At 39.7% G+C, this 134294-nt stretch overlaps 3 protein-coding genes across 5 annotated transcripts; 1 reads left to right on the forward strand and 2 right to left on the reverse strand.

The window, feature by feature from the left end:
• Nucleotides 1-3322: 3322 nt before the first annotated feature.
• On the reverse strand, nt 3323-57707 carry spred2b (sprouty related EVH1 domain containing 2b). The gene is made up of 6 exons (XM_036573743.1): nt 57601-57707; nt 24285-24462; nt 22450-22618; nt 19940-20004; nt 6115-6270; nt 3323-5142 (listed from the first exon to the last, which is right to left on the reverse strand). Exons 1-6 carry the CDS (start codon nt 57624-57626, stop codon nt 4468-4470), a joined length of 1269 nt encoding a protein of 422 aa, XP_036429636.1. The 5' UTR covers nt 57627-57707; the 3' UTR covers nt 3323-4467.
• A 1743-nt stretch (nt 57708-59450) lies between these two features.
• On the reverse strand, nt 59451-76240 carry actr2b (actin related protein 2b). Of its 2 annotated transcripts, XM_036573744.1 has the most exons (10): nt 76087-76240; nt 73461-73571; nt 72487-72501; nt 68655-68870; nt 66026-66098; nt 65683-65819; nt 65306-65455; nt 64208-64353; nt 63213-63345; nt 59451-61043 (listed from the first exon to the last, which is right to left on the reverse strand). In XM_036573744.1, exons 1-10 carry the CDS (start codon nt 76132-76134, stop codon nt 60873-60875), a joined length of 1200 nt encoding a protein of 399 aa, XP_036429637.1. In that variant the 5' UTR covers nt 76135-76240; the 3' UTR covers nt 59451-60872. The 2 variants fall into 2 exon arrangements, with proteins under 2 accessions (XP_036429637.1, XP_036429639.1); XM_036573746.1 differs by lacking the exon at nt 72487-72501.
• Nucleotides 76241-79217: 2977 nt separating this feature from the next.
• On the forward strand, nt 79218-88950 carry phf10 (PHD finger protein 10). Of its 2 annotated transcripts, none has more exons than XM_036573747.1 (12): nt 79218-79324; nt 80409-80515; nt 80655-80785; nt 81602-81685; nt 81874-82016; nt 82336-82485; nt 82573-82682; nt 83129-83282; nt 83401-83544; nt 86362-86470; nt 87359-87547; nt 88647-88950. In XM_036573747.1, the coding sequence occupies exons 1-12, from the start codon at nt 79256-79258 to the stop codon at nt 88730-88732; spliced, it is 1476 nt and encodes a 491-aa protein (XP_036429640.1). In that variant the 5' UTR covers nt 79218-79255; the 3' UTR covers nt 88733-88950. The 2 variants fall into 2 exon arrangements, with proteins under 2 accessions (XP_036429640.1, XP_036429641.1); XM_036573748.1 differs by having other exon boundaries at nt 81874-81998.
• The last annotated feature ends 45344 nt before the right edge of the window (nt 88951-134294 follow it).

Genomic DNA, 134294 nt, shown 5'->3' on the forward strand with positions numbered 1-134294 from the left:
TATTTCCCTTGATATGTACAGCAGGTTTTGTCTAAATAAATATTTGCCGGTTATCTTTTCCAAACTATCATTAAAAGCACATATTCAAACTCTTTTGGTCATGAAGTGGTTAACAGAGCTGAAAGGTTTGAGTGCTGACATCTAGAGCTGAAAAATACATCATTCTTATACTGAAATCGCAGTTTTGAGCTGCAGTTTTTAATTTTTGCCTACATTATCAATTTGTCTTAAGTTCTAAGTGGGCAAATTTAACCTAATAACACAGAGCTGGTATCCTGCTAGTCAAGGAGGAAAAACGCAGTAGATATTCTGCTCTAATCGTTCAGCCACACTGATGTCACCCCCAAGAGGATATAATATGGCATTGTTCCACAAATACTGTCACAAAAATTGACGTTACTGTTTTCCATTAAATAAACCTGAACGATTGATGAGAAATATCTAATTGTGATTTTTCTAAACACCCTTTTGACTGTGACTGAAATTGCGATTATTTTTCTGTAAAAGACCATGAAGATCACTTTTTTCTGGCATGAACGCTGCGCTGAATGTATTATGCCAAACTGCACTGTAGTTGTGGGTGTACTGTAAAGTACACAGCAAGAGGTTGCCTGTGATTGGTCTATCTCATCTATAAGCAGTTGACAGAGCCCACCTGCAGGCCAAAAGTTTTATTATACACTTCTATAACCTAATAATACCTCCGCCAGTCTGCATTGAAGTCCCTGGAGTTACTGAATAATAAGCCTTAGTATGTAATAAGCCTTAGTATGTGATAAGCCTGGGGTGTTAAAGTTCCTCATTTAAAGGTGCAGTATGTAAGATTTAGTGGCATTTAGTGGTGAGGCTGCAGATTGCAACCAACTGAATATCCCTCCCTCACCCCTCCATTTCAAACTGTGTAGTAGAACCTACAGCGGATGTCAGGTTTTCTGCCATCGCCTGTCCCGATTTCATTTTGCTTCTTCATGTTCTCACTTCTTTGACGACGGGGATTTACCCTCTTTTGCTTTTTCTTGTGCTAAACAATAAACATGATCCTCCACTTGTCAAAATTTGGGTTCTAAAACTTCTCACAACACAAAATTGTTAGCCAGCACCGGCAGCCGCTTCAGTCTAAAAACGCAAAAAGCACTCTTTAGAGCCAGCGTTTAGTTTGTCCGTTCTGGGCTACTATAGAAACATGGTGGCGCAACATGTTGGAAGAGGACGCGCTCCTACGCAGATATGAAGGGCTCATTCTAAGCTAATAAAAACAATAATTCATAGTTACAGGTGATTATACACTAATGAAAACATGGTTTTGTATACTGTATTCCATTTCTGCTAATAGATCACCCTAAATCTTACACACTGCACCTTTAACCTAAGACAACATAGTGAATATTACAGGCTACATTACAACTGCAGCATCTGGAATTTGCACTCTTTTAACCTGTGATTCCTTTCAGCCTGACCTGGTTAGCCTTTAATATGTGAAGCTGCAAACCAACAAAGAAAACATGTTCTCACTGTCATTAAAACATTCGGAAAGGCTAGACGTCCCCAACTTCTGATGGACTGTGTTCTGATTCGTGGTCATCTCATACTGGCAGCCTGTCTGTCGGCACGTTTCTGAGGTGCTCCGATGAGCAGACTGAATGTTACATATTAAGCACAGATGTTACACCCATGTACTGTACATTCATTGACAGGGAATCGTGCACATACAACTCTACTAGCTAAACCAAGTAGTATTTTCTCACTGGGATGATTTACATAAGCTGACATAAACGAAAGCCCAGTGGCGGGGAAGCTGACCGGATGGCTGCAGTGTCTAAAGTGTGGGCAGGTGGGTCCGAGTGTCCGAGACAGACTATACACACGTACCAGAGCTGCCTCACAGATTGTACGATGCTGTATTTTTTTTTCTCCACTATCTCCTTCTACATTTGAAACACATTCTCTTGATTAAAAAAGGCTCATCTAACGGGAGTCTCCATTTTTAATAAATTAGAAAAATATTCATCACTTTCTCTTGATTATGAAAGAACGCCCAGGGACGCGTGTTTGTCTTCCGAATGCTGTACGCGTTCGCGAGACGAACCCTCAACCAGTGACGTAGCTCTCGCTTCGTTTTCACCAAAATTAAGGCTTTGAGTAATATTATAGTGATGAAGAAACTGGAGATCGGTTTTGGCAAACGGCCCTCTATTCAGCACCTATGTGCAAGCTTATTTTTTACGTTTCCAGCGTGTCCTGTTCTCTCTCTCTCTTTTTTTGGCTTCCTATGGAACAGGACCAGCTTTGGAAACGCTTCTAGGAGAAAACGTCTTGCGCTCCTTTGTGAAAGTGTTCTAAGTCACATGTTAGAGAAGGGAAAGCAGACACTAGCTTTGCGTTTTCCCTCTAAGCGTATTATGAAGGAACATACATGTTTCCAGCTGGAGATCCTCCTCCTCTCTCATATGACCACAGCAAGAGCCAAACTACGCGTCCTCGCTTCCTTTCTCCCTTTGGCTGGTGATTCGATTGACTGAGAAAATAAATATGATGAAAGGAAAATCTTTGGATATCAATCGTGGTGATTCAAAAGAGCTCCTCCTCCTTCGTTCTAATCAACAGAAAGGAAAATGTCCATTGTCTGCGGAACAAATGTGGCTGTGGATATAATAATCGATTTTAAACATATACATATGAGTATACAGTATTTACATATACTCACAATGCAGCTTATGTAAATTTGGCTTAAATACAATAACAATACTATGCTGTGATACAATGTTCTCATTCCTTTACAACGCACATGCAAGCTTCAGCTCACACACACACACACACACACACACACACACACACACTCTCTCTCACACACACACACACAAACGCGTCCCACTCAAGCGCACCGCCAACCTCACTACAGGTTTAGTGTCTCAGGCTAATCTCCATGTTATTGTTCTGTATATTTAGAGGGTTTACACTGGTTCATCTAGAGACTCCTCCCTTCGCTGGCCATGGCAAACGAACGGATTCTCGCTAATTCAAGCACGCGCGACATGAAAAAATGAACAATTCAAGTTCTCGAAACTAAAAATCAGTGTAAAAATATAAAGTACCTGCATAAGTAATGCATGACAAGTAGGCTCCAACGGGCCACCTGAAAAAAGAGCCATTTCTTTCACAAGGAACTGAAGAGAAACTTCCAGAAGAAAAGAAAAGGAACGTACACAGGAACACGCATTCACACGCTCGCACACACATATGTATGCATATATATATATATATATATATATATATATATATATATATATATATATATATAAAAAGAAAAACAAATTTCAAGCCAGTTTAATGCACCATTTTTTCTTCTTTTTGTCCATCTGGAATAGGGCTGAGATTGACAAGAAAGAAACCAAAAAAGCCCCAAGAAGCCCCCACACGAGTCCTTCCTCCTCGCTGGCGTGTATGTACTAAGGATGGGCATCATTACTTATCTTCATATATTTTTACAGAACTGAGTATTCAAACAAGGCATGTGTTGTGTGGTATAATAAACTAAATTGTTGATTTTTAAATCTGCAGTATTTTCTCATCAGTCGATTCGATTACCTTTTGCAGGAACGTGGTAGGTAAGGATGCTGAGGATGATTCAGCACCCACTGCTTTCAGTGGGATTTTGACCTAAAACGTATTTTCTTAAATCTATTAATGGCAGAGAGGTGCCTGAAAGGTGTTATAAGGCAAAACAGTCCCCAAAGAAAACTTTTTTTTCTGATTAATCTCTGTTTTACCATTCTCAGCACTACATATAAAAAGATGTGTGTAGATTCACTGGTCATTCTGGACGGTAAATAAAATGGCTTTAGACTTTACGACCCCTGGTTCTTCTGCCTACAATTGTAAAGAAGTTCTTTTACAATGAAACATTTCAGATGAAACCACTGTAAATGAGACTGTCAACATCTCATCAACAAATTATGCTTATATTTTAAAAAAATAGATCAGATCATAATCTGATAAATAATAAAATAACCTTAAAAGAAAGTATGTTGAGCAAAACATACACTTATCTGTTCTTGTTGTAGAGTGCAGTTTTTAATCATATTATATATTTTATTAACATATTTTCATTAACATATGACACCTGTCATCAGCAACTCTGTTTAAATTTCAGTTTTTTTTTTTAACTGAACTGAACAAGGACTGGGAGTGGTTTGGTTTTCCAGACAACACTGACTGGGCCATTAACTGTTCAGCTACTAAATGGAAAACAAAATATTTGGTACAGTATCTAGTGTGATGTGACCGTCACATACATGTTGCTTAAAATTTCAGCACCCTCACCTCCCACGTCTCTGACTATTCATTTAGAAAGGTGGATATCTGAATAGCAAACGTGGCTGAACTGTCCATCCATAGTACATACATTCGCCTGCATGTGTTCCGACGTAGTTTTGGGAGTTGGTGGGGTAAGGTGGGCTTCGCAAGGGGTTACCCGACGGCCTTGTGCTTTCCACCGCAGCAGCCGCAGGCCACCCCGCAGCGGTGGCAGGCGTGCAGCGGTGGGTAGCAGCAGAGGCACGGCGCCAGCAGAGAAAGGCCCAGCAGAGCCAGCCAGCGCAGGCAAAAGCGCTCATCGCCCGTGTCGCACGAGCATGGGTCCGAGTAGTCGCCCTCGGGGTCTGACATGCAGTGGTAGAGCAGGCTGTCGGCGCACCACATGAAACTGACGCGGTGCACGCAGGTCCGGATGGGATCGGGCGCATCATGGCACTGGCCGCGCCGATTCTCCTCATGGTTGAACATGTCCCGGCAGTAGACGCAGCGCGAGCGCTCACCGTCCTCTTTCCGCCGCTTGCCCTTAGGTTTGAAGGCCGCCGGCTGCGTGGCCACCACCACGCCCTCCGAGCCCCCCCGCGGGCTCTTGTGGCCCAGGTCTGAGTGGCTGGGGGCGTACGGGTAGTTGTAGTCGTGTTTGGACGGTGGCTCGCTCTTGGCGAAGTGCACGTATGAGTCCATATCCTCGGCCTGAATGAAGCGGTCGCGAGCCGCCGCGTGTCGGTAGTCCTCGTAGCCCGTCAGCCAGGTGCGCTCACGCGGGTTGATGCGCACAATCTCCTCCTCCTCGTCCAGGAAGCTGACATGGCGTGGGAACTTGGGAACAGCCTAAAAATAAATGACAACATAGAACAAGGTTAAGAGCTTGAGAGCTGTTCAAATTATAAAAGCATGTAGCTTATCCCAATTTCAGAAGTAGAACTTTTTCCTAAATTCCCTCAAAGCAGTTACTGAATTATTCATAGAAGCTACTTTAAAATTAAGAACTGAACACTAAGCCTGTAGGGCTTTAATAGCTTCTAATTTTCTGATTTTGTATGAGGGTTTTTTGATTTGCAATAAATATTTAGCCACAACCCAACAGAAGTAATTTTTTACAGAAATAAACCGGATTGTCATTAAGTAGGTTGTCTATTGTTCTGTCATGCATATTCTGTGTTACAGAAAGGGAGGGAATTAAAACTAGAGTTGTGTTTCGATATCAGTTCTGGGGCTAAATTGATCTGATGTTGAGGTGCTAAAAGTTATCACTACTGATAATATTAGTCAATATAAATTATTGACCAAAACAGACAGTAGTTTTAGTTAAGCAATGCTTTACTGATTGACATTTTGAGTTGTAAACTGTGAATTGTTCGGTAAAAATGTCAGTAAACAAGTGTCAGATTTTGTAAATTCTTAAACTACGTCAAGATGTTAAAATGAAAAGAAGTATCGTTACTTAGTCAGGAGACAAAAAACATGATAAAATATGGTGTGTGTGCACTGCAACAAAGCCTTAAATAATAATTTAGAAGGTAGAGGGGTGTTTTTCTAACCATGTCATACATCTTTACATATTGATGCCACAGACAGGCTCAAAAAGAAGGTCCAGCTCGATGTTTAGGTCTCAAATGCAAAATCTACATCATACTGATGAACATTATACATTATACACACACATAATACACTAAATATATATATACTAATACTGGTGATATAACTATAGTTGTGTTCAGGGTGGAGTTGAGATGTTTTACTGGTTAGTTCTTATTTTTCAACACATAAAGGTCATTGTGCTCCCAGCCATGTGTCACCCACCTGGTCCAGGAAGTAGCGGTCTGAGGTCCTGTACTGCTCATGAAAGTGCCCCAGTATGCAGTGATGGCGGTGCGGCTCATAGAAGGTGGTGGTGGCCAAAGGCTGTATGGCCTGCTCCTTCTTCTGGGAGGAGTTGGAGGAGCTGTCGGTGGCGGTCTGTGGCAAAAAGACAAAGAGACCCAATCAAATCCATAACCCTATAATATAAGCACACACAAATAAAGGCAAAAGGTCTGCTGTGGTTACAGCATAGATTTCCTCCAACTCAGGCCTGATGTGTAGGAGACGGAAAGGAAGGTGAAGGCGGATGTGTCCGGTGCTCAAGACAAGATAAAGACACCCAGCAGCCAGGTGCTGTGTTGAGTGAGTGCAGTTTTCCATGATCTCATGGGCTGTTGGCACTGCTCAACAGCTACACACGTTACACACACACACACCAGAGTAGTCAATCTGACATGACGTGGCTCAACTTCAGTATGAAATTAAGCCCCCAGGCCGCAGGATTTGTAAAAACCCCTCTGAAGTCTCCCTGTTATTAGAGAGGCTCTAAATGAATCCAGCCTGCTGGATTTTTGGCCATCGCACACAAAACCCAAAGCGCTGGTCCATGACATCATCATTAGGCAGAGAGCTATGGAGAACCTCTCGGGTTGAAGGCATGCGCTCGCTATAGGCCAATCGCTTTCATAAAAAAACAAAACAAAACTCAAGGGCCTCTGAAATGAATTAGCGTTCAAACACTCCATTAATGGGACCACAAAAAAGTGGTTACAGTAAATCACAAGCTAGGAAAATGTTACTAATTATGCACACGCTGGCCTGTATTAGTTCATCAAGTTCATGCAAAATTGAAGAGCTTGCTATGACATGACACATGCACCAATCCGGTATATGTTTGATCAGTAATGACACTGATACTAATGCTCTTAATCCTATCTCAACGGTGTTTTTGGCTTTGTCCCCGTCAGTCAGCATGTGGATCTTCCAGTGTGCTACCATATTTTCTATCACTAGACAAAGGAAGCTCCACACTGCCTTTGCTGCTGGATGCACTGGGATGGTTTCTGAGCACATATTCAGAAAGGAGATCCGATCAGTAAGAGCTTATTACTGGATTCTTTCATCGCTGTAACAACAGAGATAGAGACAATAGAGAATAGAGAGAAGTGTGACATATAATTCTGTTCGAATGTTTTACTAACAAAGTAAAAATGTACTCTGTAAACTGGCTTTATTAGATCATGTATGCATCAAAATAAACAGAACTCTAGCTGAGGCCTCGCTGTATTTAAGTTGAGGCGCAGATTAAAAAGGAGAAGAGTAGACTGCTTATTGTAAAGGGATTAAAGGGTTAGATGGACTGGATATTGGTCAGATGTCAGCAATCCACATTCGAATGGTCGGTGTTCAGGCCTAACTGGCTCTGTGTGAAAAAGTAATGGCCCCCATAGCTACTAAATCAACCAGTTAACCAAATTGACCAATTGACTACTGGGTTCAGTTTCACTGGCCAAACCCAGGCATGGTTACTACCAGACCACTACTTGAATGTAAACACCACTTAAATAGAACCTGTCTGGCAGTGTGAAGCAGGCTAGAAAGTCTCAAAAAGCGGCACATGATGCCATGTTCTAAAGATATTCACACACAGACGGGAAACAAAATCAGTAAAAGTCTAACAGTCTGGAAAGGGTTACAAAGCCAGTGCTAAGGCTCTGGGACTCCAGTGAACCAGAGTGAGAGCCATTATACACAAACGCAGAAAACTTGGAACAGTGGTGAATCTTCCCAGGAGTGGGAGGTTTCATCAAAGCGCATCTGCGGCTCATCCAGGAGGTCACAAAAGACTCCAGAAGAACATCCAAATGCAGGCCTCACTTGCCTCAGTCAATGTACATGATTCCACAATAAGAAAGATACAGGGTGAAAATGGCATCCATGGGAGAGTTGCAATGCATTTTGTGTTTACTTGTCTTTATCTTATATTAAAATTAGTTGGATGATCGGAAACATTTACATGTGTCAAATTAGCAAAAACAGAAGAAATCGGGTGGGGGCAAACACTTTTTCACAGCACTGTAAGTGAATGTAGTGTGCCTTCCCGTTAAAAAGCTGTGTTATTAGGTTAAATTTCCTCACTGAAAACTTGTTAAGACAGCGATGAATAAGATACAATCAAAACTGCAGCTTTTTGAAAATTGAACAAACTCAATACAATTAAATAAACTTTAAAATAAATACATTCAAATAAACTGTTAATCATCGGCAGAATCGGCATCGAGAGAGATAAAGTTGGACTCGCGCATGCCTTCCACCATGTATGTGTCACCACGAGCGCTAAAGAGAGAAAGTGTGTGAGTATGTAGTCAGGCAGAAGGGAAATGAGGGCGGCTTTCGCACAGCGCCGTGCCAGTCGCTCTCCCTGCCAGGTAGGAGTGAAGCGGAGGCCCTGAAACACTGCCCTGTTTCAGCCTGTCTGAGAGTCAATGGAGACGAGCCGTGCCCTCCGGCACTTTCATTCTCTCTTCTTTCTCTCTCCCTCTCTCCCTCGCTCCTTCCCTCTCCAGCCTGGCCACAGGTCCGCATCCAGCATGTGAACAGAAAACGTAGCCTTTCTCTCCCAGGCTGCACTCCAACGAAAACTTTGGCGCGCTCGCGAGACACAAAACATAAGAGCGGCGCAGACAGCCAGCTCCCTGTGGAGGTGGGCTGAGTGGACAGACAGACACGCAGACAGGCAGACAGACAGAAAGGCAGACAGACAGCCTGGCCGGATGGGACATGGTCTTCAGTGATTAGCGGCTGAAAGTCTGCGGGTGCTGCTTCCTTTTGGCTGCACTGCTTCCCTCAACCACCACCGGCTCTCAAACAACCACCTGGCAGGTGGAGCGCTCGCGCAGACACAACACATAAGCGTGCTTACAAAAATGCACAATAAGGTGCACGCTTACAATTACCACATTGCATGCGCTGAAAGACACATGTTTCAGTGTTTTGTCCATATATGGGCTAAACTTAGACACCCCAAAGCATACTAACAGCCACCCAAGTACATTTTGTCCCCTTTTCAATAATATCCAATATCCATTTCATACTATTTACACAAATTCCAAAGAGAAAACATCTTATATTGTTATGAATAAACAATAGCACACTGTGTCATTTATGCGAAGCACTACTCTTGATTTCTAGAACCTTTAGCCAGGTCCCTGAAGTGATCCAGCATGGAAGGGTAACTTTTTTGGTGCTTTTACGTAAACAAATACTATGATCGGTTTGAAAATACCTACATTAAAAGGACCTCAGCACACAGCGCCCCTACCAGCTTTCCTTCAGACTCGTGAGAAACACTGTATTACATGTAAGTATCTGCTCACCAGCTTTTTTCAACATGAATGCTAGTCTCATGGGGGCTGATACAATCTCGAGACGAGAATACTTGTCTGGGGACAACTTGCTAAACTTTTGGTCCTGGATTGCGGTTAAATCTGCCAAGAACAAAGATACGCCCCACCAAAAATCCACCTCAAATTTCTCTGGTCCGTGCTCTTTTAATGTCCAGAGTAACACAAGCAAAACGCTATCGGCAGCTACCAAAACTGTCTTTCCCCTCACAAAAGGTCATGTTCATTTTAGTGCACATGTGAAACACATCTATAATGGCTAGGGCCCACTTGAGGTCCCAAAGTTTTATTACACACTTCTATAACCTAAAAATAGCTCAACCAGTCTGCATTGAAGTCCCTGTAGCTACTGAATAATAAGCCTTAGTATGTAATAAGCCAAGATTTTAAGGGGTTAATTGGAGTTTTGGGGGGAAACTTTCAGCCACTCTAGCATACATAACATCCATGGGCTACTGACAGGCTTGTTGTCCATTGGACAATGTTGATGAGCACACCATCGCCCCCTACTTTGAACTCCGGCTTCACAAAGTGTTGGATTACTATAAGAATTCCGGTTTGTTCCCACCACCCCTTAAAATTTCTCATAGCTGTTTCCAGACTTTTGTGTTACAAGATCAGGTCCAGCCTCACGAGACTACATGAACCTATGAATTGTTTTTGAAAGGTTTGAAAGCTAAGATAAGATAATCCCTTATTAGTCCCACAACAGGGAATTTCTCAAAAACACCTATAAGCTCTGAAAACACCTATAAGCCTCCTTTCCTTGAAGTGCAGACACAAGTGTTGGCAAGGTACACTTTGATGTACATCTGTCCCCAGTGTAAAGCTGCAAATACTAACTATCAACCTATCGACTATTATTTAATGAATCAACTGATCTATATTGATCAACCAATCTATACCTCAAAGTTGTCTGTGCAGCAAGTGATTTCTTCTTTTGTAGTGTGATGAAACAACAGAAGCCAAGAGAAGCTTCCTGTAACCTGCTGCAACCTATCAGAATGACCGTGTGAATCGTATGACCACCAGAGATTTTCTTAAGGAAATGACACATCAACAGTAAAAATCCATGTCGAGGTTTTTTTCAAATGACGATGTCATCAACCTTGTCGACTATTCACTGTAGCTCTCCCCCATTGAGGGAGCAAGTGCCAGTCAAACTGAGCCTTTCCATTTTTCCATGTGTGAGCTGAAGCTGAGCTGCAGCAAGACAGACTGAACAGGAGTCCCGGGACAGTGGCCCGAGCTGGGCTCTCTCTCCCTCCGCAGGCTCCAACCCCGGCCTGGACCGACCCGGCCTGGTCGGGCGCTTCTCCTCCGTGTTCGTACAAAGTCCTCAGAACTGTCAGCCAAAAATAATACAGGCGTCCCTCGCAGTGCTGCCAAGAGCCCGAGCCAACATGATTTAAAAATATGTTTAGGAGGATAGCTGGACCAGGCCTGCTGGAGATAATTAAAAACACAGACCCTTTTCGAATGTTTACACGGCAGGCCCGAGCGCACCGGCCCGAGAGGGAGAGGGAAGAGGAGGGAGAACTGAGTGGGAATGAAAAGAAGGGAGAGAGAGAGAGAGTGAGAGAGGACAGAGGGAGAAAAGGAGAGAGCGAGGGAAAGAAAGCAGACGCAGCAAATTTAAGTAAAAACGCTAACCCTCTTAAAAATCAGTCATCTTATCAAAGGGCTCTAAAGTTAGTGGCGTGGCGGAGATAAAGAGAGACTTCAAAGGCACATGTGGCCTGACTCTGATTCAAAGGCATACCTTCATAGCAAGCCCAGCGAATACAGCCTGCTTAATGACTCGCAATCAGTGGCTCAGTGGGGGAGGGCAGGGAGATAATGAGTGGGGAGAGAGAGCTGGGGGCAATGACGTTTTGGGGGGGACTGGAGTCTTTTGGGTAATTTCACAAATGGGCCTCCTTCATTAAATTAGAACAGCCAAACACCGCCCCCCCCCCTCCCCCTCAGCACCAAATCATACCAGACCAATCCAAATCAGACTAGCCTGAACAGCAACACATCAAACTGGAGACAAAACTTCACAGGACGTTGACCCTAACAAGACATGGCGGGGGGGTAATGAAGACAAAAACTGACAGTTTTAGTAGCAGATCATACACAGAGCGCTAACCTAACAGTATAGAAGAACAGGAGTAAAGTTAACACCTCAAAGAAGAGCCGCTTGGGGGCACCTTGCCATCCTTACGGATGTTCCACTTTGATTTTCACTGTTACTTTTCAATTTAGTAAGAAAAACTACCTGCAGACATAAAGCAGATATTTACTATTGTACACACTCATTTGCAAGCCTCAGAACCATTACAACAGGGGTCATCAATTCTGACCCTGGAGGGCTGGAGTTCAGCACGGTTTGATAATTTCCAGCTCAAACACATCAAATTTAACTCATTAGTTAATTACCAGGTTTAGAAATTGTACTGAGGAGGGAAACCAAACTAGACACTGGCCCTCCAGTACTGAAATCGATGACCCCTGCACTACAAACTCAAACACAGGTATCAGCAGCTACTACAGGGGGGGTATCATGTAGAGCTTTGTGGTTCCTCACTGCATCAGGGGAAGCAAACATCAAGAGTATGGGTGGTCCTGATGTGATGTTGTTTCTAGGGAACGTATAGTATAGTTGGTGAACAGTTGATGGTAGCTAGTTAACTATTTTTAGTGTGAGTGACAAGCAGCGTTATATTTATGGAGAAGCAGTTCAGCAGTTTTTTCAGAAATATGAAACCACAGCTCACTTCTTTTTTCTATTGGCACACATGTCCAAAGTTTGCAAGATGAACCCTTTTGCATTCGGCGCAACTCTCAAAAAAGACAAATGAACCGCTACTGAAGGGCATTCCTGCATCCTCTCCCATTCAGGTGAATCCACTGACCTTTTTACTGGACAAATTTTACTCATGTTCGATCTTCGCTTTAGGCTGCAAGAATGAAAGCAACAGAGGGCTTATATATGACTCGTAGACTTGTCACAGTAACGAAATTTGTTGTGTAAGTAATTGAGAAACAATTGATTTTGTCTTTATTAATAAAATTACATTTAGTTCTTGTTCATTTTATGCAACTATTAAAGTTCCCAAGCAGCTAAAGCAGCTGATTAGCTATCTCACATCCAAGCCTTTTCTTTGTAGCGAACACTAAAATGCTAAAAAGAAGTGATGTATTGAACGGTAGGCACACAATCACAAAAAGTGTCTGCATGTGTCGCAGAAAATTAGCGTTACTTTCTACCGAACAAACAAACCTTCCCTTCATCATCCAACAGCAGGCAGTTAAAAGTTTAACTTCTGTTGTTTTACTTGTTGAATGTGTTTTTGCTCAGGTTTTTTTTAAATGTATCTTCATCATGAAACGATGAAGATGCATCCATTTCACATTTTACTTGTTGGAATTGTTGCAATTATCTTAAATAACTGTGATCAGGCAGTTATAATAACTGGGACAGGCCTAACTGTACAATCAGGCATAACATTATGACCACCTCCTTGTTTCTACGCTCATTGTCCATTTTATCAGCTCCACTTACTATATAGGTGCACTTTGTAGTTCTACAGTTACAGACTGTAGTCCATCTGTTTCTCTGCATACTTTGTTTGCCCCCTTTTACCCTGTTCTTCAATGGTCAGGACCCCCATGGACCCTCACAGAGCAGGTACTATTTGGGTGGTGGATCATTCTCAGCACTGCAGTAACACTGACGTGGTGGTGGTGTGTTAGTGTGTGTTGTGCTGGTCTGAGTGGATCAGACACAGCAGTGCCTCTGGAGTATTTAAACACCTCAGGTGTCACTGCTGGACTGAGAATGTCCACCAAGCAAAAATATCCAGTCAACAGCGTCCTGTGACCACTGATGAAGGACTAGAGGATGACCAACACATATACTGTACAGCAAGAGATAAGCTCTCGTCTCTGACTTTACATGTACAGGGTGGACCAACAACGCAGATGTGTCTAATAGAGTGGACAGTGAGTGGACACAGTGTTTAAAATCTCCAGAAGCACTGGAGAAGCAGTGCTGAGAATGATCCACCACCCAAATAGTTCCTGCTCTGTGAGGGTCCATGGGGGTCCTGAGCACTGAAGAACAGGGTAAAAGGGGGCAAACAAAGTATGCAGAGAAACAGATGGACTACAGTCTGTAACTGTAGAACTACAAAGTGCACCTATATAGTAAGTGGAGCTGATAAAATGGATAATGAGCGTAGAAACAAGGAGGTGGTCATGATGTTATGCCTGATCAGTGTAAACTACTACACATATATACTAAAGTACCCTGGAGCCGTGCATTTTAGTGATTTTTACAAAGACTGTTCAAGTGCAGAGAGTCCAGGTTATAAGAATTTTTCCAACAAGGAATATAGTTGGTTAACAGTACAGTATGGTTGCCAAACAACGTAATGATCAAGGACTGTTTCATATATATTTCCGCATTAATAAAGAATTCAGTCAATGTGTGTCCATATACAGGTGTATGCAAAATGTGGACACCTTTGGTCAAATGACATTTTGTTGATTTTCTAAGTGAAATTAAGTGAACGCATCCTCCACAAAGAACACACTTCTGCACATTTAACACACAGTTACTGTTTATTTGCTGAACTTAACATATTGGAAAGAAAAGAAAATGTGAAAAGGTTATGGCACATTTTCGATTTCATGTGTTTCCAATATGTTAAACTCTGAAAATAGACTGTGCAATAAAATCTGCAGAAAAAATGCCAGTTTGCAAGTTTGTTCCCTGTAGAGGATCTTATCTTATTTTCTCTACTTCAACGAAACTTGCCATGTGACTGGAGGTGTTTAAACTTTTGCATTCGACCGTATATACCTGTTCCTCCACTATGATCTGTCCTGATAGCTGGCACTCAAAATACAGATGACCAGTTTGAGGAAGCCAGGCAGGAGAGGGTGGAAACGAAGGATCTCCTCACATAAAGCAGCACTGATTCCTTCTACCTTTCCCCCCCTCCTACTCTTCTTTCTCTCCCTCTCCTCAGGACTGTTAGTCCTTCCTATCCCACTTCCTCTGCGTGTCCTCCAGGGCCCTGGCCGTCAGCTCCGTATACAGTGAGGCCCTTCCCTCGCTTGGGCTCTGCTGCAGCACAGGAAGTTGTCAATCACACCCTCCCCCCCCCTTTCCCCCAGTCGACAGGCAGCCGGAGTCAGAGGCACAGCCTTTTTCTCAAACAGTCAAGTGTGTTTACCGGCTCAACCTGAATCGCTCTGTGTGTGCAGCCGTGGAACTCAAACATATAGCCCACACACAACTCCGTCCAACATTTGCAGGTTCTTATGCAACAACAGGCGCACACTTGAAGCTGCGAAAGGGTGTGCTCGATTCCCTATCATCGATACTTATCTGCATTTTCATTTTCTCCACTGTCTGTCATCATCCCACAGCAGTTCACTGATTTTTAGTATGGCCCTACTTCAGCGTCTCAACTCCATGCAAAGTTAGCAAAGAGCTTTGATTCAGTCCTTCTTCATCACTGTCCTTCTCATATTTAGTCCAGTGAAAAAAACTAATTCACACAATTTTCTATCCATCCATATTAATCCATATCTTGTATAATCTGGAATATATATAAATAGTCTACACCGTGTACCCTGCATCTCATTTATCGACCTGTGCACAACTGTACGTATGTATATATATATGTACACACACACACACACACACACACACACACACACACACACATATATATATATATATATATACCTAACATTTTCACCCCCCCCCTTTTAGGACTAGATCTATTACAATTTTTCTGACTGACATTACGATTGCAATTTAAATGTGTTTATTGTCTATAAATTTAACTTCAGGCCTTTATTTTTGCCATGAAGACAAATGTACATCCACTTATTTAGACTTGAGGCTCGAACACTGAATGTAGTGTAACAGATAACGCTAAATAATGTAATATAATTAAAACTGCAGCTCTTTTGATTTGAAAATTGCATGCGTTCAAAATGCGATTTCAACATACAAACTGTTGATTGTTTAGCCTTAATTCTGATATTATATGACATGCTGTTATCTAACCTATCTTAAAAAAGGTTCTGCTCATTTTACACATAATGATATGTAATACAGTGTCAGAAATAAGGATGAACAATTAATACTTAATTAACAAATAGTGAGACTGCATTTTAAACAAGTGCAATTTTCTAGTACCACATAAACACTTTATACAGTGACACTTTCATGCAACTTTAGTTGCTTGAAACCTACGTGAAACTAAATTGCACTTCAGTTGCATGATGTAAAACATCCTGCAACTCATTTGATTGTTTTTGAACTGCTTCGTGTAATAGTTAAGTACGGATATTATGTTGCAGGCAACATGCAACTAGATGCAAAGCCAGCCTACCAAGTCGTTGCCATCAGAGGCAAGTTTGTGATGACTTTAGGCACACAGTTTTCATGTAGTTGCACACAAGCTTTCATTATTTGTTAGATCCACTATCGTCGTAGATCCAGGGCAAAAATAAAGACATGCCTTAGCTGATCGACTACATTTAGAGGAAAGAGAGAACTGTCCTTTTTTTTCAACGTCTCTCCAGATCAAAACACACTTCGAGCCAACATCTCATGACTCACGACAAGATCATCCAAAACAACGTCCGATCCACCAAGCTAAACCATCTACGAGCTCCAACTGGAAGTGTCACAATATCAAGTCTACAGGGCTGAACCGTCACAAATTTTTGAAGGGGGGCGGGGATGGGGGTGGGGGTGGGGGTGAGGCGCAGGGTTGTAAACAGTATGTAGGTGGACTGGCCTGCTCTACCGCCGAGTGCACCGTCGGTGACTCATACAGAGCCGGGCTTTTCTTTCCCATTGTCTCATCTGCATGGCGGCTCAACGTTATGGCTGATGCAACAGCGCCTTGAGATGCATGTGTACACAGCCCTGCCCTCGCTAAGCCTAGGACAGGTAACAGGGGCTTTTTTGAGAACAAGGAAAGAGAAGAAAAACTGAGACAGGTATTCATTAAAAAGAAAAAAAGCTGTATTTAATAGTGCAATGGATCACTGCTTCACTGCTTAACTGGAAAATAAATATCCTCACCCGCTTCTTTTTCCAGGAACTACAGTACATAATCTGTTCTTGAGGCCATTCTTGTTCTAGCGTGAGGCCTGGCCTCTCACACAGTGTGTGTATTTAAGTGACACACCCTGTTAAATGGACGTGGTTCAGCAGCAGTCTCTGAATGACTCCTCTGCCCTGTTCTGAATGGACTAAAATAGTCTGGGGTTAAGTATAGGTTAGTTCAGGAGGAATAATCTGGGAGGAATGTACACCCAGCCTGCATAAGCAGCAGCAGCAGCAGCAGCAGCAACAGTTCGCCCCCCTCCCGCAGAATCTCTTGGAGCTGTAAATCCGGAACAGCATTTCTGCTGTCTGCGGCCACTTGCCTCCCACCAGCAATATTTGGAAAGGTCACGAGTGGAAACCCCGGGCCGCCGTCAACTGCACCGGTTGCAGTTCGACACAGAGGTGCCGCATGACTCGTTGTGTGCTGCAAAAGCATGTGCTTTGCTGATTCACGCAAACAGTGGCTTGATAGAAGTGATACAAAATTGCAAGCCACTGGAACACACTGAAATAACTGCCCCCTCCAAAAATCCGAATCAAGACCGCCCGGAGAGCGTAAACTCTGCGACGGAAAGAACCCGTGGCTCGAGTTCCCTTTGGAGCTCGGCATGCCTGGCTTAGCCGTCGGCTCTTCTTGGCCTGAAAGTGAGACAGACAGCGAGGGGAAGAGGAGCCATGAGGTTTCCCCTGCACTCACCCCCCGCCCCTCCACACACGCGGCCCCTCCCCCCTGCCCTGGGCGCCAGTAAATCAGGATGGCAGTTAGCTAGGAAGCAGCTGCTAATGATAGTTTTACTGAGGGGAGCAGGAAGTCACCTCCTGACCCCGCCTGCTGCTCCTCGTCTCCCGTGACTGGGACCGAAAAAAGGGGACGGAAAAGAGAGAGAGAGAGAGAGAGAGAGAGAGAGAGAGAGAGAGAGAAAGAGAGAGAGAGAGAGAGACGGACGTCAGAGGAGTCGCAAAAAAAAGCTACAGGAAAACTGTCCTGTGTCCCGTTATCGCTCCCACCATCTCTGCCGAAACAAAGGGCCATCTCTCCAACTGCAGCCTCTGCGGGGTAAAAATATCACAAGGACCCGGCCTTTTCTGGGACGCTTCACACACACACGCATACACACACACAGACACACACAGACACACGCATGCACACACACACACACACACCCAGACAGTGAAAAAAAAGCATAGGAAAAACAGCTGGAGGGAAGAGGACTTGTGTGAACTATGTGGGTGAGAATGATAAAGTTTAGGCATTCAATCTCTGCTTCACTTAAAGGGGAATTCCACCAATTTCTCAAAATTTCAGCATTATTAAATAGTTAAGATGTAAACAAAGACATTCAGACTTTGGTTTGATGTGAAATACTCTGTTCTACAGAAACTTACAAAACGGTTCACCTCTAAAAGCTCTGTTGCATGAAATGGTTACGAACATGAGACACTGTTTTCCTATAGTTTTGAGACACAGTCTTGGTCTAAAACATATTATTAAACTTCATTCATGGCAGAGGTGTACATGCAGAGTGTTGTAATGCACAATAGTGCCCAAAAAACGTATTATTTACTTTTACCACAATTTGCTGTTATTAACATTACACATAAAAACTCAGAAGACACATGCAGGTTCGCTGGTGGTTTTGGATATTAAACATAATGACTATATTTGCACTGTAGTTATTGCGACCTGTGGTTCCTATCACCACCACTGTAAAGTATTTCAAACCAAACCACACTGAATTATGCAGAAATCTTAAAAAAAAATGGTAGAATTCCCTTTTAAGTAGATATATACACAATATAATATCAAGGGGATAGTCAAAGAGATCCAAAAAATCCAAAAAAACCCATTCAAAGGAAATGAGAGCAGTGGGCTGGATACACTTCTGAATATACTACAACATATATCATATACTAAAGCCCTAAGCCACTGGAGGCCAAGTATCAAGCAGCCGTGTCATTATAGCAATTTTTCCACTGAGCAATGTAGTTCGTTGACAGTAGGGTATGGTTGCCAAGCAACATGATGATCGAAGGCTATTCTACAAGTGCTTTCTGCATTCATACAGAATTCAATTAATGTGTGCATACAATATATGTGTGTATTTTACAACAACTCAGGTTTTACAACAGGAAGCGTGGGCGACTGCAAAAACATATCACAATAATTCTTGACATTTTGATGATACACAGTAAGTATTATGACACTTCTGTGGCACAATTAGGAAAGACTATCAAAATCTAATTAAACAGGACTAATTATGTTCTCTGTGTAATGAAAGAGCAGTTGGGCAGTGTCCTTTAAAGGGGAAATTCACCGATTTTTTTTTTATTTTTTTAAATGTAACCTTTGAGATGTAAACAGTCATTCAGAGTGGTTTGATGTGAAAAGTTCTAGAGAAACTCGCCGACTTCTTTATAGTGGTGGTGATAGGAACCAGGGCTCACAACGTCTTCAACACAAATATAGCCATTTTATTTACCCTGCAAAACAATCGGTGAACCTACATGTGTCTTCTGAATTTCTAAATGTAATACTGATAATGGAAATACAGTGGTAAATCTGAAAAAAATACAATTTGAATGAATCGCTTTGAAACATTACATTTTAGACCAAAATCTTCTTGGAAAATGAACATAAAACAATATCTCAGACATCAGGCAAAGTATTCGTAATGATTTCATGTAATCATTTTCAAGGGAACCTTTAGATCAGGGGTGTCCAATCTTATCTGTAGGTCACCTGATGAAATGTTTGAAGACTAAGACCAACTAATCAAAACAGGTAGAATCAGGTGTGCTCCAGCTTTTTTGGAGTGAAAACCTGCAGCCACACCGGCCCTTGGCGGATAAGTTTGGACACCTCTGCTTTAGAGGCATTAAACTCTGCAGATGACCGTTTCCTATCACCTCCACTGTGAATAATTCTGTCTCTGTAAGTTTCTCTAGAACAGAGCATTTCACATCAAACCACTCTGAATGACTTTGTTTACATCTTAACGATTAAATTATACAGAAATTTGGAAAAATTGGTGGCATTCCCCTTTAAGAACTGACAATATCCACAAAATGCTAAGAAAAGTGTGTTGTGTAGTGTGTGTATTCTTCACTACAACAATAAATATCTTCATACTGTCCACTCCTAACTGGAACTGCACTTTGTAATAATAATAAATCAGAATGCTATCCGTGGTGTTGTGCTGAAGTCTTTTCAATATGTGAAGGACAAACAATGTCCTCACCAACTGGAACTGGGAAACTGGCAAGCGCTTCCTCTGAGAGATAAAAAGGAGCTTACTGTGAATACATCATCGTCGCCCAGCTCTGCCTCGTTCTGGAGTGTTGAAGAGGAAGTTGTGGAACCTAAAATAAAACACACACAAAGGAGACATGAGCGGACAGAACTCACATATCCTGTCTATTATGGTCAGCGGGGTGGGGGGTGGAAAGACAGAGGAAAGAGAGCTAGCGTTCACCAAGAGACAGACGGAGAGAGGGGAGAGACAGAAACAGAGTGAAACAAACACAACCGGTCACATGTGACTGCTGACTGGAGGACGAAACCCAACTCCAAGCAGCCATTCCAGAGCCCATCGCCAAGGCCTGTATCACATTCACATTGTCAACATGCGGCTTGTGTATTCTCTCTGCAGCTGGTTACACAGCTAGCCGCATTTAGATCCCCCACAGGCCTGTAAGTATTCTTCAGATAAGACTGCGGCATGCCTCAGCACCGTGCTTGCGGAATGGAACATGTACTTTTCACAATGAAAGCAAAACAGTACCGAGTGCGTAAATCGCTGTGTTAGAATCTGCTGTGGAGTCTCCAGGCTTCTACATGACGACTCGGCGCTGAAGCTTTTCTTTCAATCTTCAACAGACTCAAGATGGCTAATTCACAGTCAGTTCGATGATGTCTGAGCAGTTCATTTAGTTGGTAAACTCTGCAGTAGTGAAAAAAGCTTAGGCTCACACCTCCTTAGTGGATTAGGATGCGGCCCTCTGCCCCATTAACCCCTGTTTACAGTATGCTATATCCACCTGTTTTGAAGGAGGTCCCTGAGTTGGTCAATATGGAGGTCACTGTTTTTTTAACAATTTATGTAAAAACACCAGATGTTTAAAATAAATGTCCAGTGTAGGGTTCTCCTTTAGCAGCTGTAGCCAGTCAGCAGCCTGTGCATGTTGTCCACCCTCACACACACAAACACACACACACAGACACACACACTAACAGCAGGCCATGTTGGAGGAGAACAGAGTAAAGGGACACAGCACCTCCACACTTTTATTCCCTGCTGGTTCACCCAACACCACATGTGTAATATAAATGTGTGGGGGGTGAACAGAGTGAAGACACTGAAAATGGGATATTTTATTTCACAGAAAATGAGTAAAGCCCAAGGAATCTGAGGTTGAAATAATAATAATAATACATTGCATGTTTTTTCTTTTGGTAAACACTGAAAATGGGTCCCACAGACCTGAACACCACACAAGGGTTAAACACTTTTTTTCTTTGATAATGTTGATGAAATACATTTTGATGGTAATATGTATGACCAACCAAACTAAATATGAACTGTTTTTGTCTTCACAGTTCAACATTTATAAGTGTTTTTGTTGATTTTTTTCTCAGTTGTACACATTTTTTAATGTAAAGAAAGCTGTAGTTGTGCTTTCTGTTGTATCTCAGCACAGCCGTCTTTGTGGAGTGGTGTGTATTGTTTTCACCACCCCCACCCGCTTCATCCATCATTGCTCACTAGCAGCTCAACACAGAGCCACAGTATCCTAGTTGACATCCTATCAGATAACAGTGTTATGGGGGGAAAATATATTTTGTTTGATTATATTAAAAACTATCCATGTTAACTGTCCCACAGGGGCCTACGAAAGAGGCTAAGAAGGTAAGAATGAGTCAGGCTGTTTCCTGATTGGTGTATTTACATTCTGTATACTGGTATTTTGGCCAGTACATTCCAATAACTTCAGTTATGTGGAGAAGATCTAGACTAAATATGTGTCTGTGTATAAGGCTGCATGGGCTCAAATGGAAAGAACTGGGACACGTTATATGACATCATCCGTCACTAAAATTTATAATGTAGCAGGTTTAGCCATGCTCCCAGGGAATTTATTTGCTTGATGAAAATGCAACTCCACCCATCCCTACACAGAAGTACTGATCATGGGTTGTTCCCAATGGAGCTGACTGCATACAAAATAGCCCAATGTGAGCCTGACGCCTCTGCTTTCTGCTTAAAGGTAGCTATAGCTATGCTCCATGACGATGGGCAAAACTAGCCAATGCTGTCTAACTAAATAGGTACGGCAGTTTTAGTACAAAACAATATTAAAATATATATACAATATGAAGAAATGGAAAAGTGTTGGTGCATTTTTCTAATGACGAATGATAAAACTGAACACTCATATAAGCTCATATAAACAGGTAAACATAACTGTAACTTCCAACTCAACATTAACTTGCACTGAGAAAAATTTCTTCCATGGAGGGCTGAGTAACAGTGAAGTCCCGCAAGGGAAGCTGTGAGCCTTTCTAAGTTTGTAAATATGAATCATGAATTATGACATACTCTCTGCTACTACTATGTTTTCTATGCATACTATGTTTTGGAATGTGCTACCAACGGCAGATGGGAGTCAACACACCAGCGCTCCCATTAGCACACACCAGTGCTCCCATTAGCACACACAAGTGTTCCTATTAGCATGCGTACGCATTTTGGACCGTAACCTCAGTCACATTCTGGTCTCAATGCTTTCAGCTGCAGCTGCACTGACCTTCGGTAATGTCCTCCAAGGCTTTTCGCACCCCTCGGTCGAAGGCACGGGCGTCGGCGGGACTCTGGAACGTGAGGCCGCATTTTTTGTTGTCGACCTTCCAGTGGTGAAACGTGGGCGTGGCCTTGGTGTAGATCAAATCTTTCCGAATGAAACATTTCAGAATCACCTGCCAGTCAAAACAACACAGCCTGTCAGAAAAGACCACCAGAGGCTTTAGAGCTATCTAAGGCAGTAGTTCCCAATCCTGGCCCTGGAGAACTGCTATATGATAATTAGCCAATCAGTTTGATTGAATGTGTAAGTGCAGAATATGCAATACAGGGTACTCCAGGACTAGAGTCTACAGAGTAGAGTCTACTAGAGAACGGTACAGCAAAATAAACACAGAACAATTATACGACAGCAAACTAAGACTGTAGCTAACAATTATTTCTATTATTGTCTGAACTACTTTATCTGTCAAATCAACTAATCTAACAATTACGCTTGTGTTTCAGTGAAAAATAAATAAATGTAATGGCTCAAGAAGCCAGATATGTAAAAATCATCATCAAAATATAAAAAAATATCTATCTATCTATCTATCTATCTATCTCTCTCTGTATATATAAATATATGTAAATATATATAACCTGCTTTTGTTCACATTTTTTGTTTTGGTTTCTGCATTACTCCTGCGTTTACACCATTACTATATTTATGGCTTATTTATTTTAAGTGTTAATGCATGGAACGTGGCATGATCTAGCATTGACTGGTGCACTATGTCTGTCCTGGACAGTGTTAGTCTGGAGCCTTACCATTTCATTATTGAACAACTAACTCAGTATGGCATTCATTTTACTAACTGTAGTTAATTTCACTGAAATGTTTGGGCTTCCAAGAGACGTTCTGTTTTAGGAATTAGGGGTTGCCATGTCTCCAACACAAATAGTCATTTTATTTACTATCCAAAATGAGCAGTGGACCTACATGTGTTTTATGTGAGTTTTATATGTCATGCTGATTACGGTAAAATAGTGATACATTTGAAAAATTAAGCAATTAAGTCCATTTTGCCTTGGACTTAATTGGATTTAATAAAAAGTTGTAGGCCAACTTTATCGAAACTGTCATAAAATGATGTACAGTAGAATAATTATTATTCATGTACTAATTATTTCATGTATTAATTTTCTGTGAGATAGCTTTTAGAGGCATGAAACTTAGACGTCTGGTTCCCATCACTTCCACTGTGGTGAACAATTTTGACTCAGTGACTCCAGAGCATTGAATTCCCCTTCAAGGTGCATATTAGAATTACACAGCAGCTTTTTGTAAAAGTAACAGTAATACATGATCAACATTGACTTATTTTATTATCAAAGTTGGTGATTTTGTCAACTAATTGTTGCAGACCTACAATGGATGATGGAGACGGGCGAATGGCAGTTGCAGGTATATATTATATATCATATTCATAGATATATTTGTAATTGTGTATTTATTGTTCTTATAGTTATATGTTTCATAGATGTGTTATATTTATGCCTATTATTGCAGATTTGCATGGCCTGTTTTTGCACTATTGCTAGTATGTGCACTTCTGGTAGATGCTAACTACATTTCATTGCCCTGTACTTGTACTGAGCAATGACAATAAAGTTGAATCCATCCATCCATCCATCCATCCATCCATCCATCCATCCATCCATCCATCCATCCATCCATCCATCCATCCATCCATCCATCCATCCATCCATGGAGAGTCATGTTTCTGCAGTGAACCAGGTGGAAGTTTGGGCCAGTTCCTGAGGTGCCCAGGATATGGACTGTATGATGAGCCGTGTTACCTGCTTGTCTTTGAGGCGCTCTCCATGGATGAGGAAGTCACTGTGGCCACTCAGCTCAGCGGGCATCACCTTGCATACGCCCACTCTGCTGAGACCCCCTCCCTCCTGTGCTAGCCAACCCCCACTCGAGTCATCCCGGGTCATGACCACCGCTTTGACGCGCACAATGTAACTGTCACTGTGAAAGAGAGAGAGAGAGAGAGAGAGAGAGAGAGAGAGAGAGATGGGTTAGGACTTTAATCTTCTCAGGCATGTGATCAGGGCAAACTCCACACCCACTTTTACATTTTTCATTCATCCAGCACTGCACAAAACAAAACAGAGTATTCTGCATTACGTCACGCATACCAATGAGACAATCATGCATCAACAACTCAAGCATAACACAGACAATGTCAACGCGAGACTCCTGCAGCACATTCCTCGAGTGTGTATGTTACTTATGGCCAGGAGACTAAAACATGGAAGGAGGAATCAATGCAAAAAAATGCTCCACTTAAAGTATTTGCACAGGAACGAGTCAAAAGCTTGGGCACAGTTTACTTTCACATTCACTCAACTTGGCAATGCAAACAGCTCAGCGAGTCTTCTCTCCCATTCTTCCTCTGTAACGCTTAGCAAGCCAGGAGTCAGCCTTATATGGTAACCTGAGTCAGTGTGTTCAATAATTAACTAGGGAGGGAGAGAATGAGAGAGCGAGGGGGAGAGAGAGAGAGAGAGAGAGAGAGAGAGAGAGAGAGAGAGAGAGACACGATGTTGACGAGTATGGAGGTGAAGCCATGTCTCAGGAGCAAGGAGCCACTGAATCAATACGCTCAAAGCACAATAGTGAGGCATAAACAGCCCCTTTCTCTCACACATGCACATTAGCCCTGGGCCCATAACTGATATTACTGAATATTGCCACAATTAAAAAAACGGAAATCCACAGATTTTTCAAAAATTCTGCATAATCCAATAACTGTACATGTGAACAAAGTCATTCAGGAGTGGTTTGATATGAAATGGTTCATTATAGAGAAACTTAGCAACTCAGATTTCTTTACAGTGGTGGTGATAGGAACCAGGGGTCGCCATGTCTACAACACAAATATAGCCACTTCATTTACTAGCCAAAACCACCAGTGAACCTACACCTGCCTTCTGAGTTCTTATTTTTCATGGTGATAATGGCTAAGGTGTGGCATTTTGCCTCGCCCTGCACATACCTATCCACCAAGAACGGATGAAAAAAAATATCTTAACTTACAACTACTGTAAGACAAAGTCTCAGACATCAAGCAGTGTTTTCTTAACCATTTCAGAGGCATTAAATGGTTCAGACGTCTGGTTCCCATCACCACTACTGAGAACAATTCTGTAAGTCTGTCTAGAGAATTTCTCTGGACTCTGAATAACTTTGTTTACATCTCAGTGATTTAATTACTTTCTAATTTAAATTTTTTGATTACTTAATTTTGAAAAATCAGTGGAATTCCCTGCCGATATAAAGCATTATATGTAATCATTCTTTTGCACACTTTCACTGCCACATCACTCTCATCTGTGGTAAAAATGTACTCACACTTATGATCACACACATCAACTGAATTCTGCATTAATGCACTGAGATGCACCCTGACAGCTGAGGCCAGGCATCTTTGCATATGAAGAACACAAACTGATACCGTATTAAATATACAGCATGTAAGAACCCAGTTTTTGTGGCTCGAAACTATGACTGTGATGATTATATGACGAAGTGACTGGAAGACATCATGATGAGGAACTGAGAGTGAAAGTATCTAAATTAGTATCTAAAGTTTTATTTACCTCTCGTTACTAGCTCAGACATAAAAGCCATGACCAGGGCAAGTTTGGCTCAGTGAGCTCTCAGATAACATCGCCATCCACCTCGTTCTTCTCCATAATTTTGCACAACGATGTGTGATTTCCTCACACTGATGTGGATCTCACTCTCAGAAAACACTCTTCTCTCAGAAAACATGGATGACGCAGTTGTCTGTGTTATTGATTGCAGATGTTGCTACAAATAGGAAATTAAATAAAATTCAATGAACTGAAAGCAATGCTTGAACAACCAGTTTATTTCCTGGTTAATGGTTAATCGGTTAATTACTTACATCCATATTTTAAAGTAGAAAAGAAAGAGTTTAATTATATAATGCAAAAACCAGACTTGCAGTTATGCTATAACTGGAGTTTGCCTGAAATCCCTCCTTCTTCCATTCAAAAGCCCTATAAATTCTGTTTCCGAGACGAAGGGTTTGCAAACCCCACCGCCACCCCATCTCCTCCCTGTTCCTCAGTCCTACATTGGTACTACTACAGCTATGAGGGGGGTCTGGCCTTCCAGCTACAGGCAGGAGCTGCCCAGAACTCCAGCCCAAGATCTCAGAGTTCTCCCCCCTCCCTCAATCAGTCTTCCCTCATACTACCACCACCATGTTCTGAACTCACAAACTACACACACACTTCCTCTGAATGACACTTGGAAAGATTATAACATAGATTTTCAGACAAAGAATGCTTGGGAATATACTATAATATGTGAGATCTACTTACGAGTAAAGTCTAAAATAACAAGGCTGTCTTGAAGACGGGTGCAGCAGTTTGGCAATATTTTGGTTTAAAACCCAACAAATGCAGAAAACCACTGTATGTTAACATGCAGCAGAAAACAGTTATCATTATAAATTAAGTAATAATAAATTAGAAGCTAGCCCAGACAGTAATTATATGAGAATGATAATACTATCAGAGAAAATGTGAGCTATAGGGAAAAGCTCTGTAGCATTCACATGTGGCACTTTGTAATCACAAACCACATGAAAGGATCATGATATATAGTTTATTGCGATAATTCCGCAGATGGGAATTGTTTCCAGCATAATGCACACAGAAAGTGTCAGTTCATCAATCTTTTGGTTCACAGAAGCCATAATAAGGGATGGCACAATGAAGGGGTCCAATGAGAGAAGAACTTGAAGAAAGAGGTCTCTGAAATAGAGGAGAAGAAGCATAGAAAAAGGCAAGACCCCAGCTTCACACACTTGGTGTTTCATACTCCTTCAGCATGTTTTAAATTATTCAGCCATTTCATGATATTTGTAATTAATATGTACAAAAAAGTCTATGCTGCACTGCATACTGTGGCTTCACTTGTGGATAGAGAGAGAGTGTGTGTGTGTGTGTGTGCGCGCGCGCGCGCGTGTGTGTGTGTGTGTGTGTGTATAATAAGGGCTGTGGGATTCGAATTAATGACTGGGGAAGTCCAGAGGGAGAAGGCCAGTCCAATGCACTGGTGCTGAGAGGGAGTGAAACCAGGGAGCCTCCACATGCCAAAGTCATCGGATATCAATCTGTAATTAAAATCAAATCAAACGCAAAGCCCAATAAAACGAGGTGTTCCTCATAATCGGCTGACGTTTGCAGTCTAATCTGCAGCTGGTGGTGTGATTCACGGTCCCGCCGGTATGTGTGCAGCAGAATTTTGGGGTTTGGAGTGGAGACCACTCGGCTCACCTCATCACAGCTGAATTTTACAGGGACAAAGCCATAGTCTTAGCCAAGCTAGGCCGTCACAATTATTACATCATTGCCTGACTGCTGTTATTTAAGCTGATCACAATTATTTTCCAGTTTTTAGCTTTTACAAGCATATGCATGTGTCGCAACAAACAATTTAAATCAGATGCATCAAAAATGATGCATTTTCATCTGTCATTTTGAGGCAAACATAGAAAATAAAAGAAAGCAAGATTTGTTTTGCTGGATTCTATGAAGACAGCAAAAATTCTAACTTCTGACTGAGGCTATAACACCTTTAGAGGACAACGCTGAGTAATGTTTGTTTATTTGAGTTTCGTCAGCTACTGAGTAATAACAGCAAAGAAGCAAGACCGCCGAAAAAAATGTACAAAACTGTCACTGGGGCAGTACCCTTCCTGTCACTGGGGTGGTTCCCTCAAGGGTACATCTCAGTACCTTTAGTCAGGGAACATAACTGAACCATAATCCACTGAAATGATATGTTCTAAGCTGTACTGACTCCACACACCCCGTCTCGTCTCCAGGCTTTTATTTTATTGTTCTGTTTTGAAACATTTGTTTATGAAAAGGTACAAATACGAACTTTTCACCTGGAAAAACTTAAAACCACTGTCGTACTTTTGAGGGAACGTTTACATTATTTGTACCTTGATAAACAAATAATGTACCTGCACAGAACCTTTATTCCTAATAGTGAATGCCTGCTTGCAACATTCCTTCTCAGTAACAACAGATACAGTCGTACACAAACGTTTAGACGCACCGGTCAAATTGGCACATTTAAATTTTTATACTATATTTTTTACAATATGTTAAACTCAGCAAACAAATAGAATTTGTGCACTAAACTTTGCTAAAAACTCTCTGTAGACAATGTGTTCACTTATTTTCACTTTGAAAACCAACAAAACATGTAATATGACCGTGTGTGTTCAAACTTTTCCACACAACTGTAGATATTTATGATGCTGCTGTTTACAAGGTGGAATCTCTGTTCACTTAGCTAATCGGTTAATTACTTACATCCTTATTTTAAAGTAAAAAAGAAAGAATTTAACTATATAATGCAAAAACCAGACTTGCAGTTATGCTGTAACTGGAGTTTGCCAGTTCATCATCATAGACCTCCTCAAACCAGGTCCATACTGTTATTATAACATACTATTACCTATAGAAGTGGACAAAAGTAACCCACAGCTAAAACAGTAGTAGCAGCCCCCCTTCTTAAAACCTGAATTTTGTCTGTACGAGGGAAACAAGGGTGTACCTTTCATTTTTCACCAAACTTTCCCTTTAAACTGGGGGAGGGGAGGTTGGGGGGTGTTGATGTTACTCATTGTTTGACAGCCGTACTTAAATATGACATTCAAAATGCCGTTTTCGGGGTAAGTAGGTGGGCAGCCGTGCAGCAGCTCCTCTGGCCTAAGTGCTATGGGTACCTTGCTGATTGGCGCAGAGGCAGTGGTCAGCAGAAGACTGCAAGTCCCTGCAGGCCTCCAGCGCTGGGTCAATATCCCTGGTGCCCACCTTGAGTCCAAGCCAGGAAAACCAGACACATTTCCTTATTAATGAGAGCCGCAGTTTTGGATGAACGCTGAATGGCAATCCGACAAAATTAAACCTCACTAAAATAGACGGAGGATAGAACTTGGAGCACTTGTCACAAACGCAGGCAGGAGAGAGAAAATGTCAGTGATATATGTGTGTGTATGTGTGTGCAAGGGTCTGTGAGTGAGTCATTCTATCCATCTGTGATGTGGAAATTCACAAAAACATCTCTCTCTCTCTCTCTCTCTCTCTCTCTCTCCCCCTCTCTCCTCTCTCTTTCTTTCTCTCTCGTTCTCTTCTTCAACAATGCTGAAGTCATCACCTCCTCACTCACTACTTAGTGTACACTGGCATGGTCTGGGAGTGCTGGACAGTACCAGTAAGTAGGGATGTAATGAGGACAGATAAACCGGTTGGCCAATAATATAGGCCAATATTAACTAGGGGTGCACAAATATAGGAATGGAGGGTCAATGCCAATGTCTAGTATTTAGTCATGCACATACCTGCAGACAATGATATGTTAACATTCACAAAATGTAGAAATCTGGACTCCATTCATCAGTATTATACTACAGGGACTGGTAACACATTTCTATGAGGTTCTGAAGACAGTAAAGTGAATGAAATGCAGACGTTTTAACAGAGTAATCGATTGTCGCCTTAACACTCTGATATTTTATACATCATCCAATTGTGCTTTGAAATATGGTCAAATCTAAACATCTGTCCAGTGCAGATATTCTTTTTAAAGCCAGTATCTGCCAATACCGGTATGATTCAGACATGACTGTGCACCCTTAATATTAAGAACCTGAAGTTTTATCAGTGTCCCGGCACTGATAATTAGCCAGTTTTTGTTGTTGTGGCATTGCATCCCCCCCTCAAAGTTACCCCAGCCCCACCTCTCACTGTTCTCATGAGACAACAAACATATTTTTATACAATATGACCGATTAACTGATAAATGTCTGAATAAATAAACTAATCGTCATTTTAAAAATGACAAAATATAAGTAGTCGTGTAACAGTAACAAAATATAAGATTATAAAATATTTTAAAAATGCATTAAAAAAAATCAGGCAGGTAAATAAGCTTATCATGTAGTTATTTTACTCCAATAGACAGACTCGAACTGTGGCTTGGACCAAACTCACAATATAAAAGAGCAGCAGAAATAAATAGTAAAGCATTTATTCTTGTTTCTTGTCTGTATGTAAACTGCTCAGGACTAACCCCATCTCAAACCTATGTCATGTATGCGAAGAGACCAGCATCGCTGGAGCTCACTCTGATAGCTGTATGATTCACATAATGGTAGTTTTCTAGACTCCAGATCTCCACTTTGCTCTCTTTGAAGGAAGTCTATGCACCTGGCTCTTCACAAGCCCTTAACAGAGGTCTAGCACCTGGAATCCTGCTTTGGGTGAAGTATTAATTTAATCACAATTACTAAATCTAAAAGCTGCATGCAAGATGGAAAATCGACGTCCACCCCTAGGAGCAATCATTTTTATAATATGCTACTACATTTTGTTAATAAATGTCCATCATATCAGGACAGCCCAAGCATTGCTTTCTACCCAGTAAGTCACACTGTGAATCAGAAACCTCCCACAAATATCCGACTGGCTACACTTTTATCTCATTGTGGAAAATGTGTGGTCAAGACCAAAACACACTGCAGTCAAAGGATACTGGACCATATTTCACTTACCTAAAGCTACATTTTATATTAAAAACACTGCTGCTTTTATCATCTCACTGTTTTTTCCTTCTCCACCCACATTAGTTGATTTTGGAAGAGGCTTAACCCCTTGAACCCTGCATGTGGGCCCAAACTTCAATTTCTCACTTTCATAGCTACAGAACCTACACATAATATTCATGGTAGTTACAAAATAAATAAATAGTAACTGCTGAAAAATAAGTCTTAACATTTATAAATGAACAATAAGCCTAGGCTTCAAGGGGTATAAACTGTTCATGTCAAGGTTACGTCAAAGGCAGGCAACGTAAATCGCCCATATTGTGGAAAAATAATTTTTCTAATTTTCCTGGTTTTATGTAGCACAAATCAAAGTTTCAGCCTGTTCTGAATTCATTGTTTCTGTGATGTCACAAAAACCAGGACGTTTACATATATTGACCTATTCAGTCTACCACAGTTAAGCTCCACCCATTCACATTAAATGGGATGTGATATAGAGCTGCCAATCAGAACAGAGATAATTTGCACATATCATTCCTAAAGGCACAATAACAAAAACAGCCTGTGTCATTTCTAAGGGATAAAGAGAGGATGGAAAAAGTTGATGTAAAAATAAGTTATTTAAAATAACTATTTTTGGCCCTTAAAACCACAAAAATGTTATTAAATTTAAAGAAACTAAAAGAATCTACAGCACGAACAAACAGCTATATATAAACATCTCAACTGCTATAAACAGGACTTTCACACACGAGGCCAAATCTGAGCACTGTTCCGGTCACTGAACAGTCTTATTACTTTGAGCATCTCCTTACAGTGATGCTAATCTTTCCTGTATCTGATTATGTTTTGCACGTCCCATTTAGCATTACGGGACACCCACCATCTGGCATGTGGGGCGAAAAATAAGGGTTATAGTATTACATGCCTTCAACGGACGCAAAGTAGCACACATGCACGCATGAGCGCAAACATATACACACGCAGGAGTAACAGAATGTTCGAAGGCGTCTGAAGCCGTGACTCCCTCTGCTCGTCGCTATCCCAGGCTGGAAGGTGTCTCACTGCGTCCTCTCTCCCATCTGTGCACGGGGCCGTGTGCACAGGAGCAGGCCCAGGGCCAGCGTCACACCCCAGCCGTATCGAAGCCAAGCAACAGCTCAAACACACTCACAACAACTCGCTAAACGCCGTGTGCTGGAGGCTCCGCTTCACAGCATGCACATTCAGAACGCTGTGCACTAGCAGTGCATCCAGTCTTCATTCACCTGCCTCCCCCACAGCCAGGCTGAAAAAGCAGAACGCTGTTCTCCCCGAGACGGACATGAACACTGCGCTGACATGGACAACATATCATATAGCAACGGGATTACATTCATACACCAATGCAATTTCCGCTTCAATAACAGCAACCATTTTCAGTTGAATCCAGATATGAAGCAGAGTGGGCATCTCTTTTAGGACGGATTGCTGATTCATTTTACATGGTCATGACAGACGTAGCATTTTTTTACCACATCTTTTTTTAGCACTTCACAACGGTGGATGAATGTAATGTTAGGAGTCTTGCCCAAGGACTCTTACTGGTGCAGCAGTGACATTCCCGCCCGGATGGGAATCGAACCTCTGGTCTTTCATATGTGGAGAGTTATCTATGCTACAAACTAGGCACTGTAACAAACATTATTCATCCTCTATTTATAACTATCGCTGATGAGAGGTTGTGAAAGAAGATGTCTACCAGATTGAGCTTTGACTTTGGCTTAAACACAGACAATTAAGTCATCCATAGTCTATCATTTTACTGCATAAAACAGTGTTCCTTTCTGTCTTGTGTTGAGTTAAAGTCATCTGGTTGATGTTATTGTTCCCCTGTCTTTATTTCATCATATGACTTTAAAAAGGCAAGTAATCTGCAAGTAACGGAATGCAATCAGATTACATTCACTGTTGAATGTGGTTCTTTGAGGGTTCTTGGTGAAGAAGTGGTTCTATGGAGAGCAATGAACACTCCAAGAACACTTTGCACGATTAATGGGTTCTTCGCATCGTTAAAGCGTTCTTCAGACTGATGGAGAGTGTGTTTTATATGGTGCTATATCGAACCTTATTGAAAAGGGTTCTATATCGCACCAATAAAGGGTCCTTCTATTGTTATAGCCATGACATTGTAACAACAGAAGAACCCTTTTTGGTGCTGTAGAACCATCTATACCACATTCTCCATCAATCTGAAGAACCATTGAATGATTCAAAGATTCAAAGAGTTCTTTGACTGTTCACGGTTCTATATACAACTATTTTCTTTACTAAAGAACCTTTGAAGAACCAACCCTTTTTAAGAGTCTACTTTAACCCCTTGCGTGGTTTTAGTACACACTTCTATAACCTAAAAATAACTCAGTTAGTTTGCATTGATGTCCCTGTAGTTACTGAATAATAAGCCTTAGTGTGTAACAAGCCTTTAAGGCGTTAAGATAATAATCCTTTGGATTTGGTTACAGATTACATACATTTTTAAAGTAACCCTCCCAACGACTTTTACTGGTATAGCAGTGGAATTCTTGCCCTGTTGGGGAATCGAACCTCTGGTCTGGTAGGAAGGCAGGTGTATCCACCACACCAGCACAAATTAGACACCAAGCTATATTATTCTAATATAAGAAAGATAAAAGTTTGCATTTATCTGGGATTAATGTATAGAGTTCTGATATATTATGAAGGCCTGCTTATATTGCTGCATGTTGAACACTGGCACAGGTATTCTGTATGTTTCCTTGCAGGAAGACACAGAAAATATACAAGCTGACAATTCAGTGAAATGAAATGGTTCTGCTCATATTTGCGAGTATGTTATGTTATAGTTTGCTACTCCGAAACACTAAAGGCCAGCATGTTGACGAGGACACGCTGGTAAGAACGTGACTGAGAAGGCAGATGTATTGAAGCTTTATTAATAACTAGGCTAGGTACTCCAGCTGATGTTAGCTAGGCCCAGAAACAAAACAACATGTCCACTGAGGAGAAAATACTTTGTGTAGAAGATACTTTGTGCTGCTACATTTTAGTGCCACACCCGTGCTGTCACCTAAAAATGTAAGCCATCAGACGAAGTCGCTAAAAGTCGTTTTCCGCCGTCGTTTTAACCTTCTTTCCTTTAACCGGATTTCCGTTCGTGAACTCTTATGGATACTCGAATATCAAAATTTGCCCTGTGAGCCATATAAGTGAGTGTCATGAATGAGAGAGTGTCATACTGGTGTTCTAGCTGCCACACATGGAGAACCATTTTAGTTGAATGTTTAGTCACTGTGAGGTCTTTTCATGATGGTCAGTCAGTGTGAGCTGAAAAAGAACAGAGCCAACTTTTAACACACTAAACCTCGGCATTAAGTCAGATACGTTTCTGTATTAAACACTCTGAGAATGCAAAGACAGAAAGGAAATGGATTCACCAAGTTGTAGCGATGACTAATCATTTTGACCCATTCTGCAAAAAATGCCAACAACAAGGGGATTTTCAGCAAATTTTTAGGGGATTTATCTGTAGAATTCCGATTGTTGTGAAAAGGCTTTGTGGTGCCCTCTGGTGCAAGTGGAAAATGTCCTAGGTTTAAACACATGCTGATATTTACCAACACTTTTTTTGCCTCGATGTATTACTTTCTCAAAGTTGCCTAAAGTCTCATCCCTCTACGACAGCACCAAAAATGCAATGACATGCACTGAATTTCAAATGTGTACATAATAAATGTATAAATAAATAAAATGTATTATGTCAACACAAATATCGACAAAAGTAAACTAAAAGACAAAATTGTCTCGATGTAATATATTGTATGTATGTGAAAATGTACATAGTTGAGCCAAACAACTTCCAAGCATCACTTTTTCTTTGTGTGCGACTCAAAGTTGCACAGAGATGAGAATGTGGCACTTCCTTCACAATGACAAACCAGGCTCAGCACCCTGACTGCTCGTCAGTCTGCTGCGTCATTTAAAACCAATCTTACTTTGTTAGAACGCGTGAACGTCTCTGATACTTCATAAGACTTATTGTGAAAGTCTCAAACTGGTCACTGTTCTCACAGATCATCATGAGAAATGTCTATAATTTGCTAAAGCTTCATTTGCTGAGTCGTGTTGTTAAAAGGCATATTCTCATGCTCACTACCACTAACGCCACTACAGCCTACAGAAACCCCAATATGATCAGCAGGACATTACAAATGGACTTACTGGAAAACTTTGATAAGTCATATGACCTTCTGACTGACACGCTAAAGGTCAATGACCAAAATGTATCCAGTTGCCTGGTATACCTTTAAAGGGAAATCACCAAGGCCAGCTGTTCGCATCATTTTAAAGGTTACTGTTAACCACTAATCTACAGTAAGTAGAGAGATTTTCCAGACTATTCACAGGAACAGGCCACCAGGACAACACAGTGGTCCCTACCGATTGCCCATATGACACAGATATGGTATGCTTGCTCTTTGGCTGGGTTTGTCCCCATTGACCAGGTTGCAAGTACAATGGCCATTTAGCTGAAGTGAGAAATGACAGGGAGTACTGCAGGATCTGGGTATTTCTGGTGTACGTGCAAGCCAGCAGAATGCTGGAGAAGAGAGAAGTGGAGTGAAGTCAGCAGATCACAGGGTGGAAACGGTCAGATTTTTCTCTCCATAGTTTAGTCTATTTGATTATGATCAGGGGACACCCCGGTTACAATAGTGGACAATAGCGGCCATACAATGCACAATTGTGCCCATTCTCATAGTCCTAAATAATAAGTCACCACCTCTTTCCCAAGTCTTGGTGATCCCAACAATGAAGAACATCATGATGGCACGGCCAGAGGCCAATCCAGTCATCTGTCGTCAATAATCATGAAGCTGAATCAGAGACGCAAACTTCTGCAGCTTCTCAGACCTTTTTTATTTTGGCCTAGAAGAGATCATGAATGAAGAGCGAAGAGCTTCAGGAATGCTTAGCAAATCTTTGTCTACAGTTACTGTTTACAAATCCCAAAAAGTAAATAGTTTTCTGTATCCATCCAATGTCAGATAAACAATGTGGCCGAGTGACCAAAGAAAACTCAGTGATGACGTCATACACATGTATGTCATTCCTCAAGCCAGAGCCTTGTTTGCAAGACACTTTAATTAGGACTATCAATCTCTTGAGCTCTATAATAGAGGTCAGTTATGATCCTTGTGAAGGCAACCATTTGGAAACACTTGAGTAAAGGCAATATGGGCAATATGACGATATTTTATCACTATTGTGATACATTTTATTATCGTGATACACAATATACTTTGCTTAGCATGCCATGGATATCATCAGTACTTAAAGAGCACTGAATAGCTGCATGTTTCACTTAAAGAACAACAAAATTAGTCCTGTTTAATTGGTTTTACTGCAGTACAGTATGTGAAATGTTGAATAAAGATTAGTTTTTGGTGGCAATTTTTACACGTGCCACCACTACTGCACTGCGTCTGTGTGTCAGAACACTGTTATATGCACTGTGTACCGTGAATACGTCTTCAAGCACTGTGATATGTTTTTGCCATACTGCCCACCTCTACACTGGAGCTGTGCACAAGACAAAGACAGATTGGAACATGCTCTCTAATATGCTGGATCTGGAATCAGCAGTAATACTGAACTGATATCAGCCAGATGTGACGGATACACAATTAAAACTGTTCTTTAGTCATGGCTACTATAAAACTGAACTAGAACAAAATTCTAAAAAAAAAAATACACAATCCTAAAAAAAGTGTTGCTGTACAACAGTTAAAAAAATATGTGAAGTGAATGTGTGAAGATAAACAAACGTCACCTGCCCACTATTCAGAATGTTGCTACAAGAGACAGTACAGTGTTTAACTTACAGTATACTAACAAAATGAATCGCATGCCTAAAGCCCCAGGGAAACTAATCCATGTTTTCATAAGTAAGTTAAAGTACACTTCCCAGTGTCCACTCCCCTTTCCATGTTAGCTGAGCAGGCCTATTCTTGGGTAGTGTGTATGTAAGCAGTGACCTCACCTCTCACAAGGCTGATGTGGTTTTCCCTACAGTGAGCATCAAAATATTAGGTTTGATCAGTGTTTTTAAGCCATTTTTTCATATAAACTTTGCTGGGTGTTTAAGATTTTAGTATCATACAAACATTTAGAATACTTTACACTGTGTTCCCTGGGACTTTAACAGAGCACTCGTAACAAATAGATCGGCCGATACCGTTTCAAACATGAAAACTGGTACTGGCAGGGAAAAAGCTGGTCAGTGCAACTCTAAATCACCACAAAGTAAGAATGCACCCATAAAAGAATTCTGGGTTGAAGGTGTTTTCTGCCAATACCGATGTCAATGCCACTGCATAAACACTTAAAAAAAAAAGCAGAAATACATCTACATCTACCTGGATTATTATTACAGAGGAATATAACATTTATGTCTGTAGGGTCACAAATGCAGTAAAATGGATAAAACACAGACATTTAAGCTTGTTGAGCAGCTCAGTGATACCCAAATGTCCTACTTTCTCAGAGGAAAATAAATATGGCATCAAATATTGGTTTGAAATTATAAGTCAAATATTAATGATTTTTTAAGCAATTATCTGCCGATATCGATATGATTCCAATATTGTGCATCCCTATCAAAAAGCACACAGAATCTCTTGTTCAATGCACCTCAAGCTCCTTAGCCCAGTGACTCCTTCCTGTCCTGCTGGGCTGAGGGTGAGTAGGAGTGCGCTGAGTTTGAGGATTAGGCTGAAGGTGGTAGATGGTTACACAGGAATGCAGCAGGCTTTTTCCTTTTTCCTGCCCTGACCACCTCTGCACTTGACTGAGGGTGGTCAGTCCTTTGTGGGGAGGCTGTGAAAGCATGGGGTTGACGGTAAGGTTGGTGATGAGGTGCTGGTCAGACTGACCCAGTGTTTCTAATTTCTCTCTCTAAAATTAGGGAGATTAGACAGCAGTGTGCAAAAGTCAGAGACCACCTTTCATTTATTTTCCAGTCAAAATAGCCATCGGGTACACTTTATTCATTTTCCAGCGACAGAAAAAAGCAAACAAACATGTATTTACATTACACAGAAGCCTCAACAACTAAATATAACTATTTTCTTCAGTATTTAGTGCGTCTAACCTTTGCCTTTATTACAGCTGCCATTCTTTTCAGCAGACTTGCTCTCAGTTTTTCAAAGAAGTCTGCAGGGATATTTTCCCACATCTAAAATGTTCAGGCTTAGAAGTTGGTTGCATTTTCTGTTTTTTAAGATTCACATAATCCCAAACACTTTCAGTGATGCTGAGGTCTGGACTCTGGGCTGGTCAGTCCATTGTTGTAAGAAGACCAGCAGCTTCTTTGTTTGATTTACAAATGATTTCCTTTTCTCAGTGAGGCTTCTTGACAACCACACATCCTCATTCAGACCCATAGTGCTGAGTCGTCTTCTCACAGTGGAAGGATGGACAGAAACACCGGTGGATGTTTTCAGATCTGAAGCAGCTTGATTTCCTCCTCTCTCTCAAAGATGAAAGCTTTAAGTGCTGTTTATCTGATGGGGAGAGTTTTGGTGTCTACCAGTTATTGCATGGTTGAAGCGTGCAAGACTCCTGTTTTTGTCTACTAAAAAACGAGCAATGGCACTTAATAGCAATTTCAACTGAAAATGAAATATAGAAGGGTCTCTGACTTTTGCACAGTACTATAAATCAATATGAAATGCATGAAAAGACTTGACCTTTTAGTGGTTAGACTCCTTTGTGACAGGGCTGGCCAGCACTGCTCCAGGAAGGCCTTAGTCTAGCAATAGAACATCACCAAACTCTGCTCCAGGACCAGAGCTGGACACCCCAAAGGTTAGGGATCATGCCCACCCTGTTAGCTCTATGAGGCAGTCTGCATGTTCCAATATGCAAATACACAGACAGCGATCAATGCAGAAGCCTAAAATGCTTCAGCTAATCATGGTGCCCTACGTCCTTGTTGGTAGCAGGCTCCCTGCGCAGCTCACAGCGCTGCCTTCCTCAGCCTGTCACAAACCATGGCACAATCCTCCATCACCCACACGTGCACACGCCCTCGCACACCCACACACTGGAGCCTTGCGATTTGAAACAGCATCCACTCAGAACGTCTTCCCTGTCCTCCAAAACCACAACAGGCAGCCGCGCATGCTGCAGCGCAGGGAGGAGACGGAGAACAGAGACAGAGGCAGCGAGGAGGAGGAGGAGGAGGATGAAACGGAACGCCACTCGATCACAGAACAATCTGGAAAAAAAAAACAGCCGCAACCAGGCTTACCGGCTACTCTCACTCATCTCTGCGCGTCCAGCGGCGTCGCTCAGGGCATCAGAGGTGTGGGTTGGTCCTGGGTGCGCAAAGGACGGAGACTGGGCTCAGCCATGGGCACTGGCTCTGCACGGAGCGCACAGCAAAGCTTCAGCTATCCCCACAAACGACGGATGATTCAGTCTCCTTGACAAACACATGGAGCGGTGGAGGATGAGTCATCGGCAGGCAGCCATTCTGCCTTCAGCCGCCGGCCTACAGCCCAATCCACTCTCACTCTCTATCCCTCTATTCCTCTCTCTCTCTCTCTCTCTCTCTCTCTCTCTCTTGCTTGCTTGCTTTCTTCCTTTCCTGCAGTCTCCAGTGCAAAAAAAAGAGACAGAGAATGTGATCTCCACACAGTGTGGCTCCAACACACCTACACCTTGAGCTAAGGCTATAGCCAACGACACCCACACATGCTGTGGGAGGGTGCATGTGTATGTGTATGTGTGAGAGAAGCGAGGGAGATCAACCTAGCATGAAACAGTGTAGTTACTGTGCACCTCTACATCAAACAGTCCACCTACACACTCTATATGCACACCAAAAGGTTTCTGGAGCCTATACAGCACACAAACACCTACACCTTTACCATTCCTTACATCCGCTCAGAAAGCCAGCGCGCTTCAGACGCGCCTATAGAAAAGCACTGCCACACAAAACGAGGAGCCATGTGTAGTATTCCAAACCAGCACAGCCATGCTTACTGTGCCTCCACACAAAGTGCCACAGTCACAACAAGGCTTGTGCCGGAAACAGGGATGTGCACAGGAACTCAAGGACTGGAGATGTCAGTATTCGAACACTGAAATCACCATTCAGGTATTTGTTACGGTTCATCATAGAAAGATGGGGAAAATATACGTGCTAATAATTCAGTTAAACACTCATTTTATGTTTTAACAGGACACCAAAATGCAGAGGTTGTGCTTGTAATTTGTGAATAAGTATGCATGTTATATTATACTTGGCCGTGCACTTACTTTTTTAGGTGACAGCACTGGTGTTGCACAAAAATGTAACACGCAGAGGAATGCAAACCTGTTATAATATTCAGAAACAGCTGAGGGAAAAAACCTCCTTCTATAGGACAGTGTGTGGAAATTGTAGGAAAATGTATATACTAGAAAACACGACTTACCAGCTTCGAATGAGAGAAAAAGAATTTGTTAATAGGTGCCAAAAACTGATGATATGAGACACCACAGAAATGTAGAAACACGTGGATAAAGTGACATGAAGGCAAGGACACTACATCTTTAAATATACTCATTTGATAAGACATTTTGCAGCCACAGAAGACCTCCTATTTTGGACTTTGTACATTACAAAAAACTTCAAAAATGGCCAAAAAGGGCCCAGGGAAGTCGGTAGGTTTTAGTGTTGGGTGAGTAACATAACGGAGGCTGCCTCAGATGATTTAATGGGCTAAAACTACAGCCAACCGGTATCACTGGATGCAGATGGAGACTTGTCTTCTTCAACAGGTGTTTTTTCCTCCTTGTGTCAGCGTTAGTCTGTCAGAAAGACATATTTTAACTGTCTCTGTATCTCACAGAAGCCTATTCTACTTTGTCATAAAAGCTGTACTATCTCAGCTTTCTTACATCACCTAGATCCAGAACAGTGAAAGCATATTTTTTCTGACCAACTAATATGTTGGTACATCGTCCACTGAGCACAAAAGACCACAGACGATGAGTCTCCATTAGCGTCTAGCTACGTTTCTACTGTTGCTGTGTTTGCTCATTAGCTCATCTGAGGCAGTCTCCTCTGCATTAATCACCCAACACGAAAACCTACCGATTTCCGTCGGCTGTTTTTCAGTAATGAAACGCTTTCTAATGAATTCCTCTGCATGCTGCAATTTTTGTGCAACACCAGTGCTTTTACCTAAAAAGCTAAGCCTCCAGTTCTACAACAATTTCAGCTCATTTTCAGCTTTTTATTCCTTCCCTGTGGATAACCCACTGTCCATTCATCAACTCTTATGGGTGCTCCAATATCAAACTTAGTCTAAATGCACATTCATAGCCGGTACCAGAATCCTCTTATTAATTGTGCGGTAAACAGTTGAACTGTGCTGGGGGCAGGGCTTTACATTTTCATCTGGCAATTTTGCGGACACAAACGTAAACAAAGTGACAGCATGGAAGTTGAGGAATGTCACACAAACTTTAATCTTTGTTAAATAAAAGAACATAATAAAAGCACAGTTCAGTAAAAGTTGTGGTTGTAGTATAACGTTGTTAGAAATGCACTGATACGGTAATTATGGGCCAAAGTCGATATCCTATATTTTTCATGTACATATCTGCCAATGGCAATATGTTAACATTCATAAAAAGCAGAAATTGGGACTGGTTCACCTGCATTAGCATTTTAGAAATGTAACATTTATTTCTATAAGATTACAAACAATGAAATGAATGAAATGCAGATATTTTAGCTCAGTAACCCAGCACCACCTAAAAATGTGCTCAAGAGTGCAACGAATACACCATCAAATATAGTTTAAAATATTGGTCCAATCTATACGGTGACATCCCACAGAAACAAAAAGAGATAAAATTAATGCGCTGAACTAACGTGCAGGAACAAGAACGACTTAGTAAGGCATGGGAACAGTTCATGTGTTATTAAGCTGGGGTCAAGGCTTAATTAACTCATTGCCACGCCTTACTAAATCATGGCCACGCATTAGGATCCCGTTCCCACGCCTTACCAAGTCATGACCATGAGATGTCACCGGCAGGGCTCTGTAAATCTAAACTGTCCTATGCTGATTTAGAATTTAAGCAATTATCTGTCGATACTAACATTGTTCCGAAATCATCATCCATCACTAGATGTCATATTTAATCAGGCCACAAATCTGTAATTAGTCTTGTAACAAAGAATGAAATTGCGAATGTCACACAAACGTTACCGTCTGTGCTCTTATAGCCACTTCTTCTTTTTTGAAGCCATTTCACCTGAATGGCCTACTTTGCCTGTTGATGCTTTTACTCATGTGTTTCCCGATATCTGAAATCGCTTTGATGTCTGACACCTGACGCTGTTGTCTGAGGATGACCAAAAAACACAGTAACATGGGTGGCTTTTATTACAGGCATAATCTCTGGCTGCAGCAGCCAGCATGTTTAACCAGCACAGCTGCATTTCTAGAACATTTTAGGTCCAATAAATGTGGGATTAATGTAGGACACCAATTCACACAAAAGGTTTAAGTTCAGTGATGCTCATGCGTGCCAGTGCTAGTGTCTTGCTACGGTTTGCGTTTAATAAATGAGCGCCCTCTTTCTTAACCAGTCGTATCAAAGAAGGTGGGGTTGAGACCGTCTGGATGGAAGAGATTGTCTTGCGAACGGAGGTCATGACAACCTAAAGGAAGTGCAAATATAGTGCCGTCTCCCCCGCACTGCTATCTGATGTTTTCGTGCCATTAAGACTGAACGGTTTACCACATGTTTATGTGTAACATATGAAAAACTGTATGGTATTAGTTTACATAATCTGATAACGGTTTACAGTACAGCAGTGACACAGCAGAGTAGATAAGTGCTGAGAAAAATGTGGCAAAAAAGCACCTCTACAGCAGATTTTAAAGAGCATATATTCTACATTTTTTGTATATTGAGATCCAATTATAACATCTGCCTGGGTTGAGGTACCAAAAACAGCCATACTTAACTTTTACATGGCCATTTTTATTTTCCAGCCTCTCTTTGTCTCTTATAATTAAACAGGCTGTTTCTTGCTGCTGTGCCTTCAAGACTAGTATATGTAAATGAGCTCTGTTCTGACTGGCTGCCCTGTATTGTGTCTCAAAAAGACAGGAGATACAGCAGACAGACATAAGAACACATGACAGTTATCACATGAGTGAAGCCAATAGAGACCTTGCTCTCTCTCTCCTGCTCTCTGTCTTTGTCTCCCTCTCTCTCACTTAAGGGCAAACACGTGCAGTTTGAGGATTGGGACGCGACCTCGCCGGCGCTGCTTCTGCTGCGGCCCTCTTCTGCTCCTGCGAGTGCTGATGATGATCTTAGCGAAGATCATGTTTCTCAGACGAATAATGATTTAGCCAGTGAGTCATGAGAAGTCTGCTGGCGCTATCGTGCTGCAGCGTTTCCTGTATGCCAGTTAGCAGCTCCTCAGCACATGACCGTGGTTTCTCTTCTATGTTACACAACCATAAAAATGGTCATAATATCAGTAGATATGTACACAGGATGACGTAAACGAAATCTGTGACCAAAACGGAAGCTACACCTAGACAGTTAAAGCCCAGCAACATTTACACTCCACTCACTGTCCAGGAAATAAAGAGTGCCTGGTCAGTGATGTGTTATATTATGTCTCATCAGTTTGTAAGAGGGGCAGCAACATTTCAGTGTGTAACTTAAAAAGGATTTCTTAACTTAAGACCATTTCTGAAGATTTTCTTAGTGTAACTCTTGCTAAACAATACACAGTTTACTAGTGATTAAAGATCAAGGTAGTTAAAATTCAATGATTTTTAAAGTTTGAATGGTTTTTAATATCTTTTTATAGTTTAACACATTTCTACCACACAACAGGGCACACAAACTCAAATAGGCCATGTATAAATCAAACAGATTGATTAAAATAAAAAATAATAATATAAAATATGGATGTACAATACTATTGGAACCATTTGAGCATCAACAGGTAATTGCTATAAAAAATGATCGGCATCAGACAGATGTTCAGACATGGCTAACTGATATTTGGGGATGCGTTTATTGTGCATTGGAAGAGCAGAACGCTTATGTTGGTGATAAAATATCTGCATTTTATTCAGTTTACTGCATTAGTTAGCCTACGGCCTGCTTTCAGTTTTTCTAAGAAATCTGCAGGGAAATTTTCCCACATCTCCAAAGTTCAGCCTTAGAAGTTGGTTGCACTTTCCGCTCCTCATGATCAAAGTAATCCCAAACTTCAAATTTAGATTTGTAAGTCCAGCAAAACTTACATCTACATCTCAGATGTCCAGTTTCGGTGTTCTAGTGTTGTCAGTACAGGCTTCTAGCTACACATCCTCTCCGATCCACAGCTTTGTGCTGTCTTCTCACAGTAGAAAGCTGGACGGAAACACCTGATGGAGGGAGTTCAGATGGTCTACCAGGTCTTGCAGGCTTGTAAAGAGCCCCATTTTCTCTGTGGCTTTTAAATATTTTTTAAACGCCAGTTTTGGAAACTTCTGTTATTTCTCTTCTTTTTCAGATCATCGTTAGCTGGAAATTTGTAGAGGACTGTTCTGCATTCATTTAATATACACAATAACTCTTTTCAAGTCTTTAGACATCATGTTTGATTTTGATACCTTTAATAGTAACAAATAAACAGTAAAAAAATGCATTTCGTCAAGTGAAACGATCTTAAATCTAGTTGATATTTCTAATATTTCCCATTTTGAAATGGTTGTGCACTTATTTTAAGATTATCTTTCTTATTTCTAGTCACTTTCCACTTGTTTTAAGTAATTTTATTAAGTAAAATTATCTCACTATACTGGCAGATAATTTTGCTGGTTTTAAGCCCATTTCTTAAAACAAGCAAAATTATTTGCCAATATAGTGAGACATTTTACTTAATAAAATTACTTAATACAAGTTAAAAATTTCTAGAAATAAGATGAATAATCTTAAATTAAGCTTACATCAATCTCAACAGGAGAAATATTTGATTTATTGACTTTACACCATTTTTGCAGTGTAAGATATTTTCAGACATTTTATGTTATTTTAAGACTTTCATAAGACTTTTAAGGATCCACAGAAACCCTGAATTTCGACTATCAGACACATCTGAGTGCAGGAGTTAACCTCATTTAAAGAGTGCAGCACTAAATTAGGCTACATGAGGTCTTAACGGGCAACTTAACACTCCCCAGAAAGTTGTCACAATTTGACTAGCAAACAGTAGAGAGCGAGGAAACAGCTTTTAGAGTCTGTCATATAATTTGTGGCCACAAAATACAGGCCTGGTGCTTGCACAGAACGGCTGGTGCAGTCTTGCATTTTATTCAGACACTGCAAACACCGGCTGCTGCAATCAATGCAGGCCACAGTGGACTGCAAAAATACAACACAGGAGCCCTGTCCACATACACGGTCCTGTTCAACAGCCGTTTTCAGAATGGTTTCAGAATGCTTGACGTCACTGTGTTTCAGGCATTCAAAACTAGAGGGCTCAAGTAGGTCACAGAGCCGTTTGAGTCGTGACTGCAGTCTAGTTACTGAAATGAGGAAATAGCCGTTTGTCAATAACTCACATGCAGCATTCAGGTCACAAACAAGGGACGCGCTCTTAGCATTTTTTTCGCAGCAGATACCGCAAGTGTAAAAACCTCAAGTAGCTGCCAATTTCATGTACTGCTGACCTTAAGAAGGGCACACATATTTCAGACTAGTTGTTCTGTAGCTGTATTGCTCAGTTTAATCTCCATTAAGGATGAAACCATTTTAATACAGCGTCAAAAAAAGAAACTGAATTCCAATATAAAACGTCTTTTCAGAGGGGCTCCCATCCGCCGCCTTTCATGGAAGCAAAACAAAAGAAAAAATTGAAACAGCAACTTTTAGTTAAGCTTAGATCAGTACTTCAGTAACGATTAGTGTCAGTGTAAATTTTGTAAATATTCTGATTAAGCTTTGATGAGTTCAGGTTTTCTGTATTGTTTCTCCCTCAGTTACATTAGTGTATAATTAGAGCTTTGTAGAATGGTCAACACATAAAAAACATGAATCTAATTAATCCAATTCATGAATCGAATTCATATTGAACCATAAATATGTGCATTATTGTCCGGGCTAACTGAATAGTTAATCCCACTCTTTATGACCTACTAATAAAACAAAAGAGCATATACAGCATGCATGTGAATATGTCTTCTAAACATAGGCCATTTGGCCAAAACATGACATCTTGACACCTGAAGGCATTTTTACAATACACAACATCATGATATCAGTTTTTGTGAAGTTAGAACTGAGCTGTAAAGGGCAATCCCACCAATTTTTCAAAATTTCTGCATAATTCAGTGGATAAGATATAAAGTCATTCAGAGTGGTTTGATGTAAAATGGTTCTTTGCAGAAAAACTACGAGAAAACAACATCTCAGACATCAGGCTGTGTATTCATAACCATTTCATGTAATAACTTACTGTCTGTGAGGGAGCTTTTAGCATCCCTAGATATTCCTATCACCCCCACTGTGAACAATTCGGATTTTACACCAAACCACTCTGAATTACTTTGTTTACATCTTTACTATTTAATTATACACCAGTGAGATTAACAAGACCATCGTGTGAACAGTGTATTACATAGCCTAAAGTGTTTCCACACTAAAAACTATTATTATTAGCATTAAAAAGTGCTTAAAGTGGAATTTAACCATGTTTTTAAACGTTTTGTTGATATTCTAAGTGAGAATAAATTAACACATCCTCTATAGAGAACAAACACCTGCACATTTAAATACATAATTGCTGTATATTTGCTGAATTTAACGTATAGAGAACAAAAGTTATGAAACAGAAATAGTTGTAAATAGAAATAATGCGCTAAAATTCACAGAAAAATGCCATATTTAAGTTTGTTCTGTGTAGAAGATTTGTTAACTTATTTTTCTTTAAAAAAATCAATAAAACATTTCATTTGTTTTGAAGCAGGTTTTCAGACTTTTGCATATGACTGTAAATTAGTAAAACAAGACAACGGACTGACACATATCCCTTACAGTTTATGCCGCACTGGTTATTGTTGGTCACAGGATCTCCATAATTTTTTTTTCATTTCCTCAGAACAGCGTCACATGATGTGATTTAACGTCATTCATCAATAACAATAACATATCATGACATTTCCCACCGCTAACGACTTCTACTCCATCTATTTGCTGCGATAGTGCAAAGGCGTTAATAACTAAGAATAAATGCTGGTAAACTGTAGTAACGCGGCTGTGGGCTTAAACATCATCTGAACCCACTTCCACAGCAGCGTTTCACGACTCTTTACTGAACACAGTTCACAGCTCTGCTGGGTGTGGAGACTCGAGCTGGAATAAAACCCTTTACACAGCTGTAAAACCGTACTGCGGACAAGCCTTCTGATACAGTGACCTTAATAAACCAAGATACAGGCTGTTCAAAGTCTAGAATGAAAAAGTGAAAAAAAATACTTTGACTATTAGCTGGAGATGAAAGATTCAGTGTTTTTATACTGAATTAGCAAATTAAAAGTGTGCAATTTTCAAATTGTCAGTGCTGCCATTTTTACTATTATATTATTTTAATAAGGGAACTTTTATAACTAATTACATGGAGCATGTGAACTTCCTGCAGATGAGTTGGACCAATCAGAAGCAACTGAACACCCACATGATGTGTACAACAAAACCACGGTTAACTGTCTGTCTGGGGCTTTAGTGCTCAGAGGATGTGCTGGCGTTCTTGGCCAAATACGAAAAACATCCAAAGGGCCCAGATATTACATTTTTCTTGGACTTTTTTTCTCCCTGAGGTCCGCTTTTGACATTTGTGTGTGTTTACGCACCAAAAATATTGTTAGATGACCATTTTCCAACCTCTCTTTATCCCTTTTTAAGTAAACAGGCTGTTTTTGTTACTGGGCCTTTAAGACTGGTGTGTGTAAATGATTTCAGATCTGATTGGCCTCATTCAAAAAGCAGTCCAGGCAGAAACGCGACCTATAACTTCAGCGTGAACAGTCGTCCCTAAACTGCTGTAGGCTGAGTAAGCGGATATATGCACATGTTGGTTTTCGTGACATCACAGAAAAAATTCAGAACAGGCTGCTTATGCATATATGAATCACACGGACTATGGCATGTTTTGAAACTTTAGCAGTGTTTACCTATTACATCTAAGTCTTTTATTGAAAAAAGAAGTGGACCTTTTTGTTTCGGAAATAAAATAATCCCAGTTTAAATCAGACTCACAATCCAGGTCTGAAAAAACGCATTCCGATATTTTCCCCAAATCGTTCAGCCCTGCTTTTAGCTGAAGCTCATAAACAACAAGACTCCTCTTAGTGGTCTGAACCAAAAACCGTGCTCCATTCTAATACAGTGCGATGTCAAATTAGGCTCATGAACTTTTCTCCTCTAGACACAGGCAGCTGCTGATTTGACTCAACGCTCTCCGTCATCACCACACTGTACACACACATGAAAAGAAGCACTAAAACCACAGCCAAAGGGGGGAAAAAAAAGTCTCGGGCATAGTGGCTTCCGCCCTTCTTGGCAGGTGGGTTGAACAGTTGTACCAAACCTGATAAGGGCAGACTGTTACTTCCTTAGATAAGGCTTCGCTAACCCCGCCTGGCCCACTCACAATGCCAATCCAGCAGCAGGAGAGAAGAAAACATGCACACACACATGCACAGAAGAATTCACAGTATTTCTTTAAAGGTCTGTCTATCTGCCATTATTTCCTGTGTAATGTTGCACCAGCTACACCCTCTTCCACACCAGAGACTCAGAGTATGTTCCATTCACAGAGGCGGATATTAGCTTTTACAAATGTATTCCAATTTCCAAAATAACTATGTGGGTGCAGAATAGTTTCTGTCAGAGCAGGGTTGGCTACACTGCAGCTCAGGGACCAAATCTGGCTCTGAAATGCTTTAACCCAGTAGAACCCATCTATTATGCCTTTTATAGACAAATTTATGTGGGTTTTCTTATAATTTGGGCCTCAGCTCAACACTCGGATTACGTTTCAGTTAACCACACGAGTGTGTTTTGGAACTTTGTATTCCAGTTTCACAAAAATTATAGATCATTGAAGAGCATGTGAGCACTAACTGGAGCCATTTAGCTCAAATGGGCTGTACAGAGAGGGGTTCACTGATACAACCGCTCCAGACCTAACAACAGGGTGGTTTAAATCACAAAACGTGTGAAGCAAAGACTTTCAATCTAATGTTCTTACTCATGATAACTTGCAATAAACGTAATCTTAAAATGCCAACAAGAAAATTATGTTTAAAAACAGATTTTTTTAAGAGTGTGAGAGTATATAAAACCTTCTAAAGTTTCCGCATATCATTGCGATCCAAAGAAAACGTGTATCTTTTTTTAAATTTTTACTTTTCTATAGCATTTGAACATGGCATCTGCCCTTTACACTGTGTGACAATTTCATGAGGATTGGACCAGTAGAAATGCTCCAAAACTGCTTGGGATTAAATCTCTTTACATTAACTTACATTGAAAGTAAAGAATGTTTTTGCCCTCTCCTGTAAAGGCACTACTTTGGAGATACTTATTTTTCATTAGACAGCGACGATATACAACACATACAGTCCACACAGTTCATATATGGAAACTAAGCTGCAAAAATAGCTTGTTCTGAATTCACTGTTCCTGTGATGTCACAAATATCCACCTATTCATTCTGAAGCAGCTCTGTCTACTCACACTGACTGCTGGACTGCTTTCTGAATGAGATACAATACAGGGCAGTCACTGAGAACAGAGGTCATTTACATATAACAGTCTTAAAGGCACAATAACAAAGACAACCTGCCTAATTCCAGGGGATAAACAGAGGTTGGATAATAGCCTAAAAACGAATAATTGCTGTTTTTGGTGCCTAAAACCTCATACTTATTATCAGTGGACCCAAGAAAAAAGCAGAATATGGGCGCTTTAAACACATATCGATATAAATGTTGTTATATTGCCGTGTGTAACGCTGGGATGAATTTCCGTGTTGATTTTTAGAGCACCAACAATGCCATGGGCAGGATGTCGACACACCGAAACATGCAACGCTCTCGGCACACGGACTGACATCGCAGTAGTTCTCCTTTCCACGCAGCAATCACATTTCCTCACTCCACAAAAACAACTGATTGTGTTTTTCTATTTAATTCTCGGGGATCTCTGAAAACACAGAAGACATAATGTATCAGAGTCGCTATTGTAAATCGCTCACTCTTCTAGAGCATTTGATATTCAAACTTAGAATCCTGATTTAGAGATTACAGAATTAGGGCAGCCGCTGTTAGCCGGCCAACACAAACTATGGCATTTCTAACAGCTTAAATTCTATCCCCATCCATTGTCTTGGGAAGGTGTTAACAAAACTGCCCTTGCTGCCCCTCAGCTTATTTTTGAATGGCCAGTTATAGAAGTGGACGGAGCAAGAGGCTCTGCGCAGCTGACTCGGCGTCCAGAGGCCACATACACATTACCATATGAGAGCGTCGAAATTAAAAGGGCCTCGTTTGCTTCGGCAATGCTTTAAAAGAGGCGCGTTTGTGAATGAAAAAGGAACAACAGGTTCAATAAAGCGCAGATAATGGTTTCCTGTCTGGGACGTGACTGAAGAACTATCAGTGCTCCCTCCCAGCAGGGACTGTGGCAAAGAGGGGGGTGGAGGGGAAATGACAAGGCAGTCATTCTCCACAAGACTGAGGGCCCTGTTTGGACAGGCTGGTTTTACAGCGGGAGAATGGCCTACACAAATAAACCATCCCATTTTACTACTTGGCTTGACCAATAAAGTTCTAGGAAACAATCAAATTAAAAATTAACAGTCTGGCCGGTTGGGCAAAAAGCATTCTGTCGTTTTCACTGGGTTCCAGTGAATGTGGATGACATGTACACCTATAAAGAGAGCGAGATCATGACGATCCACTAATGAGGTAGAGTGGCCATTAAGCTCAGAGACGGACATCTGTCAGGTCAAAAAATGCCCTAACACCTTTTTTCTCTGTGACTCACTCCCTGAGTTTCCACGTGGGTGGAGGAATCGTTCTACTCACTGTAGGTACAACACACTGTGCACTGCCTGCAGAGGTCAAGATCCACAGCACATACTCTTGCACACATGGGCAATTAGGAGGAATCAAGCATTCAGCAGTCTTATTATACTACAGAGCACATTTGTAAAGCAATGTCAAGCAAAAGTTGTGGGTCAATTATGTATATGTGCATATATATAGTGCTGCAGCTGGAACAAACCTTGTATCTCCATTTTTGTCATTTTTCAGTTTTTGACATAATTTGAAAATGCCTGTTGTCCCTTACACTGTGTGTAAATTTCACAATGAATGCACCAAAAGAAACGGCCCAAAATGATTAGGAAAAAAGTCTGGTTCCATTGACTTACATTAAAAGTAAAGTAGGTTTTTTCCTTCTCCTGTAAAGTTATCAGAGATATGAGTTTTAATAGAAATAAAATGCTGTTTACCTGGGCAGTAATTGTTCATCTGCTCAGAAAAGCACTAGAATTACAACAAATACATGAATACATTAATACAGTAAGCAGAGATTTTGCATATGTAAATGTGTTCATTTAAACATTTCCAAACCACTAAACTACTCCTCATGGCAGCTCAGTAACAAGTTATCATATCTATAACACAAATATAGCTATTTTATTCAAAGCCACCAGTGTCTACATGTGTCTCCTGAGTTTTTATATGTAATGTTGATGATGGAAAAATAGTTTTAAATGTGAAAAAATAATCCCCCTTTTGGGGACAAGAGAGTGTGGATGATACAGCATGAAACTAAACATGTTATTTATTCATATATTCAGCACTTAATTTTGCAGACCAAAAGGGGTGGGATCTGAAATAACTAGAAATCGGGGGTGCAGGAGCTGAATGATGCTGTATGTATAAAACTGAGTGCAACTTCATGAAATAACTTGTTCATCCGAGTCTGAATCACCCAAAAAGGCCTGTATGTTTTGGCTTCAGCCAATTCCGTGTAATGTTTACATGATGCTGTGAATCACTTTAGATCATTTTGTATCATCTTTATCATAACAATAACAGCAGTTCCATTGAAAAGTACTTCCAAAAAGAACAGGGATTATAAAATTCCCCTGAGGCCACCTACAGTGACTCTGCTTCCTCTGCATTAGGTCATCACTTTCAACAGAAAGCTGAAATGTAAAGAGGGTGGCAATACACTCAACACAAGATCAGAGGCACAAGCCAATGTCTATATTGAACCAACGCACAGAAAATCTATTTGCTCTCAGATCTCTGTCATGTGCAGCTGCTTGACAAGTTTTCATCATGCAATGGGGAACACAGCAAAATGGCGTTTTGTAGGCGATGTCGTTTTTCGTAGTTCACAAAAAGCACATTATGCCCTCTTTTAGCACTTAAGCTGATTTGAGTAAAGCTATTATTGCTAAACTGGAAGCAGACAAAAGCTACAGGCCAACATAAAGCTGTATATCCTCTTACAGACAATTAAATGCTCACTTTTACTGATCTTAGATCTTGAGGCGTAATGCTCTAAAATGCGAAGGGCTTGTCGTTTCATGGCTTACTTTCCAATTTTACTGTTAGACAATATGTGACTGTATTCTTTATATGGCATGTCAGAAACATCCATCACTCACATGCTTATAAACTAACCTGCAAGGAAGTAATGAGCCGAACACAGTGACAATGTAGAAGATGCGCTTTTCACTAAAGTCCAACAAAGATATTCTAGATGCCCAACTACTATTAGGCCTATATAGACAGTTATTGCACCTGTAAGCTCAAAAACACTGTTTTGGCCCATATAGACTGTATTAAAGATGTACCACTACTGCTGAGTTTGTATAGCAGCAAATTCCATAACAATTCTTCCAGGTAGAAGTGCAAATGACATGTATGAACATTGGAACAACACAAAACTGCAGTCAGATGGAAAATGTTAACTGAAAAAGCCCCTGAAGTAAGACTATGTGTGATAATTAGGGCTGAAAGATTACACATGAAAATCACAATTTTAGTCACTTCCCATCTTCCCCCCAAGATCCTTTCATGACGCTTGTATAGGTTTATGCACCAAAACAGTCATAATTAATTTTTACATGATCATATTCCAGCCTCTCTTTATCCCTTAGAATTAAACAGGCTGTTTTTGTTGCTGTGTCTTTAAGATCTTTTAGACATATATATGTAAATGACCTCAGTTCTGACTGACTGTCCCGTACTGCGCCTCATTCAGAAATCAGTCCAGGCTGAAATACTCATTATAACTTCAGCGTGAATGGGTGCTGTAGGCTGAATAGGCGACTGTATGTAAATGTGTCGGTTTTCATGACATCACAAAACAGTGAATACAAAACGGGCTGTTTGTCCATAGTTTCCAGCTATGGACTGTATGGACTGGGGAGAGAACGGTACACTTTGAAACTTTAACAGTGTTTACATGCTACATCTTTTATTTAAAAAAAGAATGTGAGGAAAATTCAGTTTTCCATGATATGGGCCCTTTAATAACAGAGCTTGTGAACTGTAGATGAAGCACACCAATCAAAAGCAACCAAACACACATGAGTGTGCTTTGTACACGACAACACAACCACAACTAACCAGCAGTAAATCGCAGCATTTAAGCCTCAAGCCAGAAAAAAAATATTCTGGCTTTTTGGCCAAAATAACAGGCCTAATTTATATTTAAAAACAAAATCAGTTTAAATTACAGTCACATTACTGAGTACATTACTGAGTACAATACTTGATTACCAAGTATTTTAGTACCAACAATCAAATCATGATCACACACCAATCTGCTTGTTTACAAAATCACACACCACACATGTAACATAAGCATAATTTTCCCATTTCAATAATATCACAGCCTCATTAAAGGGGAACTCCACCGATTTTTAAAAAACTCCATGAGACATAAACAAAGTCATTCAGAGTGGTTTGGTGTGAAACGCTCCGTTCCACAGAAACTTGCTGAGCCTGAATTGTTCACAAAGGCGGTGATAGGAACCGGACGTCCCCCCTCTAAAATCTCCCTCAGAGACAGTTATAATATGAAATGGTTATTAATACGCTGCCTCGTGTCTGACACACTGTTTAATGATAGTTTTGTGCTTAAAATTTATTTGAATTAATTTATTTTAATCCTGTCATGGCGCAGGGGAACATGCAAGCCACTGAAAGGCAAAACAGTCCCCAAAGAAAACTTTGCTGCTGTTGGAACAAAACCTTGTATCTCCAAAATGGCAACTTTACAGGAGAAGGAAAAAACATACTTTACTTTTAATGTGAGTCAATGGAACCTGACTTTTTTTTCCCCAAACAATTTTGGGCTCATTCTTTCGGTCCTTTCTTTATGAAATTACACACAACATAAAAGACAACAGGCAATTTCACATTGACATAAACTGAAAAATGACACAAATGGAGACACGATTGTTCTGACAGCAGCGATTATTTTCAGATTTATGACTATTTTACCATCATCAACATCACATATAAGAACTTAAAGGCACATGTAGGTTCACTGGTGGTTCTGGATAGTAAATAAAATGGCTATACTTTTGTTGTAGACATTGTAACCCCTGGTTTCTATCCCCACCACTGTAAAGAGACAGAGTCTGTAAGTTCCTCTACAGTAAAGCATTTCACATCAAACCACTCTGAATGACTTACAGCTCAAGGACTGAATATTCAGAATTTCTGAAAAACTGGTAGAATTCCCTTTTAATAAGGCAGACAGTAAAAGACGGCTGACACTGAGATACTGACTGTTTTCATACAGTCAAAGCAGAGACTGCCCCTCTTGAGTCAGAGTGAAAATGAGGATCTGAAATCGATTCTTCCGGAGCCGGATTGGGAATGGCTGCAGTGACCTTTTCTGAATGTCATTTTTCATTGTTGTCTTCTGTGCCATCACAGGCTCACTCACATATGTGAGTCGGGAAGCGCTGCTGTGATCAATACGACTGACACGGCTGCCCTCAGTGTGTGGATTCGTCCACGCAGGCCTGCCTGGACAGCTTTATCAGATAACTGAAACTGTGCTGGGGGGACACTCACATGTTTTTATACGGTTTCGAGAGTCTAAAACACAACTGCCTGCCTACGACTGAGCAACCGATATGGCAGACGTGCAATTCCCAAACATCTGAAGCATACACACTTAAAAAGATGGTTCTTCAAGGGTTCCTTAGAGAAGGTAGTGGTTTATTTAGAACCATGAGTTCCGTGTAGAACCATTTCATGCTTAAATGGCTTACTGCATGTTGAGATTGATGGAGAATGTGTTGTATACTGTTCAATATGGAACCGTTTTGAAAGTGGTTCTACATAGCACCGAAAAGGGTACTGCTGTTGTTATGAAGTCAAGCTTGTAAAAAGAGAAGAACCATTTTTGGTGCTATACTCTAAAAAAAAGATGGTTCTTCAGTCAAGGCAATGGTTCTGTTCAGTACCATGAGTTGCATATAGAACCATTTCATGCTTAAATGGTTCTTAAGATTGATGGAGACTGTGTTGTATATGGTTCTATACAGATCAATTTTGAAAGTGGTTCTATATAACACCAAAAAGGGTTCTGCTGTTGTTATGAAGTCAAGCTTGTAATAAGAGAAGAACTATTTTTGGTGCTACACTCCTAAAAAAGATGGTTCTTTAGTAAAAGCAACGGTTCTGTTCAGAGAACCACAAGTTTTATACAGAACCATTTCATGCTTAAAAAAGGGTTCCTCTGTTGTTACAAGCGTGACATCGTAATATAGAACCATTTTAGGTGCTATACAGAACCACTTTTAAAAAGGTTCTATACGAAACCATACACAACATGTTCTCCATCAATCTAAAGAATCATTTTATGATCCAAAGAGACATTCAAGCACGAAATGGTTCTATGCAGAACTCATGGTTCTAAAAAGAACCACTGCTTTTACTTAAGAACCCTTGAAGAACCATCGTTTTTTAAAGTGTGTATCTTTCTACAGCAAATATGGACGAAATTTAACACAAAAAAATAGAAGTAATAAAAATAAAATGAAGAATTGGGGGAGGAACGGTCGACATTCCTGTCGCCATGGTTTCAGTGGAGCGCGAGCGAGCGCCGTGCTGAATGGAGCGGCCCGCGCGTTCCCTCCCGCTTTTATGAATGGAACGGCAGCGTCACGCGACCCTGTGTTGCGCGCGCGAGCCCCACAGGTTCACGAGCTCTGGGCAGACAGGCTCCACTCGGCGCCCTGACCGCTTTCAGTGAGCATTTACGGTCCTAAAACATGAACAATGAATAAAGCAACAAAGCTGGAGTCGGATTCCTATTCGCTATAGCTTCTTGTTCGAATTTCCCCGTTCCACCTTAAATGGCCCGAATCGCCAGAATGTAACTGGTACACCACTTAAGGTGGAACGGGGAAATTCGAACAAGAACCTGGCGAACAGGCAGCCGACTCCAGCTCCGTCCGAGGCCTGCTGTTCGCCTTATAAGTACACAAAGCCAAATATATACGTGCGATTTTCGAGACATAATATTAGCCTCGGCTGCTCTGGGCTTCTAAAACGGATGGGCTCTTCAAAAGCTCATCATATCCTGTGACAGAATAACGTTAGTGAAGTGGATTAAAGCAAATCCAGCCTGCATTCCGGCTCATCCGTGCCTCCTCCAACAGGCCCCAGTTAAATGCATGCATAGCCCACTCTGTAAGCCCCCCTCCCGCACCCCCAGAAAAGGGTAATGGCTCAGTCTCGCGTGCATTCTCACACACAACACACATTCTGCAGCACCGAGGCCAACTGCGTGTTTTTCTTTTCTTTTTTATGAATGAAGCTCTGTATGCAAATGAGTGCGATTCAAAGAAAGGAGGACAAATGGCGGATAGGCAAACATCAATGAGCTCCAGCGCATGTAGCTTACATACACATAAATCAGGCCTGGAAACTGAGGTCGCAGCGTTTTTTTTAAAAGGGAGATTCTTCAACAGTAAATCCCTTTTCGCTGAGAGCCCCCCTTCCCACCCCAATCCTCCTCCCTCCCCTCTGAAGGAAGCCAGAATATGAAGGAGAGGGCCTGATCCCCCCAACCCCCTTTCTTTTTCTTTTTCATCGCCCACTGTCAACACTTAACAGCCAACACGACCCCCAAAAACACTATTTTCAACCTCAAAATAGCCCCCAAACGCACCCCCCCCCTTCCCACAAACACACACACACTCCTGCTTGTCCTAATGCCCTGAACGCTATAGCTACAGGAGACAGTAGGAAGGCTGCAGCCAAATCCGCGACACGAAACTCGCACAAGAAGGGAGAGGGAGATAGAGAGAAAGAGGGAGAGAGAGAAGAGAAGAGCTTGTCCCGGGTACTCACTCGTTCGGGCGTGTTTCTTCAATCATTTTCTCGTTTCACCTAGAAAAGAATCCCACCGCGGGTGCGCTCTTTTCGCTCGTCATTTTTTTTCTCGCTCCGTCTTCCAAAATAATCCCTTCACGCAGCTACCGTCTCAGCCAGAGCCAAAGCCGCCGTCCTCCTTTTCGCCTTAGTTTCTTCGTCGGTTTGTTTTGCTCTCCTCTTCGTCCCCCGTCTTGACGGTCTTTCGTTTCTCTCTCTCTCTCTCTCTCTTTTTTTCCTCCTTTCCTCTGGAGCTCTGAAGCAGTTGCTGGTGAAAAAACGAACCAGAGCCTCGTGCGCGCGCTCGGCAGCCCCGCTGTAGAGCTGAAACGAACCGTTTTTCGTTTCCTTTAGTCCAGATTTGCTCTCGTGTCTGAGCCGAGTTTCCCCGCGGTGCTGCTGCTGCTGCTGCTGCTGCTCGCTAAGCGCTGATGTTGCTGAGGGTGGCCCCGTACGAGCCCCATCTCTCATTACTCCATGTTGGATTCTGCAGCAGGCAGCAGCAGCCCGAGAAAGGGGGGTGGGGGGTGAGAGGGGGGCAGGGCGGAAACGATGACGTCAGCTTCGTAGCACTTCTGACAGCAGGCTGACTTTTAATCCGAGAAGTGGCCTCCACCATTAACTACTGATTATATTTCCATTCAGAAGCTCTATTACCCTATTATAACCGCTCTGTAATGCCTGCCAATAAAACAAGCCTCGCACAGTTGCTGCATGTGGCAGTGTGACGGCAATGGGAAGCAGGTTTGCAGAGAAAATGACTGCAGTTTGGACAATCCAAGTTTATATTCATATCCACACCGTGAGCTTGTGGATATGAGCTTTATGAGAGTGTGTGTGCTGGTAACCCCACTGTAGTAATCTCATCTATTACACAACAGCAAAATGGTTTTTGAAGTGGTACTTTAGTGGGCCATTTCCTGCAAGACGTGTAATCAGGAGCAAAGGTGGACAAGCACAGGCTCTTTATCTGTCTCTCTCCTGACAGTGGGAGAAAGCTGAGGATAAGGGTGGCTTTGATCAGGCCAGAGCAGGCATTTTCACATCTGACAGGTAGGTTAAACAGGGACCGTCCAAATTCCTCACTGATCACTTTAAATCAGGGATTTCTCCACAAGATTAATCACTGGATGGGTTCTACGTTCAGAGGCGTAACGAACGACTGTCTTGTAATATCAACCAACAAACACAAGCACTCAGTGACAATTATATATCACCACTGTCGGAACAAAACCTCATATCTCCAAAATGGTAACTTTACAGGAGAAGAAAAAAATCTACTTTTATTGTAAGTCAATGGAACCAGACTTTTTTTCCAAGCCATTTTGGGCTGCATTTTTGGCCCATTCATCATGACATTTACACACAATGTAAAGGGCAACAGGCATTTTCAAATTATGTGAAAAACTGAACATTTTTTGACAAACAAAAATGGAGATACAAGGTTTTGTTCCGACAGCAGTGAAATGTTGTAAATGTAACTGAGATGGTTTTGGTTTAGTACACAGGATTGGTCAACCATTGTTAACTTTGTTGGAAAACCACCATGAACGGACCTCAGCAATTGTATTTGGATGCCACCAACTGGTCAAAAATCTGACTTTTTTTTTCTCCAAATAAATTCCACCCCTGAAAACATTTCATCATGTAAAATCTAAGGAAGCATTAACATTTCAGTGAATCTCTGCAAACATCAACAGAAATCATAAAATGGTCTCAGAGTTTAAAAAGTTACCAACAGGGTCACATTCAGGCTGTTATTCTTATTTCATTCAAGCATGATTCTGTAACACCAATGGACCATTATTAGTAGAAAAGAAACAGCCAGATTATTTATAAATCATGTTCTTTATTTAAATCAGCGTTAGGCAGTTATGCTATAACAATAATAATAATAATAAAAAAAGAACATAAGATCCAGTCAGATCAACTGCCCTTGGCACTGTATGAGCATTTATGGAAACGTACAAAGAGTATGAGGTGCCTCTAATATACACGAGGCCCCAAGACTCAAAAAAGAAAAAAAAAAAAAAAAACAATACCAACCTCTTCATGATATTACATGTCACTCATCTATTGGGTTCTTAGTAATAATCATCATCAGACATACTGGATTGACACCCTTAACCTCAGTTACAAACTGAGTCCCTTATAATTATCATTGTTGTGTCTGAATAAAAAGGGGAGTCATTTGATTTAACTTTACATACCTACACATTTGTGTATTCTATACCAGACACAATTTCAATAAGGTCAAAAATGCACTGCAAATTGGGAAAAAAAAAAGGAAAAAAGTGAACATTCAAAAGAAGAAAAGCAAAACAAATCTCCCCTCACTCTCATATAACAACGTTTGACCACCTTCTGGAATAGCTGGGAGCTGGAAGGAACTGGCCAATTCCCATTTTAAAGGGACTGTTGAGTCAATGCTAAAGTACAGAAAAATAAGCAACCGGAATACAACGTTAAGCTGAAAGCTAGAAAAAGACAAAACCAACTTTTTTAGCCCAACAAACCAAAACCCTGAGCACAAGAACTCATTAAGGACAAGCACTTGACACATGGATAAGGAGAGTGGATAGAGAGTGTGAGAGAAATGGAGGACTGGAGCTGCATCCCCTCATCCAGAGACGAATGCACAGTAGAGAAAACCAATAACCGTCATCAATAGTTTTGTTTCGGTTCGAATTTGTCTCTTCTTTAACACAAATCAGCAAATGAATCAACGTTCATTAGGCTGACAGTATAACATAGGCTATAAGAGATGTCACCAGAATCCTTTACAACTGGCATCAGTTTCAGTCATAATGCACACAACGGGTGGTCCTAAGTAAGCTATGGTGAGACAGTATTAGCTTTGGTGTTGCAATTTACCTACAGTCTCGATAGCCATACCGCAGAGGACCTGTTATTAAGTGCAGTGCAAATGAGACTGACTGACGTAAGCTGAAATGACTGCTGGTGACATCTCTCGTGATGGCTTTCTGCTACTGGGGCATCAGGATAAATGACAGAGGGCCCAAGAAACTGGATGGCAAACTCACAAACTTCCCTCCCCAGTATCCCTCATACAATACACCCCCTCCTCCCTTCATCTCCTTCCTAAGAGTGATCACATGATTCAGTGGCACGAGAAGCAGAACACAGGAGGTGGGAGGTAGAACAACGCACACATGGACAGATGCTGTGGATATCCTGTATATGGGATAGTGGAGAGGACACGGAGGGTTTATATGAAACTGTAACGGAGTTTATCTGACTGTGACGCCAAGCTTCTCGAGCACGCGCATGCCCTTCTCCTGATACTCCTCCCGGGTCAGCCAGAAGTTGTCCTTGTCTTTCATGATGTCGGCCAGCACAGCCCCACCCAGGAACACCATGTGCTTGCGCCGCGGAGGGTCCTCAATCCGGATCTTAAATTTCTGCAGGGTGTTAAATAGACAGGGCGTGAGTAAAATGCAGCGAGAAAATAAGTGGAAAATGCAGTGGAAAAAATAGAAAAAAAAATAATACAAAAGATATGAAGAAATAAAACAAATATTTTAAAGTTTTGAATTATTGTAAAATTAACTGGAAAACTAAATGTAAATTGTAGGTTGGAAAAAAAAAACAAAATCCGATTTAAATATTTAAATACATACATATTATATATACACAAAAATATATAAAAATGCAACACACACATACACAAATGCATATAATATAAATAGTGTACAATGCGTATATAAGTATTTATAGATAAATAAATATCAGGATAAATAACCATTCAAACAAATATTTAACACAGCAAATATTTAACCATGTAAAAGAAAAAAAGAAAAATATATTCTTATATTTTTGTTTTTATATTACATAAAAAATACATAATGATGTATAGTATAAATAAAAAATGAAAAAAGTGTAAAGAATAAAAAATTCTCAAAATAGGGTAAAAGCCAAAAGCAAACTAGAAGCAGCTAGAAGGAAAAAAAACTCTAATAATTAATTTGTGTATAATTTGTGTAGTAAGTAAAAAAGTGATAGTCATAAACTGTGGTGCTTTCTCACATAGGAGAGTCTGTAAACACACAGCCACGCGAACTATGAACAGTTTGAAAACAGGTGGCTCAAAGAGAACTCGAAGTTACACAAGCGCTCGCTAAGTTTTTAAATTTGCCTTGAGCACAGCCTTGAGACAGACCAACACATGCTGCTCCACTGTATCGGGCGACCCATCTGTACTTGATCATCCAAAAATAGAGTTCTGACAAGCGGGCAGTTCAAACCACCCCAAAATGCTGTTACAGGCCATGGCCAGATTCTACACGAGAGCACGGCCAGGCAGCACATATGTAACCTGGGCCTGTGCTGTAAGACAGTCGGCCGTGGTCCGGCTCAAAGAGGTCACTCAGTTCCACCTGCTGGTCAACGTGAGTACTTCATGCGAGTGGGACAAAAGACAACTGGACAAAAGCTAAGGCCATCTGAGAGACTCAGAATGTCTTGCTTTCCATTTTTCATGTTTGTTCATGTTAAGAAGTTAAAGCGTTCACAGAACTTGCACGAGCAGCGCAGCATCTACAGAACAGCCACTGAGCCATTTTTTCCTTGTGCCGCACACAGCAAAAAACAGAAAAAAAGATCAAAACAAAAACAAATAAAACATCAAAATGGGAGTTTTATCACTCATGGTACTAATTAAATCTTTGGTGGTATATACTTATCCGGTATGTCTACTGCTAGATATGAACATCCATTCACAATTTTAAAAAGTGCAGAGAATAAACAAATGCAAATTATCTTTTTATTAAGCAAAACTGATAAACAGTATGTCTGTGAAACTTTGTTAAAAGCGGGTATATGTGCTCTGTACCATTCCAAACGCTGTACACATGAATGGCAAACGTGTGTTAGTTATAGAGGTCACGCTGCACCAATTGGTCAGACTGCATGTCTTTGGACTGAAGGAGGAAACCCACACACACAAGGGGAGAACACGCAAACCTCATACAGAAAGGACCCTGGTCTCCCAGCCGGGGATCGAACCCAAGCCTTTCTTGCTGTGAAGTGACAGCACTACTGCGCCACCGTGCCGCCCTAGAGCTGTTTCAGTACTTTCTACATAGAAAGGCTGTAGCCTTCTCTAAACATCTCTCTTTAGGAGCTGAAAAGTGGCAGCATTCCTTTCAAAAATACTCGTCTCCCCCTCAGTCCAGCTCCATCTCTCCACTGTGCTGTCTGTGATTATTGTAAAGAGGTACTTCAACAGTACTAAACATCTGATGAAAAGTAAACACTATAGGTTACATTACATACAGCGTGGCATAAAAAAAATAGTAAAATGAACAAATAAAATGACTGTTGGTTTAGGATAATATTAATCACTCCTATAACTTAAGAATAACCATTTTGCTCTGTTTTCCATGTAATATTCGAATAATATGCTTTAGGACATAAGCCTGAAATGAAGATGTAGGCCTATAGCTGTAACGAGCACAATGGGTAGGTTAAACTCAAATTCAATCAAGCTAAATCTACTTTTGAAAACTGAGAGGTGTCTAGAATGCTTCCACCCTACCGCTCACACGTGTTTATGAATTGAGCATACTCACTGAGAGCTTGTCAACATCGCCTTTAAGCACACGCTCTAGATAGAGCTGCTTGAGTTCTCTCTCCAGCCGAGAGGGCAGGCCAGGGTACATGGTGGAACCTCCCGAGAGAACAATGTGTTTATAAAACTCAGCCCTGAGGGAGAGAAACAGAGAGAAAGAGAGAGATGAAAAAAAGATTAATATCACAAGAGTGAAGTTCTCTATATAGTGAAAGGAAAAAGCCTAGTGTTCTTGTTACATGATAAAAACAAGTATTAAACAACAGACCTGCATTAACACCTTAAACTCTAAGGGTCTGTTTGTAGGCCCACACTTTAACCTTGTACTCTCATTACTACCTAATCACTATGAAACTAACATGTATGTTAACAAAATAAATTACGGTACTTACTAACTAATAAGTCTTAAGGTACATGCAGCTGCAGTTTAAAGGGCAAGGTCAGACATTAACTGATGAGAACCAACAGAAATTTTGGGCTAAATTTGGGTGGACATAGACTTATTAGGAGGGAAGAAACAGAGTGAAATTTTTTAAATCAATCTAATGCTTCATGAAGGCAGAGCTCAGTAGGGGGCAATGATGCACTTGTCCACATTTTCCGACAGACAACAAGCATCTCGTTAGCCCATGTTTGACCCTATGGGACTGTTTAAGGGGCTAAATAAAATGGGATAAAAAGGAGTTAAATAAAGCGTATTAAAATATAAATAAGAACCAGTAGAGCAACCTTTAAAAATGCCATCAAAAACTATGAATAATACTATTTTTACTCAATATTTTACATCCTGCACTGCACTAAATCTAATTAAAAACAGACTAGTTTTGCTCTCTTTCTAATGAAAAATGCAGTTAGTCAGTGTTCTAGAAGTACAGCCAGTATATAAAAACATACATCCACAGAATATTCAGAAAAGCATATTGACATAAGTTATCAGGATAACGATAAATATACTCAGACAGCACAGCCCTGGTCAAGTTTGTGGTTTGTGGTCACCTGGTGTCGATATCTGCTGCCTGAATAGTGTTGAAGAGCAGCTCGGCCACTCCTACTCCTTCCACGTTAATCAGGTGGGGCTGGAACAGAGCCTCTGGTGCCTCAAACCTCTCCCCTCCGACCTTTATCACTCTGCCATCAGGAAGCTACAGAGAAAGATGAAAAGGGCTGCATCAGAGTTTGATTTCTATTGCTGACCAAACACAGCAAGCCTCTGTTGGACTATGTTTGGAGTAACAGGAAAATTCTGTACATTTTTCACCAAACTATCAGTGGAACAAAACATCTTCTGCTCATTTCTTTCTCATGTAGAAAGTGCACATGCTATTTGGCTCTGCCCTGTCCTGAGACCTGCCGCAGTAATCAAATTCTCTTTCATGACTGATCAGTTGCTGAGTGGTGGGTCTGAATGGTATCCCAGAGTCTAACTGTGATGAGTAATGAGAAGATGGCGTAGAGGTGCGTGGGTACATAAAGAGCCCATTGAGGGTATCTAGAAGCGGAAACACCCAGCGGCCCAGCTGGGGAAGGACTGTGGCCACGCAGGAAATGATGTTACATGCTAGTTAGGTACCTCCAACACCACACTGCCTCCTTGTTTCAACGCTTGATGTTTTTTTCACCGTTTTACTTTTTTCGCCCCCTCATTCCCTCGTATGGAAAACATGCTGGAAAGAAAAGCAGGACCTCCAGTGGAAAGTTTTACCCCTACACTTCACATGGTCATAGGAAAAGAAGCCATGGTTGGTCAGCAACCTTCTTCCTTCATAGTAGCCCACCCTATACCCCACCTTTCACCACTGAGCATGTGCCGCTGGCCCTCACAGATCAATCGGAGAGCAGCAGTGAAAACAGTGCAGAGGACACAAGCCTGCAAATTGAAGAACTGCCCTGCTGAGAGTTTTCGTCCAATGTTTCTCAGGTAACAGAGTAGGTTATTTCCACTGGGCAAACTGGTAAACCACTCCACAACTTTCATTTGCAATATCCCACATGAGCTTTCTGACATAGAAAGTAACCATATTCATTCTTGCCTTTGGTTTATGATGTGGCCCCTTAACCCTAAATCAATCCGTTACGAAGGTTATAGGAACTGACCGTGTAGGACTCCACCAATACAGTGGTCTCCAGAGCAAGCTTCTGCTCCTGCTCAATGTTGTAGCCCACGTAGCACAGCTTCTCCTTCATCATACGTACAGTCTCAAAATCTGCTGAGTGGTTGAAGGCGTAGCCTCGCAGAAGTAGCAGCTAGGGAAGAGCAAGAAAAGGAGAGAACTTCACTAACTGCCAAATTTCACTCGACTAACAAGTGGATTGCCTAAAACTTCTGACATGCGGAACATACTAACAAAACTACTGCATGGCTCATATATACTATTAATATAGCAACTAGAGCTGCTGGCAGTTCTATATCATAATATGAAGCACAACACAATCAGACAAACAACTGCAAGAAGCAGGTCAGAGGGGAGCACCTTTATAAGATATCGAGTGATGTCTCTGCCGGCGATGTCCAACCTGCGTGTGAGATGAGGAAGAGAGAAGCCCTCGTAAACAGGACAAATATGGGTGACACCATCACCTGAATCCACCACCACTCCCGTCAGGAGACCTGAGTATAAAAACAAACAACGTCAATAAAGAGCAAAGCAATAATTACATTGGAAACTACATAGGAGTGTATGTTTACATATGTTTGCATTTATGTGTTTATTTGTTTATGACTGTGTTGAACAGTGAGGTGGAACAGAATGCTTCATCAAGTATATCTATATACAGCATAAAAGAAATAAGAAGTGGCAGGTTCCAGTAAAATACCTTGGGCATACAATGTGAGCACAGCCTGAATGGCGATGTAAACTCCTGAGAACTGGTATGTCTCAAACATAACCTAGCAGAAAACACAAAATAATATAAACAAATCACATACGTATATAAGAAAATAATAATGTGAGAAGTACCAAACTGTTATATGCTTCAGAAGATAAAAAATAGCATACTTTGGGACATATGGACATCTTCCAGTGAAGAGTACACAGATAATATGTTAAATGCTAAGGACATCCTAATATGACAGAAATAAAAATGCAAATACTCTTTATTGTTGGGATGTTTGAATGCTTGTGTGTGCAAATGTTTGTAATTGATCTGTCAACAGAAACCTAAATCTGCGAGAGAGAAACGCTTTAGTCAGAGGATTCTATGTATAGTTTAGACCAATTATTCACGCTAATAAAGTCATTTTATTTAATTTATTTTTTTATTTTGTTTGTATCGTCAGGTACAGGCATAAAACCATAAAGCGTTGCATAGCAATGGTTAACGGGTGCAGATTTCAATAACTAGGCTCGTCATGAAGCCACATTCATGTCGTTTGAAGCACTGCTCTTTCTGAGGAGGTTTATGCTCGTAACTGCTGTTCGTGCCATACTTTCAGTCTCACTCAGTTGTAGTGACAGCTACAAATGGCACGTTCTGAAATTTACAAAAGTACTGAACTACTTAAACCGTACTAACCACATTAACAAATCTGCTCTTCCAATTACATCAGAACAACAGCTCAGCAGTATACCGTGAACTGTAATGTTAAATAAGGAGAAAACATTTCTCCAGCATTTGTTCACAGACATTTCCCAGTGCTGTTCATGTAGAGACCTGAAATAAATAAATACTTATTTGAGATCTCTATTACATGTGTGTGGATGTAAATAAGTAAATAAGTAAAAATATGTTAATACATTTTTCTTATATAAAACAAACTTATATGTGGCAATTTTCTGCACATTTTAGTGCACAATTTCTGTTTATTTGCCGAATATAACATACTGGTCAAAAAACAAATTACAAAATATGCTGTAACTTTTGCACAGGCAACAAATCAACAATGTCAAACAGTCTTTAGCACAAGACTGTAATGCATACATAATTAATCTTTTACAGTAATAATTTGAAGTTTCTCAACAGGTCTTGGTTTATTTTTGGTGATCACTTAAAGGTATTAGTTTCTGATGTTTTTCATAGACATGATGTTTGTGACACTTCGTGAACAGCGGAATTAGCAAAATATGTTTGACAGAGTGGATGTGATATGGAAGGAGAGAGTATTATTAACAATGCTCAAATATTTTTTATAGGACTGAAAGACGTTTGTCAGTGTTCACACCTATCCACACCTAAGCAAGGATCAACGGTTAAAGAGGAACTCTTAACCAATTTTTGCAACATCCAATACTGACACATAACTTCCTCTGTGATCTGTAAGGAATTTGTTTCAGATCTCGTCTGCAGCATGATGTTTGTAGTCTTACACAAATTTTACATCCAACATGATTACAATTTTCGACCCCTTGTTGGTGAATTGTATTCTTTTTGATGACAACCCTTCTTAAGCAGTTGTAAAAACAAACACTAAGGAATTAATGAGCTAAAATAAAATGTTTCATGAATGTTTGACAACTGAGATCTCACCAGAAAACCGGCATCTTTTGGCCTGAAGGTTTCACCAACACTTCCACACAACTGGCAATTAATGAGGACTATGACATTTGACCAAGTTGGAAGTGCTATTACTGGGGAATTTCAAAATTTCTGCATGACTAAATGGTTAAAATGTACACAAAGTCATTCAGAGTGGCTGGTGGTGATAGGAACCAGGACGATAAAGTGTTTAATGCCTCTAAAAGGTCCCTCACAGAAAGTTTTTTGCCAGAAATGGCAATGAATGGAATTATTAGTCTCACCCTAATGCTGATTTTTTTCCTCAGGCCCACAGTATTCACGCATTCCCTGATTTTCTTCCAATTTCAGCAACAGACTGGAGCACTGAGAAGCCCAAAGCATCTGTACCCCCCTACCGTAAAGATGAACACTGGTGCAGGCAGTAATGCACTGTCCAGCACACAGCAGTGGCTCATTATGAGCGCTGATGAACTGACAGCTCTGGCTGCTTTGTAAAGAGAATTAACTGTTCACTGTTACACTTATTTTTCTATATTCTGCCAATATTGAACAAAATATGGTATCTGGGAGTGAGCAATATGGTAATATTATATCACTGCGTTGTCTGTGAAGATATTTTCATAAATACAGTAAATGACAGAACATTAGTAGTGCATATTATCTCTCTCTCTCTCTCTCTCCCTATCTATCTATCTATACACACACACACATATATATACTATGAGTACATTGATTCAATGTTTCAATGTACACTTAACCAGGACCAATTATACTCATGTGGACCACACAGTTATGCTACTTGAGCACCTCTTCTTAACCTCTTTTTAAACATGCAGTTAATCAGTGCTCTGTAAGCACCAAAGCAGAAACTCTATGGCTCAAACAGCTTAAAGCAAAGTGCCACCTTTAATAAAAATCATTACAAATGTGTCACATGCGCTTTATAAAAGTGGAGCGCAACTTGAGTCTAAAAAACTGAATTACACACCTCTATGATCTTCTCACGATTCTTAGTGGGGTTCATTGGGGGCTCTGTGAGGAGAATCTTGCAGTTGCGCGAGTCGATGTTGAGTTTTTCCGGACCAAAGGTATAATCCCACAGGTGCTTCATGTCATCCCAGTTCCGGACGATGCCGTTTTCCATAGGGTAATTCACCTCCAGCATTGAGCGCAGTTCACTGGCCTCGTCCCCTACCATCAGGTCCTAAAAGGTCACATATCGGAGGTTCTGTTAGGAAACACTAATAGAAAATGCTTACAGAGGTTACTAAAATAATACCAGAGTTCATTCTGCATCCTGTACAGGATGTCCAAGTGACAGCGCAGCTGCCACTCTGGATAGCATATGCAGCATGTCCAAAAAGATGCACACAGCACTGGGGATTCTGCATCACAAACCTGCCAGTATCTTCCACCATCCGCATTCTTGGTGACTTATGAACAGACAGATGCTCCACAGTGGCTCAGAGTGAGCACAAGCATGGTGCACGCAGCCACTGAGATGAGATGGACGGACAGATGGACCCCCCCTCAAAGTCATTTATCATCGGTAGCAAATACAGCATGCATAGAACACAAACTCTTCATGCATTGAACTCATTTGTTAGTCATTTTCACACACAACCACATACAAACCCTCTTAAGCATTCTCTTCTCTTACCTCATGAGGTTCTACTGATTTCTTTTTATACTTCACCAAGTGACAATTGAAACCATGATCTAATGGCTGATATCGAGCTTAGCAACACCCTCTAATTCTCTTGAGAACGCTAATAGTGCTAATCGGTGTATACTCTCATGCCCAGGCCTGAAATGAATGCTGCCAGGCTCTGCATCTGTTAGCATTTCTAAACCCTTCCTGTGCATTTCCACACTTGAAAATTAATCCAAAATGACCTACAAACATGTCCTTGTCCCACCAACTGAAAGGTAAACCACAGAAACTTGAGTCAAGAAGTCCATGAAAACTTAACACTTCATTGCGACAGTCATGCTTCCACTTTGAGTCAACCAATGTCTTGCAATCCCCTTCCATCCACTTAACATCCGTATATTATACTAGATATTAGTCATATCACCTACATGGCACCACATGCTGTAAAGTGAATATAAACAAAACTCTCATTCTCAAAACCATGCCTGTAGCACAGTTTAGCTCTATAAAGACCATGGATTAAAAAGGTACCACAAACGTCAGAATAAGCCTTACCTAGTCTTGGTACCAGACGCCCTGGGTTCCAGATGGCTGTCTGGTGACAGGACATTTTAACTTTGGACTGATTGTTAGAATGCCTCCCACACCCTCCCCATCACTTCCAATCAGATTCCACTTTGAAGAATGTCTCACCCTATACAATCACCAAGAGAATGTGTGCCTCAAACATGTCCCCATTGTGAAGTTAGCTGTAGATAAGACATATATTGCCTGCTTTAAATCGGGGTTGTGAACTGAGGGTTGCGGTCCAGCACAGTTTGCTGATTTCTCAGCTATGAAATAACAGCTAAACCTGTCAAGTAACTGCTGAGTTGAATCAGGTGTGTTTGAGCAGGAAAACCACCATACTGTGCGGGAATCCAGCCCTCCAGAACCTTTCCAGTAGAGTTCTTCACCTCCTCCTACTTTACATGGATATTTAAGGGAATGAATTTGACATTATCCTTTAGTAAGCATCCCAGATTCATTCGCCTGACTCAGTGAACGGGACTTGTTTTTACATTTGAATTCCCACCTTGTTTTGAACACGCCCTTCAGACATCCCTCAATGAAGAGCGCAGATTACACAGCAGTAGCTACAGTGCCCCCAACCCCTAGTCAAATTACATATTTTGTTGATTTTTTAAGTGAAAATAAGTTAATACATCCTCTACACAGAACACATTTAAATATATCTCTACAAATTTTAGTGCACTGTTTTATTTGCTAATTTTAACATATTGGAAATAAATAAAACACAATGTGCCATCATGTTTGCGCAAACCACCTTCATGTTTGACTGCTTCCTCCAATATGTTAAATTTAGCAAATAACCAGTAATTGTGTATTAAAGTGTGCATAAGTGTGTTCTCTGTAGATGATGTGTTAACTTATTTTCTCTCTGAAAACCAACAATGCATGTCATTGACCAGGGGGACACAAACTTTTGCATACGGCATATGAATCCAGGCAATATTATTTTACCTAGAATTGAAGGCTAAGCTTCACCAAGCCTGTACATGGCTGTGGAAACTGTACAATGGCATGCACTGGCTCTCCTTATGTTCCTCCAAGAGTGGATGTCTATTAATTCCATTTGGCTGATGTGCTGGACTACACTTGACAAACTATCTATTCCATGCACTATATACAGACGTATTCATCCTAAAAAGCCAGCGAGCATGAGCACTGTGTGTGCTTTGGCACTGAAGGAGCACTAGTCGGGCAGCACCATGTGTTTTCAATAACACCCTGCTTAAAATTCATTTGTCTGACTTGCTTCCTGGGTACGGCACAGTCAGATCTGAACTACAGCAACTTCATACACACTGGAAAAATGCCCTATATAAAAGTGATTTGAATCCTAACCCTACGTTATAGCACACTGAGACTAATACTTGGCTAGTTAACATATGCACATGGTTACTGCATTATATGGGAATATACTGCTTTTTCAAAATGTCTGCATATATATACGTTGTGTATGCATCAATGCAATGAAAGTCATTCAGAACGGTCTGATATGAAATGATCCCTTCTATGGAAACTTAATGAGTCAGAATTGTTCACAGTGGTGGTGATATTAGGAACCAGACATCCAAAAAGTTCAATGTCTCTAAAAGCTCCCTCACAGACAGTATGTTATTACACAAAATGGTTCTGAATATACTGCCTGATGCCTGAGACATGCCAGTTTTGAGGAGGTTTTGGCTTAAAATGCATTTTTAAATCCATTCACGGTGGAGTGGTACATGCAGGTTGTTGCACACAAAATAGTCCATAGAGAAAACTTACTTTTTCAGACTTAACACTATTTTATCATCAACACTACAAATAAAACTCATGTGTTTACACATGTAAAATCACTGGTCATTTTGAATAGCAAATAACATGGGTAAGCATTTAAGCTTTTGACCTCTGGTTCCTATAGCCACTACTGTAATCAATTTCATGTCAAACTGCTCTGAATGACTTTGTTTCTCTTAACCATTCAATTATGCAGAAATACAACAATATACTGGCCAAGCCTTCAACGATTACCCACCCAACCTCACAGATAAGACAACAAAAAAAAACAGACATGAGTTGGGCAAAATGCAGACATTTAAATAGCTCCTTCCATCTTGAGGCCAACTTCTGCTAAACCTATTTCAGAGAAGAGGAACTTGGGCTATGGGGTTTGGTGAGACTTTGAAGCTCAGCCATGTTCTGTGAAAGACATTTGCAACTTTAAAACTGCAGCCACAGTTTTACAGATGATTTCCCTTTGTTAATAAGCAGACCAAAAAACTGTTGCAAGAAGGCGTCAATTTTTGGATAATAAAGATCGAGAGAATCCCAAGAAAACCAGAAAATGTTAGAAACACTCACTCACTGCAAACCAGCAAAACAAAAAACAAACCAAATTAAAAAAAATAAAAAATCAATGACTAGAGAAGCAAAGCAAACATGACACGGGTGAGATGATTTATAAGGCGAGACGAACCATAAAAAAAAAGACAAACAGCAAAAGAATTAGCAGAAAACTCAGTTCCTTAGTGGTTTTCTTGTTTGGGTAGAGTGCATGGTGCATCACACTTTCCTTGACAGGCGATTGGTGCAAACGCACACATCGGTCTGCACTTACCATCTTTTTGCTATTCTACCTCAACATGCGAAGAACACAGGAGAGAGAGTATAAAGAGGAAGAGTCAGGAGGAAGGTCAAAGGCTGGGACAGAGAAAGGACTGACTGTAGAAGAGATAATCTGATCCTGAAACATTAACCAACATTTGCACAAAGCTGCTGGCTGAAGGCCAAACTGAACCACCCAAATACAGTCTCTGGATTGATCACATATTCATATACAGCTTCAAAGAAAAGAGAAAAATAAAAAAATAGTAGGGACAAATAACCAATTGGTAACATTTGTTGTGCTGAAAATAAAGGCCTATTCACACCGAGTCTGATTTTTACAGACAAAAAAAAAAGTTTTGAAAATTACCACACTGATATTAATGCTGTCTTCCACACTGACGCTGCATAAAATTTTAATCGGAGCAAGCTCAATTTGCTAAGCTGCATCTAAAAAAAAATAATAATAATAATATCAGGCTGATCTTTCAGTTATGGCTGCAATCCAAACAAATAGGCATCATGATGGTGGCAGAACAGCTTGTCTTTCTTGTGGCAGAGCACAAAAGGTAAAGCTATGTAACATAACGTCCTCTTCCCACATTCTCATGGGGTTTAAAAAAACCCATCAGATTTGGTGTGGAGGTTCCACTATGTGTTTTTTTGTCCAAAAAAATTGTAGTTGGTGTGAACAGACCTTAATGCTCACTGCACATCAAATGACATTCTGCTCTCATGACTTAAGTTGGCTGGGCTTCCCGAAAGAATCTGAGCACAAAGATGATTCTTAAGTGGTAGAGCGAGCATCACACTGAACACTCTCTCTTCCAATTAGGATGATCTTAACGCTAAATTGCTTTTGGGGAACCGAGCCCATGATGCTTCTTGCATCATTTCTCAGGCGTCAAAATACCCATGATGACTGGAAAAAACTCAATACATTAGCAGAGTGGGGTGAGGAATGGATGTGGAACATCTATAACTCACCTTAATCTCGATGTTGCCAACTTTAGCTGTGGAGCGAATGATGGGCCTGCCCACCAGGGCAGGGAAGATGTGCTCTGGAAAGTTGGAACCTGCATAACCACACTTCACAAACTACACCAAAGAGAAAGAGTGGGAGAGAAAAGGAAACATCATCATGCACATCTTTAGATAAGCAAACTGTGTGGGAGGAAAATTATGTATATACATATCATGTATATGAACTGACAAAGGTGACTGGCTTTTACAAAAGTATTCTAACCTTTTGCAGATCATTAGATAAAAATGCTGGAGAATTTTAATTGTGCTCAACACAGAGGGAGGAGATCACTTTGTGAAACATGATCTTAATAATGATCATGGATTGTTTTTAAAACTGCCAGGGCTAATATTTCAGATCTATTTAAGCATATTATTGCTGTCGGGACAAAACCTTGTATGTCTTTTTTTTCTTTCTTTTTACATAATTTGTAAAGCAACTGGTGCCCTTTACATCATGAAAAAAAATCATGCTGAATAAATCAATACAAACGGTCCAAGATTACTTGGAAAAAAATATTTTTAAACTTATTTCCAAGCTTCTATTTTGGAGATACAAGGTTTAGTTCTGACAACGATTAAAACACAACAACAATCAATTGGAGTTACATTAGGCACAAAAATTATATATCCTGTACAATGACATACATTATGTATCTTCATCCTGAAACTAATCAATCTCTATCAAGTACCTTTGCATTTATTTCCACAAAACACTTCCACAGGAAGCAATAAAATCAATAAATTATTGACCATCAAAAAAGGGATCTATATAATATGAAAAAGGTTCAGTGACTTGTAACAATAGTAGAATCCATTTTGGTGCAATATAGTACCATATACCATCACATTTTCCAATATAGCGAACAATAATTTAACAATTCAAAGAACCATTTATGCACTGAAATGGTACAAAGGTCAAGGTCAAGAGGCTTTTATTGTCATTCCGTCTATGCAAAAGTACACAGTGGAGCTAAATTACGTTCCTCCAGGACCAACATGGTGCAACATGGAACAAAATAATACAGGACTGACGTAAGTAAAACAGACATTAGACACAGTAAACAGACAGGACAGTGCAGCACCGACACAGCACTTATTTCTGAACATGAGGCAGTGAGGATAAGGTGCAGAGATATTTCACATGTTTCTCTATGTTGGAAACTTGATGGTATATGGTTCTTTAAACTGCTAATATATGTCATATATTTGAAACCCACATACTGCCATACACTAAATTTCCGTATGGGGTGACAAAGCGGGCTACCTTACATGGTCATTTGAGTTGGGTCACACGCATCTAGTCTAAGGCTCTGTGGCTTTTAAGGCCGATCTCACTTCCTCCTGATTCACCGGCTGATAACTGCCTCCGCTCCACCACTGCACTTCCTCTCCCGGGCAGGAAAGTGTGCTTTAACAAGGAGCCCAGATTATAGAGAAGAAATTCAAACTGTAATGAATCTGCTGCTGCTTTCATCCTATTCCAAGATTCGTGGCAAATGGTCGCAGCAAATGGGCAGCTGAAAATAAAACGCTTGTGTCCATCAGTATAACACGATCGAAGAGCATCACCAGCTATTTTAAATGCAAGGTCCCCATTTGAGTGGACAAAATCACATTTCCATTCAACCAAACAGCAAAGCAACCTACAGAGAAACTCCAGACAATGACACGCTGCCATTGACACACCTACTCACTCCTGAGACTCAGCAGCAGCAGACTAGCAGCTATGATGAAGGTAGCTAAGGAAGTAGCGACCAGCTTCTTGTTCACATTTTTCCGTCCCACCTTAAATGGAACATAATTACATTGTAACTGCTGCACCATTTAAGGTGGAACGGAAAAATTTATTCAAGAAGCTGGCGAATGAGAAGCTGACTTCAGACTTATCAACTATATGGTGGTATTCGAGTTTAATGGCCTGGTTGTAGGAGGTCATTTTGTTTAAGAGAGGATGTAGCTGGACAGTTCTAACAGACCAAACATCACAAACACCGCATTATTATTGCTAATTTCTGATTTTCTGCTGCACAGCTGACACATTAGCCAGCTCCCCGACTGCTAACGTTAGCTAGGAGAGTTCGCCCAGTTACACCACTAAAGACCGAACTAGCAGCCTCATTTCCGTTCTTTGAGACATTGAAAACACTTAATATAACTGTTTTCGACCATATTGCTCATTAAACCTGATCACTTCGGTCACTATGTCATCATTCAAACTCAAGCAGGGTGGAGGAAGTTGGCGCTAACGAAGACTAACGTTAGCTCCGAGTTATTTGGCTAATGTTGAGCGAAAATGGAGAAACTAGGCAGAAAGGCAGACGTGCAGGATGAAACAGTATGGCTTCAAAACTGCACCACATGCATAATTCGCGGCCTAAGACATGTAAGAATATATATTCAATGTTTCTAAGCCTCCAGCTCTCTCACATCTTCCACTGTGTACCCGCTTAGCTTAGCTGCGCTTTGACAGCAGTCTCACTAGCTGGCTAACTTCCTGTCAGCGCCTCTTCTTTAATGTTGTTGTGTAGCTGCTCAAAAATTCCACAAGAGCAGAAATCTGAATGTGATTTAAGGTGTGTAGACCTACCCCAGTGCCGTTATCACAAACCACCACTTTCCTTCCTTGGCTGTCCATTTTTTGTTTCCAAACCCTGCAGCCGACAGACCCCGAACAACTTTCTCACTCAGCGGAGCCCAACCAGAACAGCGGGCTTTAACTTCCTGTACCTCGAGAAAAGGACCGTCAGAGAGCCGCGTCCTCCTCAGCCCAGCGAGCACATTACAACAGGACGGTTCGCCCTTATTTGTAAGTGAACTAAAGCTGTATAAAAACACTAATATGACTTCAAAAAATCCTAAAGCCTGCTAAATCTGTTCTTTAGCTGCATCTTACAACATTTATGAAGACTATTTTTTATCAGTTTATTTTTCCCAGCTTTCTAAGCCGCTTATCCTTCTGGGTCGCGGGGGAGCTGGAGCCTATCCCAGCAGACATTTGGCGGAGGGCAGGATACACCCTGGACAGGTCTATATACAAATATATTCTAAGTTTATTTATATTTAAATGTAGGTCACACAAATACACAGTAGTATACAAAAGTTTGGGCACCCCTGGTTAATTGACGTTTTGTTCATTTTCTAAGTGAAAATAAATTTACACATCCTCGACAGAGAAAACACTTCTGCCCATTTGGATACACACTTACTGTTTATTTGCTGAATTTAACATATTGAGGAAGAAATTATATAAAATGTAGCCTGTGCAAATGTTAATGCACATTTTAGATTTTCTTTTTTTTTTCTTTTCAAAATTGCTCCAGTCCAAAGACATGCAGTCAGGCCAACTGGACACAATAAACTGCCCCTAGGTGTGAGTGTGTGTGAGTGTAGGCCTGTCTGCCCTGCGATGGACTGGCGACCTGTCCAGGGTGTATCCTGCCTTCTGCCCTATGACTGCTGGGATAGGCTCCAGCTCCCCCTGCAACCCAGAAGGATAAGCGGTTTAGAAAATGGGTGTGTGGGCGTGTGTGTGTGTGTGTGTGTTTTTCAAAATGTTAAACCCGGCAAACAAATAGACATTATGCACTAAAATGTGCAGAAAAATGTGTTCTCTGTAGAGGATGTGTTCATTTGTTAGAAAATCAACAAAACATGTAATTTGACTAGGAATGTTTAAACTCTGGCATAAGACGGTATGCATAAATATTCTGAATATAAGAATTAAATTATATGTTAACAACAAACATTTACACTTTGACACAAAAAACATTAGTTGTTGTGTGTGTTTTAGTGAAAGGTAACTCTTTAGGTCATTAAGGATGCCTGATTCCGCTCATTAATACAATGAACTAAAGCTCCTCATGTGCTGCATCAGGTGTGCAGAAACTCTGCTGTAGGCCTGCTTTTCCTTTAGTTGAGACTAGTCATGTAAGCATGGGGCCCTGAATCAAGCCATGTAGCAAGACTGGCAAAGTCACTGTCATCTGTTTTTCAGTTACATAAAACATGTTTTTGTTTTTGTTTGTTTTTTTAGGCAAAAACTCAAAAGGAAGTATTAGTGAGTCACGGTGTAGTCAGCCTTCAGTCAAACACATAAATGACAAAAATTCAGATGAAACATCCAGAGTGCTATTTAATGTGGAAGTTTTGGGTGTGTGCATGTTAATGGGCAGTTATTCCTTTATATTTGAATCAAACTTTTACAACTACAGAGACACCAACTAAGGTTTCATATAGAACTGATACAATTTGATTATATGTGAAAAGCATCGTCTGACAATAAAAAAACAACATACAAAATGTAAACGTAATGGCCGATAGAAAATGTTTTTAAATCTTGGATGCTATAAATACCCATTGCCTTAATAACATCTTCACAAAATAAGTTTTCAGTTGCCAAGGTCCATCAGGAAGCTACCTTGCATGCCTTCACAGCAGTAATCCCCAGCAATGTAAGGAACTTACTGGATGCTTTTACTTTGTTCGAGCTCTTGGGGACTGAGGCACAGTCATTTTTCAGTCTTTTGCCTCAGATGACTCGTTTGACCTGCCTGGCTGTGCTGAATGGTGGCAGTTTCTTCAAACTGTTCAACAGTCTCTGTCTCTGTGTTTACAGACACTTGCAAGGTTCCTGTGACTGGCCTTAAAACCTAACTTTCATTTTTTTAAGTAATTACAGGCTGTCTTTTGGGTATGCATTTTTTGTTCCCCTCATTCAGACAAACTTTTGAAAGTACTCAAAATATACATGCACCAATATTATGCCGCAGTTCATGATCACGAGTAAATGTCACCATGTAAATATTACCATTCACCTCTGCATAGTTGCCCGTACACAGTTAAACCAGCAGGTGGTGCAACAGACACCCCACTGCAATACAGTCATTGCTCTCCTGTTTTTTGACTTGATTAAAGTGCAGATATAGGGGAAATGGGGTTGAACATGCATCAGCTGGAGCCTAAATCCAACATCCATAATCATTCGGTCATCTTTTTTTAATATCAGCTATCTTTATTAAATTCATAAGTTGGACATAGGGTTCAGCAATTAATCAAATTTTATTTTCAATAATGATTTTAGCTGCCAACGATTATGAAAACAAGGTAGTAGGGATAAAACTATTATTGTGCCAATCACCGTTTCACAATGACGTCTCATTTTGCCTTGTATTATAAATCCGGTGCCCCACTTTCCTTTATTTTTTATTTGTTTTTTAAAGTTCAAGAAAATCGCATGTTAAAAAGACAATATTTTCAAAGTTCAATAAATGCATGATGTTTCCAAAGTCAATGAGTAATCGTGTTGAATAATCGTGATCTCAAAATTGACCAAAATTATTGTGATTGTGATTTTTGCCATAATCCAGCAGTCCTAGTTGGAGATATATTACCTTTAATCATCTTACCTGATTTAGTTTTGTAGACTCCACCATCGGTGCTGGGTGATCTATTGTCTGCTGGTATATCATGACACTGACACATTTTCAGCAAAGTATTTAGTAGACAATCTTTATTATTTTAAGGCCATAAAATAGTGGTGTTCTTTTTGCCAAACTTCTTTTTTTATTCTATTTTGTTGGCGTTACTCGTGGTACATTGATTTTATTAATTGATTAAAGCAAACCTAAATAGCATCTGACAGGAAAGTAGTGACCGGAGTCACTCCGACAGTAAACGCTGTAGACATGGACGGAACTATTTGTGTGTCCTCGGTTTCCAGTCGGACTGTAATTATTGTAATTGAGTGTTAACTTAAAATGGCAACTGTTTTATCGCCGAGACAATGTGACAGCAATCCTGCAACGCCTGGAACCCAGTCTTTAAAGGTGTGAGCGAAAGCGTTAATGCATTTTGTCGAAAAGTTCGCTGTTAATATTTAAAAGAAGACAGCTGCGGTTAAGCGAGAGGGCCCGGATGAGCGCGCGCACCTCGCCGCTCTCTTTGTATCTGCTAGTGGAGCTACGCTAAGCTAACCAGCACGGGCTGGAGAACCATTCCAGAGTTGGAGTGAAATTATTTACCTCTGTTTATCAAGGGCGTATGTGGACACGAGATTGAAGCTGGCCGCCTTTTCTTCTTCGAATTTCCGTTCCACCTTAAATGCCGCAGTGCTAAGGCGACTCAATGTAACAGCTGCAGCGTTTAAGGTGGAACGAAAAATTCGAAGAAGAAACGCTGGCGAATAAGGAGCAAAGCTCGGCTTCCTTGTGTGGTTTAGGTTAAAAACACTGTCAAACTTGGTTTAAAATATTGACACAGATGTATGCTGTCGTTCACTTCTGCTAATAAATATAATAAATTATTTTCTATTATCATAGAGCAGCCAAAACAGTGCCACTGTAACATGTAACGCTAGCTGAAGTAGGAACCAAAACACAAGGGAAGCTAGAGCTTCCTATACGTGTATAATAGCTGTAGTAATACGTGATATATATCCATCATTATATTATTGCAGTTTATAAATATTAATAGATGATTTTCTTACATAATTTGTGCATAGGCTATACAAAAAAGATCGGTAGCTGTATATAATTTATATAATTAATTTTAAGTACCGTTCAAGTGCTTGCCATATTAACAGTATTTTAACATATACAGTGTGGATTTAAAGACTATTAAACAACTATTCTTTAAAAGTGTACTATACATTTCAATTCACATTAATTTACCTTTCTTTGGTGTTATACAGCTCTTTACGTCATCATTTTAGAATCTACTTCTCTTATTCTGGACACATTGCATGTCTTTTATTTACACTATTAAAGACTAACATTACAATAATTTCATGCCCTTATCTATAATGTGTGTGTCTGTATGTATGCATGCAGACGAGGCATCCGGACACAAAAGATTTTCTCTTTTACCCTTTTTGCCAAGTATATTGGTTTGATTGTGGTCGTACTGTATCAGGATGACATTGAAGAGAATTCCAGCGATGGCAGCCAAGCACCAAAGAGACGACGAATGGGCTCAGGAGACAGTTCCAGGAGCTGCGACACGACCAGTCATGAACTTGGGTAGGAGCTTATATCCCAATAATTTAAATCATATCTTTCTTGATGTAACAATTGTATTATGCCATTATAACCCAACATAGTGTAGATTTTAATTAAACTTGTGTCTTTGATTGATTGAATCTCTTGTGATTTGTTACAGACCAACATACTTTCCTGCTGAAAATCTGACGGAGTACAAATGGCCCCCAGACGATACTGGAGAGTACTACATGTTACAAGAGCAAGTCAGCGAGTATTTAGGAGTTACTTCATTCAAGCGGAAATATCCTGGTACGACACCCATGATGACCACGCACGCACTCTCACAATACACAGTTCTCACACTTTCACTACACTCTCTTCTGTGACAAATGGAATTAAAAATAGACTATTTGCATTGTCATTTGAATTGTTCTTTGGTTGATACAGTTGCTGCTAGATACACCGCCACTTATCTGTCAGATAAACCTTTCTGCAGGTCCTTTGCTGTCAAATATGGGTTCTGCTTTGCTTTTGGGGTTTTGATATGCCAGCATACAAGCAGTTTGGCCTGGGAGTTTTCTTGGTCCTCTGGATTTTGCCTTGACTTCCACAGTTCCCCTTAACTGCCATTTCTTAATGACAGTTTGGACATTGGAAATTGCGAGTTGGAAGCACTTTATGTTTATTGCCTTTACATTCTTGAATTGTCATAAGCTGGCAATTCCGAATGACAGTTCTTGACCTGACTAACCAGTCCTAATGAGTCAGTAAAGGCCAAAGTAGCTAGTTAAGTTTTGATATTTTACAACTGGAAGGTTGTCCAAACTTATGCACATGCCACAATTACCTTTGTATTTTTCAAATATAACGTAACTGTATATGTAAAGTTAATCAAATATAAAGTGAAATATGCATTCACATTAACATTTGTAGAAAAATGTTATTTTAAGTATAGTTTGCTGCAGAGGTTGTTTATTTCTTTTCACATCAAAATATGTAATTTGGCCAGGGCTGCCTAAACTTTTGCACAGAACTCTTTACTGCTGAACCCATTATTTTGCATCCATAGAAACAACTAGGATGTTGTAAGATGTGTTGGATCTTATTTTTTTTGTTTTTTCCTAGACTTGGAAAGAAGAGATCTCTCTCACAAGGAAAAGCTTTACCTGCGGGAGCAAAATGTTATCACGGAGACACAGTGTACTTTAGGTGAGCTTTAATACCAAACATTATGGCTACTATTGCCTACCTCATTTTTTTTGTTTGTCACCATTTAAAAGCAATTTCCTGGTATAATTTAAGTGTTGCACATGTTAAAAGGTAATCTGGTTATTAATTGAAAGACCTAGTCTAATATCTGGTATCTGCATTTGAATGCTTTCTTTTTTCTCCACCAGGACTGACTGCTTTGCGCAGTGATGAGGTCATTGATTTGATGATTAAGGAGTATCCAGTTAAACATGCAGAGTACTCTGTGATCCTTCAAGAGCGGGAGCGGCAAAGGATCACTAAAGAATATTCAGTAAGCACTCTGAGTGCTGTAAGTAACAGACTTTCTTGGTGCATTTGGAAACCTAAAAACGTGTCATGAGTAACTGAAAGTAAGAATCAATTGAGGAAAAAGGAATGTGAGATGTATGACAAAATATGCTAATTTTTGTTGAACCACTTGAACTTGAGATCACGCTGCAAGTACACAGTTGGTTTAGCTTTAAATGGAGAAGCTTAATTTAAACAAGGATTTCAGTTATTTGCTGTTTCCTTTTGATCATGTAACCTGTTTTAATATTGTGGTTCTTTGACAGGTGATCATAAATTATGCAAATGATATGGTAATACGTTTTATTTTCTTACTTTAGCATATGCAGCAGCAAAATCCTCAGAGGGTTGAAGCCAGCAAAGTGCCAGAGTACATCAAGAAAGCTGCTAAAAAGGCAGCTGAGTTTAACAGTAATTTCAACAGAGAGCGCATGGAAGAAAGAAGAGCTTATTTTGATCTTCAAACGCATGTAAGACTATTTTTTTAAATAACTAGATTCTGTTAGATTTATAGGTCTCTAGGACCTATGCACAGAACCTTTCTGTTTTCTCTGCAGATAATTCAGGTACCTCAAGGGAAATACAAAGTCCTGCCACCAGAAAGGACAAAGACAGGGCCATATCCTGTTGCCCTCATCCCAGGCCAGTTCCAAGAATACTATAAAAGGTATGCTTGATTACCGCATGGGTTATTCCACCAAGAGCTCACATGGGTTATTCCACCATTCCACCATGCTCAGTCAATATATATGTATTATTATTTTATTTATTTATTTATTTATTTTATATATATATTTTTTTATCTAAATTTTTGTTGGTGAATCTCAATTTGTTGATGAAAATCAATTTTGCTGTAGTAATTTTGTTTAAATTTTACATGGAGAAATATTAATATTATTATAAGAAACCTACTTAAAAAGTACAAAGCTTTGTGACTTAAAAACCTAACTGAAATTTTGCATGAATTAAATTGAAGCTTTTTTCATGAACAACTAAGTTGTGACCAGACAGGCTTTATGAAATGACCCACCTGTTAAACTGAAATCTGAGAAATGACAGAGTTGCGTTAGTGCAGACCATTGAGGTGGGTTTCTTGTTTGTTTGTGCTTGTAGGTACTCTCCAAATGAGCTGCGCTACCTGCCCTTGAACACAGCACTGTATGAGCCCCCGCTGGACCCTGAACTGCCCGCCCTGGACAGTGACGGGGACTCAGATGATGCTGAGGAGGGCAAGGGAGAAGACGGCAAGAAAAACAAAGGCTCCTCTGTAAGAGCTTAACTCATGACTGCCTATCTGATGGCAGTATTATTCCTGTGAATTGATTTTGATTATAATAAATTCTAATTTGAATTTCAGCTGAGAGCTGTGGGTATTTTCTATACAGGACAGTTCATCTGGAAACACCTCTGATGGAGACAGCCAGGACAGCGGGGTCCAATCCAAAGGCAAGAATAAGGACCGGGCAGGCACCCAGAGCAAGGACGCCACTCCTCGCCCCCTCCAACACAAATCTGTCCCTGGGTACAAGGTAGAAGAGAAAAGCCCCTGATATGTTCTTCCCCTTTCCCCCTATTTTGACCTCTCGGGTTTTCCAGCACTTTCACCAGAGAAACCCTCTTTTCATCTGACTTGATCCTACTCATCCACAACCAACACACACACACGTGCACACAGATCTAGAGGTTACAGCTCTCTGCTGGGACTGCACTCATCAGCTGAACTTTTTCTTTTTTTGATGGTGGTCCTTGCCACTCAGCCCTCCTGAGGGTTCATGTTTTTAACAGTTTTGGAGCAATAACTTTTTTGCGTGGCACTGCCGTTACTTTAAGGCTTTATTGCTGAGTTGCACACTTTTTCTTATTTATCCTTACCATATGAACATTACTCAGATAAAAAAATACCTCTTGACTGCCAGGCTGTCAGATAAATAAAAGGCAAGTGTGCAGATATGGCTGCTGATTTATAGATCTAGACTACAAAACCATTGAAAGTAAGTTATGTATTTGAACAGGTTCTTGGCTCTTGAAATGGAGTTCCACCCAAAAATAAAATTCCTTATATATTCCCACAGTTGTTTGTCACTGATATGTTATTGATACCATATCACTGACATTCAGCTTGAAATGACATTCATGTCTGTGTATTACTCTGTTTTTTAGAATTGTTGGATAACATGTATGAGACTGGTTAGACAAATCCAGGAACTCTGCTTCTGTTTTGGAAGGTGTGTAGCAGTTGAAAGCACCAACAATATGGGTGGCAAACAATTAAGAGTGATGTACAGTTATTTTTGGGTAGAATTCACCTTTAGTTCAATAACCTGTTCTAGCATGCAGTTGCTAAACTAAATTGCAAAAACTGTTGTTTGCTATGAAACACTTGTCAAGCAGAATGCCAGTGATTTTTGAGCTTTTTCAGCAGTTGGGCAGTTCATGCTTGACGGATGTTTTGGTTGCCCATAGATAAATTCTTTGTTTTTATTCTTCTTGTCAATGCACTTTGATGGATCAACAAAAGATATACCTTCACAAACATAATCTAAGAGAACACTATTTTAATAAGTAGACTACAACACTAGTTTTGTTTCTTTTGGCAAAAAGAACATCTGCTATCTAAAAAAATATACTTTACATATCGCAATAAAGATTATAGTTCAGTAGGTAATTTATCAGTTTATCAAGACTGTCTCTGTCTATGTTTGAAATGAGTAAACTTTCCTTTCCAAAGTGTGGTTTTATGTAGAAGCCTTTCTTGTTCTAAATGTAGATAGATCTTTTTTTGCACTGTATAGGAGTGTCCCTTACTAAGTCCATCACGTTTTTATTTCATGGTATCTACCTCTAAAAGGAAACCATAGTTTATAAAACTATACTTGAAACTTGCATTCTTTTCGGAAATATTCTTTCACTCAGAATATTTGACATGCGCATATTTAGTACCTAACTTAAGTACTACATGAATGTCCCAAATTTTTGTTTTATTCGTGCACAACAGCGTCACATCAGCTTATCCACGGATATAAGCGGGAATATTCTTGAATTTTTAAATTGCATAAACATTTCTGTTCAGATTTGTTCTGAATTTAAATTTGGCAGAAATTTGGACTCTGGCAGAGATTTTTTAGACACTGCACCAGTTCTGCAGTTTTCCATAACGTGATTTGAAATTGACATTTTTGAATTTGTGGCATGCTCTTTGAAGTAGATTAGCTAATTAGAATTTGCATTTTATTCTTAATCGTTGCACATCGTTTTTAAAACACAGTAGGTACAGCTTCTGTTGATCCTTTTCCTGTACAGGAAGTTGAGTTATTCTTCATCCCGTATATAATTGCTTGTGTCTTGTTAAATGTGTTGTCATAGTGTAACTACAATGTTCTTTGCATATATATTGTTCGCCCTTTTTAAATGCAATTGTAATAGCATTAATTCAGTTAGAGCTCTGACTGTGACAAATATGAAGGCTTATATCATCTCATTTACTTAACTGTGAGCTTTACTAACGTCTATAATTTGTCTGACCCGCAGATTGCCACCCTCTCTTCATTTGCTGTTTGTTTCTAAAAAAAAATGCTATCGTTTCTCTTTCGAGCGGTTTTATAGTACGGCCTTTTGACATGTTAGTATTTAGAGGATATATCACAGTTAAGAATTTGAATAAAACGGTTTTAAAGAAAGTAGATTGCAGATCTATCTTTATTTATTAAACAATAGTGTGAGCACTAAATGAAAGTATTGTGCCTGTTTTCAGGTTGTGTTTCATACCATGTGCTCCTAAAGCTTGGAATATGAACAGTGTTTTGTTTTACTTGTGTTTATTGGTGGTTGTTTTATCATTTACCTACGTGAGAAGTTGTGTAGAACTTTGCAGACATTGCTAAAACGGATGAATAAGTAACTGCTTAAACACTAACAGGTTTAGTCTGTTTGGGAAAACTTGAAAAATTCACATCACACTGTTTTATGAATGAATCTTCACTGAATGCTACTTCAAACATCAGTGGAGGCTTTATTGTGATCTAAAAAGTGATTATTTTAAGGATTTCTACAGTCATGTTTTAAGATGCTGTAGTTGTAATGAATAGTTGTGTGTAACACATTATACAAGCATTTGTGGGAAATTTAAATCTTACAAACTGTTGCTAATCCTGACTGAAATGTGCTGTAAACCTCTGGTCTATAGGGTGATATTTTGTTGTTGCTTACGTTCCTGTACGTTACTTCATTTAGACCTGTTAATTGAATTCTAACTGAGACTGAAATATCAGTTTGTGAGCACAGAGGCTTATGGGTATTGTAGGACCTTTGGTTGCCATGGCTTTTATAGCATTGCTTTGCCCTTGCAGCCTAAGGTCATTCCCAATGCTATATGTGGCATATGCCAGAAGGGTAAGGAGTCCAACAAGAAGGGCAAACCAGAGGCACTCATCCACTGCTCCCAATGTCATAACAGCGGTAAGTAAACGTCTCCAAAAATTGTGTCAATATCTAAATTTGTCCAGCAGAGGGCGACTGTATATTACACCTATATTAGGTGGTGCTCTCAGGGTTTTTCAAGACTTCTCCAGAAGGTGGTACTAGAGCATATTTTGACCAGTGACAACACAATTTACTCATAGTTAGTGTTCATGGCTATTTCCATGTTTTTTATTAAGTCTGTAGAGCAATTGAATTTTTCATAGTAATCGAGAAATGTGGACTTAGTCTTAGTGACTTAGTGGATTATTTCCAGTAGAACTTTTCATAGTGAGAGATATACTGATGTTAAGAGCTTAACAATTTGGCTACATCACTAACTCGTCTTCTAGCTTTGGTAGACGAGTTGGCTTTTAGCTTCTTGTGAATATTTTTACACTTTCTTCCTGTAATTCTAATAATCTTCAATAAAATACACTACAAATAGACCATCAGTGTGACCATAGGTGAGCATTAGGATATTATTTGTTGATCTCAGTTTTATCTAGCAGTCACATTGCAATAATACATGATCTACATTCAAGTGATATTGTTTGATGTTTAAAGCTTTGTAATTTGGCTACATCACTAACTCGTCTACTAGCTTTGGTACAACAAACTCTTGTAAACATTTTTTGCACCTTCCTCCTCTAATTCTAAAAATCTTCAATAAAATGAACAGCAAATAGATCATAAATTTGACCATAAGTGAGCATTACGCTGTTATTTCTCATTTGTTGGTCTCAGTTTTACCGAGCAGTCGCATTGTAATAATACATGTCCAGAGTCTTTCACAGTTTGTAAGTAGTCATTCTCACTTCCAGCTCTGGTCCTGGTTTATGCTGTTCTGAGTGCACATTGTTGAGAGAGGCACATTTGTGTGTTCAGGTCATCCATCCTGCTTGGATATGAGTGCCGAGCTGGTGTCGCTGATAAAGACCTACCCGTGGCAGTGTATGGAGTGCAAGACGTGCACCGTTTGTGAGCAGCCCCACCATGAGGAGGAGATGATGTTCTGCGACAAGTGTGATCGTGGTTTCCACACGTTCTGCGTAGGCATGGACTCCATTCCGCTGGGTAAGCCCCTTCCAATGGTGAGCTAAATGACTTGGGGAAGATATTTAATTGCAATTTTTCTGACCAATATTGTGACTGCGATTTAAATTGTGCTTATTTTCTGTAAATTTTAGTCCAATCCTGTTATTTTTGGCTGAGAAGATTGGAATATGCGCTTTTTCTGGCCTGAATGCTGAACATTTAATGTGCCAGTCTGCCAGCTAGTAGTGGTTGTATATATATCACAACACATGAATGTTTGGTTGCCTCTGATTGGTCCAAATTTTCACACTTAAAATGTGGGCAAGACTTGTTTATTTATAAAGCACCTTTCATACATTGCAGTCATTCAAAGTGCTTTACAAATGATCAAATACGTTTATTCAAATGATAATTGTCCATAAAAATCCAGAGCGACCTACAATTTGATCATTTTACACAGGTAGGTGAAGGTAGTGTTAGGAGTCTTGCCCAAGGACTCTCTTTGGTATAGTGTAGGGTGCTTGCCCAGATGGGAGATTGAACCCCAGTCTACAGAAAGCAGGGATGTTACCCACTACACTATACCAAGCTACATTTTAAAAGTAACAAAGTAATGGAGAATAGAAATGAAAAACATGATTAAAACAATCAATTTTAAAAGAGAAGAATCATTAAAATTAAAAATCAAAGCAACTCCAAGTAACATTGTTGATAATGTAGGCTATAGTTAGTGATTGTGCATTGCAAAGCACCTAGGAACCACTTGGGATACCATAGCAACCATGTAGCAACACCGTAGTAACCACCAGAGATACCATAGCAACTACCTGGGATACCATAACAAATACCTAGAAACAACCTACCGTAGTAACCATCAGGTAACAGCATTGCTTAAGCAGCGCAATCACTCTTAACTTTTCTTATTAAAATTGCAGCTGTTGGAATTTGAAATTGCGAACTTTCAAATTGCGAGTTTGATGTAAAAACAATTAATCTTTCAGCCCTAGGCCCTGGTCTTCTGCCAACTCACATTTTCTCCCATTGAGTGCTCTGCTGTAGAAGTAATGGCCTCATGTTGTGTGTCCTTGTTGTTTTGCTTGTTGCCTGAAGCTAATTGTGCTGTGTTGTTTTGTTATAGGCTGCTGGGTTTGTGATTGCTGCAACAATGATTCCTCTTCACCTAAGAAAAAAGGGACAGCAAAAACACCCAAAAAATCCAAATGAGTTTCTAACGGATGTCGGTCAGCTGTGCTGTTTGTGTGTGACAAATTTGATAATGATTTTGATTTTTTTTAATTGCTTTTTATTGATTGAAGGTCTCGACATACAGTCAACCAATGTTGTTTGTCTTTGTAGTTTGTCCTGTACAGCTGTTAAACTATACTTGATGTTGATTGTTTTTTACTCTTATTTTGTAAAATAAAGCACAAAATGCCACCTTTTGTATTTTGTATTTCTTGAAGTTGTTATTAACCTTGACTACATTCTTTGGTCAAAACTGCTGCTCTGTCACTCTGCCAGTTATGAAGCATGATGCCTTTTCACAGTGCCATATAACAGACGCCACGTGGTGGGTCAGAAGAATACAGAAGGTAACAAAAGTCCACCACCTGATAGCCATGCGTGCGCCGCACTGGCCACACTAGAGTGCTCCTTAGGAAAGCTACGCTTGTCTACACCCATTCTAAAGGCTTCAGCTTCCCATTCAGCAGGTGGTGTTTGTCCTCGGCCAAGTTAACGGCGACGTCCATACGCACACCTGTCTGTGTTGTGTAATATGAGATGATCATCTACAGTTTATTTTTGAAAGCCTGCCTTTGGAGAAGAAAGAAACGGGCTTGCACACACATTAAACCACAGGGAGCACACATGCCTTGCTTCTTTTTTAAATTTTTATTTTCTACCATTTATCATGTATTAAATGATGAAATGTGTTTCTGCTGAATTTCCACTAGGTGGAGACCAAGCACCTATGGGGGTTCTTGCTTTTCTCTACTTCTCAGCAAACCAGGATCACGTGTAAAATGTTTCTTTTCTTCACATCTCCTAATGATGTGTATTGCATCATTTTGCCTAGACTTGCCAACTTTAAGACCTGTATCACCAGATCTACCGAGTTAGAGATTGATGAAGTTCTGTTTCCTTAAGTGGGTAAAGAAATGTATGTAAGATGACTCCAAAACATTTTATCCAACATTTTAAAATCCAAGATATTTAACAATATTTTACACTAGAACAGAGTACAGATCCAAGTACCGTTGCTGTTACCACACAGACATTGATATACTCAGCATGGGCATGCTATAATTAAATTTTAAAGGTTATGATCAAAGGGGAATTCCACTGATTTTTGAAAATTTCTTTGTAATTTAATGGTTAAGATGTAAACAAAGTCATTGAGAGTTGTTTAATGTAAAATGCTCGATTCTAGTTTGGGTGGTGGTGATGGGAACCAGACGTCTAAAGATTTTAATGCCTCTAAAAACGCCCTCACAGAATGTTATTACAATGTTATTACAGGAAATGGTACATATGATAGTTTTGAGATACTCTTTTGGCCTTGAACCTCTGTTTTTTAGAATCCATTCATGGTGGAGAGGTACACGAAGCTGTAAGGCAGAAATAATCTCCAAATAAACTCTTTTTTAGATTTACCACTATTTTACCATCATCACAATTCCTCAGAAGACACTACTGGTTGTTTTGGATAGTAAATAAAACCGCTATAATTGTGTTGCAGACATCTGATTCCTGTCACCACCACTGTAAAGAAATGAGTCCATACGTTTCTCTACTGTGAACCATTTTACATCAAACCAAACATTTACTCTGAAATGTTGAAATATAGAAATGCCCTTTCAGTACTTCAGAAGCAGATGGGGAGAGAGTAGCCTTCATACTAATATGAAAGTATTCTTTATTCTGTGAAATAATACAAAAAAAAAAAAACCTTTCTAAAAACCTTGGAGTTGCAGTTAAACAACTGCAGTGGAACATCTTAGTACATCTAACATCTATCAGCATAGACACTGAAATTGTCTATATCCTCTTTTTGGATCCTGGTTCTTCATCAACTCCTTCCACACCTTCCTGGTATCAGTCCTTGACCAGTGTCCAGAGAAGTGGGTGAGAGGTGTACAGCTGCATTGTATATCAATTATTCATCAGTGAAGCTCATGGACTATGAAAGCCCATTACAAGGTTGAATTGAAAGGTTTCCCTTTTCGCTGCTTGTCGAGTGGAGGATTGTATAACACTAAACACTCAGCTACTTCTGTTTTCATGCTGTTAAAACTGTGGCAGCAGACAGCAGTTAGGCAATGATGGAGCTCATGCATATTTGAGCAGTGGGCTCTAAGCTCGGGCACCTGCCTCACACCTGTTGCTGCAGCACAATGACAATTCCCCAGGCTCTCCGCTAACGACATGGTAATGGTGCTTGCTCTGTGTGCCGAAGCACATTTCATCACTGTTCCAAATGAGCTTTAGATGAGTTTATAATGGTTAACCACAAATGTAGTTGATCAGCCAAGTCATGTTTGGTGTCCCAAGTTAGCTTCTTTAGTTGTGTCCTTGAGCTACAAGGCTAATTTAAAGCCACACTACGTAGGTTATGGGGATTTGGAGACCTCTCTGGTGGAAACGTGTCATTGCACACAACATTGGGAAGAACATTTTGTAGTGTCGGTTGTTCTTCAGACTCCCATGTGTGAATGAAACTGATGATTGCGAATTTAGTCAAAACTTGATGAATCTTCTGAGTGAATTATCTACTATAGTCATCATATCTTAATCAGTATAATGTTGATTTTGCCTTTGAGATCTAAACATCGAGCCGGACTGTCGTTTTAAGCCTGTGTGTGTGACGTTAACATGTAAAGATGTACAACACGGTCTGAAAAACACCCCAATGCCTCTGACTTTTAAATTATGATTTTAGGCTTGCAAAGCGACTTGCAGCAGCACCAGATTTTAGCATTTTTCTTCCTCCTGACTCAGTAATGCTGCTTCTTTCAATTTAAATAAAACAGTCTTACATAGTGCTGCTTTAATAGAAGTCTAAGAAGCCCCTCTCACACTTGGAATTAAAATATCTTGAAATATTATTAAATATTTATAGCTAATTATTATTACTTAGCAAATAAAAATAGTGACAAAATTAACTATAACAGGAAAATGGCTTAGGAACTTTCCTAAACCTTAACACTCATTAATAATTCAACCTTTTATGAATATACACAATTAAGCAAATTGTAAATGCTCATTTCCTCACAGATTCCAACCCCTCTGCTGTTCAGCTAAGGTCACTAAGACCACATTAACTCACAGAAAAACAATATCATTGCTTCTCTACTGCTTACCATCAACACTGCATTAACCCTCTTACAGATAACGGTGCTGATACAAGGGCCTGTTAGTCAGCATGTGCAGTGCATGCCAACAGCTGGCTGCAGTTGTTCTATGGCTGTACCCACACTTTGTCAGAGTAAGGCCCCGGCTGTTGTGTCATGTGACTGCTGGAGCTCCACAGCTACATTGTGGCCCAAAGCAATGATCTGCAGATGCTTCACTTCATCAGGAGAGAGTGGGTGCAGATGCTCATTCCAGCATGACTAGCTACCGAAACTCTCAGTCACGGCTGTTTTTGGTTCTGGTGGTTTTGCTGGTCAACCAAATGTAGAGGCCCTGGGTGGAGCTCAACAGACATAAAGGCTTTAACAGTTTTTAATCCTAACAATCCAAAGGCTCAGATATTATATCTTGTTTCAGCCTCTCTGAAAGGCTATTTAGATGTTCCTCAGAGTTCCTGGTTTCGCCAGCAGCCTCGAAACTCACCGCACCCCTGTGAGTGAAGACAACATATGGACAATGCCCTGGCTTCCTGTTTCGAGGCAATGTTGTTCTGGCAGGGTGGACTCTTGGGAAGAGGAGCGCTACCTTTGACCTCTGAGAGAACTCATTTACTCTGGCCCACAGTGAAAAGATGATGGGATCTGCAGGAAGGGATGCAGCCAGCCAGCTGTCTCTGGCAACACGCTGCAGTGCTCTGGGACACCTATCAGTGAAAGCACTCTTTTGAGCACAGCAACAACAGCCTGACAGCTATGTCCATTAGTCACTGAGGTCACAATTGGTTATTTTAAGATGGAGGATCTCTAAACACGCTCAGTTTTTGTTAAGTTGTCTTGAAAAATCAGCTTTTTTCTGCTCAAAATTCTAAACTTTTCATGGCCCACACTCTTCAAGGTAGAACCACCAAACCTTACATGATAAAAGAGCCTATGTGCAAGATTTAGGCTTGTGCTTTTGGGAAAATTGTTCAATTACAATTTTTTTTCAACAGAGCAACCATAGCAGTTACCCAGTAGTGCTTTAGCAATCACCAGAGATGCCAAAGTAACCATCTAGCAATACCCTTGCAACCACTTAAGAGCCCCTAGAGATCATTAGAGATACCACAGTGAACACCTAACACCACCCTAACCACCACCAGAAATATAATAGCAACCACCTAGCAACAACCTAGTAACCACCCAGAACACAATAGCTACCACCTAACAATACAATAGCATCCACTAGGAACACTGCTGCAGCCCCTTAACAACACTAGCAACCATAGAAACTACATAGCAACACTCTAGCAACCACCTGGAATAACATATGAACCGCTTAGCAAAACCTTAGCAAACACCTAAGATACCTTAGCAACACCTCAGCAACACCTAAAATATTGTAGCAAACACTCTAGCAATGATCTAGTAACCACCCAACAACAACAGCAATGCCCAAGCAACCAACTGGAATACCATATCAACCAGATAGTAGTACTAAAGAAACTACTTGGAATAACATAGTAAGACTCTAGCAACCACCTGGAATATCATGTCAACCTAAGGTGACCAGTTTTCTGAAATGAAAACCGGGGGCATTTCCAGTTCTGCAGTCAATATATCATTAAAATATCCATTGTTTTTATCTATAAAATAAAAAAGGGGTTCCAGTTTCATGTATTTTGACCATGGTAACTGTTGTAGTGTAATAAACTATGGTGACGGCCGACTGATAAAATTGGTATATATACAAACCAGACAGCCTACATATCACTGGGTAGTATGATTCAAGTCCCGTAACCCCACCCTGCATTTAACCTCTGGTTACCTTGAGTATTGCATTTCATTAACTTTTTGACTTTTTGTCGTATAGTAATGAACATATGATAACATATCACTGTTTATTGCAAAAACCTTTGCTTTACAAGTAGTTTTTGGTCACCAAATTACCGACGCAAATCTTATAAAGCACCAATCCCTTTGGGCCCCTCTTCCCCCGCTGGGGCTAAATCTCAAATGCCTCCCTGCTCCCTACGTACTGCACTAGGTAGCAATTTATATACTGGCTCCTGCATCCCAACAGAGCATAATATCACTAACAGTCAAGTAGTCATTTGGGACTCACATCCATACTTGACAAATCGTGCACTGTTTGGCTGTAGAAGCTAGAATTCATAGCTCATTATTTATGAAGCATGCGGCCGTTTGAGATTCAGCCTTGGTTTGATGCTACTTCTGACCGAGACATTTGTAGTGTGTAAACTATTCAAGCAACATTCTTCAGTCTTTTATGTTGCTGTTTTACAATGATTCATATAGTAAGTACTTTAATTCAATCCTGTGATATTGAAGATGACGTTGTTTAGCATGTTTGCTATCTTCTAGCGTGTTTGCTGGCTGATCAGCCTAGTTCTAGTTAAGAAAATAAGTTGTCAGTCAATCAGTTAGAAAAAAACAGTTCTTACTTAATTAGTACACTTGGTGGTCCATGTGAGCAGCATTATAGTTAAAGATTATTCGATTAACAGCACAAAGATTTTTCTTAGCGTGTCGCAATGATACAAAATTCAGTTGTTGTGAGGTGGTCAGTGTGTGTATATGTATTTTACAAAGGCTTCAAATGCCGCTCAGCCAATCACAGTTTAGGACCAGAACTCTCTGTGGTGATGAGTAGATAGCAGCAGCCAGCCCCCTCTGTTGGCCAAAACAAGCAACGTCTGCCTATCTGCTCTGCTGCAGGTCTCTCTTAGGACTTGCTGGTGTGTTTTTAATTCACAGTAAAAACGGGAACATTTATGGGGACAGCTCCAGCTCCACCAAAAATGAGCATTGTCCTTGGAAAACAGGGACCTTTGTTGACCTTATGTCAACCCCTTAGTAACGCCCTGTCACCCACCTAAGATAACATACTATCTGCCAAATCGTAGTGCCTGTGACACCATAGCAACCACCTACAAACATGCTAACAACCACCTGCAGTATTATAACAATTGCTTAGCATCAACCTGGCAACCACCCAGAACATTTTTTGCAAGCATAGAAATATCATAGCAATCACTGTTTAAGCAACCAAACAATGAAAATATCCACTTTAACATAGAATAACCCAAAACAACCCCCTAAACACAGTATACAAAACACTACCTTTAGACATCCAGTACTACATAAACCATAATAAGTTAAAGGGGAATTCCACCAGTTTTTCAAAACTTTTGAATGATTCCACCATTGCAATGTAAACAGAGTCATTCAGAGTGGTTCGATATAAAATGGTTCGTTGTAGAGATTAGACTCTGATTTGTTTACAGTGTGGTGATAGGAACTAGGGACCACATTGTCTACAACACAAATACAGCCACTTTATTTACTATCTTAACCCTCCATTGAACCTGCATGTGTCTTCTGAGTTTTTAAATGTAATGTTGATGATGGTATATTAGTGGACAATCTGAAAAAATCTAAAACATATGTTTTTCTTGCGGACAGTTTTACTTATAGTGCAGAGCATGTACCTCCACTAAGAGTGGATTAATGACGCTTTAGGCCAAACCTTCATCACAAATCTTTCGTAAAACAATGTTTTAGGCATCAGGCAGCGTACTTGTAACCTCATAACCATATTGTGTAATAACTTTCTGGGAAGAGGCTTGAAAAATTCTGATTTGGTAAGTTTCTCTAGAATGGAAACTGTTCTAGGCTAGACTGCTTATATCTGAACAACTGAATTATGTGGAACTTTTGAAAAATTGGTGGAGTTCCCCCTTAACCTTTCCACATTATTATCACGCCTTTTTGTCAATTAACAGTGAAGAGGTCCTCAGAGGGTGGTTGATCATTTGCTTTCTATTCCTTTCTCTAGTTGTTTCTAATATTGATGCGAAGATGTTTCACAATGAATGTTTTCATGGAATTTTATCAGCCTTACGCCCTACTACCTGCTCATGTATGACAACTGTGGGTCTGACATCACTTCCTAGCCCTTTCTGTGGTACTGTAGGTGTAATTCTAGTAGCCGGTATTTACAGACTCAGCCCCATCTTCCTGTCGCCCTCACCATATGCGCAATTACACTCATTCTGACAGCCTGACAAAATTTGATATGCTTACAATACAATTTAGTGACCTAAAGGCTAAGGACAACATGCAGTAATGCTCCTATCAGGTATCAAGGAATGTTCTTTTTCCCTTGTTACAGCTTGTACCTCTTATGCTCCCTCTCACATACTTCTCTTCAGTAACAGGGGTGCACAACTCCAGTGCTGTGTGTCCAGCAGAATGTGATGATTTACCTCCTCAGACACACCTGATTACACTCATCTGTTAATTGCCAGGTTTAGTGGGTGCGCTTAGGGGAACTGCGTTCTTCCAGGACAGGAGTTGTGAACTCCTGGTCTATAACAATATCAAGATATAAAATATAAATGTTGGAAATTAGCAGATGGATTTGTAAGAGTTCATTCATTCTTTCATTCATTCGTTCATTCACAGCATTTAACAGACTTTCTTATCCAGAGCGATTTACAACAGTGCTTTGTTGTCCACTCAGAGTATGTATCCTAGCTGGTACGAATAGAAGCAAAAGCCAGTGCTGATACCTACAACAAAGATACACAACTAAACACAGTATAAGTGCAATACAATACATTCCAGTATGTACTTAGACTAGTGCTTACTTAACTGGGGACCTGATTGACAGGACATCGTAGATACGTTTCTGCTTGGCAGGCTGCTTGGATGACGCTGCATTGCAGCCGTGGAGCTGCCTGGACCGGCAGTGTTCGGCTGCATGAGCAGCACTATGCTGCGGCTACGAGGCCTCTTGGGCCAGCTACCTAAGCTACGCTACATTGCAGCTACGTGGCTGTCAGGGGTGACGCTGCACTGTGGCTGTGAGGCTGTGAGGCTGCCTGGACTGGTGGTGTTCGGCTGCAGAAAAATGCTACTCCTTCATGGCTTGAACGGCTCGAGGCACAGTTCGAGTTTTGACCATTGCCATTAGATAGGGAGGGGCTGGTCGATTTTTTGGCTTTGTGGGCAAGTATCAGGATTTTAAATATGATGCCGTCAGCTACAGGAAGCCAGTGAATGCAGCAGTGGAGTGACATGAGTGAACTTAGGAGGACTGAAGACATTTTGATGTTAGATTTATGGATAATTTTCAAAACAAGAGGTGTTGTTCTATCTATGGCCTTCAAATTAAGATCTCCATAGGACCTATCTGCCTGTGTTTTCATATATATATATATATATATATATATATATATATATATATATATATATATATGTATAAAATATGATATAGTCTAAAAGATCATGAAAGGCATAATACCATTTTATCCAAAATCTGGTGCAACATTTTTTACTTCTATTTATAAAGGAACAATACATTTCAGCAAAAACATAAGATCAAAATAAAGTATTTAAATGTTGAAATGGAAAAGTAATACCTGAGTATTCAGTCCATGTCGTACCTTAATCACTACAGGTTCCCAACATTACCCTATTCATGAAGTCTGAGAGTCTGAAAATAACAGTATAAAATAAGCCATCTCTGCTCCAGCACTGTGTAATTCGTGCATCAATGCAGCAACAAAACTGTACAGAAGATGTAATTATACATTAATATATGCAATTACAAGGATGCAGGGTGTTATTAATGTGAAGCATCACTCTTACATAGCACCCCTGCTGCTTTTTTGCTTGTGGTTACCTCTGTCCACATATGAGATGCTCTCATCAGGTGTTTCCAGTCCAATAGTGTCCTACTCAACATGTGCATAAATCCTTTCAAGCAGATAAGGAAAGTGTTCTAATTAGCCAGTTACATGAAATAAAGTTTGGATTAGCACTCAGGGTGCCTAACCAAATTGCCTCTGGTTTCGCCACTGTTTCTGGCACTCCTATCAGTGGTCAGTTGAAAGGTCTTTCTACATTGTCAGAAATAAGGGTAACATACAGGTCCTCTTTTGTTCATCAAAGTACAAACAGTATAAGTATACCCTCAAATGTACCACAATAGGTCTAATTATACACGTTACATCCTTTTTAAAGGGAAACTACATTCACATTCTATCTATCCATTTAACATCAGGTGTAAATCAGAGTGTGCTTGCACTTCCTATACTAATAGACCACTGTTAAACGGATTTAGAGTTTGAGTCAATGCACTAGCCTGTTAAGGCAGGAACACTTGAAAATGAAAGCATTTAACATGGACAATGTTCTTTGCACACTTTCAAATCCTTTTCTACTGGACATTACAATGGTCTTATTATGATACTGGTAAAAATGCCACGCAGTTCCACAGAGAAAGTTGTCCTAACTTGGTAGTATTTTGGAATTTTCAGGATCAAAGTTGAAAGGCAAATGTCTGGATCACCATGCAGCTCCATTATTGCACCACAGTAGTGCTTTTATGAAATCATTCTATGACAACCATTTGAAGCTGATCCTTCAGAATAGAAGTTCATTGCTGATTCAACACTCTCTAGGATTGGGTGATGATTTATGCTACACAATGATGGAGCTAATGAAAAGGAAAGCAGATGACATGGCAGCTGAAGGAGATCCAGGCTTATCTGGAGGAGACTGCCTTTCAGGCACCTGCCCAGATGTCCATGATCAAGAGGGCCCACGCTGATGGCACTGATGGTGTGGAGGTCAACTATTTACATGCTAAAGTTGTAGCACATTGTGGAGATTGAGCTCTACAGGTCCATTGTATGGGCCACTACAGCTATGAAGAGCTCCATAAACCAGCTTGACTTCTTTTGGTTCAAGAAGGTCTGCTGCTTAGGGTAAATCAGGGAGCACCCTTTATGGACACAAGAGAATCTGTATTGAAGGTACAATGACTTAGAATTGGGATCAACAATTCAGTGGGGTCCAGCCTGAACTCTACCATGGTCTGAGTGATCTCCAAAATGACTGGCTTGGCCACTGCTGGTTGCTGCCTCTTATCTTCCCAGCATCTTCATGACTGAAAGCCTGAACGCTTGCTCAGCTCCTGGCAGCTCTAGCCACATGTATCTCACTCTGTATGCCTTGGATGTTACCATCTGTGCAGGCCAGCATGAGCAGCCTGGTGTCCAGCACTGGTCCAGCCTTGCCCCAAATGTGGCAACAACGCTCTGTCCTTCGAGTGCTCTCAGAAAGCCAGGCAGGTCTGGATCTGTCATTCAACACATTTACATGTACTTGGGTAATCAGATAATGGTAAAACTGTATGAATCACACAGTAATCAGATTTCTGCTTTGCAACCGGCCTATAAACTCACAGAAGAAGTCATGATGTAAACTTAACGTAAAGCTCAAATGTGATGGCTTGACCTTCTGTTAAAACTGAGTCACTTTACTGGAAAATATGAACATGCATCATCTAGAAGGTGAAGAATGTTTAAATTCTTCATTTCGTCCCGCGTGTATCTGGCTTCAGCATCGCTCCAAAAGTTGTGTTGCCCTCTCATGGGTGTCGTGTTAAACGCTGCTTACTTTTTTCAGACTGTGGTCTGTTTTAGCACAAGAGAAAAATGAAAGAAATCAGAGTGTAGATGCGCTGAGAAACCTAATTACTGAGCTAAAATCCAGCTCTCTTTATCTTCTCTCAATCGATCTAAATCAGATTTCTAGGCCTTAATCTGATCTGAGAAATTGGAGTATGCTGTTTACATGACCAGATGAATACTCAAACAGCTGCCAATATTCAGTGCATTAAACACATTCGTTGATTGTCCACTACTGTCCACTGAGTCACTGTTTATATCTTAATAAAATTATCACTTTATTTCATTATATGTATTCATCAGCAGGGGCATTTCTTGATTGAAGCTTGTGTTGGTGGCAGTTGTCTGTGTTCACTTTACCATACACTATGGAAGTTATTGTTTTTTAACTAGCTGGACAGATTAGAACACCTTAATCACACTAACAGGCTCCTCCAGTAATATTCAGAGTTAGGCTTTAAGTTGTGGCACAAGTTTGAAATGGCAGTGCTTAAGCTACACCTGCCACAAGTAGTTTTAAATCCAGTTTATGTATTGAAATATTAAAACTTAATCCTGATTGAGCATTTTTTTGGTAATGAGTATTTTTATATATTTTTCTAAACCCTAATTTGTGTTGTATAAGACTTTCTGCTGATTAAAGTTTATAAATATGACAAGGACTGATAATCATGTAAGTGCAGTTTAAATAAAACTATATGTGTACAATAATTTTACATTTTAAAATATAAATCTTAAATTGTATCACCTGATAGTATTGGTTATTGAACCCTTAAAATCAGTCGCAACATTTCAGTATCAGTTGGACCCTGCTTTCATGATAAAGGACTTTGAGAGGTCAGTGGATTGCCCATGAACAATGCTTTGGCACTGATCGTTGTAGAGCACCCACTCCTAGGGAGTGTAGAAAATGCACTGAAGCTCTTCCACTTGTAGACTTGGTGCCCAACATTAATGAGCTTAATGTTTACAACCCTAACAACGTTTCAGCTGAGGTCATTGAAAATCTTTTTAGATTGTGTCAATGTTTTTCTAGAGAATTATATTTTGAAGAGCAGGTAACCATTTTTCCTCCTGGTCAGCAGGTCAAACCCACACCTGAATGGACTGAACCCATGGCTCCAATTACCCTCTATTAGGAGGTTATTATCCTCTTACGCATACTTATTCAATCAACGGCATTAACTGTTTAAACATTCTGTTCAGTGAAGATATAGCAGTGTGAGCTTTGTGTGCTCAATAAGATTATTATTCTTCATTATGATTCAGATCAGGTGGTGAACTGCAGTGCTGGGGCCGGTTGCACCAGCTGTGCGTAAGTTCAAACATAGGCTGGTTATAACTGTTGCATAATTGTTTACGAAGTTCAGGTTTATGCATCACTAAATCAAAACCAGTGTCACCACCGACTAGTTTTAATGTTAAGCTTAGTAGTTATTATATATTTACAGCTCCCCCTAAGCAGGTGTAAGTTTTGGGGAAACCATCAGAAACCACACACTCTTAGCAAAATAGGTTCTATATAGTAAAGACTAAAAAAAAGGATGGTTCTTTAAGAGTTCTTTAGTAAAGAAAACGGTTCCATATAGAACCATGAACAGTCAAAGAACCCTTTGCATGATTAAAGGGTATTTTCATCACAAAAGGGTTCCTCAGATTGTTGGCAAATGTGTTGTATATGGTTCTAATAGAACCTTTTTGAAAAGTGTTCTATACAGCACCGAAACTATTTACTATTGTTACGATACGAGTGTATAACAATAGAAGAACCTTTTTTGGTGCTATATAGAACCGTGTACAGCACGTTCTTCATCGATCTGAAGAACCATTTCATGATGTAAAGAGCTGTACCAAAAGGAGTTATTTGGCTTGTAACAATAGTGGAACTCTTTTTGGTGCTATATGGAACCCTTTTCAAAAAGGTTCTATGTAGAACCATCTACAGCACATTCTCTATCAATCTGAAGAATCCTTCATGATGTAAAGAACGCTATCATGCAAAGGGTTCTTTGAGTCCAATATAGAACCATTTTCTTTTCTAAAGAACCCTTGAAGAACGTTCTTTTTCAAGAGTGCATAGAAATCACATTTGTTAACTAAGATAAAAACTCTAAACACTATATGCTGTGATTTTACCTACAGCTCTAATCATTGTCCTGGTTTAAACTCTGAGTGTGAAGCTAAACACCCACAGCTCTGAGACTCAGCAGCTGCCCAAACAGCTAAACTGAGGCTGCTGTTGTGTCGGTCAGCCAGAAACCGACGTTTAAAAAGCTGCATATTTGGTTGTTTCAGGGACATATTAAAGAATAAACAGTGACAGTGGTTATAAATAATTAGTTTTATTCAGTTTAACTTGTACCTTTTGGGCCTCATTCACCAACCGTTCTTAAGAAGAAATTTCTTCTTAAAACCTACTTACACAGTTTTCATGAAGATTCTGACATTCGCCAGTGTTTTCTTGTTTGGGATTTGTTCTTAGGTAAGATCAGAATTTACACACACTCAAGAGCACAAAGGTGAGAACAGTTCTGTGGTTTAAGAACGTCACTAATCTGATTAGTGACGTAATCTTTAGGATCTTTCTCAAGAACACATTTAAGAAAATACTTAAGAAGATGCTGCCGAATGAGGCCCATTGTTCTCTTCTATGTCGGTAGAGATATTTTGTTCCATGGAAAAACTCAGAACAGGCTGCTGTTACGTCTCCATGGCAGCGGGTTTATAGACTGGTTCTTATCATGTTACCGTCATGTTACAGCGACGTATGCATTCGTTAGTTGTTACTAGTTAAGACGCAACTTAAGGATTTGTGGTGCGGCCAAATTTAGTAAAAGGATAGTTTGAAACTAACTAGTGTAACTAAGGACTTAGTAAACACTTTACCCCCAAACTTAGACATATGAAAAATGGCACAACCCAGTCCTGAAGGGCCTGTGTCTGACACAGTTTGGTGATTTTCTTGCTCTTAGCACACCACCTAAAACTGGCAATCAACTGCTGAGTTGAATCAGGTGCGTTGGGGTAGTAAGATCACCAAACTGTTCTGAACTCCAGCCCTCAAAGAGCCCCTGATTTAGCCCTGATTTAGATGATCAGATCACCTTTTGGGGATGATTCTGAGGAGTCTAGTTCACTAAATAATGGTAAGGGCCTCTGCAGCACTCTGTAGTAATCATCTTTATTTTAGTTTATTTTATAAACACTGAAATGTTTATCTTTAGTAGCTCTCCGTGCCTTCCAAATAACACCTTCTCTCTTCTCCTTTTTGTATGCAGTTTGCTTTGACACTTGTATAATAACGCTTTATTTAACTAAATGCTTCCCCCAACCCGCTCTCTGCAAAACGAGCGCCCATTGGCACAGCGGTCACTTCAAACCTCCAATTATCCAATTTTCTGAAGAAAGAGCAATCCATCTTCTTCAATCTCAGTTGGCAGACGTAGCTTATACACGTCAGACGAAGTCTTGATAAATCGTGCCATGGATTTCAAAAGATACCGTGCTTTTTGAGTTGGTGTGTTGTGAAAAACCAAACCAACGGAACATGATTTTTTGGAAACCCTTGAAAACCTCAAGAAAATCATGGGAAAGCTTGTCAAGCAAGGGATTTAGTTATTGCCTCACACTTTATATTATGTGAGCCTTGGGAAAACTCCATAGTTTATGATCTCTGGTATATTCTGGTCATTCACTTGCATTTTCTATGGTCTGTTATTTGGATCCAATCTAGAGCGTCACAGCATGGCACAGTTTCATGTTTCCCTGTTTTTACACATCCAGTCCAGCTCATTAACTTCACCATGTAGTTTTTCTCAATAAAAAGGTACTAAACTATCACTGGGGTGGTGCCCTCAAGGCTGCGTCTTCAGTACCTTTAATTGACTTGTCTTAGCTCCACACATCCTGTCTCATCTCCAGCCTTTTAATTTTATTGTTCTATTTTAAAACATTAGGTTATAAAAAGGTTCAAACATGTACTTTTCCCTGGGAGAAGCTTATTCAAGGTCCACATTTGGATCTTAAAATCATTGTTGTGCCTTTGAGGGTACATTTGCATTGTTTGCACCTTGAGAAATGAAAAATGTACCTATGCAGTACCTCATTCTGACAGTGTGTGGAAGAAATATTAAAATATTAAAAAATAAATATTAAAAAATGACACAGTTAAATATATTTACCACCTATATTTTAAAACATGTAGCCAGGTATCGCAGGTCACACATGTATGCGTAAATTACATGCAAGTACAGGTGCAGATACTCTATATAGAGGAAATTTGCAATTTCAATGCATTGCATGTACGTAATATTGCTGTCTTAGAGACATATGAGTAACACAAGTGATGCAATTCTTGTGAAGTCAGTAACTGTAATATGACTACAAGAATTTAAACTGTAATGCAATGCACTCCACAGCAGTGTGAATCAGTGCTTGTGCAAGCAGGTTAGACAGTAGACAGTAAACTTCACTGTCTTCTATTTATATCAACAGTACGTGAATATAGTTTGTGCTACAAGGCATCCACTTGTGGAGCAACAACTTCTCATATGAGAATGTATCTCTGAATACAGTAGGTTGCAAAAATTTGGTCCCCCTGGTTAAATTACATTCTGTTGATTTTAAGGTGAAAATAACCACACGTCCTCCATAGAGAACACACATTTTAATGCACAATTACAGTTGTTTATTTGCTGAATTGAAGAAAATAAAGCATAAAATGTGGCCCATACAAAGGTTATTGCATTTTTTTTCCAACATGTTAAACTCAGCAAATAAATAGAAATTGTGTTTAATTAAATTAAAATACATTTAAGTTTGGTAATATTTAAGGTTGAGGATGTGTAAACTTATTTTCGCTTAGAAAATCAACAAAACATGTAATTTGACTGGTGGTGTTCAGACTTTTGCATACGTCTATAACACCTAGTCACTAAAGAGCTGTTAAATGTTATTTTCTTTTTTATCATAATAATAATCAAAATAGATCTTATTTCATCAGTTAGTCTTAATAGTCAGTAATGTGTTGTGACCCACAGTTCATCACTAAATATTTTTATATGCAGTTAATGTAACAAAATGAAAGAAGCACAAACATGCCCTGCCTGTATGTTACAAATAAACCGTTTTAACATGCTTTTCACATACAATATTAATATAGTTTGCCTTGTTTTGTTTTTAAATATCTGTATACCCTCGTGAGGTTGGTCTCTCCCACTTCTCAGACCAAATTTACACCCCTGCTACACATAACATATAGTGTGACATACCATCACATCTTTAACAGCTGTTTACCAGCATTGTTTTTTTTTCTGGGCTCACAAACATTTCATTAATATTAATCATTTTATGACAGTACAACAATATGTTACAGGGAAAAAGCCTAAACAGTTCTGTACAATACATGATATATTAGTTATGCTCAATATTATTTTGATCTAAACTGGCTTAAACAAGTTCATGGTGAACACAGGAATACTGGCCATCTAATCTCCAGCAGATTTAGAAGGCTTGGCCAAAAGAGGCAGACTCCCAGGCCACTGCGGGGATTGTAAAGGACCATAGACAAGAGTTGGAGACCCACTGGGAAGAGAGAAAACATTCGCTGGCCCTGTCTGACACCAGGGGTCAAGGGGTCAACCTCAGCCACTGTAGGCAGCTTAGAAGAGAGGGTGTCCCCGCTCCCCCCAGCGCCATCATTTTGAAGGCCGGGCAGCTGGCAGGTGTCAGGAGTTACAAAGGGCCATCTGTGCACAGAGAACTGTCCCCACCATTCCCTCGCTTGCTACTTCATTAAACTTTCCACTTTATAAACCCACTGAGCTGGCTCTCTCACACTGACCAGAGTGTGGGACACACTCCAAAACCCCTTTCCCCCGAGCGTGCCCCACTTCGCCAGCTACACATTTCTCTTTTTTTGTACTTTGCCCTGTATTTTCAGCTCGGATAATAGAAAGAAAACGTGTTAATTGGGATAGTTTGTCGACTTTTTTGTTCAGCTCGGCCCTTTTTGTCTCTTACATACACAAAGGTTTTTTCCTCTCTCTTTCTGTTCGGTTGCCAACCTTTTGAAGTCCTTTCAAAATGGCAGAAAACAGCAGTTTATTAAGGAACTTTAACATCTTCCATGTTCTTATTCCTGTACACAAAATCAGTATGATTACACAAAATACAAAGAAAAGTTTTGGCCAAAGCCACATTGCTGACGTATCTAGAAAATATGTTTTAAAATTTGTTATGTAACGCCTTCTGTGATGACCACTGAAACTTTTAGACACATGCCTGCTCTGCAGCAACTACTGCAGAAGATAAGTAGGGAACATTTTTATGTTGATGTAGTTTTATTCACTGACCATACATACATTCATGGGTTATGTCACTGTATGTTTTCCCTTGCTACCTTGTTAAAGGGGAATTCCACCAATTTTTAAATATTTCTGTATAATTAAGTTGTTAAGATGTAAACAAAGTCATTCAGAGTGGTTTGATATGAAATGCCTCTAAAAGCTCCCTCGTATAAAGCAATTACAAATGGCTTTGAATATGTTGCCTTTAAAGGCTAAAGGTTTGGCCTAAAATCTATTTTTAAATCTGTTCATGGTGGAGAAGGTGCATAAATAAAAATGTTGTAAGGCAAATTCGTTTTTTTTTTTCATTCATAATCACATTTCCAAAAAAGTTGGGATGCTGTGCAGCATGTAAATAAAAACAGAATGCAGTTCTGTGCAAATCATTTAAACTCTAAATTTAATTGAAAATACTACAAAGACAATATATCAAATGTTGAAACTGAGGAATGTTTTTCTTCTTTCAAAAATATTTGCCCATTTTGAATTTGATCCCAACAACATGTTTCAAAAAAGTTGGGACATGGGCAACAAAAGGCTGGTAATGTTGTGTAATGCTAAAGAACAGCTGGTGTTTAATTGGCAACAGGTCAGTAACATGATTAGGTGTAAAAAAGCATCTCAGAGAGGCGGAGTCTTTCAGAAGTAAAGATGAGGAGGGGTTCACCACTCTGTGAAAGACTGCACAGGCAAATAGTGCAACTACTCAAGAACAATGTTTCTTAACATAAAGCAGCAAAGAACTTGAGGATTTCATCATCTACAGTACATAACATCATTAAAAGATATTTTAATGACCAAAACTAGCTGGCCATGATCTTCGAGCTCTCAAGCAGCAATATATAAAAATAGATATGATTCTGTAGTGGAAATCACTGCATGGGCTCAGGAACACTTCTAAAAACACTGTCTGTGAACACAGTTCATCACTGCATCCACAAATGCAAGTTTAAAACTCTACCATGCAAAAAATAAACAAATATAAACAGGATCCAGAAACGCCACCACCTTCTCTGGGCCCAAGCTCATTTAAAATGGACTGAGGCGAAGTGGAAATGTGTCCTGTGGTCCAATGAATCAAAATTTGAAATTCTTTTTGAAAATCATGGACGCCACCTCCTCTGGGCTAGAGACCATCCAGCTTGTTATTAGCACACAGTTCAAAAACCAGTATTCATGATGGTATAGAGGTGCATTAGTCTCACATGGCATGGGTGACTTGCATATCTATGAAGGCACCATTAATGCTGAACGATATATACAGGTGGAGCAACATATGCTGCCATCCAGATGACGTCTTTTTCAGGGAAGGCCTTGATTGTTTCAGTAAGACAATGTCAAACCACATTCTGCATGTATTACAGCAGCATTGCTCTGTATTAAAAGAGTCTGGGTGCTAAACTGGCCTGCCTGCAGTACAGACCTGTCACCACTGAGAACATTTGGTGTATTTTGAAATGAAAAATACGACAAAGGAAACCTCGAACTGTTGAGCAGCTGAAATCCTATTTCAAGCAAGAACGGGAAAACATTTCACTTTCAAAACTACAGCAGTGTCTCCTCGGTTCCCAAACACTTTAAAAAGTGTTGTTAAAAGAAGAGGTAATGCAACACAGTGCTAAACATGCTCTGTCCCAACTTTTTTTGAAAGAGTTGCTGGTATAAAAGTCAAAATGGGCATATATTTTTTAAAAAACAATAACATTTTCAGTTTCAACATTTGATATGTTATCTTTGTACTATTTTCAATTAAATATAGGGTTTACACAATTTACACATCATTGAATTCTATTTTTAGAATTCTTATTATTAAATATTTTTTTGGAAACAGGGTTGCATATGTTTTAATTCACTATTATCATAATTACAATATAAAAACTCAGAACACACTGGTTGTTTTAAATAAAATGGCTATATTTGCAGTGCAGACATGGCGATCTCTAGTTCCTATCACCATCACTGTAAAGAAATCTGTTTTAGTAAGTTTCTCTACACTGAACCATTTCTGATTAAACCTCTGCAAATGACTTTGTTTACATCCCAGTGACTGAATCATGCATGAATTCCTTTTTAAGTCAGCTCAGGTTTTTTAATGTTACCTGATCAGTCCTCCAGATGTCTCCTTTAAAACTTCCTATAAACAGAAACAGCACAAGCTTTAATCATAAAGTCACTGAGTAGCAGATAATTGTCTACAAAGCTTCAAAAGCAATAACTAGAAAGAATGTGGAGGTGTACAGAAGCGATTGGTCCCTTGTGAGTAAGCTGCTGTTTCCTCATAGTTTCCTTTTGGGTGTTGAAACAGTTAAGTTGGTAACTCTCTTGTATGGAAAGGGTGGGCTCAGGATATGGGAGGGAAATGGCCAGAGTAAGGAAAGGCTCATTCTTTGCACTGTCAAATAGGAAATGGGCACAGATTCCAAGGAAACTGTCTTGTTCCTGACTAATGATTTAGACAGGCCCTCCTGCGGTGGAATAATTCACTTCCAACTACACTGTCTGCTGGTCTGATACGTGTGTGTGTGTTCCTGTACACACTTATTGAACAGAATTTGTTTAGCAGCTTCTGATCATGTGTCATGAGTAGTGTGTGAAAACCCCCATAAGTTGACGGTTCCTGTCATACCAAGACTTTCAGCAAATACACCAGTAACATGTAACTTTTTTGTTGTTGTTATTTCACACTTGCTAATCAAACTGGATTTTGCATTAAACCTCAAAAGACTATATATATAGTGTTTTACTTTCTTTTTCCAATATAGCTGTGTCCATGTTTCCCACAATTACCTGATGCTATCAATGCTAGGAGGGTGAAAAGCTAGCACATGCTTCCTCTGCACCACAGCATCTTTTTGAACTGCTGCTAGCACAACATAATTGTAAGCGCAACGCGCTTGGAGGAGAGTTGTTATGTTTGCTAACAGATGCCCACACTGGCTAGCACAATGCAGAGTGAAGACCCTCTTACCCACTCAGAGATCGAGGCCAGTTGTGCTCTCTGGGACTTCTAACCATAAACTTTTCTAGCATCACCAGGGATCTCCTGATGATAGGATTAACGCTTAGACAGTTGCACCACTCAGGACCCCAAAGATTATATTTTTAATGTTTGGATCCTCAGTCACTTTGTTTTGTTATGAAATATGCTGCATACTAAATAATATAAATATATATTGTTTACTGGGAAACATATCATATTCAGTGCCCACGGTACTGAACAATTAGACTTAGGCACATGAAATGTGAGACTTCTTGAAAAATGACCATATTTATCGTGACCAGCATAAAAAGACACAAAGAATAACAAAGACAGGGTCTGTTATCCTGTTGATAAGAAGTATGTTCAATTTTTCAAAATTGTATTCATTTCATGTGCCTAATTCCAATGTCCAGTATACTGGACAGTGAAACCCACTGAAACAATATTCTCTCTAAATTCATAGAACATCATCTCCTGTCACTCCTAAATGCACATACGATTCTACTTTTACCAAAATAAACAAAATCCATGAATGTGTTTTGCAATGCAGGAGTCTATTAAACTAACCAAAGCATCGTTTACACTCTTAAAAAAAGATGGTTCTTCAAGAGTTCTTTAGCAAAGACAATGGGCCTATATAGAACCATAACCACCCAAAAAACTTTGATTAAGTTCATAACTATCACGTAAAAACTGATACATTGCACTAATCTGTTATGGCTGTGTGGTACTTTTCTGTATTTGATGGTGGTCTTACTCAAGGCCTAGGTTGAGAATTGAGCTTTTGATCTTGATGGTGGTGTGATCCACTACGCTATTCACCACTGATAAAACTGCCATACATGCTGCTGTTTTTTGCCAGAAAATATGATACATGTACTTTGCATCATACAAAACAAATATTTGAGACTGAAGTGAAGTGCCAGTGAAGTAATTTCCAAAGAACATTGGCCAATTTCTGTTGTTAGCTGATCGATTGCAGCATAGCTGTTTGGTACTGTTACTGGCAAACAGCCAGTATTGAAGCTCTCTCTAGAACTACACTGAGAGTGAGTATCACAGTGAACACCCTCTCTACCAGTTAAGATGATCTTAACGCTGAGCTGCTTTCAGGAAACTTGGCCCTGTACAATAATTACCCTCCAAACAGAGACAGCCTTATATGTTCTCCAGCACTACGAGAAATGCTGACTTTAGTTTATATATTCAGTAACTAAAGGGACTTTTGTCTTTGTGGGTCTGTACAGCAACACAACAATTTACAAGAATACTGAACTGACTAGAAGAATGTTCGGTAACACTTTCTATTAATGTCACCTTTGTAAGCATCTATAAACACATTTATAACATGTTATAATGTATTCATAAGGCATTATAAACATGGTTATAAATACTTATTAAAACAAATTACACTGAATTACATTTTATAGCCATGCTTATTATACATTATGAATTGTTAATATAATGCATTATAAATAGTGTTAATAACATGTTATAATGTCAGTGCCAAAGAAGTCAGTCAAAAAAGTAAAGACAAATACCAAGCTAACGGTGGTGTACATTAACTTTCCCACATTGGGTAAAACACTGATGGCAGCTCTAGTTTAAACTCTGACATTTGAAGCCTGTAATGTGCTTTATTGTGAATGTTTTAGTGTTTCAGTAAATTCTTCAGTAAATACTTCAACTTGAAGACTCACTCTTAACACTTTACTTAGAGTGGATAAATACAGCTTATGAGCGCTTATAATTTGTTATGATCAGTACTTATAATGTATTATGTTAACAATTCATAATGCATAATAAACATGGCTATAACATAATGCATTTTTATAAATATTTATAGCTATGTTTATAATGTCTTATGAATGCATTATAACATGTTATGAATGTGTTTATAGATGCTTACAAAGGTGACATTCATAGAAAGTGTTACCGAATGTTCATATTCTGTAAATAGTACATGGACAGGTTGATAAACTGAAGCTTCATTTAAGCCATTTGATTAGCTGGTGAGATGAACATGGCGCAGATGCTATACAATTAAGCTGTTCTATATGGCAGCTCCTTACATCTCTTCCACTTCCTTCTGATTTCAGGTTGTTTCATTTGAAATTCTTGAAAAGTAATGTGATCGAGTCCATGAAGGGAGGCACAAAATGAGTTTGAGTGTAGCTATGAGTGTAATTAACATTACATTATATTAAACATTAAATCGAATGTAATGCACAGTACAAGAACATTTCCTCATGGATCTCTCAGTGAAGTCCCCCTGTAGTGTTTTGTTTTGTTTTTCACAAGTTTGAGTCGGACACATTTCTGGAAGTCCGACATTGAGCTGAGAAAGCACAGATAAAAATAAATATGTCAGTAATGAAACCAAATGTGCTGAGTTGTCAAATGTTATGAAAAAACAAGCCTTTACTCATGTAGTTTATGTTCATTAGAACTTCATCAGAGGTTGTCAAAGGTTACTCCATGGACTGTTAGGACAGGCCAGGTCATCAGCATTGTTGTTAAATTTGCGCAGTGACAGAGAACATGAAACTACCTGGTCTTATTATATTCGGCACAAACTTAACAGTAGCAAATTTGATCGACCTTGTTTATGAACACAGTCATTTAGCGCCTGTGTTAAATAAAAATGTTCAGAACCTGATATGTTTTGTTCTGTGTACATTTTTCTCCCAAATACCACTGGATCCTCCGAATTTCAAGGTCGTAAAGAGCTATAATATTAATTTTGCTACATGCGAGCTAAAGCTACTGCGCATCAGTTTGATGTCACTAAGCAACAAGAAACTAAGACGGGCTGTGCCGGTGCTCTGATGAGCTGTGCTACCTTATCAAAATCTTCTACAGTAGCGCATATTTACAGGTATACCCGTAAATAAAACCTCTAGGTAGGACACTTTGATAGGCTAAAACTCCTTATCAAAAATACTACCCGTGTTAAAACTACGAGGCTGAATTTAGTTTCTTTTTTCGCAGTTTCTTGTTTGAATATTCCCGTTCCACCTTAAATAGTGCAGCAGCTGCGACTAGCCATCACAAACATTAGCAAACGAGACAAAATACTGACCTGTAGGTTCTGTGAAACAGCATAAACAAGTTAATGTTACTCAGCTGTTAAGCAGAAATAGAGAAACCTCCTCATATCATGCCTTTCAACCCTCCATGAAGCTGAAGTCAGCTGCTTTTTCGCCAGCTGCTTGTTCGAATTTCCTCCATCCATCTTAAATGGTGAAGCAGTTCAGAACGTGATTTTTCGAAAACCCTATTCATTCTGGCCATAGAGAAATGAAGCTTAGACCCAGAGTTCCTAATATGGGCATAACGAGGACTACAGAATGACGCATTTAGCATAAAGATGCATAAAGAGTAAAGAGTAAAGAGTAAATGCAACAAAAGGGCCGAGAAATAACGTTATTGAATTAGTATATTTAAGGTAAAAATAGCCATGTTTTTGCAACAACCTTAAACCCCTAAAATGACCTGTGGGCCCAAAGTTTTATTATGCACTTCTACAATGTAAGAATAGCTCAGCCAGTTTGCACTGGAGTCCCTTTAGTTCCTGAATAGTAAGTCTTACCATGTAATAAGCCTGGGATGTTAAGAGGTCAAAGAGTTAAATTGTAATCGACACCCAGTGATAGCGTGACCAGTTATGCTTTAGTGAAGACGGATGGCTGTGGCATCACTGGGTTTCAATTTTGAGTCTCACTAAAAGAAACTAACTCTGCTCTTAGCCCTAGCCGGCTGACCCAGAGGGTAGGCTGGATTCTTCAAATTCTGTGAAATATTTTTAGCAGTATTTTCTTCCAGTACTTACATTGTTTTCTCAGAGATATTTCAGTTTCTTGGAAGTTTACATACCATCAGAGAAAAGGGAAGTTTTTCTTGTACGTGTCAGCTATATCACAGAGCACCCATCTGATTTAGTTCAATTGAAGATGGTTGCCGACACAATGAGACTAACATCAGGAAGTATATCCTATTATTCCCTTGCACGTTTTTCAACATGACAGTATAGATGGGTTTCTACAGCACATTCTGGCATTGTGACCAAAATTTTGGTTTAGGAGCAAGAGTAGATTCTGATCCGAATAGCCTGCTATTTCTTTATGCATATTCATTATGCACGAATACAAACGCACAGATTATTTTTTAATGATGCACCAGCTCAAATGCTACCATATTTACAGGATGTGATGATAAAATTAGCCTATCAGCTTAGTGCACATATCACAAGAAGCCTAACTAACCTGTAAAATGACTAAGTTAGTTAGTTATGAATTGCTGGTTTATGTCTTTGCCTTTGCTGTGGTTTTACAGTGGTGAGTGTGAATCTCATGGGTTAAAATTTGTTTTGCTGTACAGTGTCAACACAGAAACAACCAATACCAGCCAATACCAGTGTACTGCCCATCGTTATTAGCCTATACTTTAGATTTCATGCACTGGCGTCTAAACAGTCCATCTAAATAGATACTAAGAAAACAACCACCAGCTAATGATCCTCTAATACGACAGATAAATCTCCCATGAGGAGCGTTCCATTTGATTACTTTTTTAAAGTAAGGTTAAAGCTAGGGTTGATCAGCTGGCTCAGCTTACCAAGAAGAACCGACTCTATCACCTCCAAAATAGCTCTTCATTCAGCAGGACTGACCATGGCAATTTTCAACAACTCCTCGTATTAGACTCTAAATAAGAGAAAAACAAAAATACTATTTCAGTGAAAGTGAAACTATCAAGATGTAACAGTAGGAAATGGCTGTTCAGCAAAAGCGTTCACAGGCCAAACCTGTGAGAACTACTGAACAAAGACACGCTTTGTGTTAATTATATAAAAAACAAGAACACAGATGGAATGAAAGTGGAAGAAAAGAACAAAAATACTGAATGGCCGAAAGTGTAAGAGAAATCTGAATGCTAAAAAAACATTCTCTCTGACTGATAGCTGGAATAAAGAAAAAAAGAGGACAAGTTTGTGTTTATATTTTCCTGTCCTGTCTATTTCAAATCAGGAACACCAGTGCTCCTTAGCAAACTGTAGAACCATAGAACCGTGATAGACAGTGTAGGATTATGTGGTTATGTGTCCTTTATAATTTTTGCTTTTTTATTGTAGGTAACGTCCTACAATATAATCCTTCTCAAAACTGTAAAACAAACTAATGTTTTGCTTGGACATTACTGGACAGAATTTTACAAAAATCCAAGCAAATGCATAAATTTGTTTATTCCAAAACACAATTCTCTTTCCTTTTTTTGTGATTTATGTTGCTGTGAGTGAGCATCACACATACAAGATACGTCAGTGCTATATTATGATTAATGCTGACTTTATTACAGAAATAAAAGTGTGTTTTCCATTAAAAGTCAGCTTTTATTCTTTTTAAAAACTGTTATATCCAAAACTGTTTCAGCATTTTGGGATAAAACTCTTCATTCCAAAAGATGATAATTATTAACTGATAGGGAGCATATCATCACTGTCAGAGTGAAACCTTTGACATTTGAAAATATCAGACGTTTTTATGATTCTTGATGAATGGACCAATAGAAATGCTTCAAAATCGCTTGGAATAAAATCTTCTTACATTAACTTTTATTAAAAGTTTAAAAGAAAGTTTTTTTTTCTCTCTCCTGCGTAGTAGAACAATGTTTTCTTCCAACATTGTTGATATTCACCCTATAGATAAATGCAAAAAGATCTTTAATGGTCAGCCATGAATTTAGCTGATGTATGAAAATGGCATTGGTAACACTTTCCTCTAGAATGCTGTTCATAAGGCTACATGACACCTACATAAGCTTGTCATGACAACAGACATAACCCTACATAAATGTTTATAAAAACTTATTCCAATAGGCGTCATTCATTATAAAGGATACGTTTGCCAATTTTCATCAAAAGTTAGCTGAAGTACCCTTTATGCCAGATGATGCCTGTTGGAATAAGCATTTATAAACGTTATGTAGGGTTATGTCAGTTGCCATTGCAAGCTAATGTAGGTGTCATGTAGTCTTATGAACAGCACCCTACAGTAAAGTGCTACTCTTATTACTCAGTGTCTAAAGGGGCTTCAGTGCAAAGTGGTCGCTGTTGATAAGACTACATGACACCTACATAAGCTTGCAATGGCAACTGACATAACCCTACATAACTGTTTATAAATGCTTATTCCAACAGGCGTCATCTGTCATAAAGGCTACTTTAGCCAACTTTGATGAAAATTGGCAAACGTATCCTTTATAACGAATGATGCCTATTGGAATAAGTATTTATAAACATTTATGTAGGGTTATGTCAGTTGTCATGACAAGCTTATGTAGCCTTATGAACAGCATCCTAGAGTAAAGTGTTACCATAATAAGCCTTAATATGCCATAAGCCTGGGATTCTAAGGGGTTGAAGAATTTGAAACTGCCAGCTGCCTTTTACATTGTGTTAAAATGGACCATTTTGACCAATAGAAATGGTCAAAAATCCTGTTAAATCAACTTCCATTCAGAGTAAAGAGTGTTTCTCTTTTTCATGTAAAGTTACCATTTTGAGTTTTTTGTTTTACAAGGAGTTATCGTGACACTGATTTTTCATCCTGCTGTGTTTTAATGGACACACCATCACGGTCATTTTCACATTTCCACATTTTTTCTGCTGGAAGTCGTTGCAGGGTAACGCTGCCTCCGTTAAAGCATCAACAACGACCACAACAATGATGAGTTGAGTGTGTACAGCTTACTCAAGTGTTCAAGCTTGAAGCAAAACAAACTTATCTCAGTTTTAATGGTTTGTCTGCTGACCATGAGCAGAGGAAAATGGATTTGTGCAATTAACAAAGAAATAAATGTTGTCATGCAGAGTAAAAGAACCTCTGTGTCTGTATTTCACCGCTGCTGACTAACATTACACTGAACGCAGGTTGTGCTTTAAAGTTGCTGCTGGAGCCGCTTTCAGAGGAACAGTTTTCATTTTCTCCCTCAAAAACTGTCAGCACCTGAGAAAGCGAGTTCTCAGCAAGGAGTAGATGTTTGTTCGGCGTTTGTGAAAAATATCTATGGTGGTGCTGCCAACCATGATGACCCACAGCGCCCCCTTGCTGGCGGGCATGTGCACGCATTTAGCTTTTTGCCAACTAGTTTATTGTTAGTAAGCTGTTTCAACATCTCCAGCTAACATGGCTTATCTAGCATTTTGGCTATAGTTATTTTCAACTATCATTTTATCACTCTGTAGACGTTAGATACTGTACCCTGATAGCTGTGAAGGAATTTTTCTACATAACATTTGTATCCTTTATTTGGTTTGAACTTCCCACATTGTTGTGTGTTTGGTTCTCCAACCATTCATGACACATCCTCGAATTTCAGTCTTGGCAACTATGATAAAAATAAAGTGAGACATATTTCTGTGGTGAGCTGAAGAGATACGAACGCTGGTTTTTCTGAGGCTAGTAAATGTCTATTAAGCAGTAGCGGAACTTGTTTTAGCCAGTATTTACACACTTCTGTTTCTTATGAAAAGGGTCTATCACCTCCAACTTTCATCCTGCTCTCCTACAACTCTTTCACAGCAGTGATACACAGTATATCAGTGATGAATATGTCTTCATAGTGGAGTAAGTTCAGGGTTTGACTCAAAATATGCTGTCAGTTAAGCATGTATATCTTTTTTTTTAAAACCTGAATCTCTTTTACTGCTCAGCTTCTCTCTGAAAACCAGAGGGGGGGAAAAATGCCTGAACAACTGGAACTGATAGAGCCTTTTTTTTCTTCACTGCTAACACTTCTGGCACACACTGCTCGCATGGCTGGAGCCCTCCCTGCTGTGATACAAAGCTGGATCTGCCAGCTGTATCGTACAGTACCAACAAAAGAGAGCTGAACTGCCCAAATAGCTTTTTTTAATCCCTTTTAGGTGCACCGTGCCGCTTCCCTAAGATGTTTCTTTCGGACTGAGAGTGCTAAGCAGACAAAAACAATGTGATGTCATTGAAGAAAATAACAATCCGCCAGCATACAGGAGTGAAAAAGTAAATACTCTCTACATTGTGTCACGTTCAATCACACGCTTTATGGCCGTGGCTCTGTTTACTTTAGCGTTTCTTTTTCCCTTTCCCTCTGCAGTAGATAGAGGGCGGATACTGGCAAGGGCTTCCTCTAGGTCTTGATGCACTTCCTCAGTAAAACTTTTGCCCAGGCCTCATCAGCGCGAACAATATCAGAGGCATTCCACTGGAATGTGTGTGTGCACACATGTGCACTGTTAGAAATAAAGGTTCTGTGCAGGTACGTTTTTTGTTCATCAAGGTACAAACAGTGTAAATGTTCCCTCAAAAGTACAACAGTGGTTTTAAGGTCCAATTGTCAAGCTTAAATACGTTTGTTCCAGGTGAAAAGTTCATATTTGTACCTTTTCATAAACTAATGTTTTAAAACAGAACAATAAAATAAAAAGGCTGGAGACGAGACGGGGTGTGTGGAGTCAGTACAACTTAGAAAATATAATTTCAGTGGATTATGGTTCAGTTATGTTCCCTGACTAAAGGTGCTGAGATGTACCACCCCAGTGAAAAGAGGGGCCCTGCCCAGTGACAGTGAAACTAAAAGTGGACACTCAACCTGTGTGCATGCTGTTTATTAGTGCTTTTTGTATATTTTAAATGGCTGAGATGTGAATTTCTGTGCTTTGGTTTGTAATATCTCTGTCTGTTAACCCTCTAAAAGGCCAGGGCCCACAGGCAGGTGGGTTTTACACACCTCTATAACCTAAGAATAGCTCAACTAGTTTGCATTCAAGTCCCTGTAGTTACTGAATAATAAGCCTTAGTATGCAATAAGCCTGAGATTTTAAGGGGTTCACCTAATTCACCTAATTCTAAGTGAACTTTGTCAATGCTGTGCCTCACCCTTTATGGTAAGCTGCCAAAGAAAATGTGCAAAGCTGAAACAGCGAGAAGACAAGTGGAAAATCAAGCCCCAGAAAAAGGCCCCGCTTTAAACCCAGCACTGACAATGCTGCAAGCCGAGTGGAAAGAGACGCAAAATCGATGACGCCTGCTGCAGCGTGAGCCGCCATGCGTGCAGAGTGGAGAGAAAAAAAAGGCGAGTGTGTCTGACGTGTGCTGAAAAAGCATGTGCGAGACGTTTAGTGAATAGGCTCCTCTGCCAGGCCGGCGCTGCGCATAGGAGGAAATGTGAGTCAGAGTGACCGGTGTTATTGATTCCAGTCAACAAACGAGTCCATGTAATCCGTCTGCCTTTGTTCCGTTCACTTGGCCGAGCGCTCTCATTAGCCCCCCGTGAATGGTCAACCTGTCAGCAGGTCGGCTCTCCAACCGACTGACCTCTGACTCCGGCTCATTCTTGGACAAATTAAATCTCATAAATGACAAATCCGGGCATGCAGCACTCCCTCCGCAGCACGCTCACTCCTGCCCTGGTGCCCATTAGGCAGGCAGGCAGGCCGGCAGGCAGGCAGGCGGGCAGGCAGGCAGAAAGCCCTTTCAGTGGCACTCGTTAGACCTGGGAGTGCTTTAACGTTCATCCCTCTTGACAGCGAATAGAGGTCCGGGCGAACAAATGCCTGTGCCGGGGAACGTGGCTGCCTGATCTGCTCTGACACTGTTGCTTTGTAACGGGTCTTAGAGCAAGAGCGCTCTGTTTGTTTTTGGCCCCATGGAGAATGTCACTGCCCAGAGATTGATTAATGCCTAAAAGCCCTCTCAGCTATCAGTGGGAGCTGGTTTGGTGCTTTTGCTTTGCTTTCATTTTTTGTTTTGTGTTCCTTTTCTTACACCATACAGGTCCAGATTGCTGTTTTTTTTTGTGCTAAAACACATTAAATCTGAAATCCTATCTCTTTTTTCAAAACCTTAAACACAAATTCCAATAATGTAAATTCACTTTCAGGTTAAACCAAACAAGTCAACGTTGCTCATAATGAAACACTTCTTTCAAAGCACAAACAAACCCGTCTAATCCATAAACACTCAATTAAACACGAGTGCAATCAACTGAAAATATTCTGATTACATTTTTCTTCAGTCGCTGACACACAAATCGGACACTCCGGGCTCAATTTCCTCAGGCTTTTCATCAGTCACTTTTTGCATTCATTGCAAAGCACAGTCAGCCTCATCCTGTCACGCAGAAAGCTCTGCGGTTCAATACACAAAACTCCACTTATTATAATTAAACACAGATAACATACTGCTGTCATAGTTTACACACTAATATGCCAAATCATTAACACATATTTCTAAAGGTGCAATCAAACCCTGAGAAAACTGTGATGCACGTATGATACACGCAAAGTAGCTCTCCTGTGTGTCATTAGTGTGATCAACTGCATGATTTGATTGCACCAGTGTTTAGTTGACAATCAGTTGTGTTTATGGATTAGACAGGTTTGTATGTGTGTGAAAGCAGTATGTGCTTCACATTGAGCAAAGCTATCATGCTTTTGATGCCATTGTTTTCTTTAGCCAGAAAGAGATTTTGGTGACTTCTATTAGATTTTTGGACTTATGTTTAAAGATAGGATAGGATTTTAGAAAATGTGTTTTAGCAGTTGTAAAAAATGTAACAGTGCTAAGGAACAGTGGGTTTTTCCTGGCCTTGTGAAAAGACGGTTTAACACCATCAAAACAGAATATGTTTGACTTTTACACTGCAAAAAATGGTATCTTGTCAAGTGAAATTATCTTAAATCTATTCAATATATCTAATATTTGCCATTTTGAGATGGTTGCACACATTTCTATCTATCTGATAAGATTATCTATCTTATTTTTTGACATTTTTCACTTGCTTTAGGTCATTTTATTAAGTAAAATAATCTCACTGATAATGTTGCTGGTTTCAAGCTGATTTCTCAAAACAAGCAAAATTATCTGCCAATATAGTGAGCTAATTTTACCTAATGAAATTACTTAAAACAAGGTAAATAATCTTAAATGAAGTTTACAACAATCTCAACAGGAGAAATATAAGATTTACTATATGTAAGATAATTTTACTTGACAAGATATTTTCTGTTCCCACCTGCAGTGACAAACTGGAATATACAAGAGCACAAAAGACCAGATTACATTGATGTGAATGAGCTGTTTTCCTCTCTGATAATCCTGATTATCAAAGCAGTTCAGATTTTTGTCCCTTTTGTCCAGCTTCTATTACTGTCTTACCATGAACAGCAGCATGGTTGACTGCTGGACGCATCTCATCTGTAATGTATTATCTTGCCTGCGATCATCTTTTTTATTTCCTTTGCTTTCCCTTCTAACCTTAAACCCTCCTCTAGTGACATACCAAGGATTTTCTTTTATGTACTCAAACTGTATTACAGTTTTTAACCTTCAGAAATATGTATTAACAGTTTAGCTCATTAGTGCTTAAACCATTACAACAGTGTATTATCTGTGTTTAATTATACACTCTTAAAAAAGATGGTTCTTCAAGGGTTCTTTGGTTTAAAAAAATGGTTCTACATAGGAGCATGAACACACAAAGAATATTTGCATGAACCTTTTTGGAGATGGTTCTATATACCACCAAATAGGGTTCTGCTGCTGTTACAGTGTCAAGCTTGTAACGCAAGAAGAACCTTTTATGTTGCTCAATACACACAAAATGATGGTTCTTCAAGGGTTCTTCAGTAAAGAAAATGGTTCAATACAAAATCATGAACACTCAAGGAATCCTTTGCATGAATAAAGGGTTCTTGGCACTTACACTATGAAAGCGTTCTTCAGATTGATGGAGAATATGCTGTAGATGGTTCTAAAAAGTTTCTATATAGCACCAAAAAGTGGTTCTTCTATTGTTATAAGCTTGACAAAACAATAGAAGAACCTTTTTGGTGGTATATAGAACCCTTTTCAAAAAATGTTCTATATAGAACCATCTACAACACATTCTCCATCAATCTGAAGAGCGCTTTCACGATGCAAAGAATGCTTTAACCATGTAAAGGGTTCTTCAAGTGTTCTATATAGAACCATTTTCTTTACTAAAGAATCCTTGAAGAACCATCTCTTTCGAGAGTGTTGGAACTGGAGTTTTGTGTGTTGAATGGCGGCGTTTTCTGCATGACAGCATGAAGCTACTTGTGCTTTGTAACACAGTTTCTGTTTACTGTGTTTAGGAGTTCTGTAAGTTGTGTGTTTTGGGAGACGACCCCCCTAAACCTTCAGCAAGAGAGCTTTTCTTTTAGTAGCTGAAGAAAAGGTTTGGGGAATTGAGCTTAGATTATCACTTATGTGCTAGTGACTGAGAAAAACTATAATTTAAGTATCAATGTAAACGATACATTCACATGAGTAATGAAAGAAAGCATGAATAATGTGTTAGAATCTCAGACAGCACTACTGCAAGTCATCTTTTGATCCAAATACAAATTTATCTCTTTGTTTTTGCTTCTTTCTGGGCTCAGGGGAGGAAGCAGGCAGAGTTTCCTGCTGTAGCAATATTGGTAGTCTGCAGTCCCTCTTCAGCATAGCCATCTTAATCAGCAACTCTTTGTTATTCTACCTCAAGAGGAAGTGTTGTTGTTTGCCTTAAAGGTTGTTCCATCGCCCAGCATGGACCAGGATGCTGTGGTTTGAATATGACTCAAACTCAATGGGTGGTTTGAAAAGAGGTTTCAGAGGAGTTTCCTAAACTCATGCCCTTTTGAAAAGTGAACAAATATGAATAAAATCATATTTAACATTTGTCAGAATTGAAGAGGCTGACGTTTGTCAGGGAAAAGTACGATATGCTATCAGATCTGTGAACAAATGCATTCCATGATGTCAAAGTTACTATCAGCATCTAATTTTACAAACAGTTTTCATATTATTTATCATTTTTTTCTATGATTTCCCCTAGTTTTCTCCCAGTATAGTCTCTACTTGTCTTTGGTCTCCCCTCATGTAGCACAACACCAGTAACACCAATCAGAGAGAGCAAAAGCCAACATTCACCTTCTCTAACTAATATGAAATCTGCCATTACATCTTTTCAAGTGGCAGGTCATATACACTTGTTAACCCCTTTAACAGCCGTGGCCCACTAACTTGCCCAAAGTTTTACTACACATGTCTATAACCTAAGAATAACTCAGTCTGTATTGTAGTCCATGTAGTTACTGAATAAGCCTTAGTATGTCATAACCCTGGGATTTTAAGGGGTGTATAGCCTCTGCATGCTTGGTGTCAGTCTTGTTGACAAAAATGATGACAAATTGTGTTTGCTGAAAATATTAGTCTTAAACCCTATTGGAGCTGGTCAAATCATGCACAAATTACATTGCTGGACTTCCTCTGGTAAAACTAATCCAGCTCAAATAGGCCTTTAGTCATCAGAAAGGCAAATTGTAATTGGGATGTGTAACACATTAATAACACAAACTCTTTTGTTTTAAATAACAATTCACTCTTTCCACCAATCTCTTGGGAAATTGGGCAAGTTTTCAGATTTACTAATATGCTTTGGCACTTTCTGAAGTTTTTCAGAGTTATCCTGGCTATAGTTACAGTTGCTAGGCTTTAAAGAACCAACCCTAGGCAGCGCCACCCTAAGGCAGAGCAGTGCTTCATCTCTAGTCAGTAAAGGATGCCAAAGACAGAGAAGCTCGCTGATTGCTGGGTGAAGCAGCTAAACAAGGACCTTTCCCTGAACTTGTATTTGAGCATCTATTTTTCCTGAGTGATACTATAACGTCATAATAAGTTTATTTTTTAGGATCTCCCACAATTTTGATTCACTTATTTCTTTTTTGATACATTCAGGGATCCGGTAAGTTAATTTGAAAATCCCGGATGCCCCCAGGACCCCCTTGTACTGATCTCAGTATTATCCTGGTCAATTTTACACTAGCAAAATATTTTTCTATACTAGACCTAAGAAATGTATAGTGTATACTTAAATGGTTTACTTAATATTTCAGAGACTAAACTCTTTCAGTTAGCACTGGAATTTTTTTTCTCCTCAACTGCTACTGTCACCAGTGGAGTTCCTCAGGTGTCCATTGTAGGACCTATTTTATTCTCCATCTCTATGTTACCATTTGATTAGATTATCTGGAGATGTTACATATCCTTCTACATGCTGATGATACGCAGAGTTATCTTCCCTTGAAACCTGGCAATCACGGCTCTTTAAAGAAGCACAGTCTCATGGTTCTTAAAAACTGGATGCTGACAATTTTTGCAATTCACTGAAAATCTGTCAGGTGTTATTTTATTTGGTCCCTCCAATATGACAAGTACTTTACAAACCTTTCTAGGTAAAACTTCAAAATATCTTGGGTTCATTTGTAACTTGGAGCTAAAATTGGACAAAGCAGCAGCAACTGTCAAAACAGCTCCTTTTGGCTTAGTGATTCATAACAGCAACCTATTTCTTTTTTACTGTGATTCATTTGTTTGTATCTTCATTTCCCATGGATTACTGTAATTTAATATGTATGGGTCTCAGTCATTTCTTGGCACAACTTCAGCTAGTTCAACACGCTACTGTATGGTTGGTTGCTCTGTTGTGTGAAAGGCAGAGATGATATCACCTCCTTTTCAGCTTCACTTCATTTTAAAAGCTTTTAATGGTGAGCATTCCTTCTGCAATATCAATCTGCTTGATCCATTAGGGACCTTCAGGTCTTCTGAGATTTTTATCAATGTCTTTTGGCTGTTCCTCAGTATCAGTTAAAATTAGAAGATGAGTAAGCTTTTGAGGTTGCTGCTTCAAGACTCTGGCTCCCTATCAACACAAAGAGTGTCTTCTCCTTTTCATGTCAAAACTGAAATGTTTACTCATTAGCATATACTAGCACACCTGACGTGTGGGCGGCTGATGGTAAAATAACATTTTCTTTATTTAATTGTGTTCAGTGTTTTTTATCAACACTAAACGACGCTGCTCATCTGTTAACTTATTTCCTGTTGACTGTCAACTTATTTCCTGAATCTGTTTATTTTTTATCTTTTGGTTTCTGCCTAAATGCACTATTAATTGTCAGATAAAGAACAATGTTGGTCAGTTCGATTGAGAGATTCTAGCACTTTTGTGTTTCCTCTGTTGGATTTGGGCTGAATGGGACTAGGTTGAAAAGGCTGATTTCAAGTTTTTCTTTGTAGCAATCAGAATTAGGTAGGATGCACTGATCATGAGTTTTTTCTGGCTGATACTGGTTCCAGTTCTGACACCCACTCCTTACATACAATTCGGAAGATGACTGAATTTTTTTGCTTGATTTTTATTAGTCTATATTAAATCAGAAGCTCACACTGTGTAGGGTAAATGAACACATAAAACTAGATTGTCCTTTAAATTGTGTTAAAAATTTATGATGAATGGACCAACAGAAATGGACCAAAAGCACTTGGAAAAAAACTTGTTTTCTTCAAAGTTAAGAATGTTTTTTTCTCTCCTGTAAAATGACCAATCTGGAGGTGCAAGGTGCTGTTTTCCAACAGAAATGATTTGCTCTTTAATGGCATTTTTTTATTTTTCAGTTATGAATCAGTTGCTTGCTTAAATAACACGAGTTAAATATGTGCTACATTGAAAGTAACAGGCAACTGGCAGTTCTGCATAATGAGTCCTGCATAATTATTCTACAATACTTTGGTTCATGTGTAGCAGCAGCACTCTGGTACAGCGCCAGTGCTCTTATCTGACTCATATTATTTATATAATAGAATTACAACACAGAAGCGACAATATAATAAAAATAAATTGGCCGATTGCCAGTTCCCTTTTTGAGCAAAAAACAACACTGGTCAACACTGATTGTGCATCTTTGCAATAAGGCTGGTTTTTATCAGCGGCTCTCTGCCCCAGGGGCGGACACGCCTCAGACCTTGTGATTACAGAGCTGCACTTTACACTGCAAGATGAAAATCTCTTAACCAGATTATAATCTTGCTGGAAAGTTGAGCGTATAAAGTTTTCCATTAGAAAATTGAAAATGAAAGTTTTCACTAAATGCTTGTGAAGTTAAAGTGTGAACAAAGGGACCTTTTGTAAAGAATTTTTGAAGAAACAATTCACAGTATATGCTCAGAAATACCTACATGTTTGTCCTGAACCCACTAAACCCATCTCCTCTTCTTTAAACATTCCTGACATCACACTGCACTTTATTCAAACATGATGTAATGCTTTAGCAATTTACTACCAACTGTTCTCCTTTCATTCCTGTTCAGAAATGTGAGGCATTAACAGCCCTGTTTTAGTAGGTCAATAATGAGGCCTTTAGTTAAAAACCATTGGTTAAGGTTTTAATACTTTAATGACATAATACAGAGTGCAGTGTTTAAGGAGGGCTGTTTCTGTGAGACAGATTCCTTTTATGATAATCATCGTGCTGCTATATGACACTGATGGGCAGCTTTGATAATGGTCAAATGAATTTTCATCCTCACTGCCAGAGAGCCAAACTACAGATTCACTCTTGCACAGTAACCCCCTTCCTCTTACTCTTCTCCACATTCTCTGTCCCACAAATATAATCTCAAAAAGATGTCATTAATAACTTTGTTTATTTAATTCCCAGTCAAGACAAATATTAAGTACAAGCTATTTTACAGCATTAGGAAAAAGTCAGAAACCATATATTAAGCAGAAAATGACACAAAAGCCTCAATATATATATATATACATATACAGCTTCTATTCTTTTTAGAAGATTTGCTTTCAGTTCTTCAAAGAAATCTCCAAAGTTCAGTCTTAGAAGTTGGTTGCATTTTCTGCTTTTCATGATCCACACAATCCCAAGCACATTCAGTGATGTTGAGGTCTGGACTCTTGGACGGTCATCTATTGTTCTGAGAACACCAGCAGCTTCTTTCTTTGATTTGCAAATGTTATTTTGTATCTATTTCTTTCTCTCAGTGAGGGCTTCTTTACAGCTATGCATCCTTTCAGTGTGGATTTTTCGAGATTTAAAGCAAGAGTGGCACTTGATTTTCTCCTCTCTGTTAAAGATGAAAGCTTTAAGTGCAGTTTATCTCAGTGGTTCCCAGCTGTGATCCTGGACGAGCCCTCTGCCCTCTGTCCTGCACACACTAGTGTTTTCCCTCCTTTCAACACACCTGATTCACCTCATCAGGTAATTAACAAGCGCTGATAAAATAACTATCGATAGTAATAATGTCAAGCAATATCTTTAAATAAATAATAATTACAGTTCACTAATTAGTAAGATTTACTAATGTTTTTTATTATGTCACAACTTCTTGCTGTCCCTAAATTGGTAAATGTACCATTGGTCTTCATTTTGGTGTCTACTTTATAGCATTTCAATCTAAACAGTATGTGTTGTTATTGAATATGATTATAATAATTATTGAGTTAATTATTTTAAGCTACATTAGTATTGTTCTTGAATTGTCCATTTTTGACTCTGTTATGCTACAGTTAGTGTGGCCAGTATGATGAATTTTTATAATTATTGTGAACTATTACTTCTCAATATGCTTTTCTGAGAATATTGTGAACATCATAAATACTTCAAGAGCACTGATTGCATGTTTCATAACAAAGAGTTCATAATTATTCCTGTTTTATTGGATTTAGTGTGGTGCAATAGGTGAAATAAAACCATTGTACTTGATAGCATTTTTAAATTGTGGCACAGCTGGTGCACTTATCATAAATCAGAAACTTATAAACCTCAACTAAATATTGTGATGCATATTGTGTATTGCTAAAATGTTTTCAAATGTTGTGATATTTTTAAATATTTGTTGTATTTTTGCCATATTGCCCACCCCTAATAATTAAAGTACTCATTTCTTCTTATCATTTTATTGTCACCCTCTGCACTATTAGTTTTAGGATGCCTGAGACTTTGTTGTTTTGTGGTTAAAACTTGACTGATGTTAGTTTCACATGATACGATGAGTTATCATCTCTGTAATTGTGAGGTTTTTGTGAACTAATTTTAAAGGTCTTAAATGAAATCCCTCCATAGGCTACATTTTCATTTAGATTCTCATCAGTGTCATAGCACCCAGTACATGCTGTAGCATCGCTGGTCAGCAGAAGAGCTGTGATAGTTGTGTTTGTGATAACATTAGGATGCAAAAAGAAAAGTCTATGGGAAACAATTGGAAAGATTGCATTGTTTTAATCTGTTTGATTGTGTCTCGTCTGAGTTTTGTTTTCATAATGAAGTCTGTTGGGAGGGGTGAGGGTTGGGCCATGCCCCCCTCCTTTTCTTTTCGCTTTCTCTTTCCCTCTGGGCCACCTCCTCTCATTCTATTCATATTCAGATGAAAGCAGGCCTTCTCTGTCTGGTTATTTACATACTGGAGAAGTGCTAGGCCAGGGACTGCCATGTCTGCTGGGGGATGTGGATGAGAATGCCAGCACAGGCTGACAGTTACCAGGGCAAGTATATAGCAATGCTAGTCATCCCATTAATGGGCGGTGCTCACCATCTGTCCGGTGCATTGGCGAAGCAGCCTGCGGACCTGTGGGTTCCACTGCAGAGCAGGCAGTCTGGAGCCAGAGCCAGAGGTCCCCACCGCTTCTGGCCCTGGTCACACACAGCGGGCCAGGGGGATGGGTGACATGAATTATCTGGAGACTGAGATGACGCATCACCATAATCGGTTCTAGAGCTTGTTGACCTGTGAATTCCTCTGAATGGGTACTGCCACCTGTTCTATTAGAGAAGATGATAGCTACTCTATTAGAAGGTAAATTCATGCTTTAACGTGCAGAGCAAGCAGGCCAGAACTACATCATGAATAAAGCATCCAAAAAAAACACAGGGGGTATGGGGGAGGGTGCAGTGTATCCACTCATCACATAAAAGGAAAAAAAATGGGGCGAGAAACGGTAGATCTGTCCAAAGGAGCCACACATTCAGGAGAGAATCAACAGGAGAGCCGCTATTACAGTAAATAACCAAAAGTTTTGAAGTCTGTCTGCTAATTTATCTTCACACAACATATAGTCCATCTTTAACCTGTTAACTGTCGCCACATTTTTGCTTGAAATGGCATTCCCAAAGTAAAAGGAGCACTGGTCCTACATACTTTGGGCTACAGTCATGATCTTGGTCATGATCTGACTAACATGTCAATCGGAATAGAATATGTCCATGTATACACAACAATCAGAATACACTAGTCCAATTGTGGACATACAATTCCTATCCGATTGAACGAGGTGGGTAGTCCTGTAAATAATTAGTTTAATAGAAGAATAATAGCAGTGTACACGCCTGTATCTGATTACATTCCCAATCTGAAAGTTTGTTCTGATCATGAGCGTCACATCGTACTGAGAGTTTATAACGTTTAACATGGCGGAGCAGAAACTGGTCTGCAGAGGAAACGTAGTTTATGCTTTGATCTTTAAAAGACGGCGGTGGGACGGACGTGTCTCAGAACACGATGTCTTCCTCTCATCCTTCTTTAATAAGGACATGTGAAGTATGTTTTCCTGAGTCTGACATCATTTTAAAGTAATTTAAAACATAAGCACTGCTTACCGCTGCTGGTCGTGATGCTCATTGTCATGGTAACGTCTACACTAAGTGGTACTTGATGTATGCGTGTAAGTTTGGTTTGGAAAACTTGTAGTGAGCATGTAAACAGAGATTTTCCATCAGATTGTTGAGTAGAGTGAGCATAAACACCTCAGTCTTAATCTGTAATTGGAATGAATTCAATCTGATTGGCAAAAATCTTTGCATGTAAACACAGCTTTTTCCCAAGAGTCGCCTGATCTCTAAACTGATCTCTGACTCTTGCCGTGTTATCAACACCACGTGTTTTGGATTATGATGTCTCTGTGGAAAAGTAAAGGCCCACAGATTTGCTAGCGTCTCCTCATTCGATTCTAATGATGCAAATGAGATGATAGCTGCTGCTGTGAACAACAGATAAAATGTTTTGAGGGAATCAAATCCTGAGATTTCAAGCTTTATAATGGTATATTGCGTCACTACATTGCTGTACAATTTGATGCATAAAGATGATGTATAAACAACCAACGTAAACATGTTGGTACCAGTACAGTGATCCAGATAAGGTTAAAATGCTGCAAAGAAAGAGCGATGCATTTAAACCCTCCTATTAATTAAAGCAGCACTATGTAAGATTGTTTTCGAAATGTAAAAAAGTAGCATTACTGAGTCAGGAGAAAAAAATCGCACCAAAATATTGTACCAGTGTGCTGCACAAGTCACCCTGCAAAGCCTGAAATGCTAATTTGAAAGTCATTGATTCATGTTCTGCAAAAGTTCTTCAGACCACGTCATACATGTTCTTGACCTTATAAAAGATGTCTGACTCAATGTTTTTAAATATAAAATCAACATTTAACTAATGACAATAGAAATTAATTTACTTGCACCCTCTGAAGACACGTCCTTCTCCAGGTTTTTTGTTATTTTTGGATTCACCCAGTTGTCTCCCTCGTTTAGACTTGTTTTGCCAATTTCTCCCCTTGCTGGGTCAACTTCAATTACACAATGCAACCAAAGCTAGGAGGGTGAAGGCTTGCACATGCTTCCACCAAAACATGTGAAGCTAACTACCACCAACTGCCCACTGGACAACTCAGCACATTTAGAGAAGGATGCTAATTAGCTAACAGACACATGCTAAGTGATGGAGGAGGACCAAGGTTCGAAACACAGGGGGTCCTGGGGTATCTGGAATCCCCTAATTGACCTCTAAATGTCTCAAAATCAAGACCTTTGGGGTCTTTGGGGGTATATAGCAAAGTCAGGCTGTCTACTGGGGAAAAAAGATGCCTAAATACAAATTCAGGCAGAGGTCATTCTTTAGCTACTTCACCAACCAATCAGTTAGTTAAGAATGCCAAAGACAGAAGCTCTTTGGTATTCTTAATGAATGAAGCACTGGTCTGCCTCTGGATGGCGCTGTTGCAAATTGGTCCACCCAGCTGGTCCTTCATAGCCTAGCAACTGTGACTATACTCAGGATAACTCTGAAAAACTTCACAGTATGCCATAACATATTTGTAAATCTGAAAGCTTGAAACTGAAAACCTGATTTCCCAAGTAAAAGAGTGAATTGTTGCTCATTTCAAGACAAAAGAGAATTGTATGATCTCAATTACCGTGTGGAAGAGTGCAATACTAAACTAGAGAAGAGCTTTTTCAAAAGGAATATTGTTAAACCAAACATTTTGTTGCCATTGAGGCATCATCATCAGCTTTGGCGAGAGATTTAGCAGTCAGCCAGCATAGAACCCACCGAATACCAGGGGATATTTCACACACTGGGGAGGACAATCCTACCAATGCAAAGGTAGGGCCATTGCTAAGACTGTTGCGTCACTCAAGAGCTCTGTTAACCAAGTTTCAAACGTTTGACGTTACAAACCGTTTTTCTGCAAGTTACATGCAATTACATATTTCCACCAGAGAGGTCTCCAAATCCCCACATGTACATAGTGTAGCTTTAATGTAGCCTTTTGCATGCTGTGAGCAGTAGTAACACACATAAAGTTTAGTATTTATATTGTTTTCACCCGCTTGCCGCTAAAGACACATGTATAAAAACTAGTAGGTTTAGTCGGCCATGATGATTGGTTGGTGGTGCATCTCCCCTCCAAATGACCCCCTGATACCGAGCCTGAGAGCAACGAGAATTCCTACCTTTTTGTCACACTTCTCTTATTATGTCTTTATTCAACTCAAATATTTATTCATAAGCACAAAAGAATTCAAACAGAGGAAAGCTCCCACAGCACCAAGAAATACATTCTGCCAGGTTCGTGTAAAGAGGATCACAGCAACATGACATTCTATAAACATAAAATACTAGCTAGCATCAGCCACCATTCTTCCAAACATCGCACAAGGCTATAAGCTTCCTCCTTTTGTCCTCAACACTGAAGGATTGCCATTCATTGTAGTGATAGCAGCAAAGCTCAACTTTTCCCGTCTGCCATTGAAAATGATTATCATGTGAAGAGAAAGGAGCATTCAGTGTTTGTGGTCATTAATCAGGCGTCAGTCCACTCGTTCATTCCCACACATCACACTAGATGCCCACGCCCCACTCCCCTTGCTATGGCCAATTGCAAGACATCCGGCTTTTCCTCCTTTTTGTGGAACAGTCATAGTGCTTTACATCTATGGCTATGTTCACACAAGCAACCTATTTATAGAGAGTTTGGGTCGTTTTGGGTGCGCCGCTGATTTGAGGCTCTTAGATGGCCGTGCCGTGTGCTATGACCTTCACAGGTCACCGTTGGTCCTTCATATTCAGGGAGTGACCCGCACCGACCACTCACATTACGGCCAGCAGCTGCATGCGGTGCCCTGGGTGAGCTTAGTTCACACAGGCCACCATAATACAACCTAGAAACAAAAAAATGCATTTATCACAGCTTGACAGCTTCATTTTCTTACAGTGTTTCTTTTTTTTTTGAAGCGTGCTCTATTCTTACGTACCTCATAGCCTTTTCGAGGGTAGATTGAGCGCCTTTGAAAACGTAAACGAACGCATATTTACATTTTGTGCGCTGGTGGACTGATTGATGTGGCCTTCATTGATGTCATTGTTGTGTGAATTTCCCTGTATTTTCTTTCCTTGATCCATGACAAATTATTTGTACAGGAACGTCACAAAGGCCAATTGAAAATGACCCAGGACCGGACAGTGTCACAAGCTGGGTATTTGTATCTTCCTCCTCTGCATTGCTTTAATGAGGTGGTGAACAGTGTGGCTAGTATTTCCTATGAGCTGGATGGGCTATTTTAACATTTAGACAGCTTCTTGAACACGTAGCGTGAAAAGTGGCCATTCTTCTTGTACAAATATGTGTCTAACACCATTGTAACAACAGTAAAAGTTTAACGAAGTTCTTATCGCCATGATATGTTCACAGAGAATGGACACAATAGGGCACCGTTGTAAGTACACAAACATCAATCTCCTCACAATTTACTGCTCCCTTTCTTTTAAGTAGCCAGTCTTCAGCTATTATTTGGGCGTGCTCCCATTCTTCTCCACATTAAGCTGGACTCGGAGATGTGCGCTCGGCCCACAGCGGCTGAATACTTACTTCGGGGGCATCTGTTGCTTATGGTCTTCACAACATCTGCTGCTATTGCTCCCCTTTTCCCAGCATGCTGTGGGATATGGTTTCTCCCAAAGGTGGCCTTTGTATGCACCATTGTGAATTCAATCATTGTCTGCCACAGGCGGTTCCCACGATGCAGAGGAAGTTATTGCCATGCTTAGAGACCCCAGAGACACATTGCCACACTCATCTGACTGTCAGAGGTGCGCATCTCCACATAAAGAGTGAATCGCTTTTTGAAAATGTTGTAGACAGAGCTGTGAATGTAAACAAGTAAATATGTATATATAGTCGTATGCAAAGATTTGAACACCACCAGTGAAACGACATGTTTTGTTGATTTTCTGAGTGAAAATAAGTTAGCACATCCTCTACTCGAAAATTACACGTTTCTGAAATTTTTAGTGCACAATTTTGAATTATTTACTAAGTTTAACATATACAATATAGTATTTACATAAACATGTTTAATTCAGCAAATAACCAGTAATTGTGCATTAAACCATGCAGAAGTGTTTTCTCTGTGAAGGATGTGTTACTTATTTTCGCTTATAAAAAAAAAACCTAACATGTAATTTGAGCAGGGGTGCCCAAACTTTTACACACAACTGTATGAATGCAGTGTGTTAATTGGGTGTTGATGCTGTTGTATATATGATTTTTGCTCATAAGGCAATGTATTAGCTCATCAGTGGAGGAGACAATATCTAGAATTTTTACATAATCACCTGATCATAATTATTTGAGCTAATCATGCTTATTTTAACTGAACGCAGTTATTTACCACAGTTGTTTACAATCTGCAATGTATGTTGCAACAAACAGAGTCTGAATTGGTGTGTTTGTCAGTTAGATTGAGGCAAATGCATGTAAATAAAAGAAAGCAGAAATGCATTTATTGAGGCACGTCATGAGTCTGACTTGGTGGTATAGTATATTTAGAATGCAGAAATGAGAAGTATTTGTTTATTCGAGCCTGAGCTGTTTCTGACATCAGTTGCAAGCTACTACATATCAATAGCTAGAAAGCAAGCTAGCTAATCAGCTAATTTGGCCACTTTTAGTTTATACGTTTTTAAACACAATAAACCAAGGGATAATTTGTCAATCAATTATTTAAATGGCAACTAGGCACAAGCTAACATTATATGATTGTGACAAACCTAATTAAATAGCAATTTTTATCTAATAATGTTATGTAATAAGTACCTCAAGCTGCGTAATACCTGTGGAAACAATTCTATGATTCGTTTAAATACAGTCGAGTGCAGAAGTTTGGGTGTCCCTGGTCAAAGTGAAAACAAGTGAACACAACCTCTACAGAGAACACACTTCTGCACATTTTAGTGCACAGTTTCTGTTTATTTGCTGAATTGAACACATTGAGATGAAAAATATAAAAATATAAAAATGTGGCCTGTGCAAAAGTTATTGCCCATTTTCTATTTTAGTTTTTTCAAATATGCAGCAAAATGCCATGTTTAAGTGTTCCCTGCAGAGAATGTGTTACTTATTTTCACTAAGAACACAAATGAAACGTGTAATTTGACTGCATGGTGTTCAAACTTTTGCATAAAACTACATCTGTATCTTATATTTGCCTTTTTCTCTCCAAAGCTCCCCTCCAGGAAGAAGAAGAACGTAGTAAACTTAAAGAGAGTCAGACCCTAATGAGCTACTCTGACTTCGTCCACAGCGTCAGAGTAGAATAGCCCACCATGGGGTTGGTGGTGAAGGCACAGCAGATGTTAATAATAAACTTTCCCCACTGTTCTCTCCTCCACTACTATTTGGCCCTCTGGCAGGGAAAGCGAGCTGACAGAGTGAAGGCTGCATAAAGTCTTTGGACAAAAGCTCAAGCACAATGTAGAAGAACCACAACAAACATCACCTTAAATGGAGCCCATGTTTGGTTGATTATTTGTGCTGAATTATTGAAAATGATAATGAGAACATGACTGCAGTAACTGTGTACTAGACATTTGGTTTAAATGAGAACAAGGAGAAACAAATGACAATTAAAAAAAACTGTTACTGGAAAAAATGCATGGATGTTTTAAAAGAAGGATAGTCATCCAGTTACACTGAAGAGATTTAGTACATTTTATAAAATATCATGACAATTTCATGTTTTGTAAAAAACTGCTATTGTATTAAAGCTACAGTTAGTGATTTTGTACAAACTGGAAACACAGCTATTATATTCCAAACAGAGCTTGGTGTGAAGATGAAGAAACACTTAAGTAAACATATGCCAGGCAGAAGTGGTGATTTTAGTTTCATCAAACTTTTTTTTAAAATTTTTGATAAATTGCATATAACGTCATATTTTTAGCTATGATCATAAAAACTCAACAGGAGTATGTTATTTCACCATGTTTAGTCATTTTTTTAAATTTGCATCCACCTACATTTTCCAAAAGTTGGCCATTTTAATGAAGGCTTAGCTCCGCCCACACTCAGCACAACCATGTCATGTCATTTGTTAATGAAAAGCTTGCTTCCTATAGAATCTATATATAATATCCAGATGTCTATTTTCTTTGTACTAATTAC

The sequence above is a fragment of the Colossoma macropomum genome, unplaced genomic scaffold (assembly GCF_904425465.1).
Source record: "Colossoma macropomum unplaced genomic scaffold, Colossoma_macropomum, whole genome shotgun sequence".
Taxonomy (NCBI): Eukaryota; Metazoa; Chordata; class Actinopteri; order Characiformes; family Serrasalmidae; genus Colossoma; species Colossoma macropomum.

Bases quoted from the DNA above. Each gene is read 5' to 3' on its own strand.
- spred2b (XM_036573743.1), bottom strand. From the start codon at position 57,626: ATGATTGAAGAAACACGCCCGAACGA. The intron at 22,619-24,284 runs GTAACACGGCTC...TTTGACTGGCAG, and splicing joins AGCGCCTCAAAGACAAGCAG to GTGATTCTGAAATGTTTCAT. The intron at 6,271-19,939 runs GTAAGCTCCTTT...TTTTTGCCACAG, and splicing joins GCGACGATGATGTATTCACA to ACCGCCACCGACAGCTCCTC.
- actr2b (XM_036573744.1), bottom strand. From the start codon at position 76,134: ATGGACAGCCAAGGAAGGAAAGTGGTGGTTTGTGATAACGGCACTGGG. The intron at 65,456-65,682 runs GTGCTCCCCTCT...GCTCTTCCCTAG, and splicing joins TCACTCGATATCTTATAAAG to CTGCTACTTCTGCGAGGCTA. The intron at 63,346-64,207 runs GTGACCACAAAC...TCTCTCCCTCAG, and splicing joins GCAGCAGATATCGACACCAG to GGCTGAGTTTTATAAACACA.
- phf10 (XM_036573747.1), top strand. From the start codon at position 79,256: ATGGCAACTGTTTTATCGCCGAGACAATGTGACAGCAATCCTGCAACG. The intron at 80,516-80,654 runs GTAGGAGCTTAT...GATTTGTTACAG, and splicing joins ACGACCAGTCATGAACTTGG to ACCAACATACTTTCCTGCTG. The intron at 87,548-88,646 runs GTAAGCCCCTTC...GTTTTGTTATAG, and splicing joins CATGGACTCCATTCCGCTGG to GCTGCTGGGTTTGTGATTGC.